This window comes from Hypanus sabinus, chromosome 7, assembly GCF_030144855.1.
Source record: "Hypanus sabinus isolate sHypSab1 chromosome 7, sHypSab1.hap1, whole genome shotgun sequence".
Lineage (NCBI taxonomy): Eukaryota > Metazoa > Chordata > Chondrichthyes > Myliobatiformes > Dasyatidae > Hypanus > Hypanus sabinus.
In genome coordinates, this window is record NC_082712.1 from 90,585,119 (window position 1) to 90,729,297 (window position 144,179).

General features: G+C 48.6%; 1 protein-coding gene across 1 annotated transcript; it reads right to left on the reverse strand.

Moving 5' to 3' along the window:
• Positions 1-557: 557 nt before the first annotated feature.
• Positions 558-101,436, reverse strand: LOC132396981 (arrestin red cell-like). Its single transcript, XM_059975151.1, is given in 17 exon segments — positions 558-3,476; positions 4,813-4,867; positions 5,151-5,227; positions 6,869-6,952; positions 7,439-7,576; positions 14,287-14,359; positions 18,424-18,508; positions 18,960-19,030; positions 19,033-19,094; positions 22,075-22,142; positions 22,635-22,684; positions 22,947-22,952; positions 25,666-25,866; positions 31,914-31,958; positions 34,510-34,570; positions 43,625-43,655; positions 101,357-101,436. Coding segments are annotated over 17 exon segments (1,269 nt in total). The 5' UTR covers positions 101,422-101,436; the 3' UTR covers positions 558-3,379.
• Positions 101,437-144,179: the final 42,743 nt, after the last annotated feature.

The following is a 144,179-nucleotide window of genomic DNA, read 5'->3' on the forward strand; positions in this document are numbered from 1 at the left end:
GGTGTTGACTTCTCCTCTGTAGGTTGCCTTATTATTTAAGGCCAATCAATGTAGCATTATCTGCAAATTTAATTATCAGATTGGACCTGTGGGTGGCAACATAGTCATTGGTATACGGAGAGTAAAGGAGAGGGCTCCTGTGTTGAAGGTCAGCCGTGAGGGAGCCCTCTCTTACCACCCACCAGCGCTCTAACAAAGTCCAGGATCCGGCTGCACAAGGCAGGGTGAAGGCCGAGGTCTCTGAGCTTCTTGTCGAGCCTGCAGGGAATTATGGTGTTGAATGCTGAACTGTAGTTCAAGAAGAGCATTCTCACATAAGCATCCCACTTCTCCATGTGTACAAGGACAGTGTGTCGAGCTGTGGCTACTGTGAGAGAGAAGTGGACAGAGACCCAGACACAAGTAGACATGGATAATTCAATATATAAATATCTCACTGTGGGGGCATTTACTCAGTAACTACATTTGAAAGGCTTTTCAGGTGGTCCTATGGTTGTTAAAGGAGTCAAACAATTGCAATCGTTGTGCCAATGGAAATAAATGGAAGTGCTCCAATGTCTGCAGTAATGCACCAGTTTAATAATAAATGGATTGGAGTTTCAAACAATTTTTCTGTCTGACACATTAAACATGGATAGGAATGCAACACATCTTGCCCTGATTGTAATGCCCACAACAACCCTGAAGATACAATATAGATGTTGGCAAAGGACAACAGGCAGACAATTCATTTATATTTAAGCTCAAAGTATACAAGGAAATAAGAGTTCAGCAAACAAGCTTATCTTCTGGATCTCTGTCCTCTTACAGTAAGTTTGAATTCTTCACCTGTGAGTAGTTTTTGTTTTACGATGAGGTTAGTCACAGGACACAGTATTCACAGACTGCACTCTCCTTCACCCTCTCTGCTTCCGTTCTCATGGGAGAGGGCGTAGGGAGTGTTGGGGGTTGCAGTGAGTGATGGGGCAATTACGATGTGCACTTCAGCAGAAACCAGAGAAGTGGATAAAAACCAGGCACTTTTAATCCATGGCTTTATCTAGTCCACAATTTAACTCTCTTGCTGTCCAACTCACTCCTGGTTCACTCATCCTGGCTCCCCCCCCAATATTCTGCCAGTCTTTTGCGCAGTCGGAGACACCCGTACCTCTTGTTCTTCTCCAACAGCCAGCCTTCCTTGCTGCAGAGCTCCCCCATCCTCCCATCTCCCTTGCACAGGGCGTCCGCCTGCTCTTTGGGTTCAATGCTCGTACTGATGACCAGCCAGGCTCAGGTGGACTCCTGAAGGAGTGACACTCACACTGCACGACGAAGGGGCAGCTCCCTCCTCCAATCCAACTGGCTCGATCCCTCTTAAGACTCAGAACAAGTGTGTGGTGCAGGGAAAGTGCCACACCATCAGGGGCTAAACCGTCATTGAGTATCCTATGGGGGTGTGGGGGGAGAAGGGTGGGGATGCAGATGGGATCTTGCAATGGCAAAAGCCCAGCGTTGGCAGTGATGGCATCAAGGAAGGGCTCATTGTTTGGTAGAGCTGTGGCCTCATAGCTCCCAAATTGTGTGGGAGAGGGGGAGGGAGAGGGAATCTCTGTGTCAGTGTGTGTGGTTTACACATTCTCCCTGTGACCGTGTGGGTTTCCCCAGGTCACCACGACATTCAGGGTAGGTGGGTTAATTGGTGAGTTAGCCCTGGGTGTGTTGGTGAATCTGGTGGTGGTGGGACATGGAAGGGAATATGGTAGGAAAAGTTTACAGGGAGTTGAACGGGGGAAAGGGATTGATCTGAGAGCTGGAACAAACCATACCACTGAAGAATCTTGACTTGAAACCTTCCTGGTCCATTTCCCTCCATGGCTCCTGCCTGACCCACTGAGTCCCTCCAGCAATCGGTCTTTTGGCTTTTGCACTAGAATAGTCACCATGGGCTGAATGGCCTGCTATACGAGGCATAATATCAAACATTGTTTCCCAATAATGTGCTGAACAATGTTTCTTCCTGAGAAGGAAGGTGCAAACGCCCACTATTCCCTCCCAATGGAGGAATGCTGTCCTGGAACCCTGACGTAGGGTTCCAATACTACGCTGGAGATTTGAAATCAATGGAGGCAACCCAGAGAGCACCATGCTATGCGAGGGGTTGTGAGGAGGGGGCGGAGGAGAGAGCAGAGGGGGGAGTGGGAGAAGGGAGAGTGGAGAAGGATGGAGGCAAGCAAGGAGGGAGGGCTGCTCTCAGCCTGCAATACCAGCACCGCCACCAGAGGGCAGGAGTGAGCTGCCCTCAGCAACCCTGGCAGGGGAGTTTCTGTGTAACCGACCCCACACCTCCCCCCGTTGGTTGACAATGCCCACCATCACCGGCCTCAAACAGACTAGATTCCTTGGAGCCCCAAAGCAATCCACCACCTAGTCGAATAGCCACATGAGAGCCGTGTGCGTCTGTGATCAGTGACCGATGGGTTGGGGGGGCTCGATTGATTCAGTGCTGACCGTTGTGAGTGGGGAGGGGCAGCGCGTTAACTGGAAAGAGGGGCATTACATCATTAACTCAGGATCCAGATCGCACATCTCCATCGGCAAACTGCGGGAAAAAGTGCTTTCACCCACCCCCAAAAGAACAAAAATATACTCAGCGCAAGGCAAAATATTTGGCTGCTTTGTCCCCTGCCCTTTGTCTGGGAGCGCGAAGGGGTTAGTAAAGAAACCCACAAGTACAAAACATATACACACACACTCACACACCCGCACCCAGTGCACAGTCTTCATACAGTGGACACCTATCCAAATATTCCATAGAACAGATGCACAGTATTTGGTTCTCGTTTGAGCAAAATATTAGTGAAACAGCAACAGTGATGTGGCACACGTTGTTAAAACATCAGAATCTTGCCCGCTCAGGGGTTGGCAGGTAGGAGACAGTGTGAGTGAGATTGAGAGTGAGTGTGTGTGTGCGTGCGCGCGCACGCGAGTGTATGCATAAGAATACAAGTGTTCGCGCGCACAACAGCGCACACTTGTCAACCTGCGCGCACATGGGGCGCATGTCTGTGAACAGGAGTGCGTGCGCACGTGCGTGTGTATGTTGTGCGTGCGGGTGCGTGGGTGTGCACGCGAGTGCGTGCGCAAGTGCTCGGTACAGTGTAAAGTCTACAAACATTCTAAGAACAGACACCTCCCCCACAGACGCACAGACAATGAAGGGTTTCAGCGACACGGCGCCTGGCAAAGACGAGCTCGCTCGCGCCCAAGCGGGAGGTTTTGGCGGGGCGGGAGGAGAGGGGCGAAGAGGGGGGTATTCTGGGGTTGCCTTTCACCCCTCTTCCACACCCTCTTACCACCCACCTCTCTCTTTCCCACCACCCGACCCCTCGGTTTCCCCGCTTTAGCAGAAATGATCGTCATCGTCCTTGTCATCTTTCAGTCCTTTCAGACGCAGGCGGGCAAAGTCCTCGAATACGATGTCGTCATCTTGGTTGAAGCTGCGGAGGCAGAGGGAGCGAGTTAGGTGTGTCTTGTCCACAGGCACACAGAAGATTAATCAATCACATCGCCTGTGCCGCGACTTTGGTCACACCGCTACAGGAGAGATGTGGAGGCTTCTGAGAGGGGGCAGAAGATGCCCCTCATATGATAAGCTTTTCAATCGCAGACTCATTTTCAAGAATCTCCTCTGAAGCCTCTCCAATGTCAGTCAGCACATCCCATCTCAGATAGAGGGCCCAAAACTGCCCACAGTACTCCGAGTGAGGGCTCGCCAGTGCTTTATAAAGCCTCATCACCTTCTTGCTTTTTACACTTGGACAGATGGACAAGCGGGAATGGAGGAAAACAGACCGCGTGCAGGCAGAATGGGTTGAGTTCAGCAGAAATAGCGTGGGCCGAAGGGCCTGTGCTGTGATCAGCGGGGAAGAGACTGATTTGTGGGATGGACTGTATTCTACATTCTAACATCAGTGACAAAATCCAGAGGGACAGGCGGCAGTCACTTCCCCAGGGCAGAGATGGCCCATGTGAGAAGAAATTTTACGGTGGTTGCGGGAAAGTCAGAGTGAGTTCTTTTCGTTTTGTTTACACACAGAGTGGTGGGTGTGAGGAATGCCCTGTCAGGCGTGGTGAAAGATCTAGATACATCAGGGGCACTTAAACTCTTAGATGGGCACATGGATGCTGGAAAAACAGATGGTTATGCAGATTGATTTTAGAGGTTAAAAGGTTGCCACAACATGATGGGCCGAAGGGCCTGTGCTGTGAAGTTCAAAGTATATTTATTATCAAAGTATGTGTGCAGTATACAACCTCGAGACCCGTCTACCCACAGACGGTCACGAGTCAAAAACCATGGAACCCAATCAAAGAGAACATCAAACCCCCAACAAGCGAGAAAAACAGACCGCGTAAATGGCAAAAAAAGTGAAAAACACAGATTAAGTTTTATGAACAAAAGGTCAGAAAAAATCTTTTCTACTCCACAATCAGTGGCTGCTACAGGGGACCATTCACGGATTATAACACACTCCAGGAATCTGGAATCCAGTGGCTCAACCATGTACCATTGGGAATGTAGGCATGTGTGACTGGATTTGGGAATCAGGAATATCAGGGAGACAGCTGTGGGCGATAAAACAGTGCTGGGGTAAACAGAGTGGGTGGGGATGAGGCAGACAGAAGAGGCGGGGGGGTCGGGAGAGAGGAGAATGGACGAGTGAGGGAAGGGGAAGAGGGGAGGGAGAGGGGTGAGAGGGGAGGGAGAGGGGGAGGGGTGAGGAAGGGGGGAGGAATCACTACTGGCCACACAGAAATAAGTTGTTGACTTACTTGGTTTCGAACTCGATGAGGTTTGTGTCAATAGGGGGTTCAATCTCAGGTTGAACTGTAAAATGGTAAAGATAATTTAGTTAATCATTCCAGCGCAGCATTCCCTTTCCACCACACTCCCGCAGCGCGGTGCTCCCTCCTCACCGAGCTTTCTGTTTCACAGTGTTCGCATTTGTTCCCGCAAATGCTTACGTATCTGTGTGTACACGCCCAGGAGTGGGCTTCCGTCCAGTGCCCAGCCTCCCCAACCCTGGCCGGATTCACCGAGGAAGCTGAGGGAGGAGGGGCGCGTGTCTGTGCAGGTTTCGGGGTGGGAGGGAGTGTCACTGACCCCTTACCTGACTGTGGCCTGGAGACGGGCTGTTCGATGGGTTTGGGGTGCATCAACACGAACGGCAGTTCCACCGACACGTCCCTGGAACGGCAGTGACGGGAAGACAGGTCAGCGCGGAATCTGGCTGCGGCTCTCCGCAGGTATCCACCCCCTGCCTCTCTGCAAGGGCGAGGCTCGTGTTCCTGCTGCTCTTGTGGGCAGTGATCGTCTCCCAGCTCCCCTGGGACTTATTGGGGAGAACCTTTAGATGGATTTCCCCTCTCTCTAACTTCCCTTTCTAACTTATGTTCCTGATGTGGTTTCTACAACCATGATTGTTCTTGGCAAATTTTTTTCTACAGAAGTGGTTTGCCATTGGTTTCTTCTGGGCAGTGTCTTTACGAGACGGGTGACCCCGGACATTATCAATACACTTCAGAGACTGTCTGCCTGGTGTCAGGGGTCACATAACCAGGACTTGTGATCTGCACCGGCTGCTCATACGATCATCCACCACCCGCTCCCAGGGCTTCACGGAACCCTGATCGGAGGCTAAGCAGGTACTACACCTCACCCAAGGGTGACCTACGGGGTAGCGGAGGGAAGGAGTAGCTTACACCTCCTTTGGCAGAGACGTATCTCCACCCCACCACACCCCTGGGTAGTCTCTTTGCTTGCCAGATCCAAAGGGGGATGTCAATAGATCCCTTAGCCTAGCAGGGATGGGCTATTCCCTGTCTGAATCGAAGGTGTTGGGGTAGAGATGGTGGAGAACCTCGCATCTCGGATGCAAGGGTTACCAAGTCTGTCCTGCACATTGTCCCATGACTGAGATCAGCGCTGTCTCTGCTTCCTCAGGTGGTTAAAGGAATTCAGTGTGACCCCGGCTACCGCGCGGGGGGGGGGGGGGGGGGTGACCCCATAGTGTAATGGTCAACACAACGCTTTACTGTAAGGTGAGTCAGCTTCAATCCCCGAAGCTGTCTGTTAGGAGTTTATACGTTCTCCCCGTGGCCACGCGGGGTCCATAGGCCTACCGGCTGGTCGTGGTAAACTGGGCTACGATTGAATAGATGGGTTGCTGGATGGCAATAATAAATAAGTAACCAATGTTCATCGATGCTCCACAGAGAATGTCCGACCTGCTCTGCATGTCACCACCAGAGTCGTGGGGATAACTCAGCCCACCAGGGAAACTAGCCTCCACCCCGCACCCCCCACGGACTCTGCTCATTTGTCTGGCTGCCTCGGTGAAAGCAGACAATATCGTTCACCCTCCTTCCCGCTTCTATTAGGCAGAAGACAGACAAGCTGGAGAGCACATACCACCAGGCTCAGAGGTGAATTCGCATCCACTGTTGTTAGACTTTCAAAAGGAGCTTCTGTACAATAAAGATTACAGAATCTACCCCCTCGTAGCCTTGCACCTATAGTCTGCTGCACTGAGCCCTCTCTGTAACTGGAACACTTTATTCTGCATTCTGTCATGCAACCTCGATGTCCCAACAAATGGAAGCAAACTTCTCGTACACAGGACGATAAGAAACCAATGATGAATTCTACGAGCACCAGAGCTTCTCCAGCTGTGTGTGCAAAGAGAGGGCCGGGAGAGGGAGAGCAGATCCGAGAGTGGGGGGGAGGGGTCAGAGGGAGGAGGAGCGCAGTATGATGGGACTGAGGAAGTGGTGCGTGGCCGGGAAGCGAGGTGTGCGGGCATTGGGGGAGGGTTTGGGGACCGCTTACCCGCCACGGGACACCACCAACTTCACCTTCACCCGGTACGAGACGAGGATTCCCAAGACTTCTTTGTTGGCTCCTTCCTTCACTCTGGAGGGGAGAGAAAGAGATAGAGGGTCAGAGATGGTGTGATAGGAGGGGGGTAAAAGGAGAGGGAGGGACAGAGAGAGGGAAGGTGAGGAAGGAGAACAGAGCTAGGATAGGATTGAGGTGGTAGAGAGAGGAAAGAGGAAGGGTGTGGAAGAGGAGGGGAGAGGAGATGGAGGAGGAGGGAGAGGACGGGCAGAGAAGGAGGGGGGTATGGAGAGGGGGTGATGGAAGAGTGAGGGGAATGAGAGGGTGAGGGGTAAGTGGAAGGGGCAAGTGTGAGAGGGAATGAATAAAGGGGAACGGGATGAGGGAAGGAGACAAGGAAGGGGGTGGGAGTAGGGCACGTGGTGGGGGGGAAGCAAGGTGGGTGGAAAAGGGGGTGAAAGTGCTGGGGAAGGAGGGTGAGTGTGGAGGGGGAGAGAGGGAGGATGGGGAAGCAGGAAAGGAGCTCAGGCTCCCTGGCTGGGGCCCCACCCCACAGCTCACATGGTGCTGGAGGCCAGGTTTGTGTCCTCATGCTTGAGCTTGCCGTCCAGCGCCAGGCCTCGCTTCTCACGGTTTGTGTCGAGGAGGGGCACCAACGTGTAGACCTTGCAGAAGGTGGAGCTTGCCGACACCTGGTCCCTGCAGGGGGCAGAGGAAATGGCACTTTACTCTCAGCGAGTTGGAGCTGGTCACTGAACCTCACAGGAGACCAACAAACAACAGCAACCATGTGGAATGACCGTGCACTGTAATAAAACCAGCACAGACGTGTGAAATGACCGTGCACTGTAATAAAACCAGCACAGACGTGTGGAATGACCGTGCACGATGATAAAACCAGCACAGACGTGTGGAATGACCGTGCACTGTAATAAAACCAGCACAGACGTGTGGAATGACCGTGCACGATGATAAAACCAGCACAGACATGTGGAATGACCGTGCACGATGATAAAACCAGCACAGACATGTGGAATGACCGTGCACGATGATAAAACCAGCACAGACGTGTGGAATGACCGTGCACGATGATAAAACCAGCACAGACATGTGGAATGACCGTGCACGATGATAAAACCAGCACAGACGTGTGGAATGACCGTGCTCTGTAATAAAACCAGCACAGACGTGTGGAATGACCGTGCATGATGATAAAGCCAGCACAGACGTGTGGAATGACCGTGCATGATGATAAAGCCAGCACAGACGTGTGGAATGACCGTGCACGATAATAAAACCAGCACAGACGTGTGGAATGACCGTGCACTAATAAAACCAGCACAAACGTGTGGAATGACCATGCACTGTAATAAAACCAGCACAGACATGTGGAATGACCGTGCACGATGATAAAACCAGCACAGACGTGTGGAATGACCATGCACTGTAATAAAACCAGCACAGACATGTGGAATGACCGTGCACGATGATAAAACCAGCACAGACGTGTGGAATGACCGTGCACGATGATAAAGCCAGCACAGACGTGTGGAATGACCGTGCACGATGATAAAGCCAGCACAGACGTGTGGAATGACCGTGCACGATGATAAAACCAGCACAGACGTGTGGAATGACCGTGCACGATGATAAAACCAGCACAGACGTGTGGAATGACCGTGCACGATGATAAAACCAGCACAGACGTGTGGAATGACCGTGCACGATGATAAAACCAGCACAGACATGTGGAATGACCGTGCACTGTAATAAAACCAGCACAGACGTGTGGAATGACCGTGCTCTGTAATAAAACCAGCACAGACGTGTGGAATAACCGTGCACGATGATAAAACCAGCACAGACGTGTGGAATGACCGTGCACGATGATAAAACCAGCACAGACATGTGGAATGACCGTGCTCTGTAATAAAACCAGCACAGACGTGTGGAATGACCGTGCACGATGATAAAACCAGCACAGACATGTGGAATGACCGTACACGATGATAAAACCAGCACAGACGTGTGGAATGACCGTGCACGATGATAAAACCAGCACAGACGTGTGGAATGACCGTGCACGATGATAAAGCCAGCACAGACGTGTGGAATGACCGTGCACGATGATAAAACCAGCACAGACGTGTGGAATGACCGTGCACGATGATAAAACCAGCACAGACGTGTGGAATGACCGTGCACGATGATAAAACCAGCACAGACGTGTGGAATGACCGTGCACGATGATAAAACCAGCACAGACATGTGGAATGACCGTGCACTGTAATAAAACCAGCACAGACGTGTGGAATGACCGTGCTCTGTAATAAAACCAGCACAGACGTGTGGAATAACCGTGCACGATGATAAAACCAGCACAGACGTGTGGAATGACCGTGCACGATGATAAAACCAGCACAGACGTGTGGAATGACCGTGCTCTGTAATAAAACCAGCACAGACGTGTGGAATGACCGTGCACGATGATAAAACCAGCACAGAAGTGTGGAATGACCGTGCACGATGATAAAACCAGCACAGACGTGTGGAATGACCGTGCTCTGTAATAAAACCAGCACAGACGTGTGGAATGACCGTGCACGATGATAAAACCAGCACAAACGTGTGGAATGACCGTGCACGATGATAAAGCCAGCACAGACGTGTGGAATGACCGTGCACTGTAATAAAACCAGCACAGACGTGTGGAATGACCGTGCACGATGATAAAACCAGCACAAACGTGTGGAATGACCGTGCACGATGATAAAACCAGCACAGACGTGTGGAATGACCGTGCACGATGATAAAACCAGCACAGACGTGTGGAATGACCGTGCTCTGTAATAAAACCAGCACAGACGTGTGGAATGACCGTGCACGATGATAAAACCAGCACAAACGTGTGGAATGACCGTGCACGATGATAAAACCAGCACAGACGTGTGGAATGACCGTGCACGATGATAAAACCAGCACAGACGTGTGGAATGACCGTGCTCTGTAATAAAACCAGCACAGACGTGTGGAATGACCGTGCACGATGATAAAACCAGCACAAACGTGTGGAATGACCGTGCACGATGATAAAGCCAGCACAGACGTGTGGAATGACCGTGCACTGTAATAAAACCAGCACAGACGTGTGGAATGACCGTGCACGATGATAAAACCAGCACAAACGTGTGGAATGACCGTGCACGATGATAAAACCAGCACAGACGTGTGGAATGACCGTGCACGATGATAAAACCAGCACAGACGTGTGGAATGACCGTGCACGATGATAAAACCAGCACAGACATGTGGAATGACCGTGCACGATGATAAAACCAGCACAGACGTGTGGAATGACCGTGCACGATGATAAAACCAGCACAGACGTGTGGAATGACCATGCACGATGATAAAACCAGCACAGACGTGTGGAATGACTGTACACTATGATAAAACCAGCACAGGTGTGTGGAATGGCCCTGTACAGGCAGGGACATAAGACTCGACCTGGGAGGTGATGTAGAGCCAATAAATTGGGAATCCTACTGTTTCGTACCAGTGACACGTGACAGTGGTACCCTGGTCACGTGACTGGTGTTGAAGATGTACTGGACTTGAGGAAATGGTCTTGTGATGGTGGAGTGACGTCATTTCCCACCAGTAGAGGTCATGTGACAGGTTGTTTTTTAAACAGGGTATAAAAGGAGGACCCCTCCCTGTGAGGAGGGGCAGTTCATGGCTGGATTTGCCATGTTGCCTTCGCGTCTCTGCGAGATTTAATGCTATGACACAGTTTAGTTGAAAGATGAAGTTTTATCTAATGCTTAAAATTTAAAAGGTCATTGGCAGCAGTTTCTTTATAACACTGCTAGTTGAGAATCAGTGAAGAGTGAAGATCGGAGTTCGGGAGTTAAAAGATCGAGGGAAGTCAATTTTGACGGTGAAACAGGTTCGACCTTGTTTGATCCTCATTCGGAAGGAATTCGTTGACTGTGCCCCTGTTAATCCCTGTGAATAATAGCAGAAAGGATTGGGAACAGTTTTGTAAAGGAAAGGTCAGTGCCTTTGAGCCGTTTTATTTCCATCTTTGTATATGCTCCGTGGGAAAAGTATAGTTTGACTGGGAACTGCAACAACACGACGTGAAAGAGAATTTAAATAGTCTTAAAAAGTCTCTCCTTAAATGGACTGTGAGCATTTTGAACTTTTGCAATACTACTTTGAAGAACTGTTTTTGCAACATCGCTTTAAGAACTGTTTAAGCTGCCGCACAGCAGCGAATTTCCGGTTACGTTAGTAATTTGTTTACTTTTGGGGGGGGGGGGGTTTGTTTTTCAGTGTTTAATAAACGTGTTATTGGTTGTAAAAACCCCTGCCTAATTCATATTTATTGTTGCTGGATCCGTAACACTACTCATAGATCTGCAGTTTGTCCCCCCTAATCCCATTATCTTTTGTAAATCGGTTGCTTGTCTGTCTTTGTGTGTAGTTTTCATTGATTCTACTGTATTTCTTTGTTCTACTATGAATGCCTGCAAGAAAATGAATACCAGCATGATGACACATACAGTACTGTGCAAAAATAGTAGGACATATAGTTAGTGTGCCTGAGGCCTAATGGCTGAGTGCAAACCCATGGTCAGCTCCATTCTCGATCAAAGTATCGAGCAAGATTGAAATCAACGAGGCCGAGACAAGGCAGCGAGCGGGTGTTCAGCGCCATCTCCCTTTGCTTGACTGGTCTCTCTCACTGCTGTTGGAGGAAGGTGCAGGAGTCTTGGGTCTCGGGTAAGATACAATTGTCGCGGTCTGTGGATTGGACTGATTCCTGGAGGACCCGACAGTTCATGTTGCGATATGTTTCTGGTTTCTGACTACTTTTTTTATTGCTGTTTTGTGGGATTTTGATTGGGATGGACTGGCTCTGCGGCTTGCAGTCAAGAAAAGCTAAACTGAGCATTATTAGATAGTTTCGAGGACTGGTTTGATGTTTAATATTCTGTATGTTATTCATTCATCTTTTTGCTATTTGCACGATTCGTTTTTTGTGTGTGTTGGGTATTTGAGGTTTTATTTTCTTTGATCGGGTTCCATGGTGTTTTTATGTTTTCTGCCTGCTTTGGGGGGGTGGGGGGGGGGATGAATCTCACAGTTGTTATATTCCGCCACTGCCTGTAAGGAGTTTGTACATTCTGCTCGTGACTGCGTGGATTTCCCCTGGGTGCTCCGGTTTCCTCCCACAGTCCAAAAATATACCAGTTGGTAGGTCAGTTGGTCGTTGTAAATTGTCCTGTGATTAGACTAGGATTAAATCTGACAATAAAATTTACTTGAACTTTGATTCAGCTGGAAGCAGCAATTCGCCAAGATGCTGGCAAGAGCTCGTTTGGGGTATTGTGTTCAGCTTTGAAAGGCCTTCTTTAGAAAAGATGCCATTAAGCTGGAAAGAGGGAAGAGGAGATGTTGCTGGGCCTCCTGTCCTTAATAAAATGGCCACTGAGTGTATATGGCCCATGGTACAAACACTATGGTTTATAGATGCTCCACAGTCTCCGCCCTTGCTAATGAAGGTTACTCTATACGCCTCGTGTACCTAATAAAGTAGCCACTGAATGTCGATTTACCATAGGAACCAAGCACATCCATTGAGAACAGGAACCCTCGTGTGATCGATACAGCGCTTATAAAAAGTATTCTCCCATCCTTGGAAGTTTTCATTTTTCCATTGTTTTACAACATTGGATCACAATGGATTTAATTTGGCTTTTTGACACCGATCAACAGAAAAAACTCGTGTCAAAGTGAAAACAAATCTGTACAAAGTGATCTAAATTAATTACAAATCTAAAACACAAGAGAATTGATTGCGTAATTACTCATCATCTTCATATCAGTATTTAGTAGATGCACCTTTGGCAGCAATTACAGCCTTGAGTCTGTGTGGATAGGTCTCTATCAGCTTTGCACATCTGGACACTGCAATTTTTCCCCAATCTTCTTTACAAAACTGTCAGATTACATGGGGATCGTGAATGAGCATCCTTTGAGTCCAGAATAAATTTTCAATTGGACTTGGGTCTTGACTCTGACTTGGCCACTCCAGGACATCAACTTTGCTATTTTTAAGCCATTCCTGTGTAGCTTTGGCTATATGCTTGGGGTCATTGCCTTGCTAGAAAATCTTCTCCCAAATCACAGTTCTCTTGCAGACCGCATCAGGTTTTCCTCCAGGATTTCCCTGTATTTTGCTGCATTCGTTTTACCCTCTACCTTCACAAGCCTTCCAGGGCCTGCTGCAGTGAAGCATCCCCACAGCGTGATGCAGCCACCACCAGGCTTCACGGTGGGGATGGTGTGTTTTTGACTATGTGTACAGTTGGCTTATGCCAAACATAGTGTTTAGTCTGATGGCTAAAAAGCTCAATTTTGGTTTCATCAGACCATAGAACCTTTTTTCCAGCTGACTTCAGAGTCTCCCACATGCCATCTCACAAACTCCAGCTGAGATTCTACGTGAGATTTTTTTTCCCAACAGTGGCTTTCTCTTTACCACTCTCCCATAAAGCTGCACCCAGGTAACAGTTGTTGTGTGCGCAGTCTCTCCCATCTCAGCCACTGAAGATTGTGACTCCTCCAGGGTTGTCATCGGTCTCTTAGTGGCCTCCCTCACTTGTCCCCTTCTTGCATGCTCACTGAGGACAGCCTGCTCCAGGCAGATTTACGGCTGTGCCATATTCTTTCCATTTCTTCATGATTGGAATAACTGTACTCCAAGGGATATTCAGTGACTTGGAAATTTTCTTCTATCCATTTACTGACTTGAGATTTTCAAAAATATTTTCGCAGAATTGCTTGGAGTGTTTGTGGTGTAGTTTTTGCCAGGATACTGACTCACCAGCAGCTGGACCTTCCAGATACAGGGGTATTTTTACTACAATCAATTGAAACACCTTGTTGAAAAACAGATCTCGATGTAACTAATTATGTGACTTCAAAAACCAATTGGCTGCACCAGTGATGATCTGATGTGGCATTTTAAGGGGGGGGGGGGTGAATACTTCTGCAATCAATTATCTTGTGCTTTATATCTATAATTAATTCAGATCAATTTAGAGAGATCTGTTTAACATGAAAGAGTCTTTTTCTGTTGATCAGTGTTAAAAAAAGCCAAACTAAATCCACTGTGATCCAATGTTGTAAATACAGGCACTGTGCGTTACTCTCCATCTTGGAAGTGGACCTCTGAACTAGGAGGTAGAACTTGGCGATAGCTTCCTGCACCACATTCACAAGGATGGCTGGGGTCACCCCTGGCAACGGAGAGGATGGGAGGGGAGGTGAGAACTAGTGAGGAGGGGAGGATGGGTCGAAAGTCGACGGCGAGGGAGGGAGATTCGTTCGATACTCACTCAGCCTCCAGCTGGGCCACCGGACACTTGTACTGGGCTGTGCTGAACAGACAGATGTCTGCATACTGCCGCACTGTTGGGAGAGAAGTACCAAGAGTTAAACCATGGCAGCATCATAGGGATCTGCCTACGAGGTATGGGCGAGGTATGACCTGTACAAAAGGCACCTGAACCCGAGTGGGACCAATGTTCTCGCGGGCAGGTTTGTTAGAGCTGTTGGGGAGGGTTTAAACTAATTTGGCAGGGGGTTGGGAACTAATGTGAAGGAACTCAGGATGGGTCAGATGGTGAAAAAGCAAAGATAGCATGCAGTTAGACTGTCAGGAAAGGAAGGCAGATGACTGGAGAAAATTGCAGTGGGTATCAGTGCATCATTATGGATGCAAAAATCAAAAAGGAAAGCAAATAGTGTTGTATCTCAGTTCATGGAGTACAAGAAACAAGGTGGATGATCTTACACGAGGAAATCTGCAGATGCTGGAAATTCAAACAACAACACACACAAAACGCTGGTGGAACACAGCAGGCCAGGCAGCATCTATAGGGAGAAGCGCTGTCCTGACGAAGGGTCGCAGCCCGAAACGTCGACAGTGCTTCTCCCTATAGATGCTGCCTGGCCTGCTGTGTTCCACCAGCATTTTGTGGATGATCTTATTGCGTTTTCACAGATTGCCAGGTATGATGTTGTGGCCATCACTGAATTGTGGCTGAAGGATGGTTGTATTGGGAGCTGAATATCCAAGGTTACACATTATATTTGAGGGATGGGAAGGTAGGCAGAGGGGGAGGTGTGGCTCTACTGGTAAAGAATGGCACCAAATCATTAAAAAGATGTGACATAGGATTGGAAGATGTTGAATCCTTATGGGTTGAGTGAAGAAACTGCAAGGGTGAAAGGCCTCTGATGGCAGTCATTTCCAGGCGTCCAAACAGTATCTGGGATGTGAACCACAGATTACAACAGGAAATAGAAAAGGCATGTCAAAAGGGCAACGTTATGATAGTCAAGGGGAATTTTAACATGCAGATAGATTGGGAGAATCAGGTTGGCAATGGACCTCAAGAGAATGAGTTTGTTGAATGCCTAAGAGATAGCTTTTTAGAGCAGTTTGTTGTTGAGCCCACGAGGGGATCAGCTAAACTGGATTGGGTGTTATGTGATGAACTGGAGGTGATTAGGGAGCTTAACTTACCGGATCTCTTCAGAGGCCTTGATCACAATATGATTGAGTTCAACTTGAAATTTGACAGGGAGAAGGTAGTCTGCTGTGGCAGTATTTCAGTGGAGTGAGGGAAATTACAGTGGTATGAGAGAGGAGTTGGCCAAAGTAAATTGCTGGCAGGGATGTCAGCAGAGCAGCAATGGCATACGTTGCTGGGAAAAATGAGGAAGGTGCAGGACAGATGCATTCTAAAAACAAATAAACAGTCAAATGGCAAAACAGTACAACCGTGGCCGACAAGGGAAGTGAAAGCTATTGTAAAAGCAGAAGCTTTGTACAGCAAAGCAAAAAAAAATTAGTGGGAAGACAGGGGTTTGGGAATTAAAAACCTACAGAGAGTAACTAATCGAATCATGAGAGGGGAAAGATGAAATATGAAGCAAGCTAGCAAACTATCAAAGTGGATAGTGAAAGCTTTTTCAAATATGTAAAAAATGAAAGATGGGAGTGGATATAGGGCCACTAGAAAATGAGGCCGGAGAAATAACAGGGGACAAGGAGATGGCAGATGAACTAAATGGGTACTTTGCATTAGCCTTCACTGTGGAAGACACTAGCAGTGTGCCAGATGTTGAAGGGTGTGAGGGAAGAGGAGTGAGTACAGTTATGATTACAAAGGTACTCAAAAAGCTGAAAGACCTAAAGATACACAAGTCACCAGACCAGATGAACTGCACCCTAGGGTTCTGAAAGAGTTAGCATTAGAGATTCTGCTCCATAATCTCTATTGTCATATAACCATATAACAATTACAGCACAGAGACAGGCCATCTCAGCCCTTCTAGTCCGTGCCAAACGCTTACTCTCACCTAGTCCCAATGACCCGCACTCAGCCCATAACCCTCCATTCCTTTCCTGTCCATATACCTATCCAATTTTACTTTAAGTGACAATATCGAACCTGCCTCTACCACTTCTACTGGAAGCACATTCCACACGGCTACCACTCTGTGAGTAAAGAAATTCCCCCTCATGTTACTCCTAAACTTTTGCCCCCTAACTCTCAACTCATGTCCTCTTTTTTGAATTTCCCCTACTCTCAATGGAAAAAGCCTATCCACGTCAACTCTACCTATCCCTCTCATAATTTTAAATACCTCTATCAAGTCCCCCCTCAACCTTCTACACTCCAAAGAATAAAGACCTAACTTGTTCAACCTTTCTGAGTTGGATGATCAGCCATGATCATACTGAATGGCAGTGCAGGCTCAAAGGGCCGAATGGCCTACTCCTGCACCTATTTTCTATGTTTCCCTGTAACTTAGGTGCTGAAACCCAGGTAACATTCTAGTAAATCTCCTCTGTACTCTCTCTATTTTGTTGACATCTTCCCTATAATTCGGTGACCAGAACTGTACACAATACTCCAAATTCGGCCTTACCAATGCCTTGTACAATTTTAACATTACATCCCAACTCCTATACTCAATGCTCTGATCTATAAAGGCCAACATACCAAAAGCTTTCTTCACCACCCTATCCACATGAGATTCCACCTTCAGGGAACTATGCACCATTGTTCCTAGATCACTCTGTTCTACTGCATTCTTCAATGCCCTACCATTTACCATGTATGTCCTGTTTTGATTATTCCTACCAAAATGTAGCACCTCACACTTATCAGCATTAAACTCCATCTGCCATCGATCAGCCCACTCTTCTAACTGGCCTAAATCTCTCTGCAAACTTTGAAAACCTACTCCATCATCCACAAAGTATGACAACTGCTCTGCCCATGTCCGCAAGAAACTGCAGAGAGTTGTGGGCACAGCTCAGCACAGCACGGGTACCAGTCTCCCCTCACGGACTCTGCCTACACTTCTCACTGCCCAGTAAAGCAGCCAGCAGAATCAAAGGCACACCCAGGACACTCTCTCTGTTCTGTAGAAGAGTATCGGCCAGAACCGTCGACAGTTTACTCCCCTCCACTAATGCCGCCCGACTTGCCGAGTTCCTCCAGAACTTTGTGTGTGTAGCTCAACACCTTCCACGTTACAATCCACCGTACGAACACTGAGTTTCCCAGTTCAAGCAACCACACAGAGTTGTGGACATCATAGGAACCAAGCTCTCTTCCACAAACCGTCTGCACTTCTTGCTGTCTCAGTAGTCAGGATCAAAGACCCCACTCACCCTGACCTACTCTCCCCCTTTCTACAGGCAGAATTTACAAAACCCTGAAAGCACGTACCACTTCTACCCTGCTGTTGTAAGATAGTTAAATAGTTTACTAGTAGGATAAAGTGGACTCTTGACTTCACATTCTATCTTTTCATGATCTTCCATCTTACTGCCTACCTGCACTGCACTCTCTCTGTAGCTGTTACACTTTATTCTGCATTGGGTTACCTTGCTCTACCTCGATGCCCTCTGTGTAATGATCTGATCTGTATGAAGAGTGTGCAACACAAGATTTTCACTGTACCTCAGATGTGTCAAAAATATACCTATTCCAATTTCTAATTCTACCGGTACCTATACCATGAGGTACCTCCGAAACCCAATGAAGTCGCCACTGAGTTTATGGTCTTCAGCTGCTGTAGTCCATCCTCTTAACCAGAGTTCTATAAAGCTGTAACATAACGTAATCTCTTGAACACAATGCAGTACTGACACCTTCTTTGCCACCCATCAACGTGCACGGCCACTTTCTCAGAGCTGTGGACTTGGACCCCAAGTGTCCTCGGTATGTCTCGATCCTTAATATCCCGAAATCTCTTCAACCTGCATTTCGATTGGACCCAGCGATCGAGCCTCCAGTGAAGAGAATGCCAATAATCCCCCCACCTGAGTAAAGGAATTTCTCCCCATCTTAGTCCAGAACACCCGACGTCACAATGCAAGTCAGGGTGCAAAGGGGGCTGGAGTGGCTTTGTTCATTCCTCGGGAAGGGGCTGCCCGAGGAGGCACTCACCCGAGATCTTGATCTTCTTCACGGTTTTAGTCGAGTTGTTGGTTACGTGGACGTTGACGCTGATTGGCTCCCCGTGGTAGTACAGCTGCAGGGGAGGGTGCAACACGGGTTAAGGAGCAGACATCACAGACCGTGTTATAGGAGCAGAATTAGACCACTTGGCCCATTAGTGCCTCCCTGCTTTCCCTCCAATTCCCCCATCCTGGCTTTCCTCTCTCCCTCACCCCTTCCACTTCTGGCATTTTCACACACTCACCACTTCTTTTTCTCTCTCATTCACCCCATCTCTGCCTCTCTCTTTCTACTTCACTTCCCATCTCTTGTTCTTCCTCTTCTCTGGCTCGCTCTACCTCTCTTTCTCTGCATTCCTTCATCTCCCTTCCTCACTGCACATCTCTGATTCTCTCCCCACCTCTTCCTCTCCCTTCATTTGCCCCACTCCCTCCGTCTTGGTCCTCACTTGTCCCCTCATTCTACCCTATCTGTGCTTCTTATTACTGCCCCCCCCCCCCGTCTCTCCCTCACCCTGGACCGACCTCTTTGTCCAGCGAAGCCTCCAGGTGGAGAGATCTGTCAGACATCAAGAAGTTCCTGGTGGTCTCTGCCATGGCTGGGGTCCGGGCTTTTCCGGGGCATACTGCACCTTCCGGATCACCAGCCGCACGGAATTCCTGCATGGATATAAACAGACAGGTTATCAGAGGTCCAGGTCGCATGGGGGGCAAGCTCCTCCCCCACCCACTGCTGCAGTGCAGCGCTCCCCCCTCACTGACAGCCCCCCCCCACTCCCCCACGGTGAGCCACTCCCCCCTCACCGACAGCCCCCCCCACTCACCCCACGGTGAGCCGCTCCCCCCTCACCGACAGCCCCCCCACTCCCCCACGGTGAGCCGCTCCCCCTCACCGACAGCCCCCCCACTCCCCCACGGTGAGCCGCTCCCCCCTCACCGACAGCCCCCCCACTCCCCACGGTGAGCCACTCCCCCCTCACCGACAGCCCCCCCACTCCCCACGGTGAGCCACTCCCCCCTCACCTACAGCCCCCCCACTCCCCCACGGTGAGCCACTCCCCCCTCACCGACAGCCCCCCCACTCCCCCACGGTGAGCCACTCCCCCCTCACCTACAGCCCCCCCACTCCCCCACGGTGAGCCGCTCCCCCCTCACCGACAGCCCCCCACTCCCCACGGTGAGCCACTCCCCCCTCACCGACAGCCCCCCCACTCCCCCACGGTGAGCCACTCCCCCCTCACCGACAGCCCCCCACTCCCCCACGGTGAGCCACTCCCCCCTCACCGACAGCCCCCCATTCCCCCACGGTGAGCCGCTCCCCCCTCACCGACAGCCTCCCACTCCCCACGGTGAGCCATTCCCCCCTCACCGACAGCCCCCCCACTCCCCACGGTGAGCCGTTCCCCCCCTCACTGACAGCCCCCCACTCCCCCACGGTGAGCCGCTCCCCCCTCACCGACAGCCCCCCCACTCCCCACGGTGAGGCCGTTCCCCCCCTCACTGACAGCCCCCCCACTCCCCCATGGTGAGCCGCTCCCCTCACCGACAGCCCCCCCACTCCCCCACGGTGAGCCGCTCCCCCCTCACTGACAGCCCCCCCATGGTAAGCTGCTCCCCCCTCACTGACAGCCCCCCCACTTCCCCATGGTGAGCCGCTCCCCCCTCACGACAGCCCCCCCACTCCCCCACGTGAGCCGCTCCCCCCTCACTGACAGCCCCCCCCCATGGTGAGCCGCTCCCCCCCCTCACCGACAGCCCCCCCACTCCCCCACGGTGAGCCGCTCCCCCCTCACCGACAGCCCCCCCACTCCCCCACGTGAGCCGCTCCCCCCTCACTGAGCCCCCCCCCACGGTGAGCCGCTCCCCCCTCACCGACAGCCCCCCCACATCCCCCATGGTGAGCCGCTCCCCCCTCACCGACAGCCCCCCCCCACGGTGAGCTGCTCCCCCCTCACCGACAGCCCCCCCACTCCCCCACGGTGAGCCGTTCCCCCCCTCACTGACAGCCCCCCCCCCCACGGTGAGCCGCTCCCCCTCCCCGACAGCCCCCCCCCACGGTGAGCCGCTCCCCCCCCATGGTAAGCCGCTCCCCCTCACCGACAGCCCCCCCACGGTGAGCCGCTCCCTCCTCACCGACAGCCACCCACTCCCCCATGGTGAGCTGCTCCCAACTCACCGACAGCCCCCCCACTCCCCACGGTGAGCCGCTCCCCCCTCACTGACAGCCCCCCCACTCCCCACAGTGAGCCGCTCTCCCCTCACCGACAGCTCCCCCCTCACCGACAGCCCCCCCACTCCCCCACGGTGAGCCGCTCCCCCCTCACCGACAGCCCCCCCACTCCCCCACGGTGAGCCGCTCCCCCCTCACCGACAGCCCCCCCACTCCCCCACGGAGAGCCGCTCCCCCCTCACCGACAGCCCCCCCACTCCCCCCTCACCGACAGCCCCCCCACTCCCCCACGGTGAGCCGCTCCCCCCTCACCGGACAGCCCCCCCACTCCCCACGGTGAGCCGCTCCCCCCTCACCGACAGCCCCCCCACTCCCCACGATGAGCCGCTCCCCCCTCACCGACAGCCCCCCCACTCCCCACGGTGAGCCGCTCCCCCCTCACCGACAGCCCCCCACTCCCCACGGTGAGCCGCTCCCCCTCACCGACACGCCCCCCCACTCCCCCACGGTGAGCCGCTCCCCCTCACCGACAGCCCCCCCCCCACTCCCCCACGGTGAGCCGTTCCCCCTTCACTGACAGCCCCCACTCCCCCACGGTGAGCCGCTCCTCCCTCACTGACAGCCCCCCACTGTGAGCCGCTCCCCCTCACCGACAGCCCCTCCCCACGGTGAGCCGCTCCCCCCTCACCGACAGCCCCCCCACTCCCCCACGGTGAGCCGCTCCCCTTCACCGACAGCCCCCCACTCCCCCACGGTGAGCCGCTCCCCCCTCACCGACAGCCCCCCCCCACTCCCCCACGGTGAGCCGCTCCCCCCTTCACCGACAGCCCCCCACTCCCCCACTGTGAGCCGCTCCCCCTCACCGACAGCCCCTCCCCACGGTGAGCCGCTCCCCCCTCACCGACAGCCCCCCCACTCCCCCACGGTGAGCCGCTCCCCTTCACCGACAGCCCCCCACTCCCCCACGGTGAGCCGTTCCCCCCTCACCGACAGCCCCCCCCACTCCCCCCACGGTGAGCTGCTCCCCCCTCACCGACAGCCCCCCACTCCCCCACGGTGAGCCGCTCCCCCCTTACCGACAGCCCCCCCACTCCCCCACGGTGAGCCGCTCCCCCTTCACCGACAGCCCCCCCACTCCCCCACTGTGAGCCGCTCCCCCTCACCGACAGCCCCTCCCCCACGTGAGCCGCTCCCCCTCACCGACAGCCCCCCCCACTCCCCCACGGTGAGCCGCTCCCCCCTCACCGACAGCCCACCCACTCCCCCCACGGTGAGCCGCTCCCCCCTCACCGACAGCCCCCCCACTCCCCCACGGTGAGCCGTTCCCCCCTCACTGACAGCCCCCCCCAGCGAGGCGAGACACACACACACACACCCACCCACCCACCCACCCCAGGGTTCAGGATCAGACGCACCACATCGCACTGCTGCCCAATCTCCCGAAAGGTTATTTTTAACAAACGAGTCTACCTTTTGTGAATCTTCTCCTCCATGGTTTTTGAGCAGAAGGCCCGGATTTCAAAATCTACACCACAGGCCTGTGGGAGAAAGGAAGAGTGCGCAGGGAGGGAGAAAATGAGGGGGGGGGGGGGGAAATATGTTATGTTTTGAAAATGCAAAACATTAACAAATTGAAAGGAAAACACGGAGTTCGAAATGTGGGACTGACTTTGAGCTTACTTTAAGTGAGGTGCGCACGTATCACTTGGTAATGTCATGACACGTGCAATTACATATTTTAACAATGAACTGTAAACTAGAAAGCTTAATCAAACAATTATATTTACAAGATTTATTAAATAATATAGAAATATTAGATGCACAACATGGGGGCGGGAGGGGAAGGGAAGGCGTGAGCTTAAGTGTGGGGCAAATTGTAGAGGGAGGGGGAGGGAGAGAGTGGGAGAAAAGTTGGGGAGGAGAAAGCCGGGTGGGGGGCACGGAAGGGAGGACGGGGAAGGTGAGGCATGCATTATTCGGTGTTTCAGCACCTTCGGATCCGTGCGAGGGGATGGTGAGGGTATCCCTACCTTGCCAGTGTCTTCCGGCCCTGGCTGTAGTGTAACTGAGCATGGCAGGTCTGTGGCAGCTGTGGAGACACGAGGGGTGTTGAAGAGGGGAACAGAGGTGTTTATACCCGGTTTCTAGCGTCCCCCTCCGCTGGCCACATCACCGCGTGCTCTGCTCCGTCAACGTTCCCGCAGAGACCCCTTTGCCCTCCCTAAGACAACCTCACCACACACACACCTATCCCTCAGACCTGGTCCCTACCACCTCCCCTACTCCTCTTGGCAAAAAACGACGCAGCACACCCACTTCTCCCTAACCAGGCACTCCACCACTCTGCACTCACCTACTGCCCTTCGCCACCTCAGCACAAACTCCCCCTCAGACCCGACCCCATCTACAGCAGCCATCACTCTCTTAGACCCTCATCTTCCTCACCTAACTCCCCCTCAATAAAAAGCCCCACGACACATTACATAACACAGCACAGGAAACAGGCCAAACTTCTCCACGCAGACCAAGATCCCGTCTAAGCTGGCCCCATTTGCCCAATATCCCCCAACCAGAGTTCATGGACTCCTCGCTTAATGGCATTGGTCCATGGAATAAGAAAAGGTTGTGATCCCTTGATCTAACCCTTTCCCATCCACGCACCCATCCGAACGTCTTTGAAATGTTAATGAACCTTCCTTGCAGATACGCGTCACCCTCTGAGTGAAGAAGCAACCCCCTCCGCACCTCCGTAAATCGTTCACCTCCTGCGTAAATTCTCTACACTCCACAAAATAGGGGCACCGTTCTGCTTTTTTGCCTGATGTGTGGGAGTTTAGGGGCAGCAGTGAAGCTCCTCCATCTCTGGCGGTGTTCAGATCTTCCGTCATCACGTCAGTAGCTTCCCCTCGGTTTTCACTCCTGTCAGTCATGCTAGTCCCGGCTGGAGACTCAGGAATACCGTCACACTCAGACGTAGAAAGATTCTTCATTGCTGGTTTGTTTGGCCAGTCAGGGTTGTTAGCCCCAAGCCGTACCCCCAAACCTGGAGGACTGGTGACCCACTCTTAGACTGGCCTCTACCCTTTGACCTGTTTGCTTGGGTGACCCTAAGCCCTGACTCCAGCCGACACAGCTGTCCAGGTCATTGAGGCACACAAGCATCCAAGCCACAACAAGGTTCTGGTCCTCTTGTTGTGTGCAAGTTATCTTCCCCCCCATTATTTTTAATTTGAGGATTTTTAATCCCTTTAATAAAGTTTTTAAAATAGGTTTCTTTAAAATATTTGTGATATTTCAATGCTACCCCTAACCGAACGCATACATTCCAAGTTAGAGCTCTATATACATTTAAATTGTTACAAGCCGTGCTTTACCCTTTCATATGAGAATGCATGGTCGTCTGTAGAGAGTTAAGTGCACCAAATTCCTGGGAGGTCACATTACAGATGACCTCACCTGATCCCTTAAGAACACTTCCCTGAACAAGGCGGCACAGCAGCGCCTCCATTTCCTGAGGAGATTGAGGGAAGAGAGCCACCCTCAACCATCTTAACTGCACTTTATCAGAGCACCACTGAAAGCATCCCCTCAAGATACATCTCCATCTGTCGATTATTGGACTGTGAGAATGACCAAGAAGATCATGGGGATCTGCCTACCATCCATCAAGGACAGGGGGCTGCGTGTGCGGGGCCCTTAGTATTATTAAAGATTCCATCCAACCAGCATCCTCTTTGACTTTCTACCATCAGGCAGGAGACATACATAAAAACAACGGTCAGGCCATTAGGCTTCTGAACTCCCTGTTGCATCAGGTTCAAAGAGTCACTAGATAATCTGTTCTGTGTTTTGCAATATTTTATTTATCTACTTTATTTATGTGTAATCCATTTGTACACTTTATCCTTACTTTCCCAAGTCATTATGTGTTATATTGTGCTCTGTACACTACTGAGCTTTGCACTCTTGTCTGGAGAAACATTCTCTCGTTTGCATTGTACGGTATACATGCATATAGTTAAATGACAACGGACCCTTTGCTTAATGGCATTTGTTCATGGCTTTAAAAAAGTTACCCATCCAAGTGTCTTTTAAATGTTGTTAACGTATCTGCCCCAACCACTTTCACTGGGAGGTTGTTCCATTTACAGACCAACCTCTGGGTGAAATTGCCCCTCAGGTTCCTATTAACTCTCTCTCCCCTCAAACTTGTGCCCTCTAGTTCTTGATTCCCCAACCCTGGGAAAAAGACTGGGAAACGATTCTTTCTGGTCCTGAGGAAGGGTCTTGGCCCAAAACACCAACTGTTTATTCATTTCCATGGAAGCTGCCTGACCTGCTGAGTTCTACCAGCATTTTGTGAGCGTTGCTCTAGATTTCCAGCATCTGCAGAACCTCTTGTGTTTACTTCATCCACCTATGTCCTGGGGACATTCTTCCCACAGTCCAAAGATGAACCAGTTTATAGGTTGTTTGGTCATTGTAAATTGTCCCACAATTTAAGCTGGGTTAAATCAAGGGTTGCTGGGCAGTGCAGCTTGAAAAACTGGAAAGGCTGTACCTCAATAAACAAACACGAGTTACTCACACAAAATACTGGAGGAACTCAGCAGGGCAGGCAGCATCCATGGAGGAGAATGAATGTATGATAAGATGGACACTTGGCCTCCCAATCCACCTCGTTATGATCTGGCACTTGATTGTTTACCTGCTCTGCACTCTCTCTGTAGCTGTTACCCTTTATTCTGCATTCGGTTATTGATTTACCTTGCTCTGCCTCGATGCACCATGTAATGATTTCATTGGTATGAACAAGCCAAGCTGGTCACTATATGTCCATACAGTGATGAAAACAGAACCTTTTCATTATTTTGTATACCCCAATAAGGTGACCCCACATTCTCCCACCTCACAAGGAATAAATTCCATTCCCTATAACTCAGACTCTCCGAGTGCAGGCAACCTCCTCGTAAACAGCTCCCTACCCCGTGGATCCTCGCCCTACACACAAAGCCCCGATTTAAGCTCTGGTCCAGGGGCACCTCTCTCCCTCCCTTGGGCTCACCGTGAAGAAGAAGGGGAACGCGTTCTCGCCCAGTTTCTTCACCAGCCGCTCCTGGAGGCGGGTCAGGGGCTTCTTCTCCTCGGGCAGGGGTGGAAAGGCCTGGAACGTGGCAATGAATAGATCCTTCCTGAAGGAGAGGCCAAGCACGTCCAGGTCCTCGCGTCCATAGCGGAAGGCGCAGGTCAGCGTGACGAAGACTGCGGTGAAACGGTGCAGGTGTCGGTTACTGGGAACCAGCACGGGTAACTAGCACAGTTACAAGTTACCAGCACGGAAAAATAGAATGGGTACTTGTTACCCATAATCAGCGCAAGCCCTGGTTACCTGGAACCAGCACAGGTGACTAGTAAATAGCATGTGCAAAGAACATGGGCATTGGGTATTAGATACTGGTAACTAACTAGCACTGGCCAGGTCAAGTAAACAACACCATTGATTGTTGGTAACCAAAACAAACCCTTTATATCACTAATTAGTACAAATCAGAGACAAATGGGATGGGAATCCATTGTTGATAACCAGCACCGGTTACCAGTAACCAAGCACTATCCAATAGTAATGCCATCAGTTGTGATAACTGAGAACCAGCAGGGGCAGACAGAATGGGTTTTGTTATTGGTAACGAGCATGGGCTACCAGTAACTGGCCCTTGTTCCTAACAACATGGATAGGTCACTGGTAACCAATGACCCGTTAACAGGGACCAGCACTGGCAATCATAAGGGGAGTTGGTTATTCATATCTGGCCAGCATTGGTTACTGGTAACAGGTATTGGTTGCCAGTAACCAGCCCGTGGAATGCAGGGATTAGCAGAGGGTGGCCTCACAGAGATGGTGGGTGCAGTGATGGAGGTGGCCAGTACAAAAGGGATTTGGGGTGCATAATTTCAGGGTTAAAGGATCGCCCACTGGACAGAGACGAGCAAAAATTTCTTCCTAAGTGGTTGGCAACACGTAGAATTCTCTTCAGCTTAAATCCATGGAGATGAAGATCCAGAGAGGATCCAAGATTGGCCAATCTTTTTTTGCCAGGTGGTGAGGTAAATACGCAGACGTTAAGGGCCAATGGGGAACAAGCAGGAAGCTATGACCGAGTCTATAGATCAGGGGCAGCAGGTGTCGAGGGCCAGAGCGGCCTTCGTTTGGGTCCGATTCTGGCTCCAGAACAGGACAGTGTCAATGTTTTGGTGGTAAGAGTGTGGACCGTACACCGGGGGTGGTGGACCGTACACCGGGGGGGGGTGTAGGTGAACAGTACACAGAGTCAGATTCCCCACTACTAACGGCCATCCCATCTCCAGTGTGCTGTGGGGAGAGTGTGGACCGTACACCGGGGGGGGGGGGACCGTACACCGGGGGGTGGTGGACCGTACACCGGGGGGGGGTGTAGGTGAACAGTACACAGAGTCAGATTCCCCACTACTAACGGCCATCCCATCTCCAGTGTGCTGTGGGGAGAGTGTGGACCGTACACCGGGGGGGGTGTAGGTGAACAGTACACAGAGTCAGATTCCCCACTACTAACGGCCATCCCATCTCCAGTGTGCTGTGGGGAGAGTGTGGACCGTACACCGGGGGGGGGCAGGGCGGGTGGTGGACCGTACACCGGGGGGGGGGGGGGCAGGGCGGGTGGTGGACCGTACACCGGGGGGGGGGGTGTAGGTGAACAATACACAGAGTCAGATTCCCCACTACTAACGGCCATCCCATCTCCAGTGTGCTGTGGGGAGAGTGTGGACCGTACACCGGGGGGGGTGTAGGTGAACAGTACACAGAGTCAGATTCCCCACTACTAACGGCCATCCCATCTCCAGTGTGCTGTGGGGAGAGTGTGGACCGTACACCGGGGGGGGTGTAGGTGAACAGTACACAGAGTCAGATTCCCCACTACTAACGGCCATCCCATCTCCAGTGTGCTGTGGGGAGAGTGTGGACCGTACACCGGGGGGGGGGGGCAGGGCGGGTGGTGGACCGTACACCGGGGGGGGGGGGCAGGGCGGGTGGTGGACCGTACACCGGGGGGGGGGGCAGGGCGGGTGGTGGACCGTACACCGGGGGGGGGGGCAGGGCGGGTGGTGGACCGTACACCGGGGGGGGGGGGCAGGGCGGGTGGTGGACCGTACACCGGGGGGGGGGGGGGCAGGGCGGGTGGTGGACCGTACACCGGGGGGGGGTGTAGGTGAACAGTACACAGAGTCAGATTCCCCACTACTAACGGCCATCCCATCTCCAGTGTGCTGTGGGGAGAGTGTGGACCGTACACCGGGGGGGGGTGTAGGTGAACAGTACACAGAGTCAGATTCCCCACTACTAACGGCCATCCCATCTCCAGTGTGCTGTGGGGAGAGTGTGGACCGTACACCGGGGGGGGGTGTAGGTGAACAGTACACAGAGTCAGATTCCCCACTACTAACGGCCATCCCATCTCCAGTGTGCTGTGGGGAGAGTGTGGACCGTACACCGGGGGGGGTGTAGGTGAACAGTACACAGAGTCAGATTCCCCACTACTAACGGCCATCCCATCTCCAGTGTGCTGTGGGGAGAGTGTGGACCGTACACCGGGGGGGGGGGGGGCAGGGCGGGTGGTGGACCGTACACCGGGGGGGGGGGCAGGGCGGGTGGTGGACCGTACACCGGGGGGGGGGGGCAGGGCGGGTGGTGGACCGTACACCGGGGGGGGGGGGCAGGGCGGGTGGTGGACCGTACACCGGGGGGGGGGGCAGGGCGGGTGGTGGACCGTACACCGGGGGGGGGGTGTAGGTGAACAGTACACAGAGTCAGATTCCCCACTACTAACGGACATCCCATCTCCAGTGTGCTGTGGGGAGAGTGTGGACCGTACACCGGGGGGGGGTGTAGGTGAACAGTACACAGAGTCAGATTCCCCACTACTAACGGCCATCCCATCTCCAGTGTGCTGTGGGGAGAGTGTGGACCGTACACCGGGGGGGGGTGTAGGTGAACAGTACACAGAGTCAGATTCCCCACTACTAACGGCCATCCCATCTCCAGTGTGCTGTGGGGAGAGTGTGGACCGTACACCGGGGGGGGGTGTAGGTGAACAGTACACAGAGTCAGATTCCCCACTACTAACGGCCATCCCATCTCCAGTGTGCTGTGGGGAGAGTGTGGACCGTACACCGGGGGGGGGGTGTAGGTGAACAGTACACAGAGTCAGATTCCCCACTACTAACGGCCATCCCATCTCCAGTGTGCTGTGGGAAGAGTGTGGACTGTACACCGGGGGGGGTGTAGGTGAACAGTACACAGAGTCAGATTCCCCACTACTAACGGCCATCCCATCTCCAGTGTGCTGTGGGGAGAGTGTGGACCGTACACCGGGGGGGGGTGTAGGTGAACAGTACACAGAGTCAAATTCCCCACTACTAACGGCCATCCCATCTCCAGTGTGCTGTGGGGAGAGTGTGGACCGTACACCGGGGGGGGGGGGGGCAGGTGAACAGTACACAGAGTCAGATTCCCCACTACTAACGGCCATCCCATCTCCAGTGTGCTGTGGGGAGAGTGTGGACCGTACACCGGGGGGGGGTGTAGGTGGACAGTACACAGAGTCAGATTCCCCACTACTAACGGCCATCCCATCTCCAGTGTGCTGTGGGGAGAGTGTGGACCGTACACTGGAGAGGGGTGTAGGTGAACAGTACACAGAGTCAGATTCCCCACTACTAACGGCCATCCCATCTCCAGTGTGCTGTGGGGAGAGTGTGGACCGTACACTGGAGAGGGGTGTAGGTGAACAGTACACAGAGTCAGATTCCCCACTACTAACGGCCATCCCATCTCCAGTGTGCTGTGGGGAGAGTGTGGACCGTACACCGGGGGGGGTGTAGGTGAACAGTACACAGAGTCAGATTCCCCACTACTAACGGCCATCCCATCTCCAGTGTGCTGTGGGGAGAGTGTGGACCGTACACCGGGGGGGGGTGTAGGTGAACAGTACACAGAGTCAGATTCCCCACTACTAACGGACATCCCATCTCCAGTGTGCTGTGGGGAGAGTGTGGACCGTACACCGGGGGGGGGTGTAGGTGAACAGTACACAGAGTCAGATTCCCCACTACTAACGGCCATCCCATCTCCAGTGTGCTGTGGGGAGAGTGTGGACCGTACACCGGGGGGGGTGTAGGTGAACAGTACACAGAGTCAGATTCCCCACTACTAACGGCCATCCCATCTCCAGTGTGCTGTGGGGAGAGTGTGGACCGTACACCGGGGGGGGGGGGGCAGGGCGGGTGGTGGACCGTACACCGGGGGGGGGGGCAGGGCGGGTGGTGGACCGTACACCGGGGGGGGGGGCAGGGCGGGTGGTGGACCGTACACCGGGGGGGGGGGCAGGGCGGGTGGTGGACCGTACACCGGGGGGGGGGGCAGGGCGGGTGGTGGACCGTACACCGGGGGGGGGGGCAGGGCGGGTGGTGGACCGTACACCGGGGGGGGGGGGCAGGGCGGGTGGTGGACCGTACACCGGGGGGGGGTGTAGGTGAACAGTACACAGAGTCAGATTCCCCACTACTAACGGCCATCCCATCTCCAGTGTGCTGTGGGGAGAGTGTGGACCGTACACCGGGGGGGGGGGGGGGGCAGGGCGGGTGGTGGACCGTACACCGGGGGGGGGGGGCAGGGCGGGTGGTGGACCGTACACCGGGGGGGGGGGGCAGGGCGGGTGGTGGACCGTACACCGGGGGGGGGGGCAGGGCGGGTGGTGGACCGTACACCGGGGGGGGGGGCAGGGCGGGTGGTGGACCGTACACCGGGGGGGGGGTGTAGGTGAACAGTACACAGAGTCAGATTCCCCACTACTAACGGACATCCCATCTCCAGTGTGCTGTGGGGAGAGTGTGGACCGTACACCGGGGGGGGGTGTAGGTGAACAGTACACAGAGTCAGATTCCCCACTACTAACGGCCATCCCATCTCCAGTGTGCTGTGGGGAGAGTGTGGACCGTACACCGGGGGGGGGTGTAGGTGAACAGTACACAGAGTCAGATTCCCCACTACTAACGGCCATCCCATCTCCAGTGTGCTGTGGGGAGAGTGTGGACCGTACACCGGGGGGGGGTGTAGGTGAACAGTACACAGAGTCAGATTCCCCACTACTAACGGCCATCCCATCTCCAGTGTGCTGTGGGGAGAGTGTGGACCGTACACCGGGGGGGGGGTGTAGGTGAACAGTACACAGAGTCAGATTCCCCACTACTAACGGCCATCCCATCTCCAGTGTGCTGTGGGGAGAGTGTGGACTGTACACCGGGGGGGGTGTAGGTGAACAGTACACAGAGTCAGATTCCCCACTACTAACGGCCATCCCATCTCCAGTGTGCTGTGGGGAGAGTGTGGACCGTACACCGGGGGGGGGGTGTAGGTGAACAGTACACAGAGTCAAATTCCCCACTACTAACGGCCATCCCATCTCCAGTGTGCTGTGGGGAGAGTGTGGACCGTACACCGGGGGGGGGGGGCAGGTGAACAGTACACAGAGTCAGATTCCCCACTACTAACGGACATCCCATCTCCAGTGTGCTGTGGGGAGAGTGTGGACCGTACACCGGGGGGGGGTGTAGGTGAACAGTACACAGAGTCAGATTCCCCACTACTAACGGCCATCCCATCTCCAGTGTGCTGTGGGGAGAGTGTGGACCGTACACTGGAGAGGGGTGTAGGTGAACAGTACACAGAGTCAGATTCCCCACTACTAACGGCCATCCCATCTCCAGTGTGCTGTGGGGAGAGTGTGGACCGTACACTGGAGAGGGGTGTAGGTGAACAGTACACAGAGTCAGATTCCCCACTACTAACGGCCATCCCATCTCCAGTGTGCTGTGGGGAGAGTGTGGACCGTACACCGGGGGGGGTGTAGGTGAACAGTACACAGAGTCAGATTCCCCACTACTAACGGCCATCCCATCTCCAGTGTGCTGTGGGGAGAGTGTGGACCGTACACCGGGGGGGGGTGTAGGTGAACAGTACACAGAGTCAGATTCCCCACTACTAACGGACATCCCATCTCCAGTGTGCTGTGGGGAGAGTGTGGACCGTACACCGGGGGGGGGGTGTAGGTGAACAGTACACAGAGTCAGATTCCCCACTACTAACGGCCATCCCATCTCCAGTGTGCTGTGGGGAGAGTGTGGACCGTACACCGGGGGGGGGGGGGGGTGTAGGTGAACAGTACACAGAGTCAGATTCCCCACTACTAACGGACGACCCCAATATCTGTACTCACCTCGCCTCTCCTTCAGGTATTCAGGGTCGACCAGGACAACTCCATCTGTAATTGGGAATGGAGTGGTTAGTGTGTGTTTTGATCCTTTTTCAAATCCAAGGCCATGCTGGCCATTGAATCTCTGCTAGCTCACCTCCGGTTCCACTCACCACCTTTCCCTATAACCAACCATTGCTCTGATTAGAAAATTTCACACGTCTTGAACACTGCATGGCAACTTAAGTGTGTTTTTTGTAATATGCATGCGATGAATATTTAAAATGAAAAATTAAATACTTTTGATTTTATTTATTAATTGTAGGGTTTAATGGAATATAGCACAACATAGAAAATTTTACACCTTTCATAAACTTTTTCTTCTGTCTTTACCCCAGCTGCGCGGCAAGGAAGGCTATGTGCGTGGGGGCATTTCAGTTACCGCGTGGCTGCGTACCTGAACAGCTTAAAGGGAACAGTGCCTGTAACCCTTTTCCGTGAAGATTCTAACCCTTCACCCACCCACGGACCCCACAAGGTATTGGGATGTGGGGCAAAATCCTAATGCGGTCACAGGGAGAGCTCCAAATACACAAAATGCCAGAGGTTAAGATTGAATCCAGGTCTCTGTGCACTTGGAGGTAGAAGCTCTACCTCTGTTTGACTGTTTGACTGCCTCCCTACTCAGTTCCCTGGTTCTTGTCTCTTCCCCCATCTGGGAAAGTCCCTCTTCCCAGTTTATCCCAATTACAATTTCAAATCCAGTGAATTCTGGTAGTTGAGGCTAGAACCAGAGGACATAGCCTTAAGATTTAAGGGATGGAGAAGAGGAGAAACTGCATTTCTCTGAGAGCAGAGAATCCATGGAAAACTCCAGAGAATGGAATGTGGCCTTAACTGCTAGAGGGATTGAACTTAAGAGCAACTGTACAGATTTGGAAGTCGTTGCCACAGGTGAGGTCAAATCTTTGGGCAGAGGTTGATAGATTCTTGATTGGTCAGGGCATGAAGGGACAGAGGGAAAGCAGGAGATTGGGGCTGAGGGGAAAAACGATCAGCCATGATGAAATGGCGGTGCCGACGCCATGGCCCAAATTCTGCCTCTATATCTTCTGATCTGTGAGGCCACACACGGTTCCGGTCTCCTTATTTGAAGGAAGATGCACTTGGCTTTGGAGTTGGTGTTGAGGAGGATCCCCAGGCTGATTTCTGAGATGAGTCAGTGAGGAGATATTGAGTCATCTGGAACGGTACTTGCCAGAATTCAGAAGAATGCTCTTCTGAAAACACAGAAGTATGAGGGGGTAGATAAGAGAGGCTGGAAAGTTGTTTCCACTGGTAAGTGAGACTAGAACTTGGGAGCATATCCTCAACATTCATGGGAGTAGATTTAGGACAGAAATGAGGAGAAAATGCTTCTCCCAGAGAATACTGGATCTGTGGAAATCTCTGGTCATGCTACTTCAACAGATATAGCTAAGGCACAGTTAGGTAGGCTTTTGCATTACAAGGGAATGAAGGGTTCTGGGGAAAAGGCAAAGTTGCCTCCATGGCCACGTCTGCTGTGATCGTATTGATAGGGGGAGCAGGCTCAATGGGCTGGATGGCCTCCTGCTCTTATTTCTTATGTTTATATTGATCCCTTTCAATGTCTCCCAAGGAAGTAGGTACAGAGGATGTGTCAGGGGCAAGTTTGTTTTTTTTAAAATGCAGAGAGTGTGAGTGCACGGAATGGGCTGCCAGCGGCGGTGGTGGAGGCGGAAACAATAGGGTCTTTTAAGAGACTCCCGGTTAGGTACATGGGGCTTAGAAAAATAGAGGGCTATGGGTAAGCCTAGGCAAAGTAAGTACATGTTCAGCACAGCATTGTGGGCCAAAGGGCCTGTATTGTGCTGTAGGTTTTCTACGCTTCTATGAAAATAATCTGAACAGGTGGTTCAAACATTCCTCTGTTAGAACATATTCTGGGGTTAAGGTATATAGCAAATATTAATTTCAACAGCAACCAGTCTTCAGGTCTGAAGGTGGATTGCAGAGTGAATTTGATGTGCAGCTCTGAACAATGGTGTTCTTCGAGCTGCAGAATGGAGTTGGCTGCAAACCCTTTCACCTGAGATGTCTGCATATGCATGCATGCAACCAGAGAAGCAACGATGTTTAACATTCAAAATAGAGTGTCTGGAGTGTTGGTGTGAAGATTAAGGTTTTTGAATAAAGATATACAACTTAAGTGAAGCATTGTCAAACCAAAGTATTGAAGTAAACGATGTCATTGTAACTATTGAAACTTTATAACTATTGATCCTAAGGGTATAACAATGTGATGTACTTTCTCAAATATGCCTATTCGTTTTGCTCAGTAAAGACTTCTACATCCACCAGCTCAGTGTCTCTCCAGTGACTTTGTTCACACTCTCAACAATGTCTATACTAGCTATGAAGTACCAGTAATAAGCCCCAATGTCTGCAGAAACACCAGAACCATGGTAAATTCCTTCATGCTCCCCCTCCCAAACACTTCCTATTTTCCCAAAGCTGTTGTCTGCCTTCAAGGAGCAAACCCAACCCACCCTCCCCCCAACCAGTACCCCTGGAACAGAACGAGAACCTGGAGACTCACCTACGGGATCCACGTGCTCAAGGTGGTCGATGAAATCTCGCTTTCCGAGGTAAACGGTTAACTGGAGGGTTAAGATGGAGGACAGGTAAAGCCAGTTGGTGGTTCATGTTGTTCCTTACTCTGGTACGTTAAATAAAGACACGCTTGCCTCACCTCCAATCGTACACGGTGTACCAGAGTGAGATAATGTCACACCTGCCCTCTCGTCTCTTCCCTTCCCCACCACCAACATCCCAAGGGTCACCACAGAGCAGAAACTCACCAGTTAGCCTCTGGAGGATGCAAGATATCCCTCCCCCCGCACCCCCAGCCAAGTTGTGTGAGGCTAGAGCTAGGAGTCATAGGTTCAGGGTGAAAGGTGAACATTCAAGGGGAACCAGAGGGGAAATTTCTTCAGCAGAAATAGTCGGTACAAGTTCAATTAAAGGTAAAGGTCTGTCACACGTGCGTTGAAACACACAGTGAAATGCATCGTTTGCATCAAATCAGTTGTGCTGGGGGGCAGCCTGCAAGTGTTACCACACTCTTCATGCTAACACAGCACGCCCACAAGTTAACCCTACACATACATCTTTGGACTGTGGGAGGAAACCGGAGCACCCGGAGGAAACCCACATGATCACGGGAGAAAGTACAAACTCCTCACAGACAGAAGCGGGAATCGAACCCAGAGCTGGCATTGTAATAGCGTTTCACTAAGCACTACAAAGGGACAAGTTTGGATAGGTGCATGGACATGAGGGGTTTGGAAGATTATGGTCTGAATGCAGGTAGGTGAGACCAGGTAGAAGATCGGGTCAGCATAGACTAAATGGGCCTAAAGGCCTGTTCCTGTACTGCAGCAATTCCATGACTCAAAGTTAACTCGAGAGACCTTTGCAGTCCACACTGATCATCAACTACCCACTTTTGTGGGGGGAAATTACCTACAGGGAATATCAGTGGGGTAATGGGAGCCAGGAAGGATTCAATGGGCCAAATAGTCTCTTTTTCTGTTGCATGGAGACATCTAGTCATTTCATTGAGGTGTCACCCTTTTCTACCAGGCTTTTGTTAAAAAGTCTAAATTGCTACATTTCACAAAGCATTTAAACAAATACTTAAATAGGTGAGGCAGAGCAGAGTATGGTTTGAACGCAGGAAACCGGGATGAGTATCGGCAGGCAAAGAGGACCAGGATAGGCGCGAATGGCCAAAAGGCCAGTATCAATACTGAACACCTCCAATAGTTCCATTCCCCAGTTCTTAATGTGGAGTCTAAACTATGTCTGGTGGGGGAGAAACTGACTTGGGATGCACCTCCCAGTCTCTGTAACCCCCTCTGGCCCCTACACCCTGTCCTGAGTCTGTAACCCCCTCCAATCCCTGCACTCATCTGCCTCTCTGGAAACCCCTCTGGCCCCTACACCCTGTCCTGAGTCTGTAACCCCCTCCCATCCCTGCACTCATCTGCCTCTCTGTAACCCCTCTGGCCCCTACACCCTGTCCTGAGTCTGTAACCCCCTCCAATCCCTGCACTCATCTGCCTCTCTGGAAACCCCTCTGGCCCCTACACCCTGTCCTGAGTCTGTAACCCCCTCCAATCCCTGCACTCATCTGCCTCTCTGGAAACCCCTCTGGCCCCTACACCCTGTCCTGAGTCTGTAACCCCCTCCAATCCCTGCACTCATCTGCCTCTCTGTAACCCCTCTGGCCCCTACACCCTGTCCTGAGTCTGTAACCCCCTCCAATCCCTGCACTCATCTGCCTCTCTGGAAACCCCTCTGGCCCCTACACCCTGTCCTGAGCCTGTAACCCCCTCCAATCCCTGCACTCATCTGCCTCTCTGTAACCCCTCTGGCCCCTACACCCTGTCCTGAGTCTGTAACCCCCTCCAATCCCTGCACTCATCTGCCTCTCTGGAAACCCCTCTGGCCCCTACACCCTGTCCTGAGTCTGTAACCCCCTCCAATCCCTGCACTCATCCGCCTCTCTGGAAACCCCTCTGGCCCCTACACCCTGTCCTGGTCTGTAACCCCCTCCAATCCCTGCACTCATCTGCCTCTCTGGAAACCCCTCTGGCCCCTACACCCTGTCCTGAGTCTGTAACCCCCTCCAATCCCTGCACTCATCTGCCTCTCTGGAAACCCCTCTGGCCCCTACACCCTGTCCTGAGTCTGTAACCCCCTCCCATCCCTGCACTCATCTGCCTCTCTGTAACCCCTCTGGCCCCTACACCCTGTCCTGAGTCTGTAACCCCCTCCAATCCCTGCACTCATCTGCCTCTCTGGAAACCCCTCTGGCCCCTACACCCTGTCCTGAGTCTGTAACCCCCTCCAATCCCTGCACTCATCTGCCTCTCTGGAAACCCCTCTGGCCCCTACACCCTGTCCTGAGTCTGTAACCCCCTCCCATCCCTGCACTCATCTGCCTCTCTGTAACCCCTCTGGCCCCTACACCCTGTCCTGAGTCTGTAACCCCCTCCAATCCCTGCACTCATCTGCCTCTCTGGAAACCCCTCTGGCCCCTACACCCTGTCCTGAGTCTGTAACCCCCTCCAATCCCTGCACTCATCTGCCTCTCTGTAACCCCTCTGGCCCCTACACCCTGTCCTGAGTCTGTAACCCCCTCCAATCCCTGCACTCATCTGCCTCTCTGTAACCCCTCTGGCCCCTACACCCTGTCCTGAGTCTGTAACCCCCTCCAATCCCTGCACTCATCTGCCTCTCTGTAACCCCTCTGGCCCCTACACCCTGTCCTGAGTCTGTAACCCCCTCCAATCCCTGCACTCATCTGCCTCTCTGGAAACCCCTCTGGCCCCTACACCCTGTCCTGAGTCTGTAACCCCCTCCAATCCCTGCACTCATCTGCCTCTCTGGAAACCCCTCTGGCCCCTACACCCTGTCCTGAGTCTGTAACCCCCTCCAATCCCTGCACTCATCCGCCTCTCTGGAAACCCCTCTGGCCCCTACACCCTGTCCTGGTCTGTAACCCCCTCCAATCCCTGCACTCATCTGCCTCTCTGGAAACCCCTCTGGCCCCTACACCCTGTCCTGAGTCTGTAACCCCCTCCAATCCCTGCACTCATCTGCCTCTCTGGAAACCCCTCTGGCCCCTACACCCTGTCCTGAGTCTGTAACCCCCTCCAATCCCTGCACTCATCTGCCTCTCTGGAAACCCCTCTGGCCCCTACACCCTGTCCTGAGTCTGTAACCCCCTCCAATCCCTGCACTCATCTGCCTCTCTGTAACCCCTCTGGCCCCTACACCCTGTCCTGAGTCTGTAACCCCCTCCAATCCCTGCACTCATCTGCCTCTCTGGAAACCCCTCTGGCCCCTACACCCTGTCCTGAGTCTGTAACCCCCTCCAATCCCTGCACTCATCTGCCTCTCTGGAAACCCCTCTGGCCCCTACACCCTGTCCTGAGTCTGTAACCCCCTCCAATCCCTGCACTCATCTGCCTCTCTGGAAACCCCTCTGGCCCCTACACCCTGTCCTGAGTCTGTAACCCCCTCCAATCCCTGCACTCATCTGCCTCTCTGTAAACCCCTCTGGCCCCTACACCCTGTCCTGAGTCTGTAACCCCCTCCAATCCCTGCACTCATCTGCCTCTCTGGAAACCCCTCTGGCCCCTACACCCTGTCCTGAGTCTGTAACCCCCTCCAATCCCTGCACTCATCTGCCTCTCTGGAAACCCCTCTGGCCCCTACACCCTGTCCTGAGTCTGTAACCCCCTCCAATCCCTGCACTCATCTGCCTCTCTGGAAACCCCTCTGGCCCCTACACCCTGTCCTGAGTCTGTAACCCCCTCCAATCCCTGCACTCATCTGCCTCTCTGGAAACCCCTCTGGCCCCTACACCCTGTCCTGAGTCTGTAACCCCCTCCAATCCCTGCACTCATCTGCCTCTCTGGAAACCCCTCTGGCCCCTACACCCTGTCCTGAGTCTGTAACCCTCTCCAATCCCTGCACTCATCCGCCTCTCTGGAAACCCCTCTGGCCCCTACACCCTGTCCTGAGTCTGTAACACCCTCCAATCCCTGCACTCATCTGCCTCTCTGGAAACCCCTCTGGCCCCTACACCCTGTCCTGAGTCTGTAACCCCCTCCAATCCCTGCACTCATCTGCCTCTCTGGAAACCCCTCTGGCCCCTACACCCTGTCCTGAGTCTGTAACCCCCTCCCATCCCTGCACTCATCTGCCTCTCTGTAACCCCTCTGGCCCCTACACCCTGTCCTGAGTCTGTAACCCCCTCCAATCCCTGCACTCATCTGCCTCTCTGGAAACCCCTCTGGCCCCTACACCCTGTCCTGAGTCTGTAACCCCCTCCAATCCCTGCACTCATCTGCCTCTCTGGAAACCCCTCTGGCCCCTACACCCTGTCCTGAGTCTGTAACCCCCTCCAATCCCTGCACTCATCTGCCTCTCTGTAACCCCTCTGGCCCCTACACCCTGTCCTGAGTCTGTAACCCCCTCCAATCCCTGCACTCATCTGCCTCTCTGTAACCCCTCTGGCCCCTACACCCTGTCCTGAGTCTGTAACCCCCTCCAATCCCTGCACTCATCCGCCTCTCTGGAAACCCCTCTGGCCCCTACACCCTGTCCTGGTCTGTAACCCCCTCCAATCCCTGCACTCACCTGCTTCTCTGGAAACCCCTCTGGCCCCTACACCCTGTCCTGAGTCTGTAACCCCCTCCAATCCCTGCACTCATCTGCCTCTCTGGAAACCCCTCTGGCCCCTACACCCTGTCCTGAGTCTGTAACCCCCTCCAATCCCTGCACTCATCTGCCTCTCTGTAACCCCTCTGGCCCCTACACCCTGTCCTGAGTCTGTAACCCCCTCCAATCCCTGCACTCATCTGCCTCTCTGGAAACCCCTCTGGCCCCTACACCCTGTCCTGAGTCTGTAACCCCCTCCAATCCCTGCACTCATCTGCCTCTCTGGAAACCCCTCTGGCCCCTACACCCTGTCCTGAGTCTGTAACCCCCTCCAATCCCTGCACTCATCTGCCTCTCTGGAAACCCCTCTGGCCCCTACACCCTGTCCTGAGTCTGTAACCCCCTCCAATCCCTGCACTCATCTGCCTCTCTGTAACCCCTCTGGCCCCTACACCCTGTCCTGAGTCTGTAACCCCCTCCAATCCCTGCACTCATCTGCCTCTCTGGAAACCCCTCTGGCCCCTACACCCTGTCCTGAGTCTGTAACCCCCTCCAATCCCTGCACTCATCTGCCTCTCTGGAAACCCCTCTGGCCCCTACACCCTGTCCTGAGTCTGTAACCCCCTCCAATCCCTGCACTCATCCGCCTCTCTGGAAACCCCTCTGGCCCCTACACCCTGTCCTGAGTCTGTAACCCCCTCCAATCCCTGCACTCATCTGCCTCTCTGGAAACCCCTCTGGCCCCTACACCCTGTCCTGAGTCTGTAACCCCCTCCAATCCCTGCACTCATCTGCCTCTCTGTAACCCCTCTGGCCCCTACACCCTGTCCTGAGTCTGTAACCCCCTCCAATCCCTGCACTCATCTGCCTCTCTGGAAACCCCTCTGGCCCCTACACCCTGTCCTGAGTCTGTAACCCCCTCCAATCCCTGCACTCATCTGCCTCTCTGGAAACCCCTCTGGCCCCTACACCCTGTCCTGAGTCTGTAACCCCCTCCAATCCCTGCACTCATCTGCCTCTCTGGAAACCCCTCTGGCCCCTACACCCTGTCCTGAGTCTGTAACCCCCTCCAATCCCTGCACTCATCTGCCTCTCTGTAACCCCTCTGGCCCCTACACCCTGTCCTGAGTCTGTAACCCCCTCCATCCCTGCACTCATCTGCCTCTCTGGAAACCCCTCTGGCCCCTACACCCTGTCCTGAGTCTGTAACCCCCTCCAATCCCTGCACTCATCTGCCTCTCTGTAACCCCCTCTGGCCCCTACACCCTGTCCTGAGTCTGTAACCCCCTCCAATCCCTGCACTCATCTGCCTCTCTGGAAACCCCTCTTGCTTCTACACCCACCTCCATCTCCCTGATTCTGGAACCACCTCCTCCCCACCCCCACCAACCACAAATATTTTAATTTGACTTCCTGACCCATTTCACATCAACATCCCTCCAGCAATCTCCTTACTGACACACAGCTTAAGGGTCAGGCAGGAGTATCACACCTCGACGCGTCAGGAAGCAAGCAGCTGGGTGATATCAGCTGGCTGCAAACTGTTCGCCGGTGGTTTGCTTTTACTGGAGGGTTCAGGGTGTTGAAGTGACTGATTGTTTGAGGAGAAAGAGCCCACATATAATTGCTGCCAAAATCCACACTGATATCAAAAAGTAAACAAGCAGGTTGCAGACAGTATCGACTCCTGACAGAGGAAACACGGCCAAAGGGAAAATTACTCCACACACTCGGGAGATCTCGCAATGGAAATTCCTCCGTAACACCCAGACACCGACACGTGCACACAAGCATGTAAACACTCCCAGAAAGGAATGAGTGGACAGATATGCACACACAAAACCAAACACACGCATGTGCGCACACATACCTAAACTAGACACACACAAACACCCACTCACACGCAAATGAGGCAGGAGGCATGTCCTGGAGTTGGAGGACAGTGCGTGGGGGTAGTTACGCTGAGCACTGTGAGCATGCCACATTGGCACCAGAATGTGTGGCTGCCCTCTGCACACCCTCGGCTGTGTTGGCTGTTAACACAATCGACACACTTCACTGCACGTTTCAATGTACACGTGATAAATAAATCTGAATCTGATTTCAAATACACACACGCAATCAAAAACCAACCCACTGGGCCTCACACACACACACACAAACCTGTCCACCCCTCTCCTGATCTAAACCCCCTTTAAAGGAGCCAACTCTAGGTTGGGGAAGGTGGGGCCTAAGCAGGTGTTACACCTTGCCCAAGGGTGACCTGCAGGCTAGTGGGGGGAAAAGTGCATTCCACCACCTATGATAGAGGTAAATCCCACCCCACCGCATGTATTAACAATAAACAAATTTAATAATCTACTGTAACGCACACCGTAGTGTCCACGACACACACACACACACACACACTTCTCTGCCCACAATCCCCTCCCCATCTGCATCCACCTCTCACCTACCGGACGCTACCTCACCCGTCCCTCATTCTGTATTGCTTCCTCTCCCCTCTCAGTCCTGATGCAGGAATCCAGCCAGACAGGCCGACATCCCCCTGGTGATACTGCGTCACCCGCTGAGCTCTCCCAGCTTCACTGAGCTTCCCCTCCCTGCCCGGTGCATTACATCCTAAATCATCAAACTCCTGTCTGTCGGTGGGATCTTGCTGTGCACAGACGGGCTGTCATATTAACTACAACAACTTCAAAGTCCAGGGGACGTGAAAGTGGATAAATTAATGAACAACATACAGAAAATGCTGGTGGAAAGGGTAACAACGCTTTACAGTGTAGGCGACCTGGGTTCAATTCCCGCCACAGCCTGTAAGGAATCTGTGTTCTCCCTGTGACCGTGTGGGTTTCCTCCGGCTGCTCCGGTTTCCTCCCGCAGTCCGAAGACGTGCCAGCTGGTAAATTGCCCTGGGGTTAGGCTTGGATTAAGTCGGGGGTTGTTAGGCGATGCAGCTCGAAGGCGTGGAAGGCCCTACTCCCCTGCAGTCTCTCAATAAATAAATAAATTAAATTAAACTCAGCAGGTCAGGCAGCAACCGTAGAGGGAGATGAACAATCAACGTTGCAGTCCAAGACCGTTCATCAGGGCCCGAGGGAAAGAGGGCAGAAGCCAGAATGAGAAGGTGGTGGGGAGAAGGGGGAGGAGAACAAGACCAGGTGAGGGAGGGGAGATGAGCCGAGAAGGTGAGATATAACAGATGGAAGAGTCAGAGGGAGGACTTTTGCCCCTTGGACCATGGGAAAAAGGGAAGGAGGGGGGCACCAAAGGGAGGTGATGGGCAAGTCATGAGGGTGGGGTGAGAGGGGAAGCAGAATGGGAAATGGAAAAGGAGTGAAGAGGTGGGGGAGACAGAGGGGAGTGACTCACTGGTTGGAGACTAGCCAGGCAGAATACGAGGTGTTGCTGCTTCAACCTGACTGTGGTCTCACTGTGGCAGCAGAGGAGGCCGTGCAGCGACATCTTGGTGTGCGAAGGGGAAGTTAAGCTGAAATGGGCAGCCGGTGGAAGATCGCGCCTTTTGCGTCAGACAGAGTGAAGATACTTGACGCAACAGTCCCACAATCTGCCTTGGATCTCACCAACGCAGAGGAGACCGACAGACCCACAGGTCAGAGTCAATCAGAACCTGAATCAGGTTTAATATCTCTGGCATGTGTCATGGCAACAGTATAATGTAATACATAATGATAGGAGAAAACTATGAATTATAGTATATACATGTATTATGTAATTGTGCAAAATAGAAATAGAAACAGTAGTGAGGTGGTGTTCGTGGGTTCAATGTCCATTCAGAAATCGGATGGCAGAGGGAAAGCTGTTCCTGATGTACCTCCTTCCAATGAGGAAAAAGGTATGACCTGGGAGATGGGGGTCCTTGATAGTGGATACCACTTTATTCAGGCATCGCTCCTTGAAGACGGCCTGGAAGCTGGGGAGGCTAGTGCCCGTGATGGATGTGACTAGCTCACAACTTTCTGCAGTTTATTTCAGTTATGTCTTGTCTTGTCCGTACTGCACCAACCGCTGCCACTGGTCTATAAACGTGCAGGAACAGTGTGTGGTTAAGTGCCCTGCTCAAGGACACACACACACTGCCTTGAACTAATGATCTTCAGATCGCCAGCCCAAAGCCTTAACCATTTGGCCAAGTGCAGTAGACCCCCCCCCTCCCAATATCAGACAGTGATGCAGCTAATTAGAAGTTTTGGCTCACCTGGGGCCCTGAGTGGTGGTGAGGGAGGTAGTGAAGGGGCAGTGGTAGTCACTGGGATAGGTGCTAGGAGGGAAGAGACACGTGGACAAGGGAGTCACGGAGACTCCCTTTGGAAAGCAACGGAGATAGGGGCAGAGGGAAACATGTGCCTGGTGGTGAGATCCCACCGTGGAAGCTCCGGAGAATGACGAGCTGGCTACATTGTATGAATATTATCTGTGTTCTGATGCAGACGGATACGAAACAACAAATCTCTTACCTTACAGTTCGGACTGGACTTCTTAAACACCCTGTAAGAGAGAAAGGGACATGTTAGTGTGCAGAAACTTAACCGTCACAACATACAACTGTGTGATCCAACCTGCAGCTTGGAGACTCATTTAATCCTCCTCCCCAAAGCTTCCCACACAACCATAAACCACAGGTAGTTTTGCCACAGCTCAGCATATCAGCAAAACAAGCCTCTCCTCCACTAAATCTTGTCTACCCTTCCTGCTGGCTCAGTGAAGCAGCCAACAGAGACCCCTCCCTCCCATCGGTCAGAAGATAGGAAAACCTGAAAGCACGTACCATCAAGTTCAAAGACATCTTCTACCCCGCGTTTGCAAGAATACTGAAAGGTCCCCTAGTACAATGAGCTCACAGTCTTCCTCTTGCATCGTTCTGACTGCCTGCCCTGCACTCTCTCTGTCGCGGTAACACAACACTCGTGGCCACCTTATCATTCTTGACTGTACGTCTGTGGTCTTCTGCTGTCCATACACTTCCAGGTTGGATGTATTGTGCACTCAGAGGAGCACACCACGAATGTAATGTGTGTTTATTTGAGTTACTGCCGCCTTCCTGTCAGCTTGAACCAGTCTGGCCATTCTCCCTTCACCTTGCTCATTGACAAGGTGTTTTCACCCACAGTAAACACAAGATACACCACAGATGCTGGGGTCAAAGCAACACGCACAACACACAGCAGGACAGGCAGCATCCGTGGAAACGAGCGGTCAACGTTTCGGGCTGAGACCTTTGACTGTTCATTTCAACGGATGCTGACTTCCTCCAGTGTGTTGTGCGTGTTTTCACCCACAGAACTACCACTTACTGTGTCTTTTTGTTTCTCACACCTATCTCTGTAAACTCTAGAGACTGGTGTGTGCGAAAATTGCAGGAAATCAGCAGTTTGAGATGCTCAAACCACCTAGCTGGCAATCATTCTGCAGCCAATCATTCAGATCACATTTCTTCCCCAGTCTGATGTCTGATCTGAACAAGAACGGAACCTCTAGACCATGTCCGGATGTTCTACGCATTGAGTTGCTGCCACATGATTGTCTGATTAGATATTTGCATTAACACGCAGTTGTACCTAATAAAGTGGCCACTGAGTGTATATTCTGCATTCTGTTAATGTTTTTCCCTTATATTATCTCAATGTACCAATGTATTTGAAAATCGCCTGTATGGACGGCTTATATTTCTTACTTAACTGGTTACATGTCACAATAATAAACCACTTCCAGTAACAGTACCATTAGGGCACTGTTGTAGGCTGTTGGACGGTTGAAAGGCCAGGATCTAGGGGCCTGCATCCTTGATCAAAGGCAGGAGATTTGAAACCTCATCCAGATGGTCAACATTGCAAAATATTTTCCTCAAGGATTGCCGGAGGCTGGCGGGGACAGTGTCTAAACTGGGAAATGGTCACCCTCCAAGAGTGAAACCTTGCTGACACCAGAGCCAGGGTGGGTCCCGTTCCACCAGCAGGCTGGACCCACCAGAGGTCATGATGCAGTGCTGCGGAGGAGGCTTAGTGGGATCTCCGACGTCAAATTGGACCCCATGGGCTGTGTTATGAGACTTCAGGGGTGAGAAGCTCTCCTCCTGACCACTGCCCGTTGTCCTGGCAAATCATGAGACCGAGGCGTGGGAGCAGAACTCAGCCTGAGACGCATCTCAGCACATCACAGGAACAAGCCTCCGCTCCATCTACACTGTCTACACATCAAAGTACGCATGCGATATACAACCCTGAGATTTGTCTTTCTTACAGGCTGTCACTTAACAAAAAGCACAATTAAGCATTAAAACTTGAAGACTGTCAAGCACCCAGTGTGCAGGGGGAAAAAAAAGTGCAAACAATAAAAATAAGCAAATAACATTCAGAACTGTAGTTCATGGAACTGGGTTCACAGCTACGAAGCCAGTCACAGACAATCCAGGAGCCCATTAGTTACAGGCCACGGCCTCTGTTCAGTGCAGAGATGAGTGAACCTTGAGGAGCAGTGAGCTGAACTGGCCCGACACCTTGACCTTTTCAATCTGGCCCAGTGCTCAGATCAACCAAACCTCCGGTCATTCCTCGCTCTCGGACCCGGGCCCTGCCACCGTGCCTCGCTCTACAGCAGACCTGCAATTTGGCCACTTTGATACGCTCTCAGGCCTGGGCACTGCCACCATGGTAAAGAGGCCAGCATAATCTGACCCCACCCACCCCAGACATTCTCTCTCCTCCCTTCTCCTATCGTGCAAATGCTACAAAAGCCTGAAAGCACCTACCCCCAGGCTCAAGGACAGCTTCCATCCCGCTGTTATCAGACTCTTGGCCTCACAATCCACCTCATTATGATCTTGCACCGTATTGTCTACCCACACTTCACCTCGCCTGTAGCTGTTACACTTTATTCTGCATTGGTATTGTTTTACCTTGCTATCTCAGTGCATTGTGGAATGATCTGACAGTATGCAAGACAGGCTGTAACTCGGTACACGCAACCATAATGAACCAATTCCAAAACTAAGTCATGGGGAGAGGGAGGGATAGATAAATAAATGAAGAACAGCTCTTCCCTTCAACCGTTCGGTTCTTGAACCAACCAGCACAACCCCGATCACTAACTCTGTACAGCAGCCCTATGAACTTCTTTTGCTGGAGTTGTTTTTCTCTTGGTGAAGGGGTATTGAACATGTGCTTAATTTGTGAATGCCACTCATCTGGTACCATGCTCCTGTGTGGCTGCTGTCATTATGGTTTTCATTGTCCCTGTGCGTACCTGGACTTGTAGAAATGACAATAAACTCCACGTTGACTTTAACTCCTTGGATCACGCTTTGCCAAGCCCCCACCTCTACCAGCTGAAAGGGCTGTGTTTTGTGAGCTCAAAACATTAAACGAATGCAGTCTGAAATGCCAGTCTAACTTCTGCTTACTTCAAGCGAGCCGTGCAGGTGTCACGTGGCAACGTGATGCTGCATACTATTCACATATAATCCACAGACAATTATTTGAATGAACAAATGTCTAATCAAATTACACACATGTGCCTAAGACTTTTACACAGTACTACATTTGTCACCGTGGAGCAGAGAGTGAGTTTGTAAATCTGGAAGGAGCAAAGGATGTTGGGAATGGTGAGGGTGGAGCGCTGCAGGAGGGGTATGGGGCAGGTGGCAGAGGAGGAGTGCCAGGCGGGGTGGTGTGGGTGCAGACATACCCAGTCCTGAGACACCAGGCAAGGCCATTTGATTCCAAACAATTGGAATGTTGATCATTACAGAATGTCTCTCTGGTACTTCCTCTCCTTCCCCTTTTCCTAACCATGATTCTCCTCTCCCTGCCCCCTTCCCACTCTCGATCCACAATAGAGCCCCAGATCAGAATCGGGTTTATCATCACTCACAGATGTCATGAAATTTGTTTGTTTTTGCAGCAACAGTAGAGTGCAATACATAAAATTACTACAGTACTGTGCAATAGCCTTAGGCACCCGAGACTTTTGCACAGAACAGTAACTCACAGACACAATTACCACAGATAAATTATCAAATAATAAGCTGCATTTATGACGCAAATCAAAGATTAAACAGTATACCCTATACCTATAGAAATATGCCAGAATCTTTGGTGACATACCAAATTTCCTCAAACTTCTAAAGAAGTTAAGCCACTATAGAGCCCTCTTCACGATTGCTTCTATGTGTTGGGCCCAGGATCGATCTTCAGAGATGCTGATAGCCGGGAACTTGAAAACCGCTCACCACTTCCACTGCCAATCCCTCAGTGAGGACTGGTGCACATTCCTCTGACTTGCTGTTTCCTGAAGTCCACCAACAATTCATTCACCTTGCTGACATCACGAGCGAGGATGCCCCTGCGACACCACTCAACCAGCCTTTCCGTCTGACTCGTGTACCCTCGTCACCGTCTGAGATTCAGCCAGCAGCGGTGGGGCATCACCAGCGGATTTATAGGTGGCGTTTGAGCGGTGCCTGGCCACACAGAGAGAGCACAGCAGAAGGCTAAGCACATGTCCTTGAGGTGCACCCGTGCTGATTGTCAGCGAGGAGGAGACATTGGCTATGGGGTTCCCATACACAGACTCAAAAGATCAGGTGAAATACAACTTTCCAGCTCTATGCAGCAGGATCTACTGCCGGAAAGCTTCCATTCTGCCAGGTTAATGGCACTTAGTCACTGACCTGTTTCAACTCAAGCTGATATACCTGCCATTGCTTTCATCGACACAGTTGTGAATTTTAAGTAATTGGGCTGAAGGAGAAAGGCTTCTGTTGGGAATGTAATCCATTAAGGGAACAGCATTCTAATTGCACATAATGACCCCTGCATCATTGCCCAGCTCCAGCGCGAATATTCAACAGCAAGGCAGGGCCATTCGGTCCCCAGAAAGCAGTATCCCCTCTCTCAGAATATGCCGTGTCTTCCCCTCAATTCTGAGCAAGTACTCCACATTGTCAGCCCTTCAGCCCATCATGATGTGCTGACCTCTTAACATACTCCAAGTTCCACCTAATCCTTCCCTTCCTCATATTCCTCCATTTTTCTTTCACCCATGTGCCTATCTAAGAGTCTCGAAAATGCCCCTAACGTATCTGCCTCTACCACCACTCCTGGCGGCACGTTACATGCATTCACTACTCTGTATGTAAACAACAACTACCTCTGATATTCCACCTCCCCCAATACTTCCCTCTAATCATCTGAACATTTTGCTGCCCTCACATGAGTCATTTCCACCCTGGGGAAAGAGTCCCGGGCTGCTCAATGTATGTGTCTCATCATCCTACACACCTCTACCAAGTAACTTCTCATCCTCCTCCACGCCAAAGAGGAAAGCCCCAGCCCACTCAACCTTTCCTCATAAGACGAGTTCTCTAACCCAGGCAGTTTCCTGGTGAATTTCTTCTCCACCCTCCCTAAAGTTGCAACATCCTTCCTATAATGAGGGGACCAGAACTGAACACAAAATTCCAAGTGTGATCTAACCAAGGCTTTATGGAGCTGCAACATTACCTCACAGCTCTTGAACTCAATCTGCTGACTAACGAAGACCATCACACCATACACCTTCTTAACCACCCTACCAATTTACATGCCAACTATGAACAACCTATGGATGCGGACCCCAAGCTCCCTCTGTTCCTCCACACTGTTAAGGACCCTGCAAATTCGACCTTCTAAAGTGTACCACTTCACACTTTTCTGGACTGAACTCCATCTGCCACTTCTCAGCCCAGCTCTGCATCCTGTCAATGTCCTGCTGTAACCTACAACAACCTTCTACGCTGTCCATCAACCTTTGTGTCATCTGCAAACATTCTAACCCATCCTTCCACTTCCACATCCAAGTCACTAAGAGAAGTCACAAAGAGCAGGGGTCCAAGAATTGATCCCCGGGGTACACCACTGGTCACTGACTTCCAGGCAGAACATGCCCCATCTACTACCAACCTTTGCCTTCTGTGGGCAAGCCAAATCTGAATCCATGCAGTCAAGTTTCCCTGGAACCCATGCCTCCTGACTTTCTGAATATGCCTACCGTATTCCTTACTAAAACCCACATCCACCGCTCTACTTTCAATTTATTTTATCACTTCCTCCAAAAAATTCCATCAGGCTTGTTCATCACTTTCCCAGACTGAGCAGCATCTGCCACTTCTCAGCTGAGCATCCTATCAATGTCCCGTTGCAACCTTGAACAAACAGAAGGTTCGAGAACTTCTCCGCACTGAGTAGAGATGTGTGTCTTTCATTCTGGCTGCAAGGCTGAAGTTCCACTATGTTTACACCACGTCCTGCAAAGTACCGAGGGGTACGACGTAGCCTCCAAGTTCTTGTTCCTCATTTACAAAGAGGAACTTGGGCAAAAACACACCAAGGATGTGTTGACACTGGAGGGGGCTCGAAGGAGGTTCAGAAAAATTACCCTGGGATTGAGAGACTTAGCATATGAGGAGCGTTCGGTGGCTCTGGGCCCGCTCTCATAGGACTTCAGAAGAATGAGGGAGGATCTCATTAAAAACTATCGAATGTTGAAAGGCCTTGATAGAGTGGATGTGGAGAGGATGGTGGGAGAGTCTAAGGCCAGAGGACACAGTCTCGGAATAGAGGGATGCCCACTTAGAACAGAAATGAGGAGGCATTTCTTTAGCCAGAGAGTGGTCAGTCTGTGGAATTCATTGCCACAGGCAGCTGTGGAGCCAAAGTCATTGGGTATATTTAAGGCAGAGGTTGATTAGTCAGGGAATGAAGGGATACAGGGAGAAGGGAGGAGATTGGGGCTGAAAGGGAAATGAATCAGTAATGTATGGCAGAGCAAACTCAATGGGACAAAAAGCCTAATTCTGATCCTATATCTTATGGTCTAATATTGCAATGGAAAGGATGAGCAGCCTTAGGTTCCTGAGAGAGAGCATCTCAGAGAAGCAAGCATATGAAGGCAGCACACCAGCAAACCACATACAAAATGCTGGCAAGGCCTCACCAGGTCAGGCAGCATCTACGGAAGGGAGTAAAGAGTTGACATTTCGGGCAGAGATCCTTCACGAAGACTGGAAAGAAGGGGGCAGAAGCCAGAACAAGAGGTGGGAGGAGTACAAGCTGCTAAGTAGGAGTACAATCTATTACCTACCAGCTTGTGCTCCTTTCCCCTCCTAAAACCGTCTTATTCTCATTTCTGCCCCCTCCTTTCTGATGAAGAGTGACACCCAAAACAACAGCGGCCACACCCCCCCCCCCCCCCCAGTACACTGCTTCGTCAGGTGAGCTAAACCAGGTGAGGGCAGCCGGCGGGCCTCATACCCCCGTGAGGTAGGGACGACTGGGCAGATGAGATCTACAGTGAGCTCCAACGGCCAGGAATGTGGTACGGCAATGCTCCGTGGACAAGGCACAGAGGACGTCATGGTCACCCACTGCGGCCAAGTTCCTAGTTTGTGACGCTTGCTTGTACCACTGGATCCGGACTTCTGAGGTCGAGAGAGTGGAACTACCTCAGTGCCACGGCTTCTCTGTTTTAAAAACTCTCCCACACACATTCCCTGTCATCACCGTACACGATGGACAGTTCCATGCACTGGGTAATGGTCAGATCTGTATGAGCAGTATGCAAGTTCACTGTATCTCAGTACACACGACCATAATAATCCGATCGCAACTCATTTTCGCCTCAAGAGGCTTAAGCATCTGCTCTTTGCATTGTACCCCTTTGCCGTGTGGTGTTTGAGGCACAAAGCAGGCGAGTAAAAGGCATGTGTACACTGAAATAGATTAAACATAATCAAGTCTGGGTCCTGGAGGGGTTAGTTGGTTGCAGTCTGCAGGAGACCAGCAGAGGGCGCTGGGATTAAAATATAAGTGACTGCGGAAGCTGGATATCCAAAGCACTGCTGGTGGAACTCAGCAGGTCAGGCGTCTGTGGAGGGGGAGGCAGAGACACTGACAGAGAGACATTTCAGTTTTTCTTCCAGATGCCGAAACATCTGTGTTCGTAGTTTTCCAAATCAAATTGTACAGAAAACCCCTGCTTAATAGCAGTTTCACGTACTGAAAAATAGTTTTTACAAAAATCTGAGATACAGAACAAAAAAATTATCTATGAAATTTATGTGAAAGAAAGCAAACAATTAAGCACAAAATTTACTTTTTATGAACTTACATTTCAGTGACTAGTGGGGTACCGCAAGGCTCAGTGCTGGGACCCCAGTTGTTTACAATATATATTAATGATCTAGATGAGGGAATTAAATGCAGCATCTCCAAGTTTGCGGATGACATGAAGCTGGGCGGCGGTGTTAGCTGTGAGGAGGATGCTAAGAGAATGCAGGGTGACTTGGATAGGTTAGATGAGTGGACAAATTCATGGCAGATGCAATTTAATGTGGATAAATGTGATGTTATCCACTTTGGTTGCAAGAACAGGAAAACAGATTATTATCTGAACGGTGGCCGATTAGGAAAAGGGGAGGTGCAACGAGACCTGGGTGTCATTGTACACCAGTCATTGAAGGTGGACATGCAGATACAGCAGGCGGTGAAAAAGGCAAATGGTATGTTGGCATTCATAGCAAAAGGATTTGAGTACAGGAGCAGGGAGGTTCTACTGCAGTTGTACAAGGCCTTTGTGAGACTACACCAGGAGCATTTTGTGCAGTTTTGGTCCCCTAATCTGAGGAAAGACATTCTTGCCATAGAGAGAGTTCAAAGAAGGTTCACCAGATTTATACCGGGAGGTGGGGAGGAGATGCATCTCTACAAAAGGAGGTGTAAGGCGCTCCTTCCCTCCGCTAGCCTGCAGGTTATCCTTGGGCGAGGTGTAGTACCCACTTATCCCCACTCACCCCCAATTCAGGATCACGTGAAGCCATGGGAGCAGGTGGTGGATGGTGGTACGGGCAGCCGGTGCAGATCACGTCCTGGTTATGCAACCACTGACACCAGGCAGACAGGCTCTGAAGAGTGTTGATAATGGCTGGGGTCACCCGTCTTGTAAAGACACTGCCCAGAAGGCAATGGCAACCTATTTCTGTAGAAAAAGTTGCCAGGGACAATCATGCTGATTGATGAATCTCTTAAATGCCCCTAACATATTTGCCTCGACCACCACCCTCTGACATTCCCCTATACTTTCCTCCAGTCACCTTAAACATACGGTTACCATATGAGGAAAGTCATGAAAATTCACTCTGAGCATAACCATGAGAAAGACAAGAATGAGGTCAGTTTGCCAATATTTTCATATCTGAAAAAGACATCGAATTGGAAACACATGACCAAGTCATGGACAAAGATTTTTTGATCTCTGAAGACAACTCTGTGCTGTAAAAGCCCAAGGCGATGGCAGGGCTTTTGATGTATCAGTGATACTCGGCTGGTGAAGGATTGTCTGACCTGCTGAGGAAGAAAGGGGCTCTGACAGGACAACAGGAAAACTTCCCAGGGAGAGTGCAAGGTGCAGGGAGTTGCACAGTTTGGAAACAGGCCAGCTGGCCCATCAAGTCCACACTGACCACAATTGGTTTAACACTGTCACGCTTTCTAAGGTACACAGAAAATGTTTGCTCTGGGTGCCAGATCACTTACCGACTTATTACGAGGGAAAATGATAACAGATTGCAGAATAAAGCATTATAGTTACAGAGAAAGGATGGTGCAGACAATGAGCAAGGACCATGATAAGGTAGTTTGCAAGGTCTCAAGGTCCATGTCATTGTACTAGGTAAACTTATTATGATGAAAATACGTAAAATGCCACCATTTACAACCCTGAGATTCACTTACTTGGAGGCACTCCTAGTAGTACAGAGAAATACAATAGAATCAATGAAAAACCACACACAGATTGACAAACAACCAATGTGCAAAAGACAAATGTGTTAATTAATACAAGAAATAAATGATACCGAGACATGGGTTTATTTATCAAGATACAACCTTGCAGGCCTTTGACCCATCTGCCTAGGAAACCCCGATTTAATCCTGGCCTCACCATGGGACAACTTACAACTAGAAAACCGGAGCACCCGGAGGAAACACACGCAGTCATGGGGGAGAATGTACAAACTCCTCACAGGCAGCAGTGGGAATTGAACCCAGGCTGCTGGTGCTGTAAAACAGTGTGCTAACCACTAAGCTACCCAGTCTGCAGGGTTCTTGAAAGTGAATCTGCAGGTTGGGCAATCAGTTCAGATTTGAGGTGAGGGAAGTCATCTACGCTGGTTCAGGATTTGACTGTTGAGAGGTATTAACTGTTCCTGAATCTGGTGGTGTGGGTCCTGAGGCTCCTGGACCTCCTTTCAAGCCAAGTCACTTTTATAGTCATTTCGACTATAACTGCTGGTACAGTGCATAGTAAAAATGAGACACGTTTTTTCAGGACCATGGTGTTACATGACACAGTACAAAAAGTAGACTGAACTACGTAAAAAAAACAACACAGAGAAAACTACACTGGACGACAGACCACTGGACAGTGGAGATCTTTGATGATGGATGCTGCTTTCTTGTGGTAGTGCTTCTTATACACGTGGTGAGGAGGGCTTTTCCTGTGATAGACTGGGCCGTATACACCACATTTTGTCTGCTTCTCTGCCCTTGAGATGGTGTTTCCACACCAGGCTCTAATGCAACCAGTCAGGATACTTCAGTGAGCAACGACAGAAGAGGGATCTTGGGGTCTGAGCCCATAGGACACTCAAAGCTGCTGCACAGGTTGACTGTGTGGTTAAGGAGGCGTATGGTGTTTTGGCCTTCATCGGGTTTAGGGCCGAGAGGTAATGTTGCAGCTAAATAGGACCCTGGCCAGACCCTACTTGGAGTCCAGTGCTCAGTTCTGGTCGCCTCACTACAGGAAGGATGTGGAAACCATGGAAAAGGTGCAGAGGAGATTTACAAGGATGTTGCCTGGATTGGGGAGCATGCCTTATGAGAATAGGTTGAGTGAATTTGGCCTCTTCTCCTTGGAGCGGCGGAGAATGAGAGATGTATAATATAGGTGTATAAGATGAGAGGCATTGATCGTATGGACAATCAGAGGCTTTTTCCCAGGGCTGAAATGGCTAGCGTGAGAGGGCACAGTTTTAAGGTGCTTGGAAGTAGGTACAGAGGAGATGTCAAGGGTAAGTTGTTGTTGGTGTTTTTATTATGCAGAGAGTGCTGACTGCGTGGAATGGGCTGCTAACAACGGTGGTGGAAGCAGATATGATAGGGTCTTTTAAGAGACTCCTGGACAGGTATATGGAGAGAAAAAATAGACGATGGGTAACCCTAGGTTATTTCTCAGGTAAGCACGTTTGGCACAGCTTGTGGGCTGTACTGTGCTGTAGGTCTTCTGTGTGTCTAAGTTTGCCAAAGTTTTAAATATCAACCCATATCTGCGCAAACTTCTGAGAACGTGGAGGTGCTGCTGTGCCTTCTTTGGACCACTTGGTTGCTCACCTTGTATCCCTGGGCAATTCACCAAGACTCTCCTCCAAACGATCAACAATACACTGGTCAATAGACAATAGGTGCAGAAGTAGACCATTCGGCCCTTCGAGCCTGAACCGCCATTCTGAGATCATGGCTGAGCATCTACTATCAATACCCAGTTCCTGCCTTGTCCCCATATCCCTTGATTCCCCTATCCATAAGATACCTATCTAGCTCCTTCTTGAAAGCATCCAGAGAATAGGCCTCCACTACCTTCCGAGGCAGTGCATTCCAGACCCCCACAACTCTCTGGGAGAAGAAGTTTTTCCTTAACTCTGTCCTAAACGACCTACCCCTTATTCTCAAACCATGCCCTCTGGTACTGGACTCTCCCAGCATCTGGAACATACTTCCTGCCTCTATCTTGTCCAATCCCTTAATAATCTTATATGTTGCAATCAGATCCCCTCTCAATCTCCTTAATTCCAGCGTGTACAAGCCCAGTCTCTCTAACCTCTCTGCGTAAGACAGTCCAGACATCCCAGGAATTAACCTCATGAATCTACGCTGCACTTCCTCTACAGCCAGGATGTCCTTCCTTAACCCTGGAGACCAAAACTGTACACAATACTCCAGGTGTGTAGGGCCCTGTACAAATACAAAAGGATTTCCTTGCTCTTGTACTCAATTCCCTTTGTAATAAAGGCCAACATTCCATAAGCCTTCTTCACTGCCTGCTGCACTTGCTCATTCACCTTCAGTGACTGATGAACAAGGACTCCTAGATCTCTTTGTATTTCTCCCTTACCTAACTCTACACCGTTCAGATAATAATCTGCCTTCCTGTTCTTACTCCCAAAGTGGATAACCTCACACTTATTCACATTAAACGTCATCTGCCAAGTATCTGCCCACTCACCCAGCCTATCCAAGTCACCCTGAATTCTCCTAACATCCTCATCACATGTCACACTGCCACCCAGCTTAGTATCATCAGCAAACTTGCTGATGTTATTCTCAATGCCTTCATCTAAATCGTTGATGTAAATCATAAACAGCTGTGGTCCCAATACTGAGCCCTGTGGCACCCCACTAGTCACCACCTGCCATTCCGAGAAACATCCATTCACCGTTACCCTTTGCTTTCTATCTGCCAACCAGTTTTCTATCCATGTCAATATCTTCCCCCCAATGCCATGAGCTCTGATTTTACCCACCAATCTCCTATGTGGAACCTTATCAAATGCCTTCTGAAAATCAAGGTACACTACATCCACTGGATCTCCCCCGTCTAACTTCCTGGTTATATCCTCGAAAAACTCCAATAGATTAGTCAAGCATGATTTACCCTTGGTAAATCCATGCTGGCTCGGCCCAATCCTATCACTGCTATCTAGATATGCCACTATTTCATCTTTAATAATGGACTCTAGCATCTTCTCCACTACTGATGTTAGGCTGACAGGACAATAGTTCTCTGTTTTCTCCCTCCCTCCTTTCTTAAAAAGTGGGATAACACTAGCCATTCTCCAATCCTCAGGAACTGATCCTGAATCTAAGGAACATTGGAAAATGATTACCAATGCATCCGCAATTTCCAGAGCCACCTCCTTTAGTACCCTAGGATGCAGACCATCTGGACCTGGGGATTTGTCAGCCTTCAGTCCCATCAGTCTGCTCATCACCGTTTCCTTCCTAATGTCAATCTGTTTCATTTCCTCTGTTACCTTTGTCCTTGACCCATCCATGCATCTGGGAGATTGCTTGTGTCTTCCCTAGTGAAGACAGATCTAAAGTACTTATTAAATTCTTCTGTCATTTCTATTTCCCATAACAATTTCACCCAATTCATTCTTCAAGGGGCCAACATTGTTCTTAACTATCTTCTTTCTCTTCACATACCTAAAAAAGCTTTTGCTATCTTCCTTTATATTCCTGGCTAGCTTGCGTTCGTACCTCATTTTTTCTCCCTGTATTGCCTTTTTAAGGTCTTCGTATCATCTGCAAATTCACTGACCATACCGAACATCCGAATCTTTCATGTATATTCCAGACAACTTGGGTCCTCCCATCACAAAAAGGACATTCCTCCATCACCCACCAATCCACAGTCCTAGTAAGAGAGCCAATATGGAATTGTCCAGCTCAAGACACAACAGAGAGTTGTGGACGCAGCTCAACACAGCACAGAAACCAGTCTTCCCACGTGGACTCTGTTTTACTGAGGCATTGAGAAGTGTAGACAATGGGCATAATCAAAGACCACATCCATCCAGACGGTCTCCCTTCTCTCCTGTCCCAAAAGGCAGAAGATACGACAGCCTGGAGGCACCTACCACTAGGCTCAAGGGCAGCTTCTATCCTCTTGCTATTAGACTATTGAATAGACCCCAAATAATAAATCAGAGCTCTTGATTGCCCAGTCTGTCTCATCATGGCCCTTGCTCCTGATTTGTCTAACTGAATTTTCTCTGTAACACTTTATTCTGCACTCTTTTCCTTTTTTACTGTCTTGATAGATGTATTTATTTACTTAAAGACAAGAACAGGCCCCTCCAGCCCAATGAGCTGTGCTAACCAGCTACCCACCTACTTAACCCTAATCCAATCACAGGTGAAGTTACAATGACCTTTTAACCTACCAGCCTGTACATCTTTGGACTGTGGAGGAAAACTCGAGCACTCATGGGAACGACGTACAATCTCCCTACAGACAGAATCAGAAATAAACTCTGAACCCCAACACTTGGTGCCCCTCCTTCTTCTCTGGTCCACTCTCCTCTCCTACCAGATTCCTTTATCTCCAGCCCGTGACGTTTTCCACCCACCTGCCTTTGCCTATCACCTGCTAGCTAAATCTCCTTCCCGTCATGCCCCCCCAACCTTTTTATTTTGCCATCTTCCCCCCTTCCTTTCTTGTCCCGAAGGAGACGTCGACTGTTTATTCATTCCCACAGACGCTGGCTGACCTGCTGAATTCCTCCAGCGGGGGTGGGGGGTGGTGGGGGGGGGGGGGAGGTGTGTGTGTGTGTGTGTGTGTGTGTGTAACAGTTTAAAGGCATCTACATCAATACAGGTTAGAGTTATTGTAGGCCGAGATCAGTAAGGACAATGCATTTCCCATCGGTGAATATGATTGGGTTTGCCATGGAAACCAAATGGTGTCTCTCACCCCCTCCCCCCCCCCCAAATTCCATTCTTGAACTTAAATTCCAAATAGTTTTAAATCATCACCTTCCTTGTTGGGACTTGAACTTGAAAAACGTTAATCTGGTACCTTGCCACTGTACTGCCACGCTGCTCTTGCCAGCATTTATGGCCCTGTCCAGCATCCGCAGAATCCCTTGTGATTATAAATAAAGCTAATCTCTTTAAAAATAAAACTCATCCTTTGCCCAGAGGGCAGGTGGTTGGGGAGGGAGAACTTTGCCCTGGGAAACCCAGATGCCGGAATATAGATCACTTGGTGGTCACCTTGACCACACTGGAACCTGAGGACATTCAGGGATAATTCCGGATGTTCTCAAATCCACCCAGTTGCAAGACTGAATCCCGGCATCCTTCCACAGCAGTCCAAACCCAAATCCGAGCGGAATGTCGGGTCGTTTTTCTATCTGAGCTGGCTGGGGTACCGTGGCAGCACGGTGGTTATGTTACCATGACTAACATTTTAAAGTTAAAATTCCACCAAGGAGGGTGGTGATTAAAACCTTAAAATGGAATTTATGCTCACAATGGGTGACCAGCTGGTCTCCATGGCAACAGTCAGGAGAATGACCAAATCACATTCAGCGATGGGAAATCTGTTGCCTTTACTAATCTCGGCCTACAAGCAATTCCAGACCTTGTACCAACACAGATGCTCTTAAACTGCCTCTCATTCCCAATTCTGGACAGGGCCATAAATGCTGGCAAGAGCAGCATGGCAGTACAGTGGCAAGGTACCAGATTAACGTTTTCAAGTTCAAGTCCCAACAAGGAAGGTGATGATTTAAAACTATTTGGAATTTAAGTTCAAGAATGGAATTGGGGGGGGGGGGGGGGAGAGGGAGAGACACCATTTGGTTTCCATGGCAAACCCAATCACATTCACCGATGGGAAATGCATTGTCCTTACTGATCTCGGCCTACAATAACTCTAGCCTGTATTGATGTAGATGCCTTTAAACTGTTTCCCATTTCCCAACTCAAATAGGGCAATCAATTCTAGGAAGTAACTTGAATTCCCATTCCAGAGATAAAAATCAGTACAAACTTCCAAAGGAAAACTACGACCACCTTTTGATGCAGGTGGGAGGGCATGAGGCTCTCAATAAACAATCCCCCACGGTCAGGAACCTCTGAAGGGTGGAGGATATGCGGGAGACCAGAGACAACTTGGCTCTGTACAATAGAGGCAGAAATGAGAACCCTGAACCACACCTGGGGCACAATAGAGAAGATGGCCAAGGACAGACAGGGATGGAGGACCTTCATTGCTGCCCTAAATGCCAGCGGTGTTACAGGTACTTGATGACCATCAGGAAATTATCTTTTTAATTTCATCTCCAAGAAGAAATCAGTTCTTTTTGGGACTCCAGGATCACAAGAGGCTGCAGGGAGTGGTGGGACTTGGTGAGTTTCATCAGGGGTACAGCTCTCCCCACCAGAAGACATCTACAAGCGGTGATGCCTCAGGAAGGTGACGTCCGTTATCAAGGACTCCCACTATCAGGGCAATGTCTTCTCCTTGGTGCTGCCATTAGGTACAACAGTCTGAGACCTGCACCTCAGGGTGCAACACCTGCCCCACTGTCTGCAGACTCAAAGCCAGATGAGAAACCTTTCCATGATGTCAGAGTGTGTTTCTTGCTCCCTCTCTCTGATTGCACTAAAGAGATCTTATCTTTAAGATTAGCCTTATTTCTCACGAGAAAACATCAAAACAAACTTCTCTGTGGCGGTTGTGTCGTGACCACAGTCCCAAAATGTGTTGGGAGCAGCCTGCAAATATCAGCATCCTCTTGCAGGCCCACAACTCACCAACCTTAACCCATGCGTCTTTGGAACGTGGGAGAAAACAGGAGCACCCAGAAGAAACCCAGGCGGTCACAGAGAAAATGTATGAACTCCTTACAGACAGCGACGGGAATTGAACCCTGATCTTACGGCTGATGCAAACATTACTTCAACAGTTACGTTACCAAGCCATCCGTCGTTATAGAAAACCTACAGCTCAATACAGACCCTTCAGCCTACATAGTTGTGCTGAACATGTCCCTACCTTAGAAATTACTAAGGTTACACACAGCCCTCTATTTTTGTAAGCTCCAAGTACCTATCCAAAAGTCTTTTAAAAGACCCTATCGTATTCACCTCCACCACCGTTGCCAGCAGCCCATTCCACACACTCATCACTCTCTGCATAAAGAACATACCCCTGATATTCTCTCTGTACCTACTCCCCAGCACCTTAAACTTAGGCCCTCCTATGGCAGCCATTTCAGCCCTGGGCAAAAACCTCTGACTATCCACATGATCAATGCCTCTCATCATCTTATACACCTCTTTCAGGTCACTTCTCATCCTCCGTCACTCTAAGGAGAAAAGGCCGAGTTTATTCAACCTGTTTTCATAATGCATGCTCCCCAATTCAGGCAACATCCTTGTAAATCTCCTCTGCACCCTTTCTATGGCTTCCACATCCTTCCTATAGTGAGGCGACCAGAACTGAGCACCGTACTCCAAGTGGGGTCTGACCAGGGTCTTTAAGTTTATTTTGACATGTCCCTTAACCAACAATGGATAATTAGCATCTCAATAGATGAGTGTCCCACAACCAATGATCTCACTTGAAGGACCCTTTATCTTGTCATTTCATGTTCTCATTATTTATTGCTATTTATTTATATTTGCATTTGCACAGTTTGTTGTTTTCTGCACTCTGGTTGATCTTTCATTGATCCTGTTACAGTTACTATTCTATATATCTGCTGAGTGTGCCCACATGACTCCCAAGGTTGTAAGTGGTGACAAGTATGTACTCTGACTATAAGTTTTACTCTGAACTTTGTCTAATTTACTTTAATTCAACTCTATGTCAACATGTTTGTAATGCTCGGTTCCTTATGATTGTTATAGCCGGGGTGGGGGGGGGGGGGTGAGGGGTGCGGCAAAGGAGGCGTTAGTGGGGACAAGCTCCCACTATCTATTAAATGCTCCCAATGCGTGCACCTCAAATAGCCTCTGACAACCAAGTCCAGCTCCGGGCCTTCACGTGTGGTTTATCTACCCAGCCTGAAGGAACTGTTTCTACCGACTGGAGAAGGGGCAAAGGCAGGTTACTGGCCTTAAAAACAGTGGCTTCTTCTGGCTGACGAGGCTCCTCAGCTGTGGTTGGCAGCTCTCTGAGAAGGAAAATAGAAGGCTTTGAACTCAAGGCTTTAGGAGTAAGCTCCCAAGGGAAGAATCTGGAGCGAGGGTGCCCAAGGCAATCCTACATTTTGGTCAATGCTGACTGTTGACTCCTGTGAAGCTACAGGTGCCAAACCTGTCTCTGCTGTTCCTTTGGGTTCATCAGATGCCTGGGGGGAAAGTTTGCTACACGGGCAGCAGCTTGCTCTCCATACTGTTCTGGCCTGGCTTGTGTACCTAGCATGCAACATCCACGGTCAACCCCGACCAACAGAGGCCAAAGAAGGTTCTGCTGCTTCAAAAAGGTTTTTTTTTATGACAGTTTCAGACCAAAACATCAACTATTTACTCTTTTCCAGATGCTGCCTGGCCTGCTGAGTACCTCCAGCAATTTGTACGGACTGTGTGCAGGCAAGAGTTAGTCATCATTAGCTCAATTAATTTGGCACAACGAGGTGGCTGAATGGCCCATTCCTGCATTGCTCTATTCTACATTGTACTTTGTGAAGCTCTGTAACGCTCCCGAGTGTGTGGGTGAGGGGTAGAATCCAGGAGAAGGGAGAGTTGTTAGAATTGAGAGACACACACAGCTACAAAGTTGAAAATAAATTTGTTCTCAGAATACGTCTACGTCCCTCCAAGAGGACCACAACCTCGTCGTGGTCTGAAGGCCTGTGTGCCTCAATGACCCAGTGAATCAGGGCGTTATGCTTTGACTTCTGATAGGGCCACTCATGCCAAACAGGTCAAAGGCCAGACTAAGGCTGGTCCACCAGTCCACCAGGTTCAGGGCTAACAACCCAGACTAGTAAACAAAATTGTTACAGAATAAAGAATCCTTCTACATCTGAGTGTGATGGTATGGACAGACAGAGATGGAGGATCTTCTTTGCGGCCCCAAACACCAGCGGCAAAATGGGCAGTAAGTCAATATGTCTTTGTCACTATATACTACTTTGGGAGACACACAAAATGCTGGAGGAACTCCGCAGGCCGGGCAGCATCTACGGAAAAAGGTACATTCAACGCTTTTGGCCCTGCTTTTTGGCAGGACTGGAGAGAAAAAGATGAATAGATTTAAAAGGTGGGGTAGGGAGAGAGAAACACAAGGCGACAGGTGAAACCAGGAGGGGGAGTCATGAAGTAAAGAGCTGGGAAGTCGGTGAAAGAGACATGGAGGATTCTGATAGGAGGAAACAGAAGAGCATGGAATAAAGAAGAGTGGAGGAGCTCTGGAGGGAGGCAAGGAGATAAGGTGAGAGGGGGAGAAAGGGAATGGGAAATGGTTGGGGGGACATTACCAGAAGTTCAAGAAACCGATTTCATGCTTTTGGGTTGGAGGCTACCCAGCCGGTATATAAGGTGTTGTTCCTCCAACCTGAGTGTGACCTCATCTTGACAGTAGAGGGGGCCATGGATAGACACATCAGAATGGGAATGCGAAGAGGAAGCAGAGTGTGTGGCCACGAGGAGCTCTTGCTTCTTTTGGCAGATGGAGCACAGATGCTCGGTGAAACAGTCTCCTAACATACATTGTGTCTCATTGGAGGCCACACCGGGAGACTGGACACACTATTTGACCCCAACAGACTCACCGGTGAAGTGTCACCTCACCTGGGAGGGCTGTTTAGGGCACTGAATGGTGGTGAGGGAGGAGGTGCAGGAACAGGTGTAGCACTTGGTCCACTTGCAAGGATGTGAGCCGGGAGGGAGATCAGCGGGGAGGGATGAATAGACAAGGGAGTCGCATAGGGAACGATCCCTGTGGAAAGCAGAAAGTGGGGAAGGGAGGAGATGTGCTTGGTGGTGGACCTACTACCTTGAGATTCATTTTCTTGCAGGCATTCACAGTAGAACAAAGAAGTACAATAGAATCAATGGAAATATACGCACAAAGACCGACAGACATCCAAACAAATAATAATAGTAAATAAATAATACAGAGAACACCACTTGTCCACTGTCTGAAAGTAAGCCCCTACATTGTGGTAACAGTTTAGTATAGAGGTGAGTGAAGTTATCCACCCTTTTTCAGGAGCCTGATGGTTTGTAAGGGAATAACTGTTCCTGAACTTGGTGGTGTGGGACCCACGGCTCCTTCCCAATGCAGGAGCCTTAGGACATAAAGAAAGGAGTTAAGTAAGGCACAGAGTAACTCCGTGTGTTGGCAAAGATTTCTTGGGGCAAAAATCCTCCTTCGGGGTTACGAGAAAGCATCTACACATTGTGGCCACTTTATTAGGTACACCGATGCACCTGCTCGTTAATGCAAATATCTAATCAGCCAACCATGAGGCAGCAACAATGCAGAAAAGCTTGAGGAGATGGTCAAGAGGTGCATTTGCTTTTCAAACCTCAGAATGGGGAAGAAACGTGATCTAAGTGACTCTGACCGTGGAATGATTGTCCGCACCAAACAGGGTGGTTCAAGTTTCTCAAACTGCTGATCTCCTGAGATTTTTTCCCCACACAATCTTTGGAGTTCACAGAGAACGGTCCAAAAAAAAAACCTAAAAAAAAAATCCAGTGAGCAGCAGTTCTGGGGGTGAAAACGCCTTGTTAACGGGAGAGGTCAGAGGAGAACAGTCGCACTCGGTTCGAGCTGACAGGAAGGCAGCAGTAACTCAAACAGCCTGGTGTTACAGGACTGGTGTACACGAGAGCACCTCTGAACACATCCAACTTCGAAGTGGATGGGCTACAGCAGAACTTCATGAACATACAGTCAGTGGCCACTGACCGCAAGTAAGGCAGAAATAAACTGAGTTAGCATTGGCAAATTCCTCCTTCGAGGTTACCAGGAAACATCTATTTCTGCAGAGATTGTGACATCTTTGCTTTCAGAAGTTGATTTTCGGACATGTCTACTGAACAGCAGTGGTTAAAGGGTCTTTAGAGGAAGCGAGAAGTTACACAACCGATTTTCCTTCTGCATTTTATGTTCAAATGTTTTGCTTTACAATGTTATTTTGTTTTTTTAAAAGTGCTCTGACGTCTTCATAGGACTGTTTGTTCCCTACACACAAATGGTTAACCCATAATTTGCCTTTCAGCCGCCGAGCTCATATTTCTTGTACACGATGCAAAAATCTTTCCTCCAGATCAAAGCATAAATTAGTAAGTTTGCAGATGATACGATTTGGTGGTGATGTGGTCACCATAGAAGACTGACAAAGGACACTGACAAAATGCTGGAGGAACTCAGCACGTCAGGTTTGGAGGAGAATAAACAGGCAACATTTCAGGCCAAAACCCTTCTTCAGGACTCAGGATCATGGATCCCTCCCTGAATTGTTGACTGTTTAGTCCCCTGACCTGCTGAGTTCATCCGGCATTTTGTGAGTGTTACTCTGGATTACCAGCATCTTGTCTCTTGTGTTTGTAGCAATAGATACAGTCGGATCAGGTGCAGATATGGGCAGAGAAATAACAGAGTTGTCCTCCCCACATTGAGCACATCTACAAGGAGCATTGTCACAAGAAAGCAACATCCATCATGAAGGACCCACACCATTCAGGCCATGCTCTCTTCTCACTGCTGCCATCAGGAAAGAGGTACAGGAGCCTTAGGCCCCACACCACGAGGTTCAGGAACAGCCATTACCCTTCAACCATCAGGCTCCTAAACAGGTTTGGATAATTTCACTCACCTCAACTCTGAAAGGATTCCACAACCAATGGACTCACTTTCAAGGACTCTACAACTCAGGTTCTCATTGTTATATATACTTTTGCACTTTGGTTGTTTGTCAATCTTTGGTTCTATTGTATTTTTGCGTTTTCCTATAAACACATGCGAGAAAATTAATCTCAGGGTAGTGCTTTGACAATAAGATTACTTTGACTTTGAGATGGAGTTTAACATGGCCAAATGTGACATGCAGCTCTTTGGGAGTTCAAATGTCAAACAGTATACTGTTAATGGCAGGACTCCTAACAGTGTCAATGAGCAGAGATGTTGGAATGCAAGTACTTAGCTCCTGAAAGTGGCTACAAAGGTTGATAGGGTGGTTTAAAAGGTGCATGATACACTTGCCTTCCTACATTGACAAGAGTTGAGAAGTGATGTTGCATCTTTATAAATCTATGGTTAGGCCATATCTAGAGGGTTACATTTGTGTCTGGTCATCCCATTGCAGGAAGGATACGGAGGTTTTGGAGAGGGTGCAGAAGAGCTTCACCAGGATTAGAGGGCAAGTGCTACAAGGAGAGGCTGCACAAACTTGGGATAGTAAACACAAAGTACACTGCAGATGCTGTGGTCAAGTCAACATGTACAAAAGCTGGATGAACTCAGCAGGTCGGGCAACGGATACTGCCCGACCTGCTGAGTACAAACTTGGAATGTTCCATCTGGAGTGGCAGAGACTGAGAGGAGATCTAACAGAACAGGGTTCCCCAACCTTTTTTATGCCATGACTGTCAATGGGGGGAGTCTGTTAAGAGGGACCCCAGGTTGGGAGCCTGTTATAAGACTGGGAGAGCCATAGATAGGTTAGACAACCAGTATCTTTTCCCCCAGGATCAAAATGTCCAATACTAGAGCATGTGAGAAGGGAAAGATAAAAGGTTTTTAAAACAGGGAGAGTGCTGGCTGCCTGGAATGGGCTGACAGGGGTGGTGCTGGAGGCAGATACAGTACTGTGCAAATGCCTTCGGCACACGTGTATAAAGCTAGGGAGCTGAACACTATTTGTCAACGTGGAGTGGAGAGCGAGTTTGTAAATCTGACAGGAGCAAAGGATACTGGATATGGCGAGGGTGCACTGCTGAGGGAGGGTGGGATAAGAGGCACAGGAGGAGTGCCAGGGGTGAGGTGGAGTCAATTTGGGAGGGTACAAGGTCATAGTCAGAGGATGACAGCTCAGAAACAAGCCCTTCAGCCCATCCACCCTTTGCTGACCCTTTTTTCTGCCTGGTTCCATTTACCTGCACCCAGACCATGGCCCTCCCAACCGTGCACTTACTCAAACTCTCTTAAATGGTGCCTTTTAATCCATCTCTCACCGCTTCCACCGGCAGCTCATTCTACACTCACCCCACCGTCCAAGTGAAGAAGCTCCCCCTCCACTTCCCCTTAAATATTTCACATTTCAACCTGTCTTTCCAAATACTTGTGCATCCTATATCTTAGAATACATTCCATTCATTTACCCGCAAATGGCGGCAGGCTCACTGGCCTGTAATTTCCTGGCTTATTCTCAGAGCCTTTCTTGAACGATGATCAACACTGGCTGTCCTTAGTCCATTTGTCCCTAAAGACATTTTAAATACCTCTGCCAGGGCCCTGCCTATCCTATCCTCCTATCCTCCTGTGAGGTCCAAGGGGACACCTCGTCAAGCCCTGGGGATTTAACAAAGCTCATTTCACCTCAGGACAGCGAGCAAACTCCTGTGTCATAATCTCACTTCTACAGTCAAAGAGTAATGCAGCACAGAAACACAGGCCCTTCGGTCTATCTAGTCTGTGCCAGCTACCTAGTCTCATCTACCTGCACAGTTTGTGTGATCTGTCCTTTTTTCCGTCGCACGTCTGATGATGTGTGCCTATGTGGGGGGTGGCGGTCTCTGAGTGGGTTCCATGGGGTTTTTGTTTTGAGGCCGTCTGAAAGCAGAGTCAAGGTTGAATACCGTATACATACTTTGAACTTCGATCCACAGCTGAGGGTTATAACATTGAATCATAGAACATTACAGTGTAGACACTGCCTTTATCTATACCCCAAGCAAAGACAAATACAAGATGTTCAATTAAGATCTCTTTTGGCTCCAGGCATAGATGACCATGTTGACATCCAAGAGGACCAATATTGTCCTTTGTTCTTAATACATTTATAAAAGGATTCTCCTTCACCTTGTCTACTGAATCAAGCTCAAGTCTTCTTTTAGCCCTCTAGATTCCTCTCTACAATGCTCAAAGTACATTTATCATCAACATATAGATACTGAACACAACCTTGAAATTTGTCTCCTTACAGGCAGCCACAAAACTAAGAAACCCAACAAAACCCACGAAGACGACCGTCGAACACGCTGCAGCTGATTCAGTGTTCAGTCAGTTGTAGGCCGCAGCCTCAGTTCAGGCAGAGATGAGTAACCCTCACTGAACAGCAAGCTGAACCGGGCCATCCCTCACCTCTGGCCCTGACACCCTGAACTTCTCACTCAAAGTGTATCCTGGTCTGAGAGTGAGGAATGGCCTGAGGTCTGGATGGATGAATTAAGGTGGTCTTGTATTTCCTATGCTCCTCCAGCACCTCATTTGATCCTAACTGCCTTCTTCTTAACCAGGATATGGATATCGAGCAGGCAGACCGGATAAACACAAGAGATTCTGGAAATCCAGGGCAATGCGCACAAAACCCAGGAGGAACTCAACAGGTCAGGCAGCTGCTATGGACATTTCGGGCTGAGACCCTTCTTCACGACCAGAAAGTAAGGGAGAAGGACTCCAGGAAAACGAGGTGGGGGTGGGGGAGGAGGATATCTAGAAGGTGATGGGTGAAGCCAGGTGAGCGGGAAAGGTAAAGGGCTGGAGAGGAAGGAATCTGTTAGGAGAGGAGGGTGGACTACAAGTCCCTGCCTCCTCCTTCCCCTTCTCCTATGGCCCATGGGGGGTTAGAAGGGGGCAGAGGGGGTGTGAGTGAGAGTCAAAGAGAGACAGAGACAAAACAGTTTATACGGGCTTGACTGTGTGTAACCAGTATAACAGAGCAGCTTCCTCCCATGTCCCTGCGCCAGTGTTTATATCAGACTCTCTGACACTGAAGAGAAACATCTCTGGGAAATGAAGGTTACTGAGAGCTGACCTACACCATTGGGGATCTCTGATCGCCCGTGGGGACTACATGTCAACTGAAAAGTCTCCTCGTCACTGCCGGCTCCATCAGTAATTATTTATTCACTCCACTTTCTGATTACTGCTCTTCATTCCCCCTCCCCTTCAATTATGTTTTAGTATGGCAGTGTTGGAACACGTACAGTAAAACTATATGACCATCAACAACCCACTAGCTCTGTGCAGACCATCATATACCCATTAAGCCCACTCCACCCACACTCTCGTTTATGGGACATGGAATGGGATTACACTCTGGGGTCGGGGATGATGCTGAAACCTTTAGAACGTTGAAAGGTCTATGTACAGTCCTTCTTCTCACGTCTTCCCCCGATACTCTCGAGCTTCTAGCATTCTGCTGCTATAGTGAAGAGTGAAAAAAATATTTATAACTTCCTCCACCACAGCCAGACCACTCCAGGGTTGATGGGTTCTTGATTAGCCAGGGTGTCAAAGATTATGGGGAGAAGTTAGGAGAGTGGGATCGAGGAGGGGGAAAAAGAATCAACCATCATCTCATGACAGAGCAAACCCGATGGGATAAATGCCCTAATATGTTCCTCTGTGCTTGGACTCATATCTGTTCCAAACAATAAGACACAGAGGTCCAGAGAGAAAAAGAAACATTCACTTAACAAGTGGCCAGGACAAACTAAACAAGTTTAGCAAGCTGAAAAAAACAAACCAGCCAACATCATGGTTATTTAGAACAGATAAAGTAGAAAGCACAGCACAGGAACAGGCCCCTCAGCCCACACTGTGGTGCCATTCCAGCTAAAAAAACAAATCAAACATCCATATACCTACACCATGTCCATATCTCTCCATCTTCCTCACATCCACGTTCCTATCCAAACATCTCTTAAAAGCCTCTAATGTATTTGCCTTTACCACCATTCCAGGCAGCACATTCCAGGCATCCAGCACTCTGAGTAAAAACTTACCCCTCACATCCCTCTTGAACCTACCCTCTCTCACCTTCAATGCATCCCCTCTTGTATTGGACATTTCTACCCTGGGAAACAGATATTCTCCGCCCACTCTATCTCATAGTCTTGTAAACCTCCATCAGATCTCCCCTCAGCCTCAGGCACTCCAGAGAAAAGTTTATCCAGCCTCTTGTGATAACACATGCCCTCTAAAGCAGGCAGCATCCTCGTAAACCTCCTCTGCACTCTCCCCAACACCTCAACATCCTTCCTATAGTGGTGCGACCAGAACTATATTTAATACCGCAGATGTGGCTGAAATAGGGTTTTGAGAGAACAATGCCTGCATCTTTACTCTGTGGCTGCTAACTTATCCATAGGTTGAAGTCCACACGGTGACCACCTTGCTTCGTGAAGCAGACACATCTCTCAGTCTCTGAGATCTGAGTGTCTTTCCAGACCACAAACATTTTGCAGTCACATCTAAACCCAGGGTGTGTTTGGAAGTGATAACCGCTCAAGTCCAGTAGAGTGGGGTTTATTTTTAAACTTATTGTTTCACATGACACAAGATGATAAATTATCCGGATCAGAGGGCGATGGAGAGCGTCACAGCTTTACACACATCGGATGAACTGTCCTGCGCCCAGCATGTGAATGCAATCACACGGAAGACACGCTCGCCTCTTTCCCAGGAGGTTCGGCTCGCTATCGAACATCCTAACAAATTTTATTTCATTTATTTAAAGATCCAGCGCTGTTACAGGCCTTCTGGCCCAATGAGGCTGCACCATCCAATTACACGCATGTGACCAATTAGCCTATTAACCTGTATGCCTTTGGCATGTGGGAGGAAACCAGAGCACTTGGAGGAAACCCACACAGAGAACATACCAACTCCTTACAGGTAGTGGTGGGAATTGAACCTGGGTTACTGCTGCTATAATAGGAGGCCTCCGTTGATCAGGGTTGACCGCAGATGCTGTCTCCTAGCCGTCTGGACACGTAAGCCAGGGCAGTACAATATGGGGAGCAAGCTGGTGCCTATACAGGAAGCCCTCCCTCTCCATGCATTGATAAACCCAAAGGAATGGCAGAGACTGACAGTTTGGCACCAGCAGTGTTGCAGGAGTTGCCGGTCAGTGCTGAACTCAACGTAGGGACTCCAGCTCCGGATTTTTCCCCTCAGGGCTTACTCCCTAGGCCTTCCCCATTGGTGGGAACAGCCGCAAGGTCAGAGTTTCCCTTCTCCTCGATAAGCTGCCAGCTCCATCTGTCTAAACCAACTGGTTTTCAGGTGCCAGTAACCTGCCTTTACCCATTCTCCTGGTTCCTTCAGGTTGTTGTAGTTGGTGGGGACAAGCTCCCACTACCTATAAAACGCTCCCATTGCCAAGTGCCTCAAGAAGACCCCGACAACCAAGCCCAGCTCCCGGCCTTCACAGCTGGCTTAGCTACCAAGCCTGATGGAGTTATTTCTACTGACAGAAGGTGTGTTAATAACACTGCACAGCGGAAGGTGTTCTGACAGCTTGGTAGGACAACTTGAACTTGAAGCTGCAGAGAGTAGTGGATTCACCCCAAAACATCATAGGCACATCTCTCCCCACCGATGGTAGGACCTACAGGAAGAGCTGCAACACCCACCTCCAACTTCAGCAACAGCTACTGCCCTTCAAGCATTCAGTTGTTGAACCAACCGCACACCCCAAATCACCACCTCAGTACAGCAACACTTTAAACACACGAGATATTGCAGACGTTGGAAATCCTGAGGAACACACACAAAATGCTAGAGGAACTCAACAGGAACTCCTCATATATACGGTAGATCAGTGCAGTGCAAAGTCCTTCAGCCCATGATCATGTGCCACTGTTTTAACCTCCTAATCTAACCCTTTCCACCCACTCAATCGGTCTATTTTCCTATTGTCTCTGTGCTAATCTAAGAGTTTCTTAAACACAAAGTACACTGCAGATGCTGTGGTCAAATCAACACGTACAAACAAGCTGGATGAACTCAGCGGGTCGGACAGCAGGCCGAGACATTGACTGCTTGTTTCAACGGATGCTGCCCGACCTACTGAGTTCATCCAGCTTGTTTGTATGCGTTGATAAGAGTTTCTTAAATGCCCCTCTGCCAACACGCCTGGTAGAGGCTTCCATGTACCCCCCACTCTCCATACAGAGCTCACCACTGACAACCCCCTGTACTTTCCTCCAATTACCTTCAAATTATGACCACCCCCCCCCCCTGTATTAGCCATTTCAGCCCCAGGGAAGAAGTCTTTGGCTGCCCACTCGATCTGTACTTCTCATCTTGTACACCTCTACCAGGTCATTAAAGGACCTTTTATCAGCCCATTACTTATTGTTGTTTATTAATTTATCACCTGCAGTTGCACAGTTTACAGTTCCTGATATTCAAAGTTTACAGATGCTGCTTACGGTTACTGCCCTATAGATTTGCCTAGTATGTCCGCAGAGAAAGAATCTCAGGGTTGTACGTGGTGATGTGTGTGTGTTCTGATAATAAATTTTACTTTGAACTTTGATTGAAGTGGTTCAATGTAAATTGAGAGGGGGAGGAGTGGGGGAGGGGGGGGAGAGGAGTGGGGGAGGGGGGGGAGAGGAGTGGGGGAGGGGGGAGAGGAGTGGGGGAGGGGAGAGGGGGAGGGGAGAGGGGGGGAGGGGAGGGGAGGGGGGAGGGGAGAGGGGGAGGGGAGAGGGGGAGGGGGGAGGGGAGTGGGGGAGGGGGGAGAGGAGTGGGGGAGGGGGGAGAGGAGTGGGGGAGGGGGGAGAGGAGTGGGGGAGGGGGGAGAGGAGTGGGGGAGGGGGGAGAGGAGTGGGGAGGGGGGAGAGGAGTGGGGGAGGGGGGAGAGGAGTGGGGGAGGGGGGAGAGGAGTGGGGGAGGGGGAGGGGAGGAGAGGAGTGGGGGAGGGGGAGGGGAGGAGAGGAGTGGGGGAGGGGGAGGGGAGGAGAGGAGTGGGGAGGGGAGGAGATGGTAGGGGAGGAGTGGGGAGGGGAGGAGTGGGGAGGGGAGGAGTGGGGAGGGGAGGAGTGGGGAGGGGAGGAGTGGGGAGGAGAGGAGTGGGGGAGAGGAGTGGGGGAGAGGAGTGGGGAGGAGAGGAGTGGGGGAGGAGAGGAGTGGGGGAGGAGAGGAGTGGGGGAGGAGAGGAGTGGGGGAGGAGAGGAGTGGGGGAGGAGAGGAGTGGGGGAGGAGAGGAGTGGGGGAGGAGAGGAGTGGGGGAGGAGAGGAGTGGGGGAGGAGAGGAGTGGGGGAGGAGAGGAGTGGGGGAGGAGAGGAGTGGGGGAGGAGAGGAGTGGGGGAGGAGAGGAGTGGGGGAGGAGAGGAGTGGGGGAGGAGAGGAGTGGGGGAGGGGGAGGGGAGGAGAGGAGTGGGGGAGGGGGAGGGGAGGAGAGGAGTGGGGGATGGGGAGGGGAGGAGAGGGTAGGGGAGGAGTGGGGAGGGGAGGAGAGGAGTGGGGGATGGGGAGGGGAGGAGTTGGGGAGGGGAGGAGTTGGGGAGGGGAGGAGTTGGGAGGGGAGGAGTTGGGGAGGGGAGGAGTTGGGGAGGGGAGGAGTTGGGGAGGGGAGGAGTTGGGGAGGGGAGGAGTTGGGGAGGGGAGGAGTTGGGGAGGGGAGGAGTTGGGGAGGGGAGGAGTTGGGGAGGGGAGGAGTTGGGGAGGGGAGGAGTTGGGAGGGGAGGAGTTGGGAGGGGAGGAGTTGGGAGGGGAGGAGTTGGGAGGGGAGGAGTTGGGAGGGGAGGAGTTGGGAGGGGAGGAGTTGGGAGGGGAGGAGTTGGGGAGGGGAGGAGTTGGGGAGGGGAGGAGTTGGGGAGGGGAGGAGTTGGGGAGGGGAGGAGTTGGGGAGGGGAGGAGTTGGGGAGGGGAGGAGTTGGGGAGGGGAGGAGTTGGGGAGGGGAGGAGTTGGGGAGGGGAGGAGTTGGGGAGGGGAGGAGTTGGGGAGGGGAGGAGTTGGGGAGGGGAGGAGTTGGGGAGGGGAGGAGTTGGGGAGGGGAGGAGTTGGGGAGGGGAGGAGTTGGGGAGGGGAGGAGTTGGGGAGGGGAGGAGTTGGGGAGGGGAGGAGTTGGGGAGGGGAGGAGTTGGGGAGGGGAGGAGTTGGGGAGGGGAGGAGTTGGGGAGGGGAGGAGTTGGGGAGGGGAGGAGTTGGGGAGGGGAGGAGTTGGGGAGGGGAGGAGTTGGGGAGGGGAGGAGTTGGGGAGGGGAGGAGTTGGGGAGGGGAGGAGTTGGGGAGGGGAGGAGTTGGGGAGGGGAGGAGTTGGGGAGGGGAGGAGTTGGGGAGGGGAGGAGTTGGGGAGGGGAGGAGTTGGGGAGGGGAGGAGTTGGGGAGGGGAGGAGTTGGGGAGGGGAGGAGTTGGGAGGGGAGGAGTTGGGAGGGGAGGAGTTGGGAGGGGAGGAGTTGGGAGGGGAGGAGTTGGGAGGGGAGGAGTTGGGAGGGGAGGAGTTGGGGAGGGGAGGAGTTGGGGAGGGGAGGAGTTGGGGAGGGGAGGAGTTGGGGAGGGGAGGAGTTGGGGAGGGGAGGAGTTGGGGAGGGGAGGAGTTGGGGAGGGGAGGAGTTGGGGAGGGGAGGAGTTGGGGAGGGGAGGAGTTGGGGAGGGGAGGAGTTGGGGAGGGGAGGAGTTGGGGAGGGGAGGAGTTGGGGAGGGGAGGAGTTGGGAGGGGAGGAGTTGGGAGGGGAGGAGTTGGGGAGGGGAGGAGTTGGGGAGGGGAGGAGTTGGGGAGGGGAGGAGTTGGGGAGGGGAGGAGTTGGGGAGGGGAGGAGTTGGGGAGGGGAGGAGTTGGGGAGGGGAGGAGTTGGGGAGGGGAGGAGTTGGGGAGGGGAGGAGTTGGGGAGGGGAGGAGTTGGGGAGGGGAGGAGTTGGGGAGGGGAGGAGTTGGGGAGGGGAGGAGTTGGGGAGGGGAGGAGTTGGGGAGGGGAGGAGTTGGGGAGGGGAGGAGTTGGGGAGGGGAGGAGTTGGGGAGGGGAGGAGTTGGGGAGGGGAGGAGTTGGGGAGGGGAGGAGTTGGGGAGGGGAGGAGTTGGGGGAGAGAGGAGCAGAACTGGAGTCACTTGCAGCAAAGTGCCTGGGCGAGCAAGTGAATCACCCAGAGGCTGAAACAAGTCATCTTTTGGAAGGGAGGACAACATAGGGCCAAATGAAGGAATATAGAACTAGCTGAGGTGGGCAACTTGGTCGGCATGGAGAAACTGGGCCTCTTCCATGCTGTGCAATCAATATTCAAAACCAAAAGTCTTTTGGATGGAAAGGGGAATGTGGGGATGATATAGGGTTTTGCAGGAGAGTGGTGTCGAGGTCAAAGATCAACCAGCCATTGAAGAAGCAGGGACGGCGGGTGGATCAGCCAGCTTCTCAAACCTCGCCAGGACCAGCCTCATTTCCTCTGCTGGGATGACCAGAGACCACAGTGGGCTCTCTGCAGGCTAACACAGGTGAGACAGGGCAGAGGAACGGAACAGGGAATGATCCACCCGTTGGTTTCACTGGGTACAGGAGTCTGCAGAGCCATTCCCCTCCCTCTCAGCTTCGGAAGGATGACCAGGAGTCTGGCAAGGAAGTTTCCGCCCTTCCCCCACACCTGTCCCAAAGGAAGCTTCGAGCATCTGGTACAGAGGGCAGGATTCAGGAGGTGGATACTCGAGAACTAACCGAGACACAGAATTTGAATGCCTACATCACAGGTAGAGAATTCTAATTCAGAGCAACACAGACAAAACACTGGAGGAATTTCAGCAGGTCAGGCAACATCTATGGCAAGGAACAAAAAAGTTGATTTATTCGCCTGAAACTTTGACATTTTATTTGACTACTAATCAGTCAGCCCCAACATAGGTACTTGCCTTTGTCATGTCCAAGACAGCTTCAAGGAGCAATGCCTCAGAAAATCCATCGTTAAGGACACCCACCACTCAAGACATGCCTTGCTCTTATTAGGGAGAGGTACAGAACCTGAAGAGACACACTCAACAATTCAGGAACTCTGCCATCTGATTTCTGAATGGACATTGAACCCATGAACACTACCTCACTACTTTTTTTCTTAATTTCTGTCTTTGCACTACTCATCTTAATTTAGCTATTTAATAAACATATACTTACTGCAATTCCACTTTTTTCTATTATCATTTATTACATTGAACTGTTGCTGACAAGTTAAATATCACAACATATGCCAGTGATATTAAACTGATTCTGATATCCAATATCACCGGCATATTTTGCTGCTGTACAGTGCGATAGATAATTTAAAATCTATAAATTACAATAAGAAATATATATTAAAAATAAATTAAACTATCCCTGTTTTATTTCTGCCTGTTCTGCCGAGTTCCTCCAGCATTGTGTGTGTGTTACTCTGGATTTCCAGCATCTGCAGTCTCTCATGTTCAGGTGCTGCCTGACCTGTTGAGTTTTCCAACATTGTGTCTGTGGCTGTGTCTCCGGATTTCCGGCATCTGCAGAATCTCTATTGCGCCTCCTCAATGACAACCAGCTTGCTACGCACTTCAGAGAGTGAAATCTGGTGCCCTTACGCTGTTAAAACCTGCATGCAACTTGAGACCCGTCGTGGGTTACTCTCAACTGCCTCCTCAAAGGTAAATAAGGATGGCCAGCACAGAGAGCGCCCCTGGCCCATCTCTTCTATACCAGCACTCACTCAATGTTAAACTGACTCCACAAACTATGGAGTTACATCCAAGGGCCCTATAACTCATATTTTCTGTATTATTTACTTATTGTTAAAAGTTTTTTTATTATTTTCAAGATTCATCTTCTTTTGCACATTGGTTGTCTGTCAATTATTTATTTATAATTTTTCATTATTTCAATTGTATCCTTTATTTTACTTGTAAATGCCCGCAAGAAAATGAATCTCAGGGTAGCACTTGATGGCATTTATTTATTCAGTGTGGAGTGGGGTCTTCTGTCCCTTTGAACCACACCCCTCCCCCCCTCCAATGACATACCCAATTAACCCTTTGTCTCCGAATGTCACAAGACAATTGGTACGCCTTTGGACTGTGGGTGGAAACTGGAGTGCCCGGGGAAAACACGTGCGTTTGCATTCACAGGGAGGACAAACAGACTCCTCACCGAATGGCGTCGGAATTAAACTCCAAACTCTGGAACACCTCGAGCTGTGGTAGGACCATGTTAACCACTACTGTAGCAAAATACATATACGTAGCTTGATAATAAATTTACCTTGAAGTTCCTCTCTGCGCTAATCCCTATTTACCAAGCTTGGCCCAGAACTTTGCTTGCTCAGATAATTTGAATCACACAGCATGGAAACAGGCCAGCTAGGTCAAACTCAATCCTTGCCAAAAATGTTGCCCAGCGAGCTGGTCCCACCTGCCCTCATTTGACCCACAGCTCTCTGAACCTCTCCTGTCCACTTCTTGAAAATGTTTTACGGGTCTCTACCTCTGCCAGGGCCTCAAAGCTTGAAATCTCAGCCTGGCAGATTTTGGCAGCAAAGGTCCCCTTAACCAGACAACAGAGGGGGGAGGACGCTTCAGAGACAGCACTGATGAGATCATTTCAGTTTTTTTTAAAAGATGCAAAGTACATTTATTATCAAATTATGTATGCAGTATACAACCCAGAGTTTCGTCTTCCCCACAGACAGCCACGAAACAAAGAACCAGAATGGAATCTGTTCAAAGACATCAAATACCCAAAGGGTGAAAAAAGAACAAATTGCACAAATGGAAGAAAAATTAGTGAGAAACACAGAATATAAAACATCGAAACACAGAGTAATGCTCAGTTGTGTTGTCTGTTGAAAATATAAATGACTTCAGATACTCGCTAGGACAGTCAGCATCAGTGGAGAGAGAAAGGGAAATAGAGTTAATGCACTAGGTCAAAGACTCATCAGGACTTGACCTGCTACATTAATCTTGTATTTATTTTCTCTCTCCCGAGATGCTGCCTGACCTGCTGAGTGTTTGCACATTGTATTGGAATTGATTTATTATTGTCACATGTACAGAGATACAGTGAAAAACTTTTTACAGATCTGATCATTACACAGTGCTTTGAAGTAGAACCAGATAAAACAACACCGTAGAACTAAAGTATAAAAGCTACAGTGAAGCTGCAGTACCAGTAAACGATAAAGTGCAATTTCTTAATGATCTTGCTTTTAATTTCAGATTAATTTAGGTCAAATTAAATTAGATTAGCTTTGATAGCCACGTATACATCAAAACATTCAGCGTGGAACCACAGTGAGGCATGATCGGTAACAGAGGTTAGCACAACACTTTACAGTGCAGACAGCCCGACTTCAATTCCCACCGCTGTCTGTAAGGAATTTGTACGTTCCCCCCATGACCATGCGGGTTTCTTCCGGTTGCTGCAGTATCATCCCACGGTCCAAAGACGCATGGGCTGGTAGGTTAATTGGTCACTGTAAATTGTTCCATGATTAGGCTGGGGTTAAATCGGGGGATTGCTGGGCAGCATGGCCAGAAGGGTCTATTCTGCACGCTATCCCAATAAATAACTCCAGTGGAATACGTCCTTTGTGGCAGAGAGTGACCAACACAGTGTAAGGATGGACTGGGGCAGTCCGCAACAGTCGCCACACTTCTGCTGCCGACGTAGCATGCCCACAACTTCCTGAGCATTACATCACACACAAAATGCTGGTGGAACGCAGCAGGCCAGGCAGCATCTATAAGGAGAAGCACTGTCGACGTTTCGGGCCGAGACCCTCCGTCAGGACTAACCGAAAGGGGAGATACTAAGATAACGTCTCAGTCTTTGGAATGTGGAAGGAAACCAGAGCACCTGGAGGAAACTCAGGCAGTCAAGGGGAGAATGTTTAGACAGCTGCGGGAATTGAACCGCGATCGCTGGTGCCGTAAAGTGTTGCGCCAACGGCTACGGTACCATTCCGCGCCAGCAGATGCAGGCTTCGATCGTTATAACCAGTGCTTAATCCTCATTCTCCTTTCGTGGGCACAAGAGGAGAACTCAAATAGACAGCAGAATGTTCAAGCTGGGTGGGCGAGGGTCTTTTGATTACATTGTCTGCTTTACCGAGGCAGTGAGATGTGTGGGCAGGTTTAGGATGATAGGCGAGAGATTTAAAGGGGACCAAAGGAGCAAGTTTATTTTTTAAAAACAGAATATAGGGAACAAGCTGCCCAAGCACAGTTAAGCTCCGCTCAATGTCAGTAAGACCAAAGAACAGATTGTAAACTTCAGAAAGGGTAGGATGAGGGAACACACACCGGTCCTCAGAAGGATCAGAAGTGGAGAGTGAGCAATTTTCAGTTCCTGGGTGTCAATATCTCCGAGGATCTATCCTGGGCCCAACACGTTGTTGCAGCTACAAAGACACAACGATGACTCATTTCATTAGGAGTTTGAGATTTGGTATGTCACCAGTGACACTCACAAATTTCTACCGTGGAGAGCATTCTAACTGGCTGCACCACTGTCTGGTAAGGGGCAGGGGGTGGTGTGTGGGTTATTGCACAGGATCGAAATAATCCCCAGAGAGTTGTAAACTTAATCAGCTCCATCATGAAGCTAGCTTCCATTATATCCAGGACATCTTCGAAGAATCAACTCATGAACAACATTTTTTTATTATTTCTGATTTTTGCACTATTTTAATTTAAATATATATATTAGCCATACCAGATGATGAGGCAGCCAGCTGGAATGCTCTCCACAGTACATTGCAGAAATTTGCGAGAAGGTACCACCAGGAAGGAGGTACAGAAGCCTGAAGACACACACTCAACGATTCAGGAACAGCTTCTTCCCCTCTGCCATCCAAATTCTGAATGGACATTGAACCCATAAACACTACCTCACTACATTTTTTAAATTTCTACTTTTGCAGAAACTTATTTAACCATTATATATCTATACATAGATTTACTGTAATTAACTCTTCTTCCATCATCACATATCGCATTGTGCTGCTGCCGCAAAGACAACTCATTGTACGACATGCCGGTGATATTAAACCTGATTCTGATTTTGAAGCGGGAGGGGTGAGTATATTTACACTTAGATAGGTACAGGGATGGGAAAGCTGTATTTGCCAAGTGCAGGCAGATGTACACAGGCATCTGGTCCAGTATGGACGAGTTTCTGTGCTGTGTGACTGTGGTGATTCTGAAAGCCCTGGGATAGGATGGGTGTGGAGAGAAAGCTTCTGCTTGTGAGAGAATCTAGAATGGAGGGCAGAGGGTTTGGTGGGGGGGGGGGGGTAAGACGTCACTGTAAAAAAATAAGTGCAAGGGGAAGCTGATCTACGACAGACACAAAGTTTTCTCCCAGTCGGCAGTGAGTCGCAGAGCAATACACGACATCGGCCGCTTGGCCCAACCAGACTCTGCCAACCACGGTGCCCAGCCAGCAAGTCGCAACTTCCTGTATTCAGTCTCTCTCTCTCTCTCGCCCCACGCCTCCACACCCATTCGAGTGACACTGCTGTATCTGCCACTCAACCACTTCCTCTGACAGCTCATCATCAGACTCGCTGCTTTCTGCACGAAGAAGCTTCCATTTATTTACTTACTGAGAAACAGCACAGAGTAGGCCATCCTGCCCTTCAAGCTCAGCCTCCCAGCAATCCCCTGATTTATTCCCACCCTAATCACAGGACAATTTACAATGACCAATCAACCTAAGTCTGGTAACTCTTTGGACTGTGGGAGGAAACCTGAGCACTCGGTGGAAACGCACATGGTCACAGGGAGAACGTACAAACCCCTTACAGGAAGCTGCAGGAATTGAACCCGTGTCTTTTTGTACTGTAAAGTGTTGTGCTAACTGTTCCCCTACCTTACCACCTCAATTGTTCCACTCACCCTAGATCAGGGTTCTGTAGTTTTGGACTCCTGAACCCTGGGGAAAAGACTGTTCCCGTCCACCTCACCAGTCTCTCATAAAGTTTAACATTTTTGTACGGTCACCCCTTATTCTGTGGTGCAAGGAATAAAGACCAACCATGACCAACCTCTAGAGATACCGCAAGCCCTCCAGTTCTAGAAGTGGCACAGTAGTGTAGTGGTTAGTACAACACTTAACTGTACAGGCAACCTGGGTTCTATTCCCATCACCGTCTGGAAAGAGTCTGCACGCTCTCCCCGTGACTGCGTGGGTTTCCTCTGGGTGCTCCAGTTTCCTCATGCAGTTGGTAGGTTAATTGGTCATTGTCAATTGTCCCATGACTTATAGAACTGCAACATATACTCAGGGGCCACTTTATGAGGTACACCTGCTCATTGAAGCAAAGATCAAATCAGACAATTATGTGGCAGCAACTCGATGCATAAAAGCATGCAGACATGGTCAAGAGGTTCAGTTGTTGTTCAGACCCAACATCAGGATGGGGAAGAAATGTGACATTGACTGGGGAATGACTGCTGGTTTGAGTATCTCAGAAAATGCTGATCTGGGATTTTCAAACACAACAATCTCTAAAGTTCACAGAGAATTGTGCAAAAAACAGAAAAAAACATTCTGTGAGCAGCAATTCTGTGGCCAAAAATGCCTTGTTAATGAGAGAACTCAGAGGAGAATGGCCAGACTGGTATGAGCTGACAGTAACTCAAATAACCTCGCATTACAACCGTGGTGTTCAGAAGAGCATCACTGAATGCACAGCATGTGGAACCTTGAAGTGGATGGGCTGCAACAGCAGAAGATCACGAGCATATAATGCAGTGGCCACTATATAAGGTACAGGAGTTACCTGATTTTAGGGTGTTTTTGGAGTTAGCACATATAACAAATAACTTCAGCCACCAATCTTCAAATCTAAATTAAATTAGAAATGCAGCTCTCGACAATAGGTTCTAAAATCTGTGAACCATAGTTAATGGGGAGACCAGAGAATGCTGATTCAAATTCATTATTTGGATATCATTTGGGTGCCTGTAATGTGGGTGTGAAGAGGGAGGTGTAAAGTTGTGTATAGTTCAATGGAAGTGGGTCAAACCAGTACAAAGGGGAATGATTTAGTAGCCATTTCAGAAATGTGGTTGCAGGGTGGAGAGGATTGGTAATTAAATATCCAAGGATTTCGGGTAATACAGAAGGATAGACAGGAAGGTCAGGGAGGTGGGGTAGCACTCTTAATTAAAGACAACATCAAGGCGATAGTGAGAGACAATATAAAATCTAAGGAGCAGAATGTTGAATCCATCTGGATAGAGATTAGGAATAGTAAAGGGAAAAAAACATTGGTGGGAGTTGTCTATCGGCCACCAAATAATAACATTACAGTTGCATAGACAATAAACAGAAATATCTGAGGCTTGTAAGGATGGAACAGCAGTTATCGTGGGGGACTAACGCACATAGATTGGGTGAATCAAGTTGGTCGAGGCAGTCTTGAGGTGGACTTCATAGAATGCATCTGTGATGGCTTTCTTGAACAGCAGGTTACTGAACCCTCAAGGGAATGCATTATCTTAGATCTGGTCCTGTGCAAGGAGGCAGGTAAAATTAGTGACTGACCTTGTAGTCAGGGATCCTCTTGGAAAGAGTGATCACAGTATGATTGAGTTTCTCATACAAATGGAGGGTGCGATAGTTCGATCTAAAACCAGTGTATTATGCCTAAACAATGGAGACTACGATGGGATGAGGGAGGATTTGGCTAGTGTAGACTGGGAACACAGATATATAGTGGGAGTGTTGAGGGACAGTGGAAGACTTTCAAAGAGATTATTCATGGTGCTCAACAAAAGTATATTCCAGTTAAAAGCAAGGACAGCAAGGGTGGGGAGAGCCAGACTTGGGTAACTAAGGAACTGAAAGAAGGCATCAAACTAAGAGATCGTGTATACAAAATCACTAAGAGTAGTGGGAAACTGGAAGATTGCGAAAACTTTTAAAAGCAACAAAGAAACACTAAGCGAGCAATAAAGAAAGGGAAGATAGATTATGAAAATAAACTAGCACAAAATATAAAAACAGGTAGTAAAAGTTTTTAGAATTTTAGAAAGCGGAACAGTGGCTAAAGTGAACATAGGTCCCTTGGAGGATGAGAAGAGGAAATTGTTATTGGGCAATGAGGAAATGGCAGAGGCTTTGAATGACTATTTTGTGTCAGTCTTCATGGAGGAGGACATGTCTAACATGCCAGAGAGAGATGCTATGGATGCAATGGGAGGTGAGGACCTCGATATAATAGTTATCACTGAAGAGATAGTGCTGAACAAATTTGCGGGCCTGAAGATAGACAATAATCCTAATCCAAACAGAATGCATCCCAGGGTACCAAAAGAAAGGGCAGAAGTTATAGAGGAGGCTTTGTGATATTTTCCCAAAGTTCTCTGGACTCTGGGCAGGTCCCAGCGGACTGGAAGACAGTGAATGTCACGCCACTGTTCAGAAAAGGATGTAGGCAAAAGGCAGGTGACTATAGGCCAGTTAATTTAACATCTGTAGTTGGGAAAATGCTTGAAGCTATCATTAAAGAAGAAATAATCAGGCATCTGGAAAGAAATGGATCCATCAGGTAGACACAGCATGGATTCAGCAAAGGCAGGTCCTGTTTGACAAACTTACTGGAGTCTTTTGAGGATATAACGAGCACAGTGGATAGAGGAGAATAGATGGACATTATTTACATGGATTTCCAGAAGGCGTTTGATAAGGTGCCACATAAAAGACTTATCCATAAGAAAATGATGCAGAGTTGGGGTTGATGTATTAGAATGGATAGAGAATTGGTTAACTAAGAGAAAGCAGAGATTTAGGATATATGGTCATTATTCTGGTTGGCAATCAGTAGTGAGCAGTGTGCCACAGGGGTCAGTGCTGGGCCTGCAACTGTTCACTAACGATCTGGAAGAGGGAACCGAGTGCAGGGCATCTATGTTTGCTGATGACACCAAATTGAGCAGAAGATATAGAGAGTCTGCAGAGATAGATAGGTTAAGTGACAGGACAAGGGTCTGGCAGATGCAGTACAATATGAGGTCATCCATTTTGGAAGGAAATTGAAAGAGCAGATTATTATTTAAACGGTAAAAGATTGCAGCATGCTGCTGTGCAGAGAGACTTGGGACTGCTTGTGCATGAATCACAAAAGGTTGGTTTGTGGGTGCAGCAGGCTATCAAGGCGGCAAATGTTATACAGGGTACTGGTGAGGCTGCACCTGGAGTTCTGTGTGCAGTTCTGGTCTCCATACTTGAGGAAGGATATACTGGCTTTGGAGGCGATGCAGAGGAGTTCACAAGGTTGATTCCAGAGATGAGGGGGTTAGACTGTGAGGAGAGATTGAGTCACCTGGGACTGTACTCACTGGAATTCAGAAGGATTAGAGGAGATCTTATAAACATAAAATTATGAAAGGGATAGGTAAGATAGAGGCAGGAAAGTTAGAACTAGGGCAGATAGCCTCAAGATTCTGGGGAGTAACTTTAGGATGGAAATGAAGAACTGCTTTCCCCAGGGAGTGGTGAATATGTGGAATTGTCTGCCCAATGAAGCAGTGGAAGGGTGAATAGATTTTTGCAGAGTAGGGCAATTAAGTGTTATGAGTAAAAGGCAGGTAGGTGGAGAGGAGTCCATGGCCAGATCAGCCACTGTCTTACTGAATGGCGGAGCAGGCTCAATGGGTCAGATGGCCTATTCCTGCTCCAATTTCTTATGTTCTAATGAAGCATTGTGGATGCATTGTAAATATGCAATTGTCTTTTGACCATTAGCATATAGAAGGTCATGTCGTGTTGGGTCAAGGAGACCATTTCCCTCTGAAAGGGATCACAATATGATCCCTGCTGTGTCTTATTTTTGTTGAATAAAGAGACTGCTTCATATCCGGTGACTTCATTCTGGCAACATTTGGTGCTGATAAAGTCCCCGCTACCTATACCTATACATAATTGTTCCAAGAAATTTTCAATGGTTACATTTGCTTCAATTTTGCTGGAAATTTTGGCAGTGAGTCACATCATTTGGATTGGGCTACTTGATTGGGGAATTGTTACCTGTTGGAATTTCATTAGAATTTATGGTAATCAGTAGTCTTGCATAAGACCACCACACCCACCTTTGTCTTCTCTTTTAGACTTTTAGACCATAAAACCCGAAGATATAAGAGCAGAAATAGGCCATTCAGCTCGAGGTCTTCTGCACCATTCCACCATGGCTGATTTATTATCCCTCTCAACCCATCCTCCTGCCTTCTCCCCACAACCGTTAGTAATCTAGAACCCATCAACCTTGTTGGCCTCCACAGCCATCTGTGAAAATGAATTCCAGATTTACCACTCTCTGGCAAAAGAAATTCGTCCTGATCTCTGTTCAAAAGAGATATTCTGTTCCGAGGCTGTGCCCTTCAGCTCTAGATTTCCCCGCTGTGCTCCCCACATCTATTCTCTCAATGCCAGGGACTTACCATCCTTTCTTATCAGTAATTGAGGGGTCTATGGACCCTAGGTTGGAAACCCTTGGTCTAGACCTTTCAACATTTAATACTTCTCAATGGGATGCCCCCTCATTTGTTCTAAACTCCAGCGAGTACAGGCCCAGCAATGTCAAATACTCCCCACACATTAACCCTTTCATTGCCAGAAACGTTTACATGACCTTGCTCTGAACCTCCTCCAATGCCAGCAAATCTTTTCTTAGAAGACAATTTCCTAGATAGACAAGTGCAGTCTGACCAAAGCCTTATAAAACCTCAACATTACAACCTTGCTTTGAATTTCGAGTCCTCTCGAAATGAATGCTAACATTGCATGTGCCTTTCTTACCACTGACTCCATGCCTTGCCCTTTGTTCTCTCACTCTTCATTCTCCCCTCTTACGCTCCCTCTCCCTTTGTCTTCTTCATCCTTATAACACTTGGTGAAACGACCACAAACACAAGCTTTATGGGTCATTCCTGACTTCCTTCGCCGATCCTGGAGGTTAGACTCGCAAACGTTTCATTACCAGTCAAGGTGACATTATCAGTGTGCAAATCGAAGGTGGCTTCTGCCAAACGTTCATCTTGTCATTCTGATCGGTTGGCTTTCGAGCCGGCCGCGAGTCCATGCTGGGTCCCGGCAAATATAAACGCCGGCACTCAGCAAAAAAACAACAGCACTCAGTTGCACACGGATGACAAAACATTTGCCACAGAACCTCCAGGCTCAGCAAACAACCCAACAAACAAACAGCCAGCAACCTTCACTTTCTTTTCAAAGAACACACCTTTTTGACCCTCTCAGTAGTCACTGGGACACAATTTCCCACAGTAGTGGAAGCAGTCTGGTCACATGTTCAAAGCAGAGGTAGATCAGTTCTTGATAATTGCGACATGAGCGGAAGAGCACCAGGCGTGGCCAGGAAGGAGCAGTCATAGTCAAATCAGCTATTATGTTAACTCGGGGAGCAGGGTAGAGGGGGTGAATCATCTCCTCTCATTTGCAATTTTGACATTAGGTAAGACAGTAGATTGCACCACGGTCCGGTCAGCAATTTGAACTCACAGAAACACACAAAGCTCATGACATACTGGGTGAACTCAGCACAATACATCACGAGTACACTCCCCCCCACCATCGGTGCTATCTACGAGGTAGCAACACCCATTGTTAGAGATCAGGCCACGCCATCTTCTCACAAGAGGTGCAGAAACCTGAAGTCACACAGCAGCAGGAACAGCTACCATTTGGTTTTTGAAACAACTTGCAAAACCCAAGTCAGAATGTCAGCATAGCAACACTGCGACCTCTTTCCAATAACGCAGGCTCCGTTTGTGCTCTATCTGGCAATTTATGTTGCCTTTCTATTGTTCCTGTGAATAGTGCGCCTCTGATGCTCTGTGCCCGCAACACTGCTGCAGGTCTGTTTAACGTCGCACCTACGCATACATGGACTTGTGCAGAGGACAAGAAACCCGGCTGAGACCGGAGGCAGCCGAGGCGGGGTTGTCAGTAATGTGAGCCTATCAGCCATTCCTTTGGGACACAAACAAACACGGAAGTCAGAGCTGGAGAAGAGAATTCGACCACTGGAGTCTACTTTGCCACAAGTGCACAAGACACAGGAGCAGAACTAGTTCATTTGTCCCTTTGAGTCTGTTCATCCCTTCCAGCATGGCTGATTTATTATCCTTCTCAACTCCATTCTCCTGCCTTCTCCCCGTAACCTTTGACGCTCTGACTAATTAAAAACCTATCAACCTCCACCTTAAATATGCCCAATTACCTGGCCTGCACAGCCACCTGTGGCAATAAATTCCATAGATTCATCGCCCTCTGGCTAAAGAAATTCCTGCTCATCTCTTTTGGGGCTGTGCCCTCTGGTCCTAGACTCCCCCACTGTAGGAAACGTCCTCCTCAAATCCACTATCTAGGCCTTTCAACATGTTTCAATGAGATCCCCCGAATCTACTAAACTCCAGTAAGTACAGACCCATCAGATTTTCCTCATATCTTAACCCTATCATTCCTGGGATAATTCTTGTGAACCTCCTCTGAACCCTATGCACTGCCAGCACATCTTTTCTTTGACAATGGGCCCAAAATTGCTCACAATACTCCAAGTGTAGTCTGATTAATGCCTTATAAAGCCTCAGTGTTACATCCTTGCTTTGATATTCTAGTCCTCTCAAAATGAATGCTAACATGGCATTTACCTTCCTTACCAGTGACTCAACCTGGAGTTAACCTTTATACAACACACACAAAATGCTGGTGGAACACAGCAGGCCAGGCAGCATCTATAGGGAGAAGCACTGTCGACTTCCTGACGAAGGGTCTTGGCCCGAAACGTCGACATTGCTTCTCCCTATAAATGCTGCCTGACCTGCTGTGTTCCACCAGCACTTTGTGTGTGTTGTTAGAATTTCCAGCATCTGCAGATTTCCTCGTGTTTGCATTAAACTTTATACTTCTGATTTTTGAATTTTCTTCCCATTTAGTAAATAGTCCACACCTCTTGTCCTCCTCCCAAAGTGCACGACCATACACTTCCGTACATTATATTCAACCTGCCACTTATTTGCACATTCTCCCACTCTAAATTCTTCTGTACCCTCTCTGCTTCATCAACACCAGATGCCCCTCCACCTAGCTTCGTATTGTCTTGACAATTCCACCGTCGAAATCACTGACATATAACATAAGTGGTGCCAACACAGACCCCCTAAGCACATCATTAGTCACCGGCAGCCAACCAGAAAAGATCCCTTGTTTCCCCATTTTTTCCTCCTGCATCAATCTTCTGTCCATGCCATCCATATCGTATCTTTGCTATAATACTGTGTTGAGCATACACCCATGTTGAGGTAGCTTGTTGAGCAACCTTACGGGCGGCGCCTTGTCAAAGGTATTCTGAAAATCTCAGTAAACAACATCCACTGTCACCCTGCTTGTTATTTCCTCAAAGAATTCCAAAAGATTTGTCAGGCAAGATCTTCCCCTTCAGAAAACCATGATAACGTTGGTCTGTTTTATCCTGTGCCTCCAAGTACGCCAAAATCTCATTCTTAAAAATAGACTTTAACATCTTTCCAACCACTCAAGTCTGGCTAACTGACCTTTCTTCTGCCTCTATCCCTTCTTAAACAGTGAAGTGGCATTTGCAATATTCCAGTCCTCTAGAACCATTTCAGAATCTAGTGATTCTTGAAAGATTATTAATGCCTCCACAATCTTTTTCAGAACTCCATCTGCCTTCAGACATTTCAGTTTCCAAGCACTTCTTCACTAATGCCCCCATCTTCAGTTACCTCTTTCAGAAGCCATGTCATCCAGGTGACTTTTCAGTTTCTAAGTACCTTCTCCTTATTAATAGTCACTTCTTCCCCCTGACACTCTCTCATTTCTGGCTTCCACAATGAAGACTGACACAAGATACATTAAGTTCTTCTGCCATTTTTTTTTGTCTCCCATTACTGCCTCTTCAGCATCAATTTCCAGTGGTCCAATATCGACTCTCACCTTTTTTTTGCTTTATATATCCAAAGAAACTTCTTGTACCAAAGAAACTTGTATATTATTGGCTTGTTTACCTTCATGTTTCATCATTATGGCTTTTTAGTTGCCTTCTGTTGGCTTTTAAAAAGCTTATCAACCCTCTAACTTCACTAATTTTTGCTATATTATAGGTTTCTATATGTACATTTAACATGCACTCTGTTTGGCTTTTATGCTGTCCTCAACTTCCTTTGTCCGCCATGGTTGCCTCCCTTCAGAGTACTACTTCACCTTTGGGGTGCATCTTTCCTGCGCCTTTCAAAATTTCCCCCAAAAACAATAGCCATTGCTATTCTGCCATCATCCCTGCTACTGTTCCATTCCAACCAATTTTGGCCAGCTCCTCTCTCATCCCTCTGTAGTTCCCCTTCCTCCACTGTAATACCGAGACATCTGATGTTAACTTCTTCTCAAATTGAAGGGTGAATTCTATCACCGTCTCTGAAGAGTTCCTTCCTAATCAAATCTGGGTCATTACACAACACTCAATCCACACAGGATCAACACAAGCTACTCTAAAAAACATACTACGTTCCCTCTCTTGGGATCCAGCACCAACCTGATTTTCTCAATCTACCTGCAGACTGAAATCCCCCATGACTAGTACAACATTGTCCTTTTTACATGCCTTTTCTTTCTCCACATCCTGTCTACTATTCAGACACCTATAAATAACTTTCTTTTACCCTTTTATCCAAAAAAAAGTCTTCTCACCCTTGTGGTTTCTTAACTCTACCCACAAGGATTCGACATCTACCGGTCCTATTTCTATTTCACCTCTAAAGATTTGATTTCACATTTTGCCGACAAAGCCTCTGCCTACCTACCTATCATTTCAATACAACATGTCTCTGTGGATATTCAGCTCCCGACTACGATCTTCTTTCAGCCACGATTCAGCGATGTCCACAACAACATATCTGCCAATCTCTAACTACACTACAAGATTGACTGTATTTTGTATACTTCCATTTGATATGCTCATGAGCAGATTTCCCCATTTCCAGCTTCAAAAGTCTTCCTGAAGACACACACTCAATGTTTTCAGAACTGCTTCTTCCCCTCCACCATCAGATTTCTGAATGGACAATGAACCAACCCATGAACACCACCTCACTATTTCTGCTCTCTTTTTGCACTACTGTACTTATTTAATTTTCTTTAATTTACAGTGGATTACAGTTAATTAGGCCATCAGTTAACAGTTGCAACTGCTTATTTGGGACAACTCTTAAAGAACAAAAACTAATCCTGAAAATAGCTGGATTCTCTTGATTTATTTGGGAAGAGAGAGAGAGCTTACCCCATTTCTCACTTGGATCTGCATTAGCAGGGACCGGTTGCAGACAGAGATATACACACATACATTTGCAGAGTGGATGTGAGGCAGGACAACGTTAGTCTGTATTGAAGTGTAATAGGGAAGCAGTTAAATATGAGGCCAGTTAAAAGTCAACCTCCGCCCCCCCCCTCCCCCCCGGGAAACCAAACTCCACCTCTTTGTAGCAGCCACAGGCAAAGCTAATCTCAAGACAAATCTACCAGGCTCCAGCAGACTGAATATAGAATGCATTCTGTAGCAACAGACACAAAGGTCAAAGTGCCATCTTTCTCATGCTGGGGGCTGGTGTGAGCAAGATGGGGAGATTGGCATTCTTCCATGCTTTGTGAGGGACTCAACGTGCTGGGCAAGGGCTGGTGTTCATGAATCGATGCAGGTGTTGTTCCACATTCCTCTTGGCCCTTGAGGTGTAAGGGGGCCAAAGACCTCAACAGGGGCACAGCTGGTAGAGCCAATGCCTCACAGTGCCAGAGTCCTGGGTTCGATCCTGAGCTCTGGTGCTATGTGTGTGCCTGCATCTATATCCATGCATGTATACACATGATCAGACATATGCCCACTGGCTGCCCTAAATCATGCACCTCCCCCCCCCAACCCTCCACCTCGTGTGTGAGGGGTAGAATCTGAAGATGATGGAAACTGGGGAGGATAAAATGAAAACACGAGGAATGCTGGTGGAACGCAGCAGGCCAGGCAGCATCTATAGGGAGAAGCACAGTCGACGTTTCAGGCCATCTTCTCCCTATAAATGCTGCCTGGCCTGCTGCGTTCCAGTAAGACGGGGGGGTGTGTGTGAGTGTGAGAGACAAGAAGCCAGCACCAAGGTACTACAAATGCTGGAAATCAGCAAGCCAAGCCGCATCTGTAAAAGGGAAAGCAGAGAGTTTCTACCCAAACTCCCTACCTTCACCTGCTCAGCCCTCTAGAGATCCCCCAAACACAATTAAATTTATTTATTGGCATACAGTGTAGAATAGACCCTTCTGGCCCTTCAAGCCAATAACCCAACTTAATCTTTGCAATTTACGGGGCCATTTACAATCAATCAACTGGTACAGCTTCAGACTGTGGGAGGAAACCGGAGCAGCCGGAAGGAACCCACACAATCAGGGGGAGAACATTCAAACTCCTTACAGGCAGTGGCGGGAAATGAACCCAGGTCGCTTGTGCTGTGCTAAGCACTATGCTATCGTACTGCCCTGATTGCGGATACAAGCCTAATTTGTCCAGCCTTTCGTAAAAAGACAAGCTGTTCATTGTAGGTATTAGTCTAAGCAGGGGGGTCTCATTGAAAACGATCAAATATTGGAAGGCCAAGAAAGAGCGGACGCTTGGAGAACACCCTCAGAGCAGAAAGACGTTGCTTTGGAACAGCGATGAAAAGGAATTTCTTTGTCACAGATGTTTGTGGAGAACAAATCATTAGGTGTACTGGGGATTCCAGTTAATTGGGACTCTTTAGGACCCGTACATTTTGGCGCAATTAAGCAGCTGCCCCAATTAGCTAAAGATTCATGGAAATTGTTAAAAGTATAAAAAAGGCAAACTACCATTTAATGGAGTAACTAATTATGTATTCAAATGAATTACAGAATAAATATATCAATACTGCTACAGTACACTAAAACTGTATTAGTTCCTCATGGTTATCGACAGAGCCGTGTAAGCAATGAACAGAATCACCGCAGACACCTCGTGCAGATAATGGACTAGCTTCCTACGAAGCATCCTCCATTTTCATTGTAACATTCAAGATGATCGCCAACACCTTCAAATTCCTCCTAGCTCCTAGCTCGAAGTAATATAATTGTTTCATTTTTTTTTACTCCCAGCCGTTTCTGGCACCTCCAAGTCTGAACCCTTGAAACCACACAGAGCAAAACTGTTCTGAAACGCCTTACTGCTTGTTTCTCACAAACTCTCACAGCTTTTTGAGTACAAACACATGCAGCAGACACTATTTAAAAACTTCTCTCCAAGCACAGTGTAGTATATTTGATAGTCGCAAAAGCCCGACACGAACTAGGAGCTGCTCAGCAATAGTCTCCTGGCCCGATTACGTGGCATTTTGTCCCAAACAAACAGGAATCCTGGCTATTTTCTCAATTGGTTTTTGTTCACCTAGAGTTGTCTCAAATAAGAGGCTGCCCCGATTAATCTGAATGCACTGTCCTTAAAGCATTGGTTAATGCGCTTTGGATTAGTAAGGGTGTCCAAGGACACCGGGAAGAAAGCAGGAGAATAGGATTGAGAGGGAAAATAAATCGGCCATGATCACATGACAGAGCAAACTCAATAAAAACTCTGCTCCTATATCTTATGGGTTATACCTCCTCTGAACTACTGCCAGCACACCCAAAATGCCGCAGGAACAACAGGTCAAGCAGAGTCTGGAGGGGCATATACAGTCGACGTTTCGAGCAGAGGCCCTTCAACAGGACTGATCTATTTCCAGCTTCTTCCTTAGCCATTGAAATCTGGGGACCAAGTACAGGAATTGGCATGCTGGTGTTGGTTGAGTGTGCACAGTTCAACGATGCAATTTAATGTCAGAGGAATGTATACAATATACATCCTGAAATGCTTTTTCTTTGCAACCATCTACTAAAGCAGAGAGTGCCCCAAAGGACGAACGACAGTTAGATGTTAGAACCCCAAAGTATCCCTCCAGCTCCTCTCCCTCCCGCGCAAGCTCAAAGCAACAGCAAAGACACAGACTTGCAGTTATCCCAAAGACTTCATGTTTCTCCTGGTATTCAACATACCACAGGTTACCTCTCTCCAAAGAGGTGCCTCCATTTTCTGGTCAACAGGAAAGATATCATCGTGATTGAAAGAGTGCAAAGAAAATTTATAAGGATGTTGCAGGGACTCCACGACCCAAGCTTTCAGGACGGAATGAATAGGCTAGGGTTTTATTTTTGTGGGAGAATGAGAGGAGATATTAATCTAGGTACAACAAATGAGAAACACGAGAAAATCTGCTGACGCTGTAAGTCCAGAGCAACACACACACAATGCTGGAGCAACTCAGCAGGCCAGGCAGCATCTTCGGAAATGAATAAACAGTTGACATTTCGGGCCGAAACCCTTCCTCAAGATTGCATAGAGGTATACAAAATTATGAAGGGTATAGACAGAATAAATGGAAGCAGGCCATTTCCCCGCAGGCTGGGTAGGAATCAAAGGTTAAGGCTGAAATACTTGAGGAAACATGAGGGAGAAATTCCTCACTCAGCATGTGGAGCAAGTTGCCAGCGGAGGTGCTGGATTCAGGTTTGATTTCAGCTTTTAAGAGAAGTTTGGATAGGTACGAGGATGGCAGGGGTATGGGTCCAGGTACAGATTGACAGGTCTGGGCAGATTCGGTTAGCATGGATTAGGTCCAAAGGACCTGATTCTGTGATGTAGTGCTTTACGACTTTTTGCTGACATACTCATTGTTGGTGAAAATGAATCTCAGGGTAGCATCTGGTGTGATATATGAACTTTGATAATCAATTTACTTTGAATTTTGAAGTACTGAATCTTCTCAAATTCTTATAGGCGTACAGCTGGGTTGTGCCTTCTTTCCAGGGAGATCCAAGGAAACTACTCAAGACCCTTGGGAATTCTGGGCCCTGAAGTGGCAGAGGAATGTTGCAGTCGAAAGGCAGGAAAACCCGGCGTAAACAGAGCCATCCTCTCCGAGGAAGGGTCTCCAATTAGCCTCAGGTGCCACCGTGGGACTGACAGGATCAGGGCAGAAACCATTCCCAGGAGACAGGCAGGGTTTTTCATTTACATTCAAAGGAAGTTTATCATCAAACAGCGTTACCATATTCTACCTTGAAATTCAATTCCTTTCACGTATTTAATAGGCAAATAGAATTTTACTAAATTAAAAATGATCACGCAAAGACTGATTAACAACCAATGTGAAAAAGGCCAATTCTGTAAGTTAAAAAAAAAAATAATTCTCAGAACATGAGCTGTTAAAAGTGAGTGTGTGGACCGCACAAGTCAGTTCAGGGTTGAGGTAAGTGATGTTATCTGTGCCGACTCAGGAGCCTCATGGTTCAAGGATAATAACTGCTCCTGAACCTGTCACGTGGGACTGAATGCTCCTGTCCCTCCTTCCTGACAAGAAAACGTGTCCTGGATGCTGAGGTCTCTGATGATGCATGAAGTTTTCTCACATCCTCGTAGAGGTGCTCACTAGCGGCGGGGGCTCAGCCTGTGATAAACTGGGCTCCTACCATAAGCCTGACAGTCCGGTTAGGCCATAAGCATAAGATTTTCAGCAGATGCTGGAGATCCAGAGCAACACATTACAGACATCCCACCCTGCAAAAACTCATTTCAGGGAGGTAGTACCGTCAATTTGCGGGAGACTCCCGGGAGAGGTGGGATGTCTGCAGTAGAGTGGCTCCTTAGCAGCTAGCCAGCTGGTTTAAATAATGTTAGCTATGCTAATGAACGAATGACACCCGTTAAACTCGCCTCAATGTGTCTTTCACATTTTAACCCACCCTGGGCAATAGAAAAATCACTGTTGCAAAGAATGCAGCGAGCAACACTGTCATTATTTTTGACCCCTGTTAGGCAGGGTTACACTTTGGTGTAGTCTGGGGTGAAGTGCGCTTTATATTTTATTTTTTTGGACACTTCACCCCAGACTACACCAAAGAAATTTGCGAGCCGCTATCAAATGTAGGAGCATCCCGGAACTTCCAGGAGAGGTGGGATGTCTGACATTAGCAGTTGATATCTTGGGCCAAGATCGGAGTCCTGATGAAGGGTCAAAATGTTGACTGTTTATTCATTTCTTTAGATGCTCTCTGACCTGCTGAGTTTCTCCAGGATTTTGTATGCCCAGTTAGGCCCACTGTTTCTGCCTGCTCCTGCCTCACTCATGTTCATATCCCCACCTTGGTTCACCCCCTTCCCCACTGCATCAATGGCACTTCACCTGTTCTCGACCTCTCCAATCACTTCCAGTTCCCTGGCCCTGACCACCTCATTTTCACCAAGGACATCCAGTTCCTATACACTTTTATTCCCCATCAGGAAGGCCTCAAACCTCTCTGCTTCTTTCTAGAGCACAGGCCTAACCAGATCCACTCCACCACCATGCTCTCACACACAACAATTTGGCTAACCCCCACTTTCTCAAAACTCAGGGTGTGGCCATGGGCACATGGAACCACTATCCCTGAGCATCAGTGTTTCCATACCAGGCCATGATGGATACTCTCCCCTTTGCGTCCGTGGAGATTAGTCTGAGCTTCTGGACCACGTGCCGAATCTACATAGCACCGTTCACAACTTCACCACCACACAGCGCCTCAGTCTCTGGCGGGCCTTTGCACGAGCAGTTGCCACGGCAACAAGAGGAGAACGAATCGGATTGCAGCTGAAACCAACACCCCCAGTCAGAGAGGGTCATGGTTTAACGTCTCGGCAGAGGGATGGGATCCACTGAGACTCTTTCAGTACCCAGGGCCACAAGGCTTCACATCCTACCCTGGGCCCTTGATAGCCTGATTCCGACATCAGGCTTTGCGTCTGGAGGTTTAGTCGCTCCCTTTAGGGGGCCAGACCTAACTCTGTTCTGGCCAAGAGCCTCGGCCTTCACAGGGACTCAGAGCGGTGCCTTTCCCAGGCCAGACAGAAAGCACAAAACCCCGCCCTGTGGTCAGAGTGTTCTTATTGCAAAGTGGAACCCCATCTCACAGGGCTGAGTAACACTTCAAGGCAGACACAGTGCCAGCCCCCACCTCTTCCTTCCTCCTGAGATAACCGGCTGTCAGAAGGCCGTGTCAGCACCCTTCCTATAAGGCAGATCTGGCAGTCAACCAGGGCAGGACTTACACAGAGAACAGCAGGACCCTAGGGAGTGCTGTGGAAGAGGGTCCTGATATCTGATTTGCTAAAGGTACCATCATAGGTAGACAGGACGGCTAGGAAGGTTTGCCACACTGGCCTTCATTGTTCAGGGCACCGAGTGCAGAACCTGGGACATTATGTGCAGTCGTAAAAAATGTTAGTGAGCATGTGCTTTGAGTATTGTGTACACTTTGGGTCACATGATCATAATCAGGTTTAATATCACAGGCATGTGTCTTGAAATGCATTATGACTCAGCAGAACATTTCAATACATAATAACTAAATTACAATAAGTACATATTTTTTTAAGATTACATTAAACAAGTAGTCCAAAAAACAGAAATAAAAAAGTAGTGAGGTAGTTTTCATGGGTTCAATATCCATTCAGAAATCAGATGGTAGAGGGGAAGAAGCTGTTCCTGAATCACAGTGTGTGTCTTCAGGCTTCTGTACCTCCTCCCTGATGGTAGCAATGAGAACAAGGCATGACCTGGGTGGAGGTCCTTAGTGATGAATACTGCCTTTTTGGGGCATTGCTCCTTGAAGATGTCCTGGGTGCTGGGAAGGTGAGTGCCATGATGGAGCTGACTGAGTTCTCAATTTTCTGCAGCCCCCACGCCCTCCCCATATGTTATTGAAAAGATTTTATTAAGCGGGAATGAAAGTGAGGAAGATTTACATGAATATTGGCAGGTCGAAAGGACTCGAGTTTAGGGAGAGGTGGGGCAGGATAGAACCTCATTCCTTTACAAGAGAAAATCTGCAGATGTGTGTTGCTCCAACCTCAATCCTTGCAATGTTGGTGAATTCCAAGGGTGTATGTAATCACTAGAGGAAGCGATGTGGAGAATGGTCACTTTAATCATTGATAGAAAGCTTAGTAACATGGTGTCATATTAACATTCTCCTCAATGCCAGATAAAGAGTTGGCCACTGACATTGGGGCAAGTAGGGGGTGCAGTGCACAGTACTGCGTTTTGTTAACGTGGAGTGGACCGAGGGTTTGTAAATCTGGTGGGAGCAAAGGATGTTGGGAATGGCGAGTGTGGAGCGCCACAGGAGGGGTGTGGGACTGGTGGCAGAGAAGTGCCAGAAGTGTGTGTGTGTGGGGGGAGTTGGTGCAGAGACACCCTGAGACCCCAGGCAAGGTAATTTGATTCCAAACAATTGGTTTATTGATCATTACAGAACATCTCTCTGGTGCTTCCTGCTCCCTCCCCCCTTATCACTCAGTCCACAAAAGAGACCCATATCAGGTTTGCCATCAGTCACGTCATATTTTTTGTGCGGTAGCAGGACAGTGCAATACATAAAATTACCACAGTACTGTGCAAAGGATTTGTGCACCCTAGTTACGGTTATGTGTCCAAGACTTTTACACAGTACTGTACCTCAATGGTATTGAGTTTGAGGGAGTTAAGAGCTTCAAGACCCTGGGTATGAACATCACTATTAACTTATCCCAGTCGAAACCACATTGACATCACAGCCAAGAAAGTTCACCATTGCCTTGAATTCCTCAGGAGGCAAAAGAAATTTGGCATATCCCCATCAACCCTTACTAACTTTTAATTGATGCATTATGGAAATTATTCTGCCTGGATGCATAACAGCTTTATACAGCAACTGCCCTTGGTGAGTGCAAGAAACCGCGGAGGATTGTTGACACAGCTCTACGCATCGTGAAAACTAACCAAGCAGAGTTGCCATTTGCATCAGCGCCCAACGCAGTCCACGGGTTGTGCTGGGGTGAGGTGGGGGGGGGGGGGGGGTTGCAGCCACGAGTGTCGCCATGCTTCTGGTGTCAACTTAGCATGCCCATAACTAACCGGTACAGCTTTGTGATGTGGGAGGAAACCAGAGCAATTGGTAGAAACCCACGCAATCTCCGTGGGCAGGAAAGGTTTAGAGCATCACAGGCCAAATCCTGCCAGCTTGGACTAGTTTGGATGGGCATCCTGGACCGCATGGTCGAGTTGAGTGGAAGGGCCTGTTTCACACCGGAGTGGTCCAGCAGAAGTGGATGCTGGAAAAGAACAGAATAAGGGCGGCCCAGTAGCGTAGTGGTGAGCGCAACGCTTTACAGAACCAGCTACCCAGGTTCAATTCCCACACATTCCCCCTGTGACCATGAGGGTCTCCTCCCGGAGTCCAAACATTGGTTATTATAAACTGTCCCGTGATCAGACTAGGATTAAATTGGGGGATTGCCGTGTGATACAGCTCAAAGCGCCAAGAGGACCTATTCCGTGCTGCATCTCAGTCAATCAATAAATAAGGCCATTTGGCTTATCTGCTCTGCTCCGCCATTCAATCACGGCATCAATGTGTCTATGGTGACCTGGTGAGATCAGGACAGTGGGGTGGGCACCCTCACAAGTCACCTGCCCTGGCCAGCTCTCTTGAACATCACATACTGTTATGCAAGAGACAGTGCTTATCATTTCCTAAGGAGCTTAGGATCTCTGCAACATCCGCTGGCTAAACTGCTTAACGAGATAAGCTTCAAATGAGATAAACAAGCATCAAGTCATTGCACTTCATCACAGACTGGTGAATAGCACTCCGACAAACACAACTACAACCATCACATTCTTGAGCAAACTTGCTCGACACCTCAGCAGGAGAACATGCGAACAGGCACTCCTCATCATAACAAAACCGGCATTTTTGTCCATAACAAAATGAAACCTGTATTATACCAGAATGCTAATCGTGCTCAATTCAATTTTAATTATCAGCCAACCATATATGAACACAGCCAAGCATCGTACACTGCACAAGGCACACAAGAAGGCAACTGCAAATGGCATCATAATCACAAAACAACCAAAACTTGTGACATCAGCTGATCGGACATGGGGGGGTGGGGGGAGCACCATCTGCAGCCTGCATCTACGTCACACTGCCCCTGACACAACCCCCCCAACCAACACTAACAGAATATCAGTAAAGTACAGTAACAGTATACATATACAGGGCCTATAAAAAGTGTTCACCCCGCCCCCCAGAAGTTTTCATGTTTTATTGTTTTACAACATTGAATCACAGTGGATTTAATTTGGCTTTTTTTGACACCGATCAACAGATAGAGATGCTCATGTCAAAGTGAAAACAAATTTCTACAAAGTGATCTAAATTAATTACAAATTTACAAAACAAGGTAATCAATTGTACAGTATAAGTATTCATCCCATTTACGATGACATACCAAATCATCATTGGTGCAGCCAATTGACTTTAGAAGTCATGTAGTTAGTTGAATAGAGATCACCTGTGTGTAGTCAAGGCATTTCAATTGTCTTAAAAATAACCTTCGTCTGGAAGGTCGAACTGCTGGTGAGTCAGTATCCTGGCAAAAACTACACCATGAAGACAAAAGAACACTCCAAGCAACTCTGCGAAAAAGTTATTGAAAAGCACAAGTCAGGAGATGAATACAAGAAAATTTCCAAGTCCCTTGGAGTACAGTTAAGTCGACCATCAAGAAATGGTGTAAATCTGCCTAGAGCAAGCAGTCCTCAAAATCTGAGTGACAGTGCAAGAAGGGGAGTAGTGAGGGAGGCCACCTAGAGACCCATGACAACTCTGGAGGAGTTACAAGCTCCAGTGTCCGAGATGGGAGAGACTGCGCACACAACAACTGTTGCCCGGGTGCTTCACCAGTCACAGCTTTATGGGAGAGTGGCAAAGAGGAAGCCTTCTTTGAATAAAACTCGCATGAAATCTCAGCTGGAGTTTGCCAGAAAGCATGTGGGAGATTTTTGGCCATCAGACTAAACACTATGTTTGACGTAAGCCAAACACTGCACATCATCAAAAACACACCATCCCCACCGTGAAGCATGGTGGTGGCTGCATCACGCTGAGGGGCTGCTTCACTGCAGCAGGCCCTGGAAGACTTGTGAAGGAAGAGGGTAAAATGAATGCAGCAAAGTACAAGGAAATCCTGCAGGAAAACCAGAAGAGAACTGTGACTTGGGATATCATTTGTTTTCCAGCTAGACAATGACCTCAAGCATAAAGCCAAGTGAATTTGGTTACTGGAAGAACACCAAGTACTCTAATTTAGCAGATGAACAGAATGCACCTCGTCCTTAAGCTGACAGAGGTAGGTAACATCTGGGTACAAGGGAGTACTATGTTTCGTAGCCCTCACCAGGACTTGCGTGGTGCTAGTCTTCCCTTGCAGCAAGTAAAATAAATGTGCTCATGATCGATCCATTCCGAGTTAATTATTTGTTATAAGACAACGAAAAGCTGTTTGACAAACACTACTAACCACCTCTTACACTATATGGACCTGTCACTGTTTTTTCCACTAAGATTTGCTTATGCACAGTATCTTTTTCACTGTATGGTATAATATATACCAAGTGGCCAATTTACGATGTACCTCCTGTACCTGATAACGTGGCCACTGGTGTACATTTGTGGTCTTCAGTTGCTGTAGCCCATCCACTTCAAACTTTGATGTGGTATGCATTCAGAGATGCTCTGCTGAATATCAATGCTGTAACATGTGGTTATTTGAGTTACTGTCACCTTCTTGTTAGCTTGAACCAGTATGGCCGTTCTCCTCTGACCTCTTTCATCATCAGAGCTCTTTACTCACAGTATTGCTGCTCACTGAACATTATTGGTTTTTTTTGCAGTATTCTCTGTAAACACTGGAGATTGCTGTGTGTGAAAATCCAATAAGGTCAGCAGTTTGAGATACTCAAACCACCCCGTCTGGCACCAACAATCATTCCAAGGTCAATCACTTAGATCAAATTTATTCCCCATTCTGATGTTGGACTGCACCTTATGACCATGTCTGCATGTTCTTCTGCAGAGTTGCTGCCACATGATTGGCCGTTAAGATATTTTGCATTAACAAAGTTTAGCGGTCTACCTAATGAAGCGGCCCCTGAGTGTACTTTGAAATGGTGCTACAAGTAGGTACTTCATTGTACCTGTGCCTCACCGTACCTGTGCACATCACAAAAGACTCAATTTGACAAATTGCTTTGCCATGATAAACCACCCTTGGCAGAAACTGAGACAAAGACAATACGACGGGTAAAGAAGTCCATTTACAAAGTGAAGTGCGTGTTAAAATGATAAGCGATGAAGCAGGGCACAAATCAACTTCCGAACACACAGACAGACTCGGGTCCACAGACCCATTCAACATTATTTAAGGGCAACACACACACAAAGTTCTGGAGGACCTCAGCAGATCAGGCAGCATCTATGGAGGGGAATAAACAGTTGATGTTTCAGGCTGAGACACTTCACATCTGAGCCTGAAACATTGACTGTTTATTCCTGTCCGTAGATGCTGAACACGATGCCAAATTGGAAGTAAAATTCTTCTGCGCACTCGTGGTCCGTATCACACCATTTCCTGTCTAACCACCTCTTACACCCAGCTGTTGTATCTGCTTCCACCATCATCCCTGGCACCCAACCCCACACAGACATCATGGGCTGAAAGGTCTCTTCCTTAGCTGCACTGTTTCATTTTCTCATTGGGCCACAGAACATATGGAGACCCTTCTGCCCATAGAGTTCATGCTGCCCATGAACAACCCACTCTGGGAAAAATCAGTTGGAGTTCATGGCCCGTTCAGAAATTTGACAGCGGAGGTGAGAAGCTGTTCCAACATGGAGCAGGGGTTCCAGTCAGGCTCCTGTACCTCCTTCCCTGATGGCAATAACAAGAGGGCACACATTTTAGACAAGGGTTCCCAACCCTTCGTTAGGGGTGTTAAGAGAAGTTGGGTACCCTGATTTAAGCTGAGAGGGGCAAGTCCTTTGCTGTTTCCTTCCCTTCCCCCACCTTGTTCTCTCCCCACCCCCCCACCCCCAAAAGGACTCAAGTAGACGGAGAGGAGTGCAGTCCAGGGCAGGAGTGGAAAATGGAACAAAGTTCACCCTGCCACCCCACAATTGGAACAGTGAGACAGAAGGATCATCCAGTGGAGAACAAGACTTGAGAGCTGAATTAAGTCACTCACCTTATCGGGTCTGTTCTGCTATTCCATCATGGCTGATTTATTTTCCCTCTCAATCCCATTTCTCCTGCCTTCTCCCCTTACGAATCAAGAACCAATCAACCTTCACTTTAAATACACCCAACGAGCTGGCGTCCACATCCACCTGTGGCAACAAGTTCTGCAGATTCACCACTCTGGTTATATAAACCAGTCCTCATCTCTGTTCTAAATAAGACATCCCTGAATGCTGAGGCTCAGCCCTCTGGTCGCAGACTATGGGTCCTGTACAAACGTGAAGCCCCTCGACAACTCGACATTATGGGCTCCAGTGCTCCAAGGGGAACATTTGTATGGTGAGGCCTAATGCTCAGCCTGTGGTTCTCACACTGAGCGAGGCTCAAACTCAGCACGCGAGACCACAAACTCTGAAATTTAAAACACAAAAGGAACATACTTCCTGTGGCGAGGTCGTGCGCCGGAGGCATCCTCTCGGAGGTCTGCACTCAGGAGATCAGACATGCTTCTCCCTCGCCGATCAGATGGTCCCCACCCCAAAGGCCAGGCACGGCGCTCACTCTGCACGGGCTGTCGGGTAGTGTAGGGCAGTGATCGTATCCACACACACACATGCACACACAGGAAGTGCTCTCGAGATCTGATCAGCAAGCTAATCTGCTTTGCATCTCGAGACAGGCGAGAGGTGTGGATATGGAAAGTTCAAAGTCACTGGGTGCAGGGCAGGACACAGTCAGAAATTCCGCCCCTCCATTCAACAAAACCAATCTTGCCTAGGAATCAAAGACAGACTCTTGACCTCACAGTCTAACTCGTCGTGGCCTTGGACTTCACTTATTGAGATAGAGTGCAGAATAGGCCCTTCTAGCCCTCCGAGCCGTGCCGTCCAGCAACCCGACGACCTAATCACTGGACAGTTTACAATGACCAATTAACGTCTCTGGACTGGGGAAGAAATCCGGAGCATCCGGAGGAAACCCACACTGCCCCAAGAACTGTGAAGCGTTGTGCTAACCCCCGTGTTACCGTGCCACCTGTACTGAACAGTTTCAGATGCTTTTACCATTTTAACAACAAACATACCTACCAAAGGATGTGCTGATGTGGGGGGGGGGGGGGGGGGGGGAGCCAGCACGTGACGCCCATTCATGCCTACAGTGCTCGGGAGGACAACACAGAGCACAACAAGCAACAGTGAAAACACGCCCTGTTCCCCACACACACACACACAGACGTGGACACATGCACAGACAGACACACACACACAGACAATCCTCCAAGCTCCAGCCTTCTGCATTTTCACCGTAACGGGAACACTTTATTCTGCATTGTTACTGCCTTCCCTTTGTACTACCGCGATGTACTGATGTGAGGAAACGATCTACGCGGAAGGCATGCAAAGCAGCTTTTCACTGTACACGGGAGAATGCCAAAACATTTCAAACACAGATTTGAATATAATCGGTGACCTCAGCTCTTGTCTCTCTGGGTAACGGTATCAGCATTGTTACATGTACCAAGATACAGTGATTAGTTTTGTTTGTCCATCAGACACTGGGGCAGAATTAGGCCATTCAGCCCACTGAGTCTGTTCCACTGGATAACCCTCCATTTTTCTCTCATCCATTTGCCCAAGAGTCCCTTAAATGTTATGTCTCAGCCTCTACCACCACCCCTGGTGGTATATTCCAAACTCCCACCTCCGTGTAAAAATAGTTCTGTACGACCCTCTCTCAGGTTCTGCCGTCCGGTTTTGAGGCAAATTTTTTGACTCTGTATTGACCACCACCTTGCCTCTACAGATGCTACCTGATCTGCAAAGGTCCTGCAGGCAAGAGTTAAGCTCCGACAAGAGCTAGACTCAGAAGGGTTAAGCTCCAATGACAGCTGGACCCAGAAATGACAAGTTTCACCAGTTTACCTTTCCGTATCCAAACCTTGCGGCCAGGTATCAAGACAAGAGTTGATTAGCAGACTTGCTTAAACAGAGGGCAGGGACGGTTGGCTGTGTAACAGAAAGATCTGCCTCTTGTTATATTTGTCAAACTAGAACAGTAAGTAGAGAACCAAATAGGATATTAACATAGTTAAAAAGGCAATACAGAGTTGTTGGCAGAGCTCCATCGACTCTGTCTACACCTCGACCCGAACACACACTCTCCCCGACACAGCTCAGCACGTCACAGAAACCATCCTCCCCTCCGTTGACTCTGTCTACACCTCGACCCGAACACACACTCTCCCCGACACAGCTCAGCACGTCACAGAAACCATCCTCCCATTCGAAAGGCTCACTGTACACCTCTCACTGCCTCAGTGAAATGGTCAATAAAATCAAAGACCCCAACTGCTCCGGATATTCTCCATTCATCCCCCCTCCTACAGCACAGAAGATACAAACCCCAAAATATGGACCAGCAGACTCGAGGACAATAAACGTAGGAACAAATTCCAGCCAATCGGCAGTCAAACCTGCTCCACCATTCAATCGTGGCTCATTGATTTTCCCTTTCAACCTCATTCTCTTGCCTTCTCCCTGTAATCGCTGAGGCACTTACTAATCAAGAACTTAACAGGTTTCAGTGCGACTACCTCCCATTCTTCTAAACACCAGTGAGTACAGGCCCAGAGTCATCAAACACTCCTCACACATTAATCCCTTCATTCGCACGATCATCCTCACGAACCCTCTCCAATGCCAGCACATCCTTTTCTCAGATAAGGGGCCCAAAACTGCTCACAGACTTCAAATGCTGTCTGACCAATACGAACAGTTCCTGGACTCGTGACTCCCCTCAATCTCCACATCGGCCATCGACAAACTGGGAGCTCCTACTGCAGTTCCAGCCATCACTTCGAGGGATCATGCCCCTCCATGTACCAGACATCCCAGAGACCAGTCGGCCGCAAGTGGACTCCCACCTCTGTAGTCAGGTGAACAAGCAGCATCAAATATAATCTTCTGATGCCCCAACTGTGATCCAGTCTTAGCACGATTGTACTGGACCTAAAGCAGGCTTGTGTTTACCTTTCAGTCTTTTACTTAAAACCAAAGAAACGTGGCAGTCCTAACAATGGGGAAAATTGCTTATACTGTTGTTTAACAAGTGCACATCCAGCACACACACCAGCATGTGGGTTTCACCCTCACCGGCCAGCGACACAGTACCCCAGACTGCGTCGGATCATGGAGCACGTGAAGGCTCCATAAGGTGAGAGTCAGGATGACAAGCTGACTGAGACCGCGCCGACAGAGTTGGCAGTTACCCAGGCTGAACAGTCTTTGGAAGCCGAACTCCTCTGCACAGCCTTCCTGATCAAACCTGGGACGCAAGGTCACCAAAATTACCAAGGCAAGATGAAGATGCAAACAAAGGACTCTAGGGCAACACTTACTATTGGACAGTGATTTCACTGATTCTCAAGAATTACTGGCCCTTAGCACAGCTTTAATTGGTTATTAATTCCTGAAATACGTACACTGAATGCTGGTTAATTGGGGCACATTGGGACTCATACATTTTGGCCCAAATTAAGCATCTGTTCCAATTATTCAATAGTTAAAAAGATATAAGACAGACAAATTGCCTTTGCACTAAGTAACAAATTATATATTTAAAGAAAATACAGATTAAATCATACATTATAAAACTACAACAGTACTATAAAACTGTATTAGTTCCTAATAGTTATCAATGGAGGAATTCATCCAGTGTACTTTTGTTCATCCATGCTCTTCCGATTGACTGAAAATGAACAAAATCAGCACAGATACCTAGTGCAGATAATTCTTACAATGCTTTCAATGATTGCATCCTCCAAATCATTATTTTCATTGTAACATTCAAGATGATTGACGATACCTTCAAATTCTGCGTAGTTCCTAACGAAGTTGTGAAATTGCTTCATTTTCACTCACGGCCATTTCTGGCATCTCAGAGCCTGAAACCGCTATGAGCAGAGCAGTTCTGAGCTATCTTACTGCTTATTTCTCGTCAACTATCAGTGACAAAAATTGCTGCTTTTTGAGCACAGATACGCAAGTGACACCACTTAAAATCTGTTCATTCCAAGTATGGTAATAGTGTCTTAACAACCACACAGGTGTGTGTGACTGACATGAGTTACAAACTGTTCGGCAAGACTCCTGTCCCAATTAAACGGCAGTGTCCCAAATAAACAATGGGAACCTCAGCTATTTTTTTCGATTACTTATTGTTCTTTAAGAGTTGTCCTCTGCAAGTGGCTCGCAAAATGCTGGAGGAACTCCACAGACTAGGCAGCATCTATGGAAAAAAAGTACAGAAGACGTTTCAGGCCGAGACATCAACTGTAATTTCTTCCATAGACGTCCTGCCAAAGGGTCTCAGACTGAAATGTAAACTCTACTTTTTTCCCCCATAGACATTGCCCGGCCTGCTGAATTCCTCCAGCATATTGTGTATGTGTTGCTGAGATTTCCAGCATCTGCAGATTTCCTCATTTGTGACCAAAGAAGTGGCTGCTTTGATTAACCGACAGCCCAGTTAACCAGAATCCACTATATGCTGTTTTGGTTTATTATTGTCATATGTAGTATGATATATATAATATGTCATATTCAGTGAAAAGCTTGTCTTGCACACTGTTCATACAGATCAAATCATTACACAGTGCACTGAGGTAGGACAAGGTAAGACAACACCAATGCAGAACAGAGTGTCACATCTACAGAGAGAGTGCAGAACAGGTAAATGACAAAGTGCAAGATCATAACGAAGTGGACTGGGAGGCCAAGTGTCCATCTTATCAATATAAGGGGTTCATTCAGGAGTCTGATAATATTCAGATGAAGCTGTCGTTCAGTCTGCTGGTACGGGCTTTCAGGCTTCTGTATCTCCTGTCCAGTGGGAAGGGGAGGAGAGTAAAATATCTGGGTCTTCGATTACTGAAGCAGCAGGAAGTGCAGGAAATATGCAAATGTTGGGAAGTGTGCACAGTTTCTATTGGATAAATGATCTGTACCCAACCTGTCAATTTCTGTGTGAAAATGGCACTTCCTTTGTTCAAACTTCAGAGTTCTTTGGTGGCGAGCTGGGCATAGGTAAATAATGTGCGAGTGACGGGCGAGTGTGAGTTATCGGCAACGGCCAGCGTTACAGCACGGAGTCTAGGCTCCTGGGTGTCAGTCAATGAAGGCAAGGCAGTCCCATCGACAGAACAATTAACATGGGTCAGACGGTCAAGAGGGCAGAAAAACCGCAGTCCGGAGTGGGGCAGAATGGTGGCGGGGCTGATGGAACAACCGTGTCCATCTTCCCAGTAGATGGCATGGCCCAGACGATGGGAAACTTTGATCATAGATATGCCTAATGGTGGGTAGCAATGTGAAAACAAATGCATGCTTGCAGGTATTCACAGTAGAACAAAGAATCAATGAAACCACGCACATCTTCCCAGGAGATGGCATGGCCCAGACAGCAGGAATCCTTGTTAATGGAGGCAGTGCTCCTTGTAGATACTACCAATGGTGGGGAGTGATGTCAAAGTAAATTTGTTCTTGTGGGCATTCACAGTAGAACAAAGAAATGCTTTTACAAACAATGCATAACCACTCACAAAGACTGACAAACAACCAATGTGCTAAAAGAGACAAATTTTGCAAAAAAAAACTGAGAAAGTGAGTTGCAGTGTGCTTGAAAGTGAGTCCGTAGGTTGTGGAATCAGCTCAGAGTTGAGGTGAGTGAAGTTGTCCATGTCGGTTCAGGGTAACAACTGTTCCTGAACCCTGTGGTGTGGGACCCAAGGCACTTGTCCCTCCTTCCTAATGGAAGCAGCGAGAAGAGAGCATAGCCTGGGCGGTGGGGGTCCCTGATGATGGATGCTCAGTGGTGGGGAGGGCTTTGCCCACGATGGACTGGGCTGTATCCATCCCTTGGCATGCCCTCCACAGAGCATTTACAGTTTATCAACGTTTTAGGTGACATGCCAAACCTACACAAACTTCTAATAAAGTTAGAATATGCATATAATATAACGTTTCTTTCTCACCGAGGTTTTTGTAGCCTCCTTATACGAATGAACAGTGTGGGCATTTTACACACGGGCAGGATATACGGTGGAGCCATTCGGACTGGTTACATCACCACCCGGTATGGAGGGCCCGATGCTCAGGAAAACAAGAGGGTCACAGACTCGACCAACTCCAGCATCAAGGATGCCCTCAAGAGCTGGAATCCAACACTGCAGACCCACACCATCCGGGAACGCCCTCTCCTCATTACTACCATCCAGGAACGCCCTCTCCTCATTACTACCATCCGGGAACGCCCTCTCCTCATTACTACCATCCGGGAACGCCCTCTCCTCATTACTACCATCCGGGAACGCCCTCTCCTCATTACTACCATCCGGGAACGCCCTCTCCTCATTACTACCATCCGGGAACGCCCTCTCCTCATTACTACCATCCGGGAACGCCCCCTCCTCATTACTACCATCCGGGAACGCCCCCTCCTCATTACTACCATCCGGGAACGCCCCCTCCTCATTACTACCATCCGGGAACGCCCCCTCCTCATTACTACCATCGGGGAACGCCCTCTCCTCATTACTACCATCCGGGAACGCCCTCTCCTCATTACTACCATCGGGGACACACTCTCCACTTACAACTACCACTTGGAAGGTAGTACCGGATACCATCCTGGGACGCACCCTCTCCTCTTTACTATCATCGGGGAGGTGGTACCAGAGCCTGAAGTCCCAGGAGCTTGAAGATTCAGGAACAGCTTCTTCCCCATCTCCATCAGATTTCTGAATGGTCCAAGAACACTGGCACTCACTTACTATAACTTAATTACTGACCAGAATCGTCAGGGATGCCTGCCAATTTGGCCATTACCTTGACTCTCTTCTAACTCCTGGGAGGATTTTTATTTTGAGATGCAGCACAGTAACAAGCCAGCACAGCCCAAAGAGCCCATGCTGCCCAATTACACCCAGGCAGCCACTTAATCTGCTAACCCGGACGTCTTTGACTGTGGTAGGCATCTGGAATGCCTGGGTGAACACCACGTGGTCAAACCCAAACTCCTTAAAGACAGTGGCAGAATTGCAGATGAAATGCAGGCGCTGTGCTAACCGTTATGCGCAATCTCATTTTGTAATATATTGCAATTTTATGCATTTGCATTCTGCACTTCCACAACAAAATACATTTCATGTCATGTAATTGGACAATAAATCTGATTGGCTCAGTCTCACTTGGGGGGTACATTCAGAGGCCACTTTCTTTCGGCACACCTGCTCGTTAATGCAAGTGTCTCAACAGCCAATCATGTGGCAGCAACTCAATGCATAAAAGCATGCAGACATGGTCAAGAGGTTCAGTTGTTGTCCAGACCAAACATCAGAATGGGGAAGAAATGTGATCTAAGTGACTAACTGTGGAATGATTGTTGGTGCCAGATGGGGTGGTCTGAGTATCTCAGAAACAGCTGATCTCCTGGGATTTTCACACACAACACTGTCTAGAGTTTACAGAGAATGGCGAAAAATAAAAAAAAACATGCAGTGAGGGGACGTTCTGTGCTGAAAACACCTCATTAATGAGAGAGGTCAGAGGAGAGTGGTTCAAGCTGACAGGAAGGCGAAAGTCATTCAAATAACAGTGGTGTGCAGAAGAGCATCTCTGAATGCACAACACGTCAAACCTTAAAGTGGACGGGCTAAGGAAGCAGAAGGTCACACCAGGCTTCACTCCTGTACTCAATAAAGTGACCATTGAGTGCAGATCTCCCAAAAGCACAGGACAAAAGCTGGGACACTGTCGTGCTCAGGTCTCTGGAGCTCTGAAAGTGTTAAAGCAAGTTCCTCACAGACTGCGCGGTCATATTGAAGTTAGGGCCCGATATCTCCCCCACCCATCGTTGTGGTCATCAGCAATGTACAAAAGGGAGCAGAGAAAGCTGGAGCCAATTCTTTAGCAAGCACAGAGTAGGGGTGTGGAAACTGGACGGACTGTCAGAGAATCTTCACTCAGTGACATAAATTTGAATCCCACAGTGACAGCTGGAAAATTTAAAGTACTTTAATAAACACAGGAAATTTTGGAAGAGGCAGACGTGACCACAGTACTACAAGTATGCTATAAAATCCCATCCAATTCACCAACGTTCTCAAGGGGAAAAAATCTGCCGATCCGAGAGAGACAGAGGGGCTTGCACCTTCTCCTTGTGATTTCATGGGTTTCCTGAGTGCCCCAGTTACCTACCACATCCCAACGGTGTGCGATGCAGGATCAGTGGACTAGTTGTGCACTGCAAATTATCCCTGTGTGTGTGGATGACGGTTAGAATCCAGGAGGGGCCAGTGAAGCAGAATGGCTAAGGGGAAAAATGAGTGAGGGAGCATGAATGCTCTATGGACCAGCATAGATTTCATGGGCTGAATGGCCTAATTCTGCTCCTGCATCTTATTCTGAGAGGGAAATTATATCAGCCATGAAGAAAAGGCAGAACCGACTCCAGGGCCACATAGTCTAATTCTGCTTCTATATCTCACGGTCTACAGCACAGGCAAGTATCATTGTGTACTTGACTTCAAACCCACCAATGGGAGATTGACTTTTAAACATGCCAAGTACCAATGGCCACATCCCAATTTCGAACGAAAATGAATACGTGGAGTAGCCAATGGGAACCAGAGTTGTAGTGGGACAGTGGTGGAAGTCATCTCCACTGGCCTTCACAATGATTTAACATCTATTGTGGTCATAAAGGGAGCTTCCAACACATTGCTCTTCAGAAATCAGAGCACCGAATGCAAGACTTGGGATGTCACGTTACACATTGCTGATGTCAGATTTGGAGTATTGGGTGCAAATCTTGTCATCCAACTACAAAGAGATCAACAGGTTCGAAAGAGTGCACAGGAAACTTACAAGGGCCAAGTTATCGGGAAAGGTTGAATTGGTTAGGACTTTATTCCTCGGAGCGCAGAAGGCATACATTATTTACACTCCTTATGATTTTGTATGCATAAAACTGTATCAGTCTCTGCTGTTCCTTTAGGGTCATTGGATGCGTGGAGAGGGAGAGCTTGCTCTCCATATTGTACTGCCCTGGCTGTGTATCTAGACAGCTGGGACCTCACATCCATGGTTGATCCTGACCAAAGGAGGCATCATCATCACAGGTAGGGTGAAAATAAACAGGCTTTTCACCTCCCCCCCCCCCACCCCGTCAGGTTTGGTGAGACTAGTAGAGGTCATAAGTTAAGGAGGAGAGGTGAAATATTTGAGGGGAACCTGAAGGGGAACTTCATTCAGAGTGTGGTGCAAGATTGGAAGAAGTTGCTGGTGGAAGTGGTGCACGTGGGTTCAGTTGCAATAACTGGCTTATAGACGTGTACAAGATGATAAAAGACACAGATAGAGTGGACAGCCAGAGACTTTTCCCCAGGGCAGAAACAGCTAATACAAGAGGGCATTATTTTAAGTAATTATAGAAGAATATCTCAGAGATAGTTTTTTTTAAATAAAGGTAAATGCAGGTACATTAGGGACATTTAAGAAACTCTTTGAGAGACAGATGGAAGAAGGGTGGGGCACTAAAGAGTGAGGTAGAGCAAAGGAATCAGGAAATGAGCCCCATAAGTCATTGAGGCACAGGTAGAGAGCGTTGTAAAGAAAGCTTTTTTTGTTAAACACATTGGCCTTCAGAAATCAAAGTGCTGAGTACAGGAGATGAGATGTTACATTGATGTTGTGCAAGACATCAGTGAGATCTGATTTGGAGGATTGTATGCAGTTTTGGACACCTACCTACAGGGAAGATGTCAACAAGCTTGAAAGAGTAGAGAGAGAGTTTACAAGGCTGTTGCCGGGACTGGAGGACCTGAGTAATAGAGGAAAGATTGAATAGATTAGGATTTTTATTCCTTGGAAAATGAAAGGCAGCATACAGTAGCATAATGGTTAGCACAACACTTTACTGTGCTGGCAACTCGGGTTCAATTCCGCTGCTGTCTGTAAGGAGTTTGTACGTTCTCCCCGTAACCTCATGGGTTTCCTCCGGGTGCTTCAAAGGTTGGAGGTTAATTGGTCATTGTAAATTGTCTGTGATTAGGCCAGGATCAAATCAGGGGATTGCTGGATGGCATGGCTCAAAGGGCTGGAAGGCCCATTCCGCTCTGCATCTCAATAAATTACGAAAGATTAAGAGATTTGATGGAGATACAAAATTATGAGGGGTATCAATGGGGCAAGTGCAAGCAGACCTTTTCCACTTTGGTTGGGTGAGATGACAACTAGAGGTCATGGGTTAAGAGTGAAAGGTAAATAGTTTGAGGGGAAACTTCTTCACTCAAAAAAGTTGTGTGGAATGAGCTTCCAGCGCAAGTGGTGCATGCAAGCTCGATTTCAACATTTAAGAGGTTCGGGTAGGTACATGGATGGTAGGGGTATGGAGGGCTATGGTCCATGGGAGTGGGCAGTTTAAATGGTTCAGCAGACTAGATGGACTGAATGGCCTGTATTTATGCTGTACTTTTCTATAACTCCAAACCAAGACTGACAAGCAACCTATGTGAAGAAGAACACAAACTGAACTCATAAAAATACTGAGAACATGAGGTGTAGAATCCTTGGATGTGTCTGTTTTCAGAACAGCTTCTTCCCCGCCATCAGGCTCCTGAATGGCCCGTGAACACTCCCTCACTCTGCAACGGTGTGCGTATTTCAGGCATTATAGATTATGTCTTTGCACTGGACTGCTCCTGCAACACAACCAATTTCACATTAGCTGCCAGAGATAATAAATTTGACTCATATTTCTAGACAGCGAACTATTCCCTCTTGGCAACAGAATTCCAGTCAGAGTTCATTCAGCAACACACACAAATCTCAAAATTTCCAACAACGTTTGTCAACAGCAAATCTCAAGATGGCCAAGTGAATCTGCAGGTATGGTAGTGTAGCATCAGTGACACGGGCTCGATTCCCGCTACTGCCTGTAAAGAGTTTGTACATTCTCCCAGTAGCCCCCTGGGTTTCCTCCCACATTCCAAAGATGTCCCGGTTAGCAGTGTCTTTACAAGCTGGGTGAGCCCAGCCTCATCAATACTCTTCTGAGATTGTCTGCCTGGCATCAGCGGTCGCATCCCAGGACACTGCCCAGCAATGGCAGACCACTTCTGTAGAAAAATTTGCCAGGACCATGATCACACACGCCACACAACAAATGAACTAGTTAGCCGGTTAATTGGTGTAACTGTCAGCATGGGCTCGTTGGGCCAGAATGACAAAAATCTCTTGCATCTCCAACTGAGTTCATTCAGACAGGCAGGGCTTAGCCCAGGGCAGCAGAGCCCCTCACCATGACACTATTCCAAAGATGAGCTCAATGTCACACACACAGTGAAATCATCGACCACAGTCCGAGGATTGTGCTGGCAACAGAGTAATATCACCACAACTCAGGAACCCTAACCACTGCGTCTTTGGACTGTGGGTGGAAACCGGAGCACTGAGGGGACACCCGCACGGTCAAGGGAAGGTGGTACAAACTCCTTACGGGAAGCGGCGAGGATTGAACCCGGGTCACTGGCGTAGCAAAGCGTCTTGCTAACCGCTAAGCTACCGTGCTGCCCCTAATTGGGTGGCATGGTGGAGCAGTGGTTAGCACAACACTTTACAGGACCAGTGACCGGATATACCAGTAGGTAGTTTAATCAGTCATTGTAAATTGTCCCATGATTAGGCTAGGGTCAGAAGGGTCTACTCCATGGTCTCCCTTAATAAATAAAAAAATATTTAACCTAATAATGCATAACCAAACTAATTCCTTTTGTTATATTTTGTAACTTCAAAGCATTAATTCAGGGGAAGACACCGAAGTCCAAAATGTGAGTCTAACTTCATTCTTTACTTTAAGCGAGGCGCATACATATCACGTGATGTATGCAGTTCATATATTTATACATAGAGCCACGATTAATTATTTAAACGAAGAATGCTTAATCAACCAATATGTATATACACAAGATTACTCAAATATTGCTTAAGTATTAAATACACAACACCTTTCATTGTTGATCACAGATAGTGTCACAGCTGCAGAAAAGGAGTAAGTCATGGAGGGGTTGTCTACAGAGTCTCTGTGGGTGGAGGTTAGGAACAGGAAGGACTCAATAACTCTACTCGTTGTTTTTTATAGACCACCCAATAGTAACAGGGACATCAAGGAGCAGATAGACAGATTCTGGAAAAGATGTAATAATAACAGGGTGGTAGTGGTGGGAGATTTTAATTTCCCAAATATCAATTGGCATGTACCTAGAGTGAGGGGTTTAGATGGGGTGGAGTTTGTTAGGTGTGTTCGGGAAGGTTTCTTGACACAATACGTAGATGAGCCTACAAGAGGAGAGGCTGTACTTGATCTGGTATTGGGAAATGAACCTGGTCAGGTATCAGGTCTCTCAGTGGGAGAGCATTTGAGATAGTGATCACAATTCTGTTTCCTTTACCATAGCATTGGAAAGGGATAGGAACAAACAAGTTAGGAAAGTGTTTTCATTGGGTTCTATTTTGTGGACCTTGCTTCCCTTTGCTCTTTCTAAATTGCATAAACTACTAGATAATCCATTAGTTAAACATACTTTACAAATATGATTTCAATTTCGGAAATTTTTTGGGTTAAACCAATTTATTCTAGCAAGTCCTATTTTTTTATCCTTCTATTATAGATCAAGCCTATTTGATTTGGTAAACTAAAGGTACTTCACGATTTATTTTTGGATAATTGTTTCATGTCATTTGAACAATTATCTAATAAATATAATTTACCTAGATCTCTTTTTTTTTAAGATATTTACAAGTTAGAAACTTTTTAAATACCATCCTTCCTACTTTCCCGAATATATACTCTATGGATAATTTGGAAAAATTCTTAGATTTAAATCCTTCGCAGGAAGGTGCAATAGCATCTATTTATAACATAATTATGAAAATTTGTTGAGATGTATCTAATAAAATTAGAAATGATTGGGAAAGGGAACTTAAGCTTACTTTACCTACCGAAAAATGGGAAAAAAATTTCAATAAGTTAATTCATCCTCTATATGTGCTAAACATTCGCTAATGCAGTTTAAAATAGAGCATAGGGCTCACATGTCTAAAGATAAATTAGCTCGCTATTACTCTCATACAAGTCCAATGTGTGACAGGTGTCATTCTGAGACTGCCTCTTTAACTCACGTGTTTTGGTCCTGTTCCGCCTTGAAAAAATATTGGGAAGAAACCATCTTTGATATCATTTCAACAGTTTTGAATATTGATTTACAACCTCATCCTATTACGGCAATTTTTGGTTTATCAATGATAGACCCACAGCACTTAACCTTCTCAGCACGTCGAATGATTGCACTTCTTACTTTAATGGCTAAAAGATCGATTTTGCTGAATTGGACGGAGACTAATCCTCCCACCATATTTCACTGGTTTTCTCAAACTATGTTATGTCTAAACTTAGAAAAAATTCAGAAGTGTTATATATGACCTTTCTATTAAATTTGATCAGACTTGGAGACCTTTTATTCAACATTTTCATACGATGTGAGTTGACCCCTTTCCAAACCTATTTTTGTGTTAATATATATAGGGAGGTTTGAAGCTGGCAACACTAATGATCCTGTTTATTTTTCGATGTTATAAACAGCCCATGTTTCTTTTTATGTTAGGTTAGTTTTTTTGGGGGGGTAGTTTTTTTGGGGGGTATTTTTTTTGTTTTTTTCTTTTCGGTTTTTTCTCTTTTTTTTCGTCTTTTTGAATATCTCAATTTTTTTCTTTTTTGTTAACTTTACATTTGTATTTTGAACATCCATGGGAGGTTTATTTCCTTTGCATTGACTGAATATGTAATTATATATGTTTTCTGTTAGCGATGTAATTTTAACAATAATGTACCAACACTATGTATATCCATTATTTTGATAACAATAGAAAGATTGAAAAAGGAAAAGGAAAGTGTTTAATTGGATTAAGGGGAAATATGAGGCTATCAGGCAGGAACTTGAAAGCATAAATTGCGAACAGATGTTCTCAGGGAAATGTACGGAAGAAATGTGGTAAATGTTCAGGGGATATTTGCGTGGGGTTCTGCATAGGCACGTTCCACTGAGACAGGGAAAGGATGGTAGGGTATAGGAACCGTAGTGTACAAAGGCTGTTGAAAATCTAGTCAAGAAAAGAAAAGCTTACGAAAGGTTTAAAAAAAAACTAGGTAATGTTAGAGATCTAGAAGATTATAAGGCTAGCAGGAAGGAGCTCAAGAATGAAATCAGGAGAGCCAGAAGGGGCCATGAGAAGGCCTTGGCGGACAGGATTAAGGAAAATCCCAAGACATTCTACATGTATGTGAAGAGCAAGAGGATAAGATGTGAGAATAGGACCAATCATGTGTGACAGTGGAAGAGTGTGTATCAAACTAGGAGATAGCAGAGGGACTTAGTGAGTATTTTGCTTCAGTATTAACTATGGAAAATGATCTTGGCGATTGTAGGTATGTCTTACAGTGGACTGAAAGGCTTGAGCATGTAGATACTAAAGAAGGGATTGTGCTGGAGCTTTTGGAAAGCATCAAGTTGGATAAGTCACCAGGACCAAACGAGATGTACCCCAGGCTACTGTTGGAGGCAACGGAAGAGATTGCTGAGTCTCTGGCAATGATCTTTGCATCATCGACGGGGACAGGAGAGGTTCCAGAGGATTGGAAGGTTCCAGATGCTGTTCCCTTGTTCAAGAAAGGGAGTAAAGATAGCCCAAGAAATTATAGACCAGTGACTCTTTCTTCAGTGGTTGGTAAGTTGATGGAAAAGATCCTGAGAGGCAGGATTTATCAACATTTGGAGAGATATAATATTAGGAATAGTCAGCATTGCTTTGTCAAAGGCAGGTCATGCCTTATGAGCCTGATTGAATTTTTTGAGGATGCAACTAAACACATTGATGAAGGTAGAGCCGTAGATGTAGTGTATATGGGTTGCTAGGCCACAGAAGGCAAAGACTGTTTGTAGACAGGTCATATTCTGCATGGCCGGTGACCAGTGGTGTGATCTGTTCTGGGACCCCTACTCTTCGTGATTTTTTATAAATGACTTGGCTGAAGAAGTGGAGGGATGGGTTACGAAATTTGCTGATGTCACAAAGGCTGGGGGTGTTGTGGACAGTGTGGAGGGCTGTCTGAGGTTACAGTGGGACATTGATAGGATACAAAACTGGGCTGAGAAATGGCAGATGGAGTTCAACCCAGATAAGCGTGAGGAGGTTAATTTTGGTAGGTCAAATATGATGACAGAATATAGTATTAATGGTAAGACTCTTAGCAGTGTGGAGGATCAGAGGGATCTTGGGGTCCGAGTCCATAGGACACTCAAAGCAGCTGCGAAAGTTGACTCTGTGGTTAAAGTGGTATACAGTGCATTGGCCTTCATCAACCGTGGGATTGAGTTTAGTAGCTGAGAGGTAATGTTGCAGCTATATAGGACCCTTGTCAGACTCCACTTGGAGTACTGTGCTCAGTTCTGGTCGCCTCACTACGGGAAGGATGTGGAAACCATAGAAAGGGTGCAGAGGAGATTTACAAGGATGTTGCCTGGATTGGGGAGCATGCCTTGTGAGAATAGGCTGAGTGAACTCGGCCTTTCCTCCTTGGAGGGACAGAGGATGAGAGGTGACCTGATAGAGCTGTATAAGATGAAAGGCATTGATTGTGTGGCTTTTTACCAGGGCTGAAATGGCTAGCACAGTTTTAAGGTGCTTGGATGTAGGAACAGAGATGTCAGGGGTATTTTTTTTTTTTAAAAACACAGAGGGCGCTGGGTGTGTGGAATGGGCTGCCGGCAATGGTGGTGGAGGTGGACACAATAGGGTCTTTAAGAGACTCCCAGAGAGATACATCGAGCTTAGAAAAAATGGGCTATGGGTAATTCTAAAGTACATGCTTGGTACAGCTTTGTGGGCCGAAGGGCCTGTATTGTGCTATAGGTTTTCTATGTCTCACCTACACTGTACATTCATGTCTGTTGGAAAGCCTGCCCGTTCAAGAGGCTAATAAATGCCTCCACTGTGTCTGCCTCCACCACCACCCCTGGCAGCCTGTTCTAGACAACTTGACCACGTTCCCTTGTGTTGAAAACTTGCCCTGCACATCTCCTTCGAACTTGCCACCTCTCACCTGAGCTGCCCGCACGAACGACACAGCACGAAATCAAGATAGACTGAACTCCATTTACGGAATCCAGGCATGAGTGACCGCGACACCGAGACGCAGGCTCAGCACCTGGGCTCAAGCGCGGCCAGGAAGAGCCACCCAGTGGAGGGGCGGGGGGCTCGGCTGTACAGGGCAATCAGTCGGAGGGGAGCAGCACAAAGCATGAAAATTCCCACTTTACCAGCCTGCCTCAGGAGGCTCCACCTCCCCTTTTCACCCCTCCACAGAAGAGGGGTTCACCACACACTTTCCGACCCTCCCAAGGGGGATATGCCCAGCCCCCGTTTCATCACTCCTCAGCAGGGGGATTCACCCACTCCCCCTATTTTGTCCCTCCCCACTGACATCTTTTCAGTCCCTCCCCAGGGGGGATTCATCCGCCCTTCCTTCCTTTTTGCCCACAAAGAGGGATTCAACCCCTCCACCTTTTTCATCTGTCTGCAGAAAGGGGAATCAGTCCCCCCTCTTCTACTTTCCTCACCAGAACAGGGATTCACCCTGCTCTTTTTTGCTCCTTCCAGGAAGGGGATTAAACCTTCCTTTGCCCCTCCCAGAAGGGGATTAATTCCCTTTGCTCCCTGACAGGAGAATCCACTTTGCCCGCACCCAGAAGGGAATTCACCCCCTCGCCTCTGCCCCCAGATTCATCCCCTCCTTTGTCCTCACCGATTTCTACCAAACACACTTGCACAGAGGAAGGGGTCACTCCTGGTCACCGAGTCCGGATCTCGGGGCTCTGGGGCATCCACCCTTCCTCACGGTGTTTACTGTATCCTGCAGTTACTCTCTTCTTGTGTACGGTGTAAATAAAAAAGTAAAGTCTTCAGATTTCACTCACAGCTAAACTCAGGAACCTGCAGCAAGATATCGGCCACGCCAAATGGGATCGGGCCCCACCGCCAGGGCGGGGATCGGGTGGCGGACTCAATTCTCCAGCAGAAGCCCAGTCTCAGTGCCTAACCAAGACGGTGGTGAGCGCCGTCTCCCCCCACACCACACCCCCACCCTTCTTTCTTAAGCAGCAAACAGTCCGCACACGTCTCGCATAAACAGAGATTCTGCAGGTGCTGGAAATCCAGAGCAACGCACACCAAATGCTGGAGGAACTCAGCAGGTCAGGCTGCATCTATGGAAGGGAATAAGCAGTCCACATTTGTGGCCACGACCCTTCATCAGGACTGGAAAGGAAGGTGGGGGTTGTGGAAGACAGAACGAGGAGGTGGTGTAGGGGAAGGAGTTCTCACTGGCAAGACCAGCTGGTCAGACCTTTATTACATGGTCCCCCGTCCTCTCCTATCAGATCCTTCATCCTTTACCACTCATCGGCTCCCAGCTCCTTACTCTATCCCCTGCCAGCTTGTCGTCCCTCCCCTCCACCCACATTCCGGATGAAGGGTCTTGGCCCAAAACTTCAATTCCTCTCCATATATGCTGCCTGACCTGCTGAGTTCCTCCAGCACGCACATGTGCGTGTAGATTAACAGTACCTCCATTCTTATCTTAGATGTATTTGTATTCCCTGCTATGCCCAACTGTCCTGGAACACCTCCAAGGTTCCCGTGGACACCACGTTCACTTTTTCTAGGGAAATCCGGACACTGTCGGGGGAAGAGTAGGTGTCTGTTATGCACTGGCTAACGTACAGGGCAAAGCTTCTGTCCAGTGTCAAGGTTCCAGCAACTGCTGCAAACAGAAGAGTGTGGCACAGGTCCAGGCACCTCTGCTCACAATGTGTGCCGAATCAAGTAGCTCAGCAATCAAAGGGCCAACTAGACCAATCGCTTCTGCCTACATGATCTCCACATCCTTCCATTTCCCTCACATCCATGTGCTTATCCGAACATCTCTTAAAAATCCCTAATGTTCTTGCCCCTACAACCACCCCAGGCACCAGCCACCCTTTGTAATTTAAAAAACTTGCCCCTGACATCTCCTTTGAACTTATCCCCTAAAATCAGGGATCCAAACTGTTTCTAATGCTGTGGACTCCCACTATTAACTGAGGGGTCCATGGACCCCAGGTCAGGAACCTCTGCCTTCAATACCTGGCCCCTGGTGTTTGACATTTCAATCCTGGAATGAGGATGCCATCTGCCCCTCATAATCTTATAAACCTCTATCAGCTCTTCCTTCAAACGATCTCCTCTCCAAAGAAAACAACCCAAGTTTGCCCTACCTCCCATTATAGCATACGCCCCCCTCATCCTGGCAGCATACTGATAAACCTCTTCTGCACCCTCTCCAAAGCCTATAATAGGGTGATCAGAACTGTATGCAATATTCCAGTTATGGCCTGGCTAGAACTTCCAGTAACACAGTACCCTGGAGATTTAGACTGCACTTAATTAGCAGATTCTCTGAGCCATTAAGATGCTGGCTGCAATCTCTGGACCATTGGACATGATTCCAATTGACACACAAGCACTATTATTTATCTTATTTTAAAACACTGTGCTCCCAGTTGTCCAAACTGGCAGCATAGTAGTGTAGCGGCTAATGTAACACTTTACAGCGCCAGTGATTGGAGCGTGTGCGTTCTCCCCGTAACCGCGTAGGTCCGAAGATGTACAGGCTAGGGTTACGGTCAATGCTATGCTGGCACAGGGACACCAGTGGGCTTTGGTCGTTGAGGTAAACACCACATTTCGCTGTACGTTTGGATGCCATCATTGTCATGCGTCGTGTTATGATGTCGATGATCATGGTGACCCTGATTGTTCTTGGCAATTTTTAAAGAAGTGGTTTGCCATTGCCTTCTCCTGGGCAGTGCCTTTACAAGACGGGTGACCCCAGACATTGTCAATACACTTCAGAGATTGTCTGCCTGTTGTCAGTGGTCACATAACCAGGACTTGTGATCTGCACCGGCTGCTCATCCACCACCTGCTCCCGTGGCTTCACGTGACCCTGATCCGGTGGGGGGGGCGTGCTAAGCAGGTGCAGGCTGGCAGAAGGAGGGAGTGCCTCACACCTCTTTTGGTAGAGACATATCTCCACCCTTCCACCTTCCCAGGGTAGGAATGTCAAATACTAGAGAACACACATCATTTAAGGTGAGAGGGTGGGAGTTCACAGGAAAGGTGCGGGGCAAGATTACTTGTCTACAAAAAGCGGAGAGTGGTGGGTGCAGCGAACGTGCCTGCACGGAGAGCGATGGAAGCAGATACGACCGAGGTGTTTAAGATGCCGTTACTTGGACGCATGAGTATGCATGAAAGGACTACTATTGTAGGAGGGAAAGGCTAGCATGAGTCTGAAGCAGGGCAGCACTGTGCTGCAACATTCAATACGCCGGCAGAAGGGAGTTGGCTTAATTCTTCAGTACAGACAATTGTGGCCAAGAGCTTCTTCCTGTGATATACCGCTCTATGCTCTGTGGTGAAATCCAACTCTCTCGGCGCACCCAGCCAACCGTCAGGGCCTGTCAGAGTAGCCCGGGTGGTGCGTTTTGGAGACGGTGCAGACTGCAGCCACTGTGATGGAGGGAGGGAGTGTTTGGGGAGGGTGGATGGGGCGTCACCTTGCCCTGGACGGGGGTCCAGATTCTTGAGAGTTGTTGGAGGCACACTCACCCAGGCAGGTGGAGAGTGGCTGATCACACACCTGACTAGTGCCTTGTAGATGGTCTCAGTTTGATGTGCTGAACGTACATCGAACAGCACAACACAGGAACGGGTCCTCCTGCCCACAATGACTGCGTCAAACACAACGCCATATTAAAATAATTCTGCACGATCCAAACTCCTCCGCTCCCCAGATTTTAAAGCGTTTATCCAACAGCCTCTTAAACACCTCTATCATATCTGCCTCCACCACCATCCCTGGCAGCCCGTTCCAGGCACCATTACTGTGCAAAGAAAACTTGTCCTGCACATCACCTTTAAACTTTCCCCACTCACCTTACCTTCTTGTTACAACCATCAGCGAGGAGTACAGGAGCCCGAAGACCCGCTCTCAAAGTTTTAGCTCAAAGTAAATTCATTATCAAAGTACATATACATCACTGTACACAACCCTGAGATACATTTTCTTTCGGGCATGCACAGTACATACAAGAGCCGCGGTAGAATCAATGAGAAACCGCACCCAACAGGATTAGATGGGAGCAGGTGGTGGATTGATAATGGCTGGGGTCGCCCTTCTTTCAGGGATACTGCCCTGAAAAGGGCAATGGCAATCCAGTTCTGTGGAAAAGTTTGCCAAGAACAATGACCATGACCACCCGCGTCATACATCACGACACGTGACGAACCCTTGAATAAATAATTAAGCAGCAAATATCAAGAACACGAGTTGAAGAATCCTAGACAGCGAATCCAGTTCAGTGGACAGCTTCTTCCCTTCCATCATCAACATACTTAACAGTCCTTGGAAACTACTTTGTATTCCTGTTTCCAGGACTATTATGTATCTGTGTCATTTATATCTTTACAATTCAGCTGCAAATCAGATTTCAGATCATCTCAGATAGTGGAATGATCACAGATTCTGAAATACGTTTGACATTTCTTTTGCGTGGGAACAAAGCTTCTGACTGTCTACCCCAAGCCCTTCAATCTGATCAATCTCTGTAAGGCCTCAGCCACTCTCACAGAAAGAGGGGCAAAAAAAAAACAAGTTAATGAAACCTCTCCTCATAGCTCATACCCTGTAATCTAGGTCAACTTCTCCTGCACCCTCTCCACCCTTCACCCAACCAGGACGGCACACAAGTCTCGAGGTGCCGCCCAGCAAGGTTTTGTCATCGTGCTCTCTAATCCAGGCTGCATCTGGTGAACCTCTTCTGCACCCTCTCCAACACCTCCACACCCTTCCTGTAATGGGACAACCAGAAATCCACACCATAGCCCAAGTGTGGCCGAACCAAAGTTTGATATACAAAGTATTTAATTTTATAGCTCTCTCGACCAAGGCAGATCAACCAACAGAGCAGACTCTTGCAGGTGGACATCTTTATTTAAAAACTTGTACCAGTCGGTGGTTCTAGTAGCAAAGCAACAGTTTTTCCACTTCTCAGAACAACCACCTCAACCAACCCACCCTCAACATTTCAGCTCCACAAGAAAGACCAGGTTCTCTGTTTGATGTGGGAATGGACACCAAAAGGGCATCAAAATGGGTCAGTAACTCAGAGATACCCAGGATAATGGCAGGAAAGTTAGTCGTGAAAGAGGCTGTAGAGCAGGGATTCCACCTAGGGTCTACCAACCCCTTGTTTAGTGGTATTGGTCCACGGCATAAAAATGTCGGGAGTGAGTCCATTTGTGGAGGAATTGATGCTAAATAAGGGGGCCAGCATCTGGAATTACAAATTTGGGGGTGTGGGGGAGGAATTTAAGCATAGACTTTTCCAAACTCAAGTAATTACAAAGAAGGCACATCAGAAGCTCTACTTCATTTGAAATTTGAGGAGATTTGGTCTGGCACCAAAGACTGGCAAATTTCTACAGGTGTGCTGTGGAGTGCCTACTGACTGGCTGCATCATGGTCTGGTATGGAGGTGCCAAAGCACAGCATGGCAAGAAGCTAAAGAGGGTTGACTCGGCCAGCTCCATCGCGGGCACCACACTACCCCACCCCCACTATCATGAACATCTTCAAGAGCAGGCTGCGTCCATCACTAAGGACTCTCACCATCCAAGACAAGCTCTCTTCTCATTACTACCGTCAGAGGTCCAGGAGCCCGAGGACACACACTCAACATTTTGAAAGATAAGATTAGCTTTATTTGTTGCACGTTACGTAACAGGGAAATTCACGCCATTGCAGAATGAGAGTGGAAACCAGAGCACCCGGAGGAAACCCACGCAGACAAGGAGAACGTACAGGCTCCTTACGGACAGTGGTGGGAACCGTAACCTGACCGGTGGTTGCTGCCACAATAAAGTGGTGCGTTAACCGCTATGTACCAGATAGCTTCTTCCCCTCCCATTTCGGGAACAATCTATGAACATATTATTTGTCTCATTGACACCTGACAAATGTTGAAAGCCTCAATGGAGCAGACTTGGTGAGGATGTTTCCTATGGTGGGGGGAGTCTCAGAATAGAGGGATGTCCATTTGGAACAGAGAGGAGGAGGAACTTCTTTAGCCAGAGTGTGGTGAATCCGTGGATTTCATTGTCACAGGCGGCTGTGGAGGCCACGTCATTGGGTATATACAAGTTAGGGAATGAATGGACACGGGGAGAAGACATGAGATTTAGGCAGAGAGGAAAATGAAATGAAATGGTAGAGCAGACTTAATGGGCCAAAATGGCCTAATTCTGCTCCTATATCTTATGCACAATTTATTGTAGTAACCTTAATTTTAAGTGTTGCACTGTACCGCAAAACAATAAATTTCACTACATGCCAGTGATATTAAATCTGATTCCAATTCCTGTATCTCTCCGGTAAAAATGATCTCTACCTGGAGAAAGATTGCAGAGCTCAGGGATCCACACAGTGTGTAGTGTGAGTTAAGAGTGTCACAAGTAACTGGGCAAGCCAGTGGAACTGTATTGTGAAGGAACACAAAATGCTGGAGGAACTCAAGCTGATGGGGATGATCACAGACAGGTACAGAAACACCAATGCCCTTGAACGGAAAATCCTACCAAAAAAATAGCGAAAATGACCTAGTCCGTCACAGGTAAAGCCCTCCCGATCACTGATCCACATCCACATGAAATGCTGTCGCAGGAAAGCAGCGTCCATCGTCAGAGACCCCCACCAACCAGGACGCTTCCTACAGGACTCACATCACCAGGTTCAGGAACAGCATCCCCTCACCTATCGGGATCTTGAACCATACAAGATAACTTCACTCAGCCAATCATTGAAATGTTCCCACAACCAGTGGACTCACCTTCAAGGACTCTTCATCTCTTGATCTCAATATTCATTGCTTATTATTTCATTCTATTTGGAATTGCACAAGTTGACATCTTCTATACTCTGGGTGAACACCAGTCCTGACGAAGGGTCTCGGCCCGAAACGCGACAGCACTTCTCCCTATAGATGCTGCCTGACCTGCTGCGTTCCACCAGCTCTTTGCGCGTGTTACCCAAGTTGAGCTGTCTTTCATTGATTCTCTTCTGGTTATTATTCTATGGATTTATTGAGTATGCCCACAAAAAAAATAAATCTCAGGTTTGTACTTTGAAAATAAAACAAAATAACTTTTAATTGTCTGTGTTTTGGGTTGAAATCCTTCACCAGAACTGCATTGTTTATTGATCAATTGATTAGTTATAGGGAGTTAGTTATTCTGATATATAGGGAAGCTGGTCAGACCTTATCTGAAGTTCTGTCAACAGAAGCAGTCTCCTTATTTCAGAGTGTTAAGGGAAGTGGTTTGAGGAAGGTTCATCAGACTGACACCAGTGATTCAAAGGCAACACGGGTGAATCTGCAGTTGCTGGAAATAAATAAAAACACAAAATGCTGGCAGAACTCAGCAGGCCAGCCAGCATCTAAGGGAGGTGGTAGTGAGGACGTTTCGGGCCAAAACCCTTCATCAGGAGGGTGATTGGTCAGCTGTCTTCTCCTTGCTTTAAAGAGGTGCCATTTGGTCTACTGAATCTATGCTGGCCCTCAAGATAATCCCACCAATCCTACTCTCCCGGTTATTTCCCTATAATCTACTCCTTCGCATGTGGCAATTAACTCTTCCCACATATTCTCCGCAGGAGCAGATTTGGACCATTTGTCCATCAAGTCCAATCCATTGTGACTGATTTAGTTTCCCTCTCAACCCCATTCTCCTGCCTTCTCCCCGTAACCTTGGACCCAGAGCCTTATCAACCTCCGTTTAAATATATCCAATCACTTGGCTTCTGCAGCCGTCTGTGGCCATAAATTCCTCAGATTCACCATCCCCTGGCTAAAGAAAGTGTTCTGAAGGGGCAGTCTTGTATTCTGAGGCTGTGCCCCCAGTCCTAAACTATTCCCCCCCCACCACTATAGGAAACATCCTCTCCTTGTCCACTCTATTGGGGCTTTTCAATATTTGGTAGGTTTCAGTGAGACTTCTCCCCACCCCACCCCATTCTTCTAAACTCCAGCGAGTACAGGCCCAGAGCCATCAAATGCTCCTCATATGTTAACCCTACAATTCCCAGTATCATTCAGCTAAGCAACCTGTGGGCCATCTCCAATGCCAGCACATTCTTTCTTGGATATGGGATGCAAAATTGCTCACACTACTCCATACACAGTCTGCCTACTACCTTATGAAGCCCCAGCATTTTCACTGACGGCTTGTCCTGGTCCTAACATGTAGACAACGTGGCCAAGAAAGCTAGGTAACGCCTCCATTTCAAAAGTTCAAAGTAAATTTATTATCAAAGTGCATATCAAGTACATACAGCCCTGAAATTCGTCATCTCAGAAAGATAAAGCGCTGGCTAGGCCACATTGCGAGTATGGCACACAGTTCTGGCCACCCCACTAGAGGAAGGATGCTGAGGTTTTGGAGAGGGTGTAGAAGAGGTTTACCAGGATGCTGCCTGTGCTGTCACGAGAGGCTGGATAAACTTGGGTTGTTTTCGCTAGAGTGCCGGAGGCTGAGGCGAGATCTGATAGAGGTTTATAAGATGCACAGATAGAGCAGACAGAATTTGTTTCCCAGAGTTGAAATGTCTAATATCAGAAGGCGTGTACTGAAGGTAAGAGGGGGGTAGATTCAAAGGAGATGCAATGGCAAGTTATTTTTTTTAAATACTCAGTGGTAGATGCCTGGTATGGTGGTAGAGGCAAATACATTAGAGGCTTTTAAGAGACATTTGGAGAGGCACGTGGACGTGAGGACAATATTGGGATATGGACGTGCAGATTGGAAGGATTACTGTTTGGGTGTTTTTGACCTGCTTGGTACAACATTGTGGGCTGAACAGCCTGTTCCTGTGCTGTACACTTCTGTATGCTATGATACAGGAATATGGCCTGTCCCCAATAACTTTCACCAATTATTTTACAGGTGTGCCACAGAGAGCACCCTAACCCGATGTGCCACAGCTGGGTATGAAAACTGCAAGAAATTACCGAGCGCCCCGGGCACAGCCCAGCACATCACAGAACTGAATCCGCGTCTCTGACACTCTCCTCCCGGTTACATCTGCAGTGAAAAGAGATGCAAATGCAAAGCTTAAACTACAGAGGAATGGGCTAGCAGCTTCCAGATGGGCTGAGCAGCCCAGTGCCTCACCAAACATGCACTTGCATTGAATGTATAGGTAGAGACTGCCCTCTCCTGTCTTCCCCAGGACACACAACAGGTGTCGAAGCAGTCCACGACACCAAGTCTTCCACGGTCAGTACAGCCAGCAGCATTAAGTCATGTACACACACTCAAAGAGGAAGTTCACCTCAGTCCCACAACCAGCTGACTCTCAGAACAATCCTTACAGCAAAGCACAGTCTACACCATAGGGTTCCGAAAAAACCTTGCAAATAGTCACTATATAAATAACCTGTGTCAGCAACTTGGGGCTTAAAGAGGAACTTGCAAGAGTGGAAAAGAACAACGAGCACACTGCACTGGGGGAAGGTTGGAGAGGGCAGGAGTAGGTTCACTGAGATGTTGCCTGGACTGGAGGACTATAGTTATGGGGAGAGGTTGGAGAGGCTGGGCTTGGTTTTCCTGAGGGGTGATTTGATAGACGTACAAAATTACAATAATCACGGATACGTAATCACTGAACATTGACCACAATGAGCATTGAGCAGATTGAGGGTTTTTTTCAAGTGATAGAAGTAGAATTGGGTTTTATTTATTGGGCTCCAGCGTGGAACAGACCCTTTGAGTCGTGCCAGCCAGCAATCCCCGATTTAACCCAACCTAATCACAGGACGATTTACAAGGACCAGTTAACCTACCAACCAGCACGTGTGGAAGGAAACCGGAGCACCGGGAGGAAACCCACGCAGTCGCGGGGGGCATACGGGCAGCGGCAGGAATTAAACCGCAGCCGCTGAAACTTCTGAGCGTCGTGTTACCATGCCGAACCGAGTGGGCACGCGAGGAGGAAAGGTTTTTGGTATTTACACCAAAGCGGTTGAGATCTGGAACGTGCTGCCAGAGATGATGGTGGAAAAAGATACCGATGTGTTTAAGACACAGATACCTGTGTGGGCAAAGCATTGAAGGAGACAGACAAATTATTGTAGATGGGAGAATGCCTCTACTTCCTCAGGAGGCTAAGGAAATTCAGCAGGTCCCCAAAGCTGACCTATTTTTAAATGGCAGCACACAGAAAGCATTCTACCTGGATGCACCTTGGTACAGCAACTGATCAGAACTTGACCACAAGAAACCACGGAGAGTTGTGGACACAGTTCAGCACATCAAATCCACCTCCATGGACTCTACGCGTCCCTCTTCCTCCGTAAAGGAGCCAGCAGAATCCGAGACCCCACCCCAGACATTCTCTCTTCTCCCTCCTCCCATCGGGCATGAGATACAAAAGCCTGAAAGCACGTAGCTGCCATCAGACTCTTCAACAGATCTGTTTACAACAAGGTGGACTCTCGGCCTCACAGCCTACCTCGGTATGATCTTGAACTTGATCGTTGACCCGCACTGCACTCTCTCTGTAGCTGTTACACTTTACTCTGCATTCTTACTGTTTTACCTTGTCCTGTCTCAATGCACTGTAATGACGTGAACAGTATGCAGGACAAGCTTCTCACTGCGACAATAGTAAACCCAAGACAAGGAGACTGGGAAGGCTGGAGTTCCAGTTCCAATGAAGAACAGGCCAGTATGGACCTATGGTGACAATTCCCTGACTCTCTCAACACATTCCACAGGTCCTCTAGGATGTGGTTCATCTCAATCAGCTGTCTCCCTCAAGCCACTCCACCTCCCCACCCGGCAGCTTGATGGCATGGGCGGCGGGGGGGGGGGGGAGAAGTTGATCATCTCGCAGACTCCGGGTGTAACGCTGCCTGGGGTGGCACAGCCGAGGCTGAAGGAAGGAGGGGAAATGCTCAGGCAGCGAAGCTGCAGGTGAGGATAGGGTGGAGGAGGAATCAGGTCGAGCTTGCGGAGGTGCGCACGGGTGACGGCGAGGCAGAGGGACAACAGTAAACCTTCAGGCAGCATCGTCACTGTTGAACCAAAGAAAGCTGCACCACCAGGCCCCGTTTCCAAAATGATGAGTCTAATTCCAGTTACCAGATTGGAAATGGAATTGGTTCACATAGGGCAGGACGGTAGCGTAGTGGTTAGCACAACGCTTTACAGTACCAGTGACACAGGTTCAATTCCCACCGCTGCCTGTAAGGAGTTTGCTCCAGGACGGCTTGTTTTCCTCTCTCAGTCCAAAGGCTGGGATTAAACTGCAGGATTACTGTGCGGTGAGGCTCTGAGGGCTGGCCTGTTCCACACTCGATCAAAAATAAGTCTGTCATTTGTACAAGGAAACAGTGAAAAGCTTTGCTTGCATACTGTGTATACAGTACAAGTTATTATAAGGGAAAATAACGAATAATGCTGAAGGAAGGGAAAGTGCAGTGCAGGTCGACAACAAGGAGCAAGGCCATAACAAGGTAGATGGTGAGGTCAAGAGTCCATCCTATTGTACTGGGAACCTTTAGTCTTATAACAGCGGGGATAGAGGCTGTCCTCGAGCCCGGTGCTTTCGGGATTTTGTATCTTCTGCCCGATGGGAGAGGGGAAGAAAAGGGAATGTCCAAGGTGGGTGGGGTCGAGGGGAGGATGGGGTTTCCGGTATTGGGAGAGGTAATTGTCCTGATGCAGGTTAATGGAGATCAAATCCTCAGCACCTTGACGGCGTGGGCAAGAACCCATCTCTCTGCGATAGGGGCTAATAACCGGGGCGGTGAAAATTTATAACAGTTAGTACTTCGATTACTCAGGAAGACGGCTGGTTGGGTTCTTTAGCTCGCAGCCCGCAGAAGAGGTGGGTGCAGACGCAGCCATTATTATTTTTAAGGAAGTATTTTAGCCCACGGAGCCGTGGGGCATAGAGTAAGTGGGATTTATTACCCTGTTTTCAGCCGAGCATCTGGAGGACGCAGAGGCCCGAGACTCCATCCGGAAAGCCCGGCCACAAAACCTCTACGAATGTACAGCGTTGGCCGCAGAGGTGAAGCCCAAGGGTCTGACAGAGTGCGTCCTTTCACTCAGGACTGGGAGAAGGGAAAGGGGAGGGGGGTAGAAAGATTGAGAGACTTATAAGAGATGGGGAGAATGGGTAGAAGGGAGACGGTGGCGTGCAGCATGCCTTTAAATAAAGTGGTAGGCCTTCGGAGAAGGAGGTAAATTTTTTAAAGGGGTTGGGGCAAGAAAATGGAGAAGAATGTACCCACCTCGTGCCGGATTTGTCCCCCATGATGCCACCAAAGAGTCAAGGTGTTCCTTCCCGGGTGCTGAAGGAGAGAGGTTTAGATCCCCCGTTGTAGGGCGAGGCGCCCCCAAGGATGCAGCCGCTTGGCCGGCCCCAGACGGAGATTCCCTATCGCGCCGTTACAATGTATCCAATCGGCCGGGGGAACCCCCCCCCCCTCAGCTCGCGCCGCTACAATGTTTCCAGCCGCCCGCTCGAGCCGCTGACGAATAGAGAGACGCCACACGCCCCGCCCAACCGCGGCCCCGATTGACAGCCCATCTGCCCAACCGCGGCCTCGAGGGGTGGGTGCAGCGAGCGGGAGTTGGAGGGCGGCGCCCCGCTCTGCGTCACGTGGGTGCCCGGGTAGCACTCCTGACGTCATTGCTCTCCATGCCCCGTCCCAAGTCTGAGCGAAGGAACTCAAAAGAGGGAGGAGAAGGGGGGGTGTTGAGGCGACAGGTGAAGAGCTCATATGGGAGTCAATGCGTTCTTTCATGAAGTCTTTAGGGAGGCAATTCGCTGGGCTTAATTGTAAATAGTATTTTGCAATAATATAGGACCATGGGGAAAGTGCATATTGTTTGCAAAGGCTCAGAATTATTATCACTGACATAAATCGTGAAATTTGTTATTTTGCGGCAACAGTTGAGTACTATAATGTTACAATGAGACATATTATAACTAAGTTGTGCATAAATAGAGCAAAAAGAGAGGCAGTGTTCATGGTCCATGCAGAAATCTGATGACAGAGTGGACAAAGCTGTTCCTAAAACGTTGAATGTGTGTCTTCAGGCCCCTGTACGTCCTCCGTGATTGGTCGCAACGAGAAGAGAGCAGGTCGTATCCCGCCTTCTTGAGCCATCTCCTATAGAAGATGTCGTCGGTAGTGGAAAGGCTAGTGGCCCATGATGGTGCTCGCTGAGTTCACAAGTTTTTGCTGGTTTTTCAGATCCTGTGCAGTGCTTGCCCTCGCCCATACCAGATAGTGATGTTCTTCACGTGTCTTTGCTGACATACCAAATCTCAAAATCCAAAGAGATAGTTAAGCAGTTGCATTCCTGGGAATGAAGTTTTTATCCTATATGCTGAGATTAATATATCTATACTCCCCTGTGCATGTCTGCAAAAATTACAGGTTGTATACTGTATACATTCTCTAATATTGAAATTAGCCTTTGAAAGGTCTCAGCCCAAAACATCAGCTGTTTATTCCCCTCCATAGATACTGTTTGACCTGATGAGTTCTTACAGCTTTTTTTGTCTGTGTGTGCGCTGCTCAAGATTACCAGCATCTGTGGAATCTCTTGTGTCTAACATTCGGAGGGGTTTGACACAGAAACAAGCTCAAAGTGTCCGTGCGGAACAGCAGCATGCTGGAGCTACTCTGCTGCCCGTGTTTGGTCCATACTCATACAAACCTTTCCTCTCATGGATCTGTTTCTGTCTTTTCAATGTTGTGATTGTACCACTTCCTCTGGCAGCTTGATCCATGTACCCACCACCCTCTGTGTGGAAAAAAACCTGCCCCTCGAGCCTCCTTTAAATATCCCTCCCCTACCACTTGTTACAGATTCCTCTACCCCGGGGAAAAGACTGTGATCATCCATCTTCGTGATTTTATACACTGTTCCTCTGTAATGTCACCCCTTGGCCTCACAGGGAAAACAGTCTCAGTCTATCCAATCTCTCCTGAGGTCAAGTCAAGTCACTTTTATTGTCATTTCGACCAGAACTGCTGGTACAGTGTGGTGAACTATGTGCCTGTCGGGACATGCCCCCTGCTGACTGCTCCTGTGGCTCCTCCCACAGGCCCCTGTATAAAGGAGATCTGAGGTCTGACGCTCGGCCTCAGTCTCCAGGACATTGTATGATAGACACTCACTCCTGGTTCCTTCTTCCAGTCAATAAAAGCCGATATCTCGCCTTACGTCTCAGTGTGAGTTATTGATGGTGCATCATACAGTACACAGTAAAAATGAGACAACGTTTTTCAGGACCATGGTGTTACATGACACAGTACAAAAACTAGACTGAACTACATAAAAAACAACAGAGAAAAAAAGAAACACACAACTACTACACTGGACTACAGACCTACCCAGGACTGCATAAAGTGCACAAAACAGTGCAGGCATCACAATAAGTAATAAACAGGACAATAGGGCAGTAAGGTGGCAGTCCAGGCTCTGGGTATTGAGGAGCCTCAAACCATCGAGTGCCAGTTGTTATGCTTTGTAACTCCAAAGCATTAAAATAATTGAAATAAAGACAGAGCCGGGATTGCTGTGGCTTAGTTTAATTTTAACTAAAGTTAAACGCTAAATGTGATGTGGTGGCATGATGACATATGCCATTCGTGTACTTTTTTTTATAGCCCACCACACGTTTGCATGTAAACAACAAAGAATGCCAAATGAAACAATATATTTAGAATATTACTGAAATATTAAATACACAGCACCAGTAACATCGTTGTGAGGCTTTTCTGCACCTTTTCCAGCTTATTAATACTCCAAGTATGATCTCACCTGCATCATGTACAGCTGTAACATAATGTCCCAACTCTTGTACCCAGTGTCCTGGCCAACAAAGGGCATCGTGCCAAGAACATTCACCACTCTGTCTACCTGTGTTTCCACATTCAGGGAACTATATACCTTTGCTTTTCGGTCTCTCTCTTCTACAACACTCTCCATGGCCCGAGCGTCTCCTGCACGAGTCCTGCCCTGGTGTAATTCAGTAAATTGGAATACTTTGTACTAAGTTTTATCTACCAGTCATTGGGTCACCTTCACAGTTAATCTAGTCATAGAATGCAGAGAAACAGGCCCTGCAGCCTATCGACTTTCCACTATCCCGTCCTCAAAAGCAGCAATTCCCAGTGGCCAAGTATTGTAATTCCAATCCACATTCCCATTCCGACCTGTCGGTCCATGGCTTCCCTACTGCCATGCTGAAGCCACTCTCAGGGTGGAGGAGCAACAGTTCATATTCCATCTGGGTAGCCTCCAATCTGATGGCATGAGTATCAATTTCTCCAATTTCTCATAATTTCAACTCTCCCCCCCCCCCCACAACTCTTCAATTCCGCACTCTGTCTTTCCTCTTACCTCTTCTCCTCACATGCCTATCATCTCCCCCGGTGACCTTCCTTCTTGCCCTTCTCCCATGGTCCACTCTTCTCTCCAATCAAAGGCCTTCTTCTCCAGCCCTTTCCTTGTCTACCTATCACCTCCCAGCTTCTTACTTCATCGCCTCTGCCCCACCCACCTGACTTCACCTATCACCTCCCAGCTTCTTACTTCATCGCCTCTGCCCCACCCACCTGACTTCACCTATCACCTCCCAGCTTCTACTCCTTCCCCCACCCCGCCTTCTTTTTCTAGCTCCTCCCTCTTCAAGGGTCTCACCACGAAACGTCGACTGTTAATTCATTTCCATATATGCCGCCTGATTTTCTGAGTTCCTCCAGTATCTTGAGTGAGGGGCTATGTAGAGAAGGTTTGGGGCAGCTCAAAAGCGTGATAGTTAGCAGGTTTATTTCCCACTTGTATGTTTGTATGTGACCATGTACATTCTCCTCGTGACTGCATGGGTCTCCTCTGGGTGCTTTGGTTTACACCCACAGTCCAAGGATGTACCGGTCGGTAGTTAATTCAGCATGGTAAATCGTCCTGTGATTAAGCTAGGGTTAAATCCGGGGATTGCTAGGGGGCGTGGAACCCAATCCAATAATGTGTAGACTGTAGCTCCTTCTGACTAGTACTTTGAAGATGGCTGGGCCTCCCATGTAGCTTGAGGCTTCTGAGTGAGTCACAAAGTGGCTATGGATCAAGGGGTGTGACCCATGGACCAACGCTGCTGGATACAAGCCAGGGTCTGCTCAACCCTGGCTGAGTCACCCGGGCAAGAGTGTTGAATGTTGAAAGACCCAAAACCCCCGACGGCCCCAGGTTACATCACTGCTGATGCCTCCCGGCAAGGCCTAGGATGTACTCAGCATCATCTGCAGATGAATGACGATGAGCTGAACTAGGTCAGGGAATGCAGAACTAGGAACAATAGGTTTAAGGTGAGAGGGAAGAGACTGAATAGGAAACTGAAGGGCAATTTTCCCACCCAGACCAGGGGTTCCCAACTTTTTTATTCCATGGAGCCTTACTGTTAACTGAGGGGTCTGTGGACCCCAAGTAGGGGACCCCTGACCCAGAAAGTGGTGAGTATATAGAAGTAGCTGAGGCAGCTGAGGTTAACATTTAAAAGAACATTGGACAGCTACATGGATCGGAAGGGTTTAGAGGGACACACGCATGAGAAGATCTGCAGATGCTGAAAATCTTGAGCAACACACAGAAAATGCTGGTCAGCAGGTCACCATGCAAGTGGATAAGCAGTCGACGTTTCCGGCTGAGACCCTACATAAGAAATGGAAAGGAAGGGGGAAGGACCCAGAATGAAAGGATGGGGAGGGGGAAAGAGTACACACTGGCAGGTGATGGGTGAGACAGGTGAGTGAGAAGGTGGTTTACAATATATATTAAAAAAAAATGGTTTGAAGTGTTTACAGTGCAATGCAGTGATGTGGTTAATAGTTAGAGGGGGTGGGTGGGGAGGATGTTAACCGGAATGGTTGATCAGATTAACTGCTGGAGTGAAGAAACTTTCAAGATGGTGTGAAGCAATGCAGAACTCTGGCGTGAATGATAACCAGCTCGGCTGTGAACGTAGGGGGGTTGGATATAGAGTTAGAAATTCCATCCCATTAAAAATCCAACACCAATAGAGGCTCCAAAGACCTCATAGAAACACAGAAAACCTACAGTACAATACAGGCCCTTCGGCCCACAAAGCTGTGCCAAACATGTCCTTACTTGAGAAATTACCTAGGGTTACCCATAGCCCTCTATTTTTCTGAGCTCCATGTACCTATCCAGGAGACTCTTAAAAGACCCTATCATATCCGCCTCCACCACCATCGCTAGCAGCACGTTCCACACACTTACCTCTCTCTGCGTAACAAAACATACCCCTGAAGTCTCCTCTGTACCTACTTCCAAGCACCTTAAAACTGTGCCCTCTCATGCTAGCCATTTCAGTCCTGGGGAAAAGCCTCTGACTATCCACACAATCAATGTTTCTCATCATCTTATACACCTCTATCAGGTTGCCTCTCATCCTACGTCGCTCCAAGGAGAAAAGGCCGAGTTCACTCAACCTGTTCTCATAAGGCATGCTCCCCAATCCAGGCAACATCCTTGTAAATCTCCTCTGTACCCTTTCTATGGTTTCCACATCCTTCCTGTACTGAGGTGACCAGAAATGAGCACAGTACTCCAAGTGGGGTCTGACCAGGGTCATATATATAGCTGCAACATTACCTCTCAGCTCTTAAATTCAATCTGAAGATTGATGAAGGCTAATGCACCGTATGCTTTCTTAACCACAGAGTCAACCTGCACAGCAGCTTTGAGTGGCCTATGGACTTGGACTCCAAGATCTCTCTGATACTCCACACTGCTAAGAGTCTTACCATTAATACTATATTCTGCCATCATATTTGACCTACCAAAATGAACCACCTCACACTTATCTGGGTTGAACTCCATCTGCCACTTCTCAGCCCAGTTTTTGCATCCTATCAATGTCCCGCTTTAACCTCTGACAGCCCTCCACACTATCCACAACACCCCCGACCTTTGTGTAATCAGCAAACTTACTAACCCATCCCTCCAATTCCTCATCCAGGTCATTTATAAAAATCACGAAGAGTAGGGGTTCCAGAACAGATCCGTGAGGTACAACACTGGTCACTGACCTCCATGCAGAATATAACCCGTCTACAACCACTCTTTGCCTTCTGTGAGCAAGCCAATTCTGGATCCACAAAGCAATGTCCCCTTGGATCCCATGCCTCCTTACTTTCTCAATAAGCCTTGCATGGGTATCTTGTCAAATGCCTTGCTGAAATCCATATACACGACATCTACTGCTCTATCTTCATCAATGTGTTTACTCACATCCTCAAAAAATTCAATCAGGCTCGTAAGGCATGACCTGCCTTTGACAAAGCAATGCTGACTATTCCTAATCATATTATGCCTCTCCAAATGTTCATAAATCCTGCCTCTCAGGATCTTCTCCATCAACTTACCAACCACTGAAGTAAGACTCACTGGTCTATAATTTCTTGGGCTATCTCTACTCCCTTTCTTGAATAAAGGAACAACATCCGCAACCCTCCAATCCTCATGAACCTCTCCCATCCCCATTGATGATGCAAAGATGATCACCAGAGGCTCAGCAATCTCCTCCCTCGCTTCCCACAGTAGCCTAAGGTACATTTTGTCCGATCCCGGTGACTTATCCAACTTGATACTTTCCAAAATCTCCAGCACATTCTTTTTCTTAATATCTTCATGCTAAAGCTTTACAGGCCACTGTAAGTCATCCCTATAATCACCAAGACCCCTTTCCGTTGTGAATACTGAAGCAAAGTACTCATTAAGTACCTCTGCTATCTCCTCCAATTCCATACATACTTTTCCACTGTCACACTTGATTGGTCCTATTCTCTCACATCTTATCCTCTTGTTCTTCACATACTTGTAGATGCCTTGAGGTTTTCCTTAATCCTGTCTGCCAAGGCCTTCTCATGGCCCCTTCTGGTTCTAATTTCTTTATTAAGTTCCTTCCTGTTAGCCTTATAATCTTCTAGATCTCTATCATTACATAGTTTTTTGAACCTTTCATAAGCTCTTCTTTTCTTCTTGACTAGATTTACAAAAGCCTTTGTACAGCATGGTTCCTGTACCCTACCATCCTTTCCCTGTCTCATTGGAACATACCTATGCAGAACTCCACGCAAATATCTCCTGAACATTTGCCACATTTTTTCCATACATTTCCCTGAGAACATCCGTTCCCAATTTATGCTTCCAAGTTCCTGCCTGATAGCCTCATATTTCCCCTTACTTCAATTAAATGTTTCCCTATCCCTCTCCAATGCTATGGTAAAGGAGATAGAACTGTGATCACTATCTCCGAAATGCTGCCCCTCTGAGAGCTGTGATACCTGACCAGGTTTATTTCCCAATACCAGATCAAGTACAGCCTCTCCTCTTGTTGGCTTATCTACATATTGTGTCAAGAAACCTTCCCGAACACACCTAACAAACTCCATCCCATCTAAACCCCTTGCTCTAGGGACATGCCAATCGATATTTGGGAAATTAAAATCTCCCACCATGACAACTCTGTTATTATTACACTTTTCCAGAATCTGTCTCCCTATCTGCTCCTCGATGTCCCTGTTACTATTGGGTGATCTATAAAAAACACCGAGTAGAGTTATTGAGCCCTTCCTGTTCCTAACCTCCACCCACAGAGACTCTGTAGACAACCCCTCCATGACTTCCTCCTTTTTTGCAGTCGTGACACTATCTCTGATCAACAGTGCCATGCCCCCAACTCTTTTGCCTCCTTCCCTGTCCTTTCTGAAACAGCTAACCCTTGGCACTCGAAGTAACGATTCCTGCCCCTGAGCTATCTAAGTCTCTGTAATGGCCGCAACATTATAGTTCCAAGTACTGATCCACACTCTAAGCTTATCCGCTTTGTTCATAATACTCCTTGTATTAAAATAGACACATCTCAAACCATCGGTCTGAGCAAATCCCTTCTTTATCACCTGCCTATCATCCCTCTCGTACTGTCTCCAAGCTTTCTTTATTCGTGAGCCAACCGCCCCTTCCTCCGTCTCTTCAGTTTGGTTCCCAACCCCCAGCAATCCTAGTATAAACTCTCCCCAATAGCCTTAGCAAACCTCCCTGCCAGGATGTTGGTCCCCCTGGGATTCAAGTGCAACCTGTCCTTTTTGTACAGGTCACTCCTGCCCCAAAAGAGGTTCCAATGATCCAGAAATCTGAATTCCTGCCCCTGCTCCAAACCCTCAGCCACGCATTTATCCTCCACCTCAGTTTCCTCCTATACTCACTGTCACGTGGCACAGGCAGTAAACCCAAGATCACTACTTCTGTGGTCCTGCTTCTCAACTTCCTTCCTAACTCCCTGTAGTCTGCTTTCAGGACCTCCTCCCTTTTCCTGCCTGTGTTGTTGGTACCAGTATGTACCACAACCTCTGGCTGTTCTCCTTCCCACTTCAGGATTTTGTGGACAGAATCAGAAACATCCTGGACCCTGGCACCTGGGAGGCAAACTACCATCCGTGTTTCTTTCCTGTGTCCACAGAATTGCCTGTCTGACCCCCTAACTATAGAGTCCCCTATCAATGCTGCCTTCCTCTTCCTTTCCCTACCCTTCTGAGCCACAGGGCCAGACTCTGTGCCAGAGGCATGGCTACTGTAGTTTCCCCCAGGAATACTTATTGTCAAGGGGGACAGCCACAGGGGTCTCTCTAGCCACTGACTCCTGCCCTTCCCTCTCCTGACTGTTATGCACCTATCTGTCTCCCAAGTCCCCAGTGTGACTACCTGCCTATAGCTCCTCTCTATCACTTCCTCACTCTCCCTGACCAGACGAAGGTCATCGAGCTGCATCTCCAGTTCCCAGGTCCCTAAGGAGCTGCAGCGCATCCCTGGAAGAGGAAGGACACACCAAGAGGATGGGCTTCACCTGGGAAAATTTGAGAGACTGGTCCAGGACAGAGGACTCTGGCAAGCTGCTGTTGTTGACTTAAGCCTCAGTGGGGGTGATGAGCTTAAGAAAGTGCTGGAGGAACTCAGCAGGCCAGGTAGCATCTATGGAGAGGAATAAAGAGCCCATGTCTTGAAAAGCCATGATTCCCCATGTCGTACGACACAGCACATAATGATGATGATGACTTCTGATACGACCATGGGATATGACGATGACCAGGGAATAGTCATAGGCTTGGCAGGATGTTACAAGTTATTTATCGCACATTAGTTTTGTAATACCGGACAACCAGAGGTTACTATGATGTGATGGTGTCTCAGTCACACTGCCAATATTCCCACTGTGGCCTGGATGGCATCAACAAAACCAGAGGCATCCTGAATCCTGAGGTTAGTGTGAGACAATTACAGCTCTGGAGTCCGACGCCACCTATAAGGAGTCTGTGCATTCTCCCCACAAACCATGTGGGTCTCCTTCGGGTTTTCCGGTTTCTTCCCATGGTCCAAAGACATACCAGTTAGGTTAACTGTAGATTGCCTTGGATGCTAAATGGGTGGGTCACTGGGGAGTGCGGCTCGTTGGGCCAGAAGAACCTGTTCTGCACTGTATTCCTTAAATAAAATATAAATATGTGCATTCGAGGTCCTTCCTGAGATTGCAGTTTCATCTTTAATTTGAGGAGAAAAGCTTGTACTTTGTCAGAGTTCGGGAGTGTGGAATAAATTCAGGAAACCAATGTTAACCCATACTCAACACTTTGGGAGCTTTCTCTTCCCCTCACCTTCAGATTTCAGATTGGACAATGAACCAACCCATGAACACAAATTTGCACATTTTTACACTACTTATTTAAATTTAAAGATATATATATAATTCTTATTTTATCGTATACTTTATGTATTGCACTGTACTGCTGCCATAAAATTTCATGACATACATTCAGAGGCCTAATAAAATGGCCTCTGAATCTGTGTTCATGGTCTTCTGCTGCTGTGGCCCACCCATCCACTCCAAGGTTCCACGTGTTATCCATTTAGCTATGCTCTTCTGCACATCACTACTGTAACATGTGCTTATTTGAGTCACTGTCACCTTCCTGTCAGGTTGAAACTCTCTGGCCATTCTCCTCTGACCTCTCTTCATTAACGAGGCATTTCTCCTACAGAACTGCCACCCACAGGATGTTTTTTTCTGCTTTTTGCACCATTCTCTGTAAACTCTACAGACCGCTGTGTGTGAAAATCCCAGGAGATCAGCAGTTTCTGAGATACTCAAACCACCCCATCTGGCACCAACAATCACTCCACAGTCAAAGCCACATTTCTTCCCCATTCTGATGTTGGGTCTGAACAACAACTGGACCTCTTGACCGTGTCCGCATGCTTTGATGCATTGAGTTGCTGCCACATGATTGGCTGATTAGATATTTGCATTAACGAGCAGGTGTCCGTAATAAAGTGTCCACTGAGTGTATGTCCGTGATGGTAAACCTGACTTTGATTTGCACAGTGGATGTTCGGGCCCTGGAGAGTGCCGGGGAACAAAGGGTGTTTGGAGTACAAGTTCTAGGCAGGGTGGTGAAGAAGGCCTTTGGGAAGCTGGTTTTCGTTCGTCTATCACTGACTATCGAACAATGCCCAGTCTGCCAGAGGAGCTCACCAGTTGAACAGCATCTGTGAGACGAAAGAAATTATCGACTTTTCGGATCAGGACTGAGAGTGGAGAGGTGATTAAACATGCTCACTCGGGGTCACGGCGAGGAAGGGGTTAATCCAGTCACAGTATGGAAGCAGCAGAATGAGTGTGAGAGAGTTTAACCCATCTTAAATGTCAGCCAATTCCCAGGTCCGGGCTTGCCTTGTGAAGGAGATTGAGGAGATTGTATCTAACACAGAGGTGGTGTGAAATATTATTCCAACATAAATTTCAAAAGAATTCCAAGTGACACAACATTTCAAAGTCCTTAACCTCTTATATGAATTTGAAAGAGGACATTCAACCTATCAAATCCATGCAGCTCTCTGAGCAGTCCTCTTCCCTATGAATCTTTCCATCATTGTACACCTCCTGCATTCTGTTGCTGAGCTGGAAACACTAGGGGTAGATTTAACCCACCAGTATGGCTTCGGAATGTGGGAGGAAACTGGTGGAGACACACACACACACACACACACACACACACACTTCCTCCTCATCTCTGTTCTAAAGAGATGCCCTTGGGACTCTCCCACTATTAGAAACATCTTCTCCACATCCACTCTTTCAACATCCAATAGGTTTCAATGTGGCCTCCCATCCCTCCGCCTTAAGGCACATTGGACAGTTAAAACATTGTGCCTCCACTGAAGCATTTGACTGATGAAATGCTTAAGGACAGGAATGAGTTTTATCAACAAGGATCGCAGGAGGAATGAGGCACAGTAACCTGCAATATTTGGTCAGTCAGTCCATCGATAAAGGTCTCCTGACAATGGTCACACTGCTCTGAGTGACAGTGTCACTTTAAACACAGCTCCACAACTGTGGTGTCCCTGCTACCTAACTCATTGGGACAGTATATAGGCATCTCATGCATGATCTGGTCAGCACCCTTTAATCCATCAAGGTTTTGTGGAAGGCAGGAGAGAGGGAGAGAGGGAGAGAGGGAGGGAGGGAGAGAGAGAGAGAGAGAGAGAGAGAGAGAGAGAGAGAGAGAAGATAGAGAAGGAAAGAGAGAGAGAAGCTGATATAGAGTGAGAGACGGAGAGACAGAGAGAGACAGATGGGGGGAGAGAGAGAGAAACCCCAGTGATGTGTGGAGTCGGTGGACTTGTTGACCACTGCGAGTTGCCCGTCCCCGTCCCCCCCACCCCCCCAGTGTGCGGGTGGTAAGATCAGGGCTGGGGGTAGAGGATGACGGGGAGAATGAAGTGGGGCGTTTAGGATTTGTGCCAATGGTTGTAGTCGAGGTGGAGTTTATTGTCATCTGCACAAGTCCAAGTATGCACAGGTGCAATGGAAACCATAATGACAGCAACCACGCAGGAACATGGTATCAGATAAGCAAGATTATAAACAATGTCTACAGGAAAAACACAATTAGAAGAAAGAAAAACAAAGTCCATTTCAGTAAAGGCTGCTCCAAGTGGCCATAGTGCCACTACACTGAAAGGTGCTGGTTGGTGCAGGAAGGGAAGCACCTTCTGGACCTCCTGCCCGACAGTAGCTGCAAGATGGTGCCCGGGGAGGGCTGGACGGTGGGCATTTTTGATGATGGATGTTGCCTTCTTGAAGCAGAGCCTCCTGTAAATGGGACCGATGGTGGGGAGGGGTGTGTCGGGGATTTATTTATCTATGTGGTGATACACCGCGCAGTAGGCCCTTCGGCCCTTCGAGTCATGCCACCCCAGCAACCCCCCCCTCCAAAGCTGATTCAACCCTAACCTAATCATGGGATAATTTACAATCACCTATTTACCTACCCACTAAGTCTTCGGACTGCAGGAGGAAACCAGAGCACCTGGGAAAGCCACGGGGAGGACGTACAGACTTGTACCAGATTGACACCGGAATTGAATTCTGAACTCCAGTGCCCTGAGCTGAGGTGTGATGTACTGAGCCAAGTCCACTACCCTCTGCAGCTTCTTACACTCCTGTACATTCGAATTGTCGTAGCAGACCGTGATACAACCAGATACCGGCATACTCTGCTACAACATTCAGCGTTGGGACTGGTGTAGGTTCTGATAGGACTTTAGACCTTCTGGGATTGAGCCAGTTGCTCCATTTTAGTGCATCGTGCTCAAAGTGGTCAAGGTGTTTCTAAACTTCAGTGTTAGGGTTGTGTCAATTGGTTCAGGAACTGAATGGTTGAAGGGAATGAGCTGTTCTTGAAGCCGGTGGTGGGGACTTCAGGCTTCTGTAGCTTCTGACCGACGGTAGCTGCAAGAAGATGGCCTGACCCGGATGGTGAGGGCCTTTGATGATGGAGGTTGCCTTCTTGAGAGGGTGGGAAGGGTCGAGCCTGTGATGTATTGGGTCGAGTCCACCACCCTCTGCAGCTTCTTACGTTCCTGTGTGTTCGAGTTGCCATACCAGACCCTAATGCAACCGGTCAGGGTACTTTCAACAGCAGAAGATTGTCTGAGTGTTCAGTTTGTAGCCAAACCTTCCTCACCCTGATGGTCCAGAGGAACTGTTTCCAAATCCTAAGATTGTCAGAAATACTCCGTAAGGTTGGCGTCTGTCAGCTGAACGTTTCTGCCAACCTCTGCTGTACGTGGTCCTCATGACACATCATCTCTGGTGGGAGCCAATCCATAGAGGTAAGTCCTTGCATCATAGGTTCCTGTTTGTGTCATTGACTCTTGGTGAGGTGGTCAGTTTGGTTTGGGGAGGGTGGTCAAAAAGTCCAGCTGTGCCAGTGATTTGGGGGCTGTTGGTGTGGGTGAGGGCTGGACGTAGGGGAGAACTGGATGTGGGGGAGTTCTAGATGTAGGTGAGGGCTGGACATAGGGGAGGTCAGGACTCCTTTGGGCATTGGGTGGGATGTCCCCAAAGGAATTAAGCACACTATTGACTTCCATTCCGATATTCCAGTCTGGAAGCCAGTTTGGGAATTTTAGGATATCGCCTGAGAGTCCAGCATCACTAAGGATCCTCAATATCCGGGACAAGCCTCCTTCCTGTTGCTACCATCATGGAGGAGGTACCAGAGACTGAAGACCCACACTCAATGTTTTAGGAACATCTTCTTCCCCTCCACCATCAGATTTCTGAGTGGAGAATGAACCCATGAACACTACCTCAATATTCCATTTCCTTTGTCCTGTTTTTTGTAATTGATAGCAACTTTATATATTTAAACTGCACTCCAGCCACAGATTCCATGTCACCCATGTTCAGTTGCCACTTTATTAGACCCTGGATATGTACTGAGTGTATGTTCATGGTCTTCTGTCATTGTAACACATCCATGTCAAGGTTCAACGTGTTGTGTGTTCAGAGATGCTCTTCTGCGCACCACTGTTGTAACATGTGATTACTTGAGTTACTGTCACCTTCCTGTCAGCTTGAACCAGCTCGACAGCCATCCTCTCTTGTTAACAAAGTGTTTTCACCAACAGAACTGCTGCTCACTGGATGTTTTATTTCTTGCTCCACCATTCTCTGTAAACTCTAGAGACCACTGTGTGTGGAAATCCCAGGAGATCAGCAGTTTCTGAGATCTCAAACCACCCCATCTGGCACCAACAATCATTCCATGGTCAATGTCGCGTTTCTTCCCCATTCTGATGTTCGGTCTGAACAACAACTGAGCCTTTTGACCATGTCTGCGTGCTTTTATGCATCGAGTTGCTGCCACGTGATTGGCCGATTAGATAGTTGCATTAGTGAGCCATTGATAAAGCACCACTGAGTGTAGAGTAATCTGATTCCAATACTTGAGTATCATGACCAGGGAATGGTCACTGTTCTCGGGGCTGCTGTCAAGGTGCCTATGACCTCTGGAAGCACTGTGCAATTCCATAACCATCTGCGTGTGGAAGGGAAATCCTAGTGTCCAGATGGACAAAGCCAGGCTCCGCGTGGCCCCAACATGGAGGTTAAAGAGATTATTTAACACAAACTTCTCCCCAATTCCTTCACTCCCACTCCCCTCAAATCCCCCCACACCCACCATCCCTGCATGCTCCAGTGTTGGGAACCTCTGCCCTGGGACATGTGCCTGATCACAGCTGATTAGCAGGCCCACTCCTAGGCCCTGGTTTTACCATCACTCCCAACCATGGCCCAGGCCTTTGGCTGCACACCCCCTCCTATAGATTCACCCCTATACTCACACACAACTCTCCCTCTCACACGCGACCCTTCTTGTAGGTATACCCCGACACACACACATACACACACACAGAGCTTCTTGTAGAAACACCCCTCAGCACAGATAAACCACTACACACACACACACACACACACACACCATCCTGTGGGTACACCCCTCAGTACAGGTAAACCCCTAGGCACACACCCCTCCTGTGT